At 47.0% G+C, this 135,654-nt stretch overlaps 5 protein-coding genes across 22 annotated transcripts; 1 reads left to right on the top strand and 4 right to left on the bottom strand.

Annotated features, from left to right (window-relative positions):
- Positions 1 to 33,513: 33,513 nt before the first annotated feature.
- On the bottom strand, positions 33,514 to 58,228 carry Tnks1bp1 (tankyrase 1 binding protein 1). 5 transcript variants are annotated; one of them, XM_006234486.5, is made up of 12 exons: positions 58,094 to 58,228; positions 55,255 to 55,367; positions 53,672 to 54,287; positions 51,977 to 52,046; positions 46,925 to 48,283; positions 42,480 to 44,581; positions 36,162 to 36,531; positions 35,769 to 35,919; positions 35,524 to 35,660; positions 34,692 to 34,849; positions 34,386 to 34,458; positions 33,514 to 33,953 (listed from the first exon to the last, which is right to left on the bottom strand). In XM_006234486.5, exons 2-11 carry the CDS (start codon positions 55,346 to 55,348, stop codon positions 34,398 to 34,400), a joined length of 5,118 nt encoding a protein of 1,705 aa, XP_006234548.1. In that variant the 5' UTR covers positions 55,349 to 55,367; positions 58,094 to 58,228; the 3' UTR covers positions 33,514 to 33,953; positions 34,386 to 34,397. The 5 variants fall into 5 exon arrangements, with proteins under 5 accessions (XP_006234548.1, XP_017447659.1, XP_006234547.1 ...); XM_017592170.3 differs by having other exon boundaries at positions 55,255 to 55,363; positions 58,094 to 58,212; XM_006234485.5 differs by lacking the exon at positions 58,094 to 58,228 and adding an exon at positions 57,189 to 58,043.
- An 873-nt stretch (positions 58,229 to 59,101) lies between these two features.
- On the bottom strand, positions 59,102 to 69,210 carry Ssrp1 (structure specific recognition protein 1). 9 transcript variants are annotated; one of them, XM_008761993.4, is made up of 17 exons: positions 69,053 to 69,210; positions 68,405 to 68,583; positions 67,798 to 67,983; positions 66,724 to 66,829; positions 66,280 to 66,470; positions 65,946 to 66,176; positions 65,711 to 65,814; positions 65,498 to 65,626; positions 65,001 to 65,222; positions 64,296 to 64,368; positions 63,770 to 63,908; positions 63,600 to 63,645; positions 61,842 to 61,971; positions 60,699 to 60,869; positions 60,488 to 60,576; positions 59,814 to 60,000; positions 59,102 to 59,584 (listed from the first exon to the last, which is right to left on the bottom strand). In XM_008761993.4, the coding sequence occupies exons 1-17, from the start codon at positions 69,204 to 69,206 to the stop codon at positions 59,513 to 59,515; spliced, it is 2,409 nt and encodes an 802-aa protein (XP_008760215.3). In that variant the 5' UTR covers positions 69,207 to 69,210; the 3' UTR covers positions 59,102 to 59,512. The 9 variants fall into 9 exon arrangements, with proteins under 9 accessions (XP_008760215.3, XP_063140706.1, XP_063140704.1 ...); XM_063284636.1 differs by having other exon boundaries at positions 68,405 to 68,497; positions 69,053 to 69,204; XM_063284634.1 differs by having other exon boundaries at positions 68,405 to 68,497; positions 68,767 to 69,203.
- P2rx3 (purinergic receptor P2X 3) lies at positions 68,919 to 112,728 on the top strand. 4 transcript variants are annotated; one of them, NR_073054.1, is made up of 13 exons: positions 68,919 to 69,082; positions 71,081 to 71,244; positions 83,322 to 83,457; positions 83,816 to 83,887; positions 84,085 to 84,142; positions 84,690 to 84,783; positions 85,005 to 85,082; positions 85,753 to 85,894; positions 86,369 to 86,505; positions 108,594 to 108,687; positions 108,960 to 109,025; positions 109,661 to 109,738; positions 110,240 to 112,728. NR_073054.1 is itself a non-coding variant. In XM_039105918.2 (13 exons), the coding sequence occupies exons 1-13, from the start codon at positions 69,404 to 69,406 to the stop codon at positions 110,351 to 110,353; spliced, it is 1,251 nt and encodes a 416-aa protein (XP_038961846.1). In that variant the 5' UTR covers positions 69,278 to 69,403; the 3' UTR covers positions 110,354 to 112,728. The 4 variants fall into 4 exon arrangements, 3 of the variants coding, with proteins under 3 accessions (XP_038961846.1, NP_112337.2, NP_001257550.1); XM_039105918.2 differs by lacking the exon at positions 68,919 to 69,082 and adding an exon at positions 69,278 to 69,415 and having other exon boundaries at positions 84,085 to 84,148; NM_031075.3 differs by lacking the exon at positions 68,919 to 69,082 and having other exon boundaries at positions 70,925 to 71,244; positions 84,085 to 84,148.
- Positions 112,729 to 115,473: 2,745 nt separating this feature from the next.
- On the bottom strand, positions 115,474 to 121,607 carry Prg3 (proteoglycan 3, pro eosinophil major basic protein 2). 3 transcript variants are annotated; one of them, XM_006234449.3, is made up of 6 exons: positions 121,487 to 121,607; positions 120,947 to 121,080; positions 119,622 to 119,935; positions 117,879 to 118,010; positions 116,265 to 116,376; positions 115,474 to 115,738 (listed from the first exon to the last, which is right to left on the bottom strand). In XM_006234449.3, exons 2-6 carry the CDS (start codon positions 121,005 to 121,007, stop codon positions 115,680 to 115,682), a joined length of 678 nt encoding a protein of 225 aa, XP_006234511.1. In that variant the 5' UTR covers positions 121,008 to 121,080; positions 121,487 to 121,607; the 3' UTR covers positions 115,474 to 115,679.
- A 5,867-nt stretch (positions 121,608 to 127,474) lies between these two features.
- On the bottom strand, positions 127,475 to 131,042 carry Prg2 (proteoglycan 2, pro eosinophil major basic protein). Its single transcript, NM_031619.2, has 6 exons — positions 131,016 to 131,042; positions 130,146 to 130,220; positions 129,229 to 129,551; positions 128,392 to 128,523; positions 127,841 to 127,952; positions 127,475 to 127,648 (listed from the first exon to the last, which is right to left on the bottom strand). Exons 2-6 carry the CDS (start codon positions 130,201 to 130,203, stop codon positions 127,590 to 127,592), a joined length of 684 nt encoding a protein of 227 aa, NP_113807.2. The 5' UTR covers positions 130,204 to 130,220; positions 131,016 to 131,042; the 3' UTR covers positions 127,475 to 127,589.
- Positions 131,043 to 135,654: the final 4,612 nt, after the last annotated feature.

The following is a 135,654-nucleotide window of genomic DNA, read 5'->3' as shown; positions in this document are numbered from 1 at the left end:
CCAGTGAATGAATGAATATTACTTCCTCAAAATATCTTTAATTGACTGTCCTTTCTTTACCTCTAAAGTTCAGGCTGGTTTTTTTTCTTCCTTCCTTCTTTCCTTCCTTCCTTCCTTCCTTCTTTGGTTGGTTTGGCTTTGGCTTTGGCTTTGGTTTTGGTTTTGGTTTTGGTTTTGGTTTGGTTTTGGTTTTCGTTTTTGTTTTGGTTCTGTGTTATAATCCTGGCTGTCCTGGAACTCACTCTATAGACCAGGCTGGCCTTAAACTGGGATTGAACTGGCCTGCCTCTGGGATTAAAGGTGTACACCACCACCACCACACCAGACTTTTTAAATTATTCTTCAAGACATTTGGCTTTCATTTTCTCACTGCATGTTTTTACTTTTTTAGATTTACTTATTTTATGTGTATGAATGTTTTGCCTGAATGTGCATATGTGCATTGCATGAGTGCCTGATGCCCTTGGAGGTCAAAAGAGGGTACCAGATGTTCTGGATAGAATTACAAGTAGTTGTAACACACCATGTTCTGAGCACCAAACCCTAGTCTTCTGCAAGAGTATCAAGTGTATTTAATGGCTAAGCCACCCCTCCAGCCCCCATCATTCATTTCTTCCTAGGTTGTTTGTTATTAGTGTGCTGTACGAGCATGTAAGCATGTACTTGCCAGAGCATGCATGTGGAGGTGAGAGGCCAGCTCTCCGAAGTCAGTTACCTCTTTCTAGCTTGTGGAAACAAAGTCTATCTAGCTGTTTCTGCTCTCTGAATACTCCAGGTTAGCTAGTCAACTTTCAAGCATCCGGAGGATTCTCCTGCCTCCATCTCACTACAGAAGTGATGTAAGGAGGGACTGTCCCTCCTTCCCTCTATAACCTGATAGCAGGGAATATGCACATGGTGTGGTAATGCTACACTTTGCACTAACCAACCCTTAAGTGCTACCTTCCGATAGCACAGACTGCTGTGAGTCAAGTGACACGACTCCATCCTACAGGAAGTTCCAACAGAGGCTCAGAGAAATGGAAGAGAAGTTCTGGGCCCTACCTCAGCTTATGACACACATGTCATAGTTGCTCATGCCTCACTGTCCCAACCAATGCATTGAGCATTTGATGAATATGTCTCCTCTTTGTCCCAGTCAGCCACCCTGCACCTGTTAAGATCAAGAAAAGGTAAGGCCTGTCAGTCCACAGGTACCACAGAGGAGAAGCAAAGGCCAAGACTCAAACTGTTAGTTGAGGGGTTGGGGATTTAGCTCAGTGGTAGAGCGCTTGCCTAGGAAGCGCAAGGCCCTGGGTTCGGTCCCCAGCTCCGAAAAAAAGAACCAAAAAAAAAAAAACAAAAAAAAAAAAACTGTTAGTTGAGGAGTTAGGAAGAACTGACAAGAGTCTAGGATCAAAAGCTCCAGAACTGCTGGATGGCAGTGACCCGGACCTTTAATCCCAGTACTCAGGAGGCAGAGACAGACAGAAGTCTGTAAGTTCCAGGACAACCAGGACTACACAGATAAACCCTGTCTCAAAAAACAAACAAACAAACGACGACAAAGCTCCAGAGCCTGCAGTGTTGCCACAAAAGTTTGAGGACCTGAGTTCAGATCCCCAGAACCCACATAAAAAACCCAGGCATTGTCAGCATTCACCTGTAACCCCAGCATGTAGAGGAGTGGGTGGAGAAACAGGAAGATTGCAGGGGACGGCTAGCCAGCTGCCCAGGTGGAAGAAGTGAGCTCCAGGTTCAGTAAGAGACCCTATCTCAGAAAAATGTGGTAGAGAAGCAACTGAGAAAGACGCCTGATTCAACCTCCACAAGCACCAGCACATCCAGGAATTCACGTCCACACACATATACATATATAACCACATACACATATACAATGAAATAAATAGATAAAAGAGATCCATGCTTCAAAGTTATCTCTAAACCCAGTGCTTCAGCAGCACCACGTCTTTGTTGTTTTGAGGATTGCTCAGAAAACGGGGCCAGCACTGAGCTCATTGGCTAAGACTTAGACCGCCTATCATCTAGATTTGGGGCTGTTAATGACAGGATGTGCCCTGAGTTAAGTGAACAATGTAATAAGAATAACAACCTCTGACTTTTCAAAGCGCTCGAGTTGACAAATCATACTCCCAGCCACAATCTTCACTGAACTCACAATAACCCTGTGACTTAGGCATGTTACCTCCTCTGTATGGGACAGAAACCCCGAGAAGGATGATGTAATCAACTAGAGTCACACAAAACCTGTGCGGGCTGGACGCTTCCCAGTGGTGGCCGTTTGTTTATTTGTTTAAGTTTTGATCTTGAGTGTGTAAGCATTTGCTCTCGTGCATGTGACTACAGGTGTCCACATGCCATCGCACGTGTGGAAGTCAGAAGACAACCTCAGGCATCAGTTCCTACCTTGCCTTCTACCTTGTTTAAGGAAGGGCCTCTTGTCGTTTTTCCACTGCCCTCCTTAGGCCAGCTGGCCCATGGGCTTCAGAAATCTTCCTGTCTCCGCTACCCATCACCCAATATGAATGCTGGAACTACAGACACAGCCCCCTGGGCCTGGCTTCTATGTAGATTCTCCTGCAATAATCCCTTCACCCACTGAGCCGTCTCCCCAGCCCTCGGTGCCAGTTTCTAACCCATGCTCAGGGCTCTTTCTTCTGCAGGTAGCTCCCTCCCATGCAAATTTTGATGGAAATTCAGTGTGGAATGAGCATGTGCAGGCTTTGGACTCCAGCACTTGGGTGTTCTGTGCATCAAAAAGGAGTTTAAGAGCGCAGACATTCCAGTCACACAGCTCTGCCACCTGCATGCTGGGTGGGAGCTGTCACGTTGTTTACTCATTCAGACTCACTTTCCGTTTTGGAGGCCTAAGGAATCACCAACCCTTAAAGTTATGGCTGGGATTTCAATGGATAAAGAATACAAAATGCTTAGCGACTATGCCTGGCTCAACATTAGAGGTTAATAAACACTGAATGATGTTGCTAAGATCCGAGTTGGAGACAGAAAGAAGCCACTGTCCCTTCCTTCCTCCCTAGGGTGTGATCTTACCTCACAGGGTTTCACTCTGGCCTTAGTCAGAGAACAGCCTGGCCACTTCACACACTTCACTGCCTGTGGGAAGGCAATGTCCCTTCCTTTGCCTGAGACTCAGTACTGACCACACTGCCCAGCCCTCAGGCCTCATTCTCAGTTTCCTGGCAGCCAGGTGCCCTGTCACGCCACACAGGGGCGGCCCTCAGAGGTGTCTCTTTAAGGATAATTTTCAGAGGAAACAGGAAGCAGGGAAAGGATGGGAGGGGAGGGGAAAAGGGAGGGAAGGGGAGAAATAGAAAAGATAGCCAACTCTCAGAGGTAGGTGAGGCTGGAGAGGGTGGGAAGACTCCTATAGGTGATCCTGACAACCCCTGTACTCTACACCCCGAGATGGCTTTTCTCACATAGGGAAAGCTAAGGAGAAGAGAGCTTCAGAGGGAACCGGAGGGCCTGACACACTCTCACCGGGAGTGCATGTGAGTGGTCACCTCCTAAGAGTGTGGGCTGTGCCCATGGACCAGCTAATGTTTATTTTCTGCCAGCTCTCCAGCCAGTAAACACAGGAACCAGGAAGTTTGGAAATGGCCTGTTCTAAACAGCCTTAAATGTAAACCAACTGAGGGACTTGTCGGGGAGGATACAAAGAACTTACAGCACACAATAAGAGGAAAAAGACAGCAAAGAATAGGATCATTGTTTCTCCAGAGGTGTATCGGGAAGCTGAGAGATGGCACTTGCTACTCTCAGCAGGTGCGGTCTTGCACACTTTTAATCTCAGAACTCCCTCCAGAGATCGGCAAGAGAATCTCGGTAAACTCAGGGCCCGACTGGTCTGTAGAGTGAGTTCCAGCTGCCAAAACTACATAACACACGGCGGCACTTTGAATGGGATTGGCCCTCATGGGCTCATATGTTTGAATACTTGGTAAAGTTGGTGTAAGTGTTAGGGAAGAATTAGGAAGTGTTAGAGGACGGGTTTCACTGGGAGTGGGCTTTGAGATTTCAAAAGCCCAAGCCATTCCCAGTTAGCTTCCTAACTCATACTTCAGTGGGTCTGGACATGAACCCTGAGCCCCTGCTCCATTACCTACACCTGCCTGCTCACTGCCATGGAGTAGAGGACCTGAGTTCAAGTCCCAGCAACCAACTGGCAGCTAACAACTGTAATTCCAGGGAAAATCCAATGCCTTTTTCTAGCCTTCAGGGGCACTGCATGAGCATGTACATCTACCTACATGTAGGCAAAACACCTATAGACATGAAAATAAATGCATCTTTTAAAATGTTTTTAAAGAAGGCATACAGAAGGGCAGCATAAAATTAGAAGGTGGTCTGCATCTTTAGCCACTGGGGAAACCCATGAGACTATAGACATGCCAGAGGCAAGGACTCTGACACTATAATGCTGGCAGAGAGGAAGTAATGTGACTGCTGGAAAATAACCTCCCAGTCCCTCAAGGGACTAAGCAAAGGCTTATATGGCCTGCTAATTCTACTCCCAGGTACAGTACCTAAAAGACATCTATGCCCACACAAGGATACACACAAAGGGTTAAAAGAGGCATTATTCTTTTTTGTTTGGTTGATTGATTGGTTGGTTTTTTGAGACAGGGTCTCTACGTAGTCTTGGCTGTCCTGGAACTCACTATGTATATTGGTCTGACCTGGAGCTCACAGAGACCCACCAGCCTCTGCCTCGTAAATGCCAGGATTAAAAGTATGCACTTCTGGGCTGGAGAGATGGCTCAGTGGTTAAGAGCACTGACTGCTCTTCCAGAGGTCCTGAGTTCAAGTCCCAGCAACCACATGGTGGCTCACAACCGTCTGTAAAGTGATCCGATGCCCTCTGCTGGTGTGTCTGAAAACAGCTACAGTGTACTCATATACATTAAATAAATAAATCTTTTTAAAAAAAAAAAAAAAGTATGTACTTCCTATAGGGACGCACTGTTCTTAACAGCCCAAAGGTGAAATCAGCTCAAAGCCCTACTGAAGAGAACATAGTGTAGCCCCAGCATGGACTGTTGTTGGCATATACAGGCATAAGGCCACCAGAGTGGCAGCACATGCTACGCCGGAGTCAGAGGCAGAAGATTGAATGTAATGGTTCAGGGTGTCGCTTGGAGTCCTCATCGCCTACCATGAGCAAGTCCCTCAGTATCCTTTACCCTCGCCCTAGAAAAAGCAGGGAGACACGAACACATATGGTAACATGAATAAAACTTAGAATCAGGGCTGAGGAGACGGCTCAGCAGATAAGGGCACTTGCTGCCAAGCCTGACAACCAGAGTTTAATCCCGGGGAACTTCATGGCGGAAGACGAGCACAAACCCCTGAAAGTTATCCTCTGACCTCCACACGAGCACTGTGTCATGTGCATACCCACACATACAAACACAGATATAATAAATAAATAAATAATAGTGTGGTTTTAAAATTTTTAGGTACTCAGTTTGTTTAAAAGATTCATTGCACTAAAAAAATCAGCAAATCACTGAGAATTACTATTATTAGATTCTGGGTATGTGAAATGTCTAGAATTGATGAGGCTATAGTATTAGGGCTGAAGGCAAGATTGGAAAAGATTATGGCTAAGAGGTATAAAATACCTTTATGAGATGATATAAAGATGTGCTAAAACTGCTTATAATGATACTGCACCACTTTGAGAATATACCAAACACCACCAAACTACTCACTTTCAATGGGTGTTTGATTCTATCTCGATACATTAATTCTATCTCAACAAAGCTATTTTTAAAGAGATAAAATAAATCAAATCCTTCTTCCCATACCAGTTTGAAAAAAGAGCAGTTTGCAAGTCCCTCTCTCCCCACCCACAGGGATCACAGAGAGAAAGTCCTCAAAGCAATGCCCTTTGGAAAGCAGGCCAGCTGAATTGTTCTGCAGCCTCCAGGATCCAAAGGCTCTTCAGGGCTGTTGCTGCTCCCCGGCCATCACTAACACATCCACACTCACTGAGGCTGGAGGCCGTGCTATAGTGGATTGACACCACATCTCAAGGTGAGAGACGCAACTACAAAGCCTAAGGAATGATTGTGGATCCAGGCAGCCTTCAAGGCCATTCATTCAGAACCGTGGGCACCTGCTCAGATGACAGACAGAGCCAAGGCACCACTCGCCTTGGTGATAGACAGACACAAATTGGCACTACATGTCTTTCTTCTACCAGCTTCTTAACACCAGACCTATCTTTATCTGTGAAAACAAACAAAATCAATGGCCTGGGGAAGTGGTTCTCTTGGTAAAGTGCTTGCAATAAAGGTGTGAGGGCCTGCGTCCAACGCCCCTGAACCTGCATAGAAAGAGCGGGTGTGGTGGTACCCGATTGATTACAGTGCTGGGAGGAGAGAACAGGTGGATTCTGGGCCTCGGTTTCCAGCCTGGCTGGATAGCAAGATTCAGGTAAAAATCAGAGACCTTCTCTTGAAAATTAATGTGGACAACGTTGAGGGACAACACCACACACACACACACACACACACACACACACACACACACACACACATTTTAAAGAACAATACTGATGCCAACCATGTAAGCTGACACCCCACCTCCACTCTCTATTTTCGTTTTGCTTAGTCAACATGTTAATAAAGACCGCACAGCCACTAAGCAAAAGAGCCATTTTCTCTGAACATCTTCACTGCAGCCCTAGACACACCCAGGACTATTCATTGTGGGTTTTTTTATTGGATAGTTTCTTTATTTACATTTCAAATGTTATCTCCTTTCCCAGTTTCCCCTCAGAAACCCCTAGCCCACCCCACCCCCTGCTTCTGTGAGAGTGCTCCCCCACCCACCCACTCCCTCCCACCTTCCCACCCTGGCATTCCCCTACACTAGGGCATTGAGCCTACACAGGACCAAGGGTCTCTCCTCCCATCGATGCTGTGCAAGTCCATCTTCTACTATATATGTGGCTGGAGCCATGGGTCTCTCCATTTGTACTCTTTGGTTGATGTTTAGTCCCTGGGAGGTCTGAAGTGTCTGGTTGGTTGATACTATCACTCTTCCGATGAGGTAGCAAACCATCTCAGTTACCTTAGTCCTTTCTCTAACTCCTCCATTGGGGACACCGTTCTCAGTCCAATGTTGGCTGCGAGCATCCAACTGTATTTGTCAGGCTCTGGCAGAGCCTCTCAGGAGACAGCTGTATCAGCCTCCTGTAAGTATGCACCTCTTGGCTTCCCAAATAGGTGACTGGGTTTGGTGACTGCATGTGGGATGGATCCCCATGTGTGGCAGTCTCTGGATAGCCTTTTCCTCTGTCTCTGTTAACACTTTATCTCTGTATTTCCTCCTGTTAGTATTTTGTTCCCCATTCTAAGAAGCACCAAAGCATCCACACTATTGTCTTTCTTTTTCTTGAGCCTCATGTGGGTCTGTAAATTGTATCTCGGGTATTCTGAACTTTTGGGCTAATATCCACTTATCAGTGTTCACATATAGTATTTACAGATCACGTGTGGTTTTTTGTGATTGGGTTACCTCACTTAGGATGGTATTTTCTAGTTCCATCCATTTGCTTAAGAATGTCATGAACTCTTTTTTTTTCTGGCATTAATATTCATTTATTTTCTAATCCTTTTTAATTGTCAATACACAGTCACCATATACTGTATTCTTTCATAAAAGCTTGGACAACACACACACAAAAATACCATTTACTATTTTCCCCAGTACCATGTCTAGTGTCCTCCCAGATTTGTACAAATCTACTCAGGCTTTTAGTCTTGGGCATGTAGTATACACATAATAATGCATGTGCATCATTCACACAGCTTTATACCACATTGTTCTAGAATTTTCTTTTTTAACTATTTATTTAATTCCATATTCCATTTTTTAAATTTTTTCCATCTTTATTAACTTGGGTATTTCTTATTTACATTTCAATTGTTATTCCCTTTCCCAGTTTCCAGGCAAACATCCCCCTAACTCCTCTCCTTCCCCTTCTATATGGGTGTTCCCCTCCCCATCCTTCTCCCATTACCACCCTCCCCACAAGAATCCTGTTCACTGGGGGTCCATCCTTGGCAGGACCAAGGGCTTCCCCTTCCACTGGTGCTCTTACTAGGCTATTCATTGCTACCTATGCAGTTGGAGCCGAGGGGCAGTCCATGTATATATAGTCTTTGGGTAGTGGTTTAGTCCCTGGAAGCTCTGGTTGGTTGGCATTGTTGTTCATATGGGGTCTCGAGCTCCTTCAGCTCTTTCAATCCTTTCTCTGATTCCTTCGATGGTAGTCCCGTTCTCAGTTCAGTGGTTTGCTGCTGGCATTCGCCTATGTATTTGCCATATTCTGGCTGTGTCTCTCAGGAGAGATCTACATCCGGAAGTCATTGTTTTTAAAAGCTGCAAAGTACTCCATTGTGTAGATGTACCACATTTTCTGTATCCATTCTTCTGTTGAAGGGCATCTGGGTTCTTTTCAGCTTCTTGTTATGAACATAGTGGAGCATGTGTCCTTGTTATATGTTGGAGCATCTTTTGGGTATATACCTAGGAGTGGTATAGCTGGGTCCTCAGGTAGTACTACATCAAATAGTACTACCGGAATGATTTCCAGAGTGGTTGTACCAGCTTGCAATCCCACCAGCAATGGCGGAGTGATCCTCTTCCCCACATCTTTGCCAGCATCTGCTGTCACCTGAGTTTTTGATCTTAGTCATTTTGACCAGTGTGAGATGGAATCTCAGGGTTGTTTTGATTTGCATGACTAAGGATGTTGAACATTTCTTTAGATGCTTCTCAGCTATTCAATATTCCTCAGTTGAGAATTCTTTGTTTAGCTCTGTAGCCCATTTTTTAATAGAGTTATTTGATTCTCTGGCATCTAACTTCTTGAGTTCTTTGTATATATTAGATATTAACCCTCTATCAGATGTTAGATTGGTAAAAAAATATTTTCCCAATCTGTTGGTTGCTGTTTTGTCCTATTGACAGTCTCCTTTGCCTTACAAAAGCTTTGCAATTTTACAAGGTACTTTTTGTCGATTCTTGATCTTAGAGCATAAGCCATTGGTGTTTTGTTCAGGAAATTTTCCCCTGTGCCCATGTGTTCAAGGCTCTTCCCCCACTTTCTCTTCTGTGAGTTTCAGTGTATCTGGTTTTATGTGGAGGTCCTTGATCCACTTGGACTTGTACAAAGAGATAAAAATGGATCAATTTGCATTCTTCTGTTACATGCTGACCTCCAGTTGAACCAGCACTATTTGTTGAAAATGCTGTCTTTTTAACCACTGAATGGTTTGAGCCCCTTTGTCAAAGATCAAGTGACCATAGATGTGTGAGTTCATTTCTGGGTCTTCAATTCTATTCCATAAATCTACCTGCCTGTCTCTGTACCAATACCATGCAGTTTTTATGACTATTGCTCTGTAATACTGCTTGAGGTCAGGGATGGTGATTCCCCCAGAAATTCTTTTATTGTTGAGAACAGTTTTTGCTATCCTGGGTTTTTTGATATTCCAAATGAATTTGCAAATTGCTCTTTCTAAGTCTATGAAGAATTGAGTTGGAATTTTGATGGAGATTGCATTGACTCTTTAGATTGATTTCAGCAAAATGGCCATTTTTACTATATTAATTCTGCCAAACATGAGCATGGGAGATCTTTCCATCATCAGAGACTTGAAGTTCTTGTCATGCAGATCTTTCATTTGCTTTGTTAGAGTCACACCAAGGTATTTTATATTATTGTGACTGTTGTGAAGAGTGTAGTTTCCCTAATTTCTTTCTCAGCCTGTTTATTCTCTGAGTAGAGGAAGTCTACTGATTTGTTTGAGTTAATTTTATATCCAGCCACTTTGTTGTTTATGAGTTGTAGGAGTTCTCTGGTGGAATTTTGGGGGTTACTTAATATACTATCATATCATCTGCAAACAGTGATATTTTGACTTCTTCCTTTCCAATTTGTGTCCCTGTGACCTCCTTTTGCTGTCTAATTTCTCTGGCTAGGACTTTGAGGAGTACTATATTGACTATATAGGGAAAGAGTGGGCACCCTTGTCTAGTCCCTGATTTTAGTGAGATTGCTTCAAGTTTCTCTCCATTTAGTTTGATGTTGGCTACTGGTTTGCTGTGTATTGCTTTTACTATTTTTAGGTATGGGCCTTGAATTCCTGATCTTTCCAAAACTTTTAACATTAAGGGGTGTTGAATTTTGTCAAATGCTTTCTCAGTATCTAATGAGATGATCATGTGGTTTTTTGCCTTGAGTTTATTTATAAAGTGGATTACGTTGTTGGATTTCCACATATTGACCTATCCCTGCATCCCTGGAATAAAGCCTACCAAATCATGGAGAATGACTGGTGTGTGTGTGTGTGTGTGTGTGTGTTCTTGGATTCAGTGTATGAGAATTTTATTGAGTACTTTTGCATCGATGTTCATAAGGGAAATTGGTCTGAAGTTCTCTTTCTCTGTTGGGTTTTTGTGTGGTTTAGGTATGAGTGTAATTGTGGTTTCATAGAATAAATTCAGTAGTGTTTCCTCTGTTTCTATTTTATGGAATAGTTTGAAGAGTATTGGTATTATGTCTTCTTTGAAGGTCTGATGGAATTCTGCACTAAACCCATCTGGTCCTGGGCTTTTTGGTTGGGAGACTTTTAATAACTGCCTCTATTTCTTTAGGAGTTATGGGACTGTTTAGATGGTTTATCTGATTCTGATTTAACTTTGGTACCTGGTATCTGTCTAAAAAATTGTCCATTTCCTCCACATTTTTCAGTTTTGCTGAATATAGACTTTTGTAGTAGAATCTGATTTTTTTTTAATTTCCTCAGTTTCTGTTATGTCTCCCTTTTTATTTCTGATTTTGTTAATTTGGATACTGTCTCTGTGCCCTCTGGTTAGTGTGGCTAAGGGTTTATCTATCCTGTTGATTTTCTCAAAGAACCAGCTCCTGGTTTTGTTCATTCTTTATATAGTTCTTTTTGTTTCTATTTGGTTGATTTCAGCTCTGAGTTTGATTATTTCCTGCCATCTACTCCTCTTGGGTGTATTTGCTTCTTTTTGTTCTAGAGCTTTCAGGTATGCTGTCAAGCTGCTAATAATGTATGTTCTCTCCAGTTTCTTTTTGGAGGCACTCAGAGCTATGAGTTTTCCTCTTAGCACTGCTTTCATTGTCCCATAAGTTTTGGTATGTTGTGCCTTAATTTTCATTAAATTTTAAAAAGTCTTTAATGCTTTCCTTATTTCTTCCTTAACCAAGTTATCATTGAGTAGAGTGTTGAGCTAGAGTAGCCATTCTAATATCAAATAAAATCGACTTTAACCAAAAGTTATCAAAAAAGACAAGGAAGGACAGTTTATACTCATCAAAGGAAAAATCTACCAAGATGAACTTTCAATTCTGAACCTCTATGCTCCAAATTCAAGGGTAACCACATTCATAAAAGAAACTTTACTAAAGCTCAAAGCACACATTGCACCTCACAAAATAATAGTGAGAAACTTCAACACCCCACTTTTCAGCAATAGACAGATCATAGAAAAGAAAATAACAGAGACACAGTGAAACTAACAGAAGTTATGAACCAAATGGATTTAACAGATATCTATAGTACATTTCATCCTAAAACGAAAGAATATACCTTCTTCTCAGCACCTCATGGTACCTTCTCAAAAATTGACCATACAATTGCTCACAAAACAGGCCTCAACAGATACAAGAAGTATCAGATCACCACAGACTAAGGCTAGCCTTCAATAACAACAAAAACATCTGAAAGCCCACACACACATGGAAGCTGAACAATGCTCTATTCATTGTTTTTAAGACTAAGAACTGAAATTCAGGGAAGTCAGACAACCTCCATTGTCACATACTAATCAAAAGGCCACTATACCAACTGTTATTTAAGTGTCACATTATACTATATCTATAGGGTGAAGATAGCATCTCAAAGTGCAGGAAAGGAGGTGAACACAGAACTGGATTTCCATAAAATAATTCTGTCAAGGCACTACAGAAAGAACATCTCATGACCAAGAGGGAAGGTTGTCTCTGTGGGCCAGCCTTCCACACTGTGTACCCAGTTCTGCTTGCCACATACCTTCCCTTCAGGAGCTCTGTTAAGAAGGCAAAGACTCGGGGCTGGGGATTTAGCTCAGTGGTAGAGCACTTACCTAGGAAGCGCAAAGCCCTGGGTTTCGTCCCCAGCTCAAAAAAAAAAAAAAAAAGGCAAAGACTCGTGAGTGATGCCCTCTGTTTCTGGGACCATGAGAACAGAGGTATTCTAGTTATTCACACTCTCAATATGACAAAACACTAACCAAAACCAAATTGGAAAGGAAAGGGTTTGTCTGTTATAGCATATCATCCAGAGACATAAGGCAGGAACTCAAGGCAGAAACCTAAGCAGAGACCATGGAGGAACACTGCTTTCTGGCTTGTTTCCCGTGACTAGCTCAGCCTGCTTTGTATAGCACTTAGGACCATCTGCCCAGGCATGACACCACCTACGCTGGGCTGGGCCCTTCCACATCAATCATTAATCAAGAAAATGCCCCCTGAGACATGCCCATGGGCCAATCTCATTAAGGCAGTACCTCAATTGAGGTTTTCTCTTCTCAAGAAACTCTACTTTGTGTAGGGTTGACAAAAACTGAACATAGAACGTTAGACTCCTGGTTCGAAAGTGATAAGAACTTCTAAGGGATGGTCAGAGGGTGAGGCCAGTAGACAGAAGAGTCAGGAATTGTTTAGGTTTAGGCCTTTCCATTTTCTACCAGTAGGAAGATTAAAGTGGCCCTTCTAGAAGCCATCCTCTTTCTACCCTAGTATACTTACATCATATATGATCCCAAATATTAGCAAGTTAAGACAGCCGTTGTATTCTGTACCTGTATGCTGTGGGTCAGAGATCTGGACAGAGCATGAATGATATGGCCAGAAGGCTGACATGTCGCTCCTCCATCATGTCAGGAACCAAGTAAAATGGGGATTTCTAGTTGTGTCATGTGATGCAGACTCACGGAATGTCTTGCTGAAACAAACTTACATGTTGTTTTGCTGAGGCAAGACCTGTGAGAGGACATGTGATGTTTGGAAAGAGTATAAGTAGAGCTTCAACAGGCAGCAACGGGTGCTTACAGAGCTGGCAATTCAACTCTTCATTGATCGCGAGTCTTTGCTGATCTTCACTTCTTTAAGAGAGGCACAGCAGAAAACTCCCAGCATTCTGGCTGGTCCTGGCTGGTCCTGGCTGGTCCTGCCAACTTGAGTCGATTCGGATCCCTGCTGGATCTTGCCACCGTTGCTGATTTACTTTTGGTTATACTTTTGAACAGGACTGTTAGTATCCTGACACTACTAAGCTGAAACTGCTGGTATCCTGACAAATGGAGATTAAAATTGCCCCCAAAGAACTACTTTTAAATAGGTCCACATCCCCTTGGCCTATTTACCATCTCTTCTCTACCTTTGGATGGTGGGCTAGAAGTGGGATGGAAGCATTTGAGAACCCTTACTAAAGTAGGTTTTGAAAAATCTAAGCCTAGGACCAAGAATGGTTTGAATCTGGGGTTGAAGTCATCTGGGCTGGCCCAAGAATATTCTAGGAACCCCAGATATCAAGACCTACAAAGCTTCTGTGCATGACTGACATGTCTAGGCAGTTGACCTCACATTATGGAGCCCAAAGGGATACTAAGAGTTCTCTGATGTTAGCTTTCTCACTCTGTTGTCTGTTACTATGCCTGAATATCATAGAGTGGATAGCTTCTATTAAAAGAAGATGTTTGTTTAGTACTGCGACCCACAGGGCTTAGGTTCTGGAAATCTGGCTATGGGGCATTGAGGAAATGAAAACCGAAGAGACACATGAACAAAAGAGCTAGTCAGGAAGGCCATGTGCACTCTGATGGGATGCAGTTACTTCCAACTCAACCTGGAAGGTCTCTATAGGTGTCTAGTTAGGGTTTTACTGCTGTGAACAGACACCATGACCAAGGCAACTCTATAAAAACACCATTTAATGAGGGCTGGCTTACAGGTTCAGAGGTTCAGTCTATTATCACCAAGGTGGAAACATGGCAAGCGTCCAGGCAGGCATGGTGTGGGAGGAGCTGGGAGTTCTACATCTTCATACGAAGGCTGCTAGTAGAATACTGGCTTCCAGGAAGCCAGGACAAAGCCCATGGCCACAGTGACACACCTAATCCAATAGGCTACACCTACTCCAACAGGGTCATACTCACTAATAGTGCCACTCCCTGGGCTTAGCATGTACAAACTATTACATTAAGTGAGCAGCCTCAGGCTAGAAACATCCTGAAAGAAGAGAATGCTGCACCACCTGGCAGTATTTGCACCCAGACCCCTAGGAAACCTTTTGCCATCCTCTTAGTCTGGCCCATATGGGAAATGGCTTTGGCAATCTCCCATGGGTCAGATCTTTGTCATGGCTATGCCTGTGTCAACAATACGTATTCACTCGGGACTTCAGTCTCTCAGGCCTTCCTCTGTTCCCTACAATTTATCTCCTACTTCAGAGGCCTGGGAAAGACAAGAGTTAGGTACCAGCTTCTGGCGAGGGCCTTATTGCTGCATCTTTACATGGTACATAGCATCATGTGGTAAGACAAAGCAAGCATGCTGGCTTGGGTCTTCCTCTTCCTTCAAATGTATTAACATTTTCAGATACCCCTTCATAGTATCATCTAACTCTAATCACCTCTGAAAGGACCCACATCCAGATACCATGTGGATATAAATCTGCAATTAAGACCCTAACAGTGACCCTGAGCACCTTAAAACAAAAATTGAGAAGTGAAAGAGTATACAACAATTGATTTCTTTTCTCAGCATCCAAGGAAAGAAAGAAGCTTCCCTCTTCAAAACAGGAGCTTGTGAGCTGCTGGCCTGCTCTAAGTTTCATGCAATGGTGGCTTCACTCCTGTATTTATGATATGTGAAGAACTAATCAAGCTCTGAGCTGTTGAAAGGCTGGGGACTCAGCTCAATGACAGAGCCTAGTGTGCAAGGCTCTAACTTTGCTCTTCTACAAAGAAAATAAAAGGGAGAGGGAGATAAGAGAGAATACTGAGAGAAGAATTTGATCAAAGTATATATTATGCATAAAATCGTGAAAGAATAAATGAATAAACAAGGAAATAGAAAGGACAAATGATTAAAGCACATTGTACAAAATTCTCAAAGAACTAAGAAAAATACTTTCTCCTTTAAAAAAAACAGCCAGCATGACTCTCCATCCATTCTTGCCCCCACCAGCCTTACATGCCTTTGGAAAGCAGATACCCAAGCCACACTGTTCTGGCTGAGATGCAATTTCGGGTGTCTCTGTTCAGAGTGGAAATGCATTCCCCCGCCCCCACTTCCTCTGGGTTTCAGAATCCTGAAGGACTAGAACCATAGTTGTATTAGCCTCACCCTCTTTATGGAGAAGGAAAGCAGTAATCAGGGGGGCAGAGGGAGGTCAATGGGAACCCAGGACAGCAGCACTGGCCCTGGATCTTCTGAGACATGGGGAGTTTACTAAAGGCAGAAGGATGAGGCTCGGGTTTTCTCCTTCCCTCTACACCCATAAAACTGGGCTTAGCATGGACTTTGTGTACATGTCTGTTAAGTGCGAGTTTCTGGAAAGTTTTTGATAAGCTTCCAGGACCCACCCAGCTTGGCAAGGATCCCATGCAGCCCAGGCAGAGGGCCAAAACTGACTCTTCCTTGAGGTGTGGCTCCCATGACCAGCACCAGAGGTTATAGGCTTGCAAGATCATATGCCTCTCAGAGTGCCCAGAGCATGGGGGACAGAAAATTTGCTTTCTGATGAGATTTCTCAGGTCAAAACCAGCAGCAAACACATTTAAGTCCTAACGTGGGAAACCCAACTCTGATAGTCAAGGCATTCCCTCATCTAACTCTGGCCTGTCACTACTGTCTAGATCCACTTCCCCCTCTCCCATAGCCATAGTGTTAGACGCTTAGTTGGGTTCTCTAAAATTTCTATGTTGCAACCCCTAGTCCTTGAGCATGTGACTAGATTTGGAGACAAGGCCTTTAAAGCCATAATTCCATTAAACAAGGCTGCTAGAATAGGCCCTCCTCCGGTCTAACTGGTTGTCAGACTCAAAAAGGAAATATAGACAAAGAGATACTAAGGACACACACACATACACACACACACACACACACACACACACACATACACACACACACACACACACACACACACACACACATACAAAGACCACATGAGGCACAATGAGAAATCCACCATTTGGAAGCTAAGGGGAGAGGCCTCAGAAGAAACTTAGTTTCTGTTAAGTCTGGAGCATTTTATTATTGTAACCCTGACAACCTAGTGCAACCCCTGCTTTCTGAGAGTTACACATTTTTACACCCAACCTTTGTATAAACTGAATTCCCTCAGGGAGTTCTTCCTTCCATTCTCCTCTGACCTAATGACAAGCTCTACATTCCAGGTCTTCTTTGTTAACTCATCAGTGGCAAGCACTTCAAGCTCCATAAGTCAGACAGTTGTTTGATGAGCCTTACATGGTCCAGCCATCCTCTCAACCCCTACTCTGTGAGGATATACTCCAAGGCCCCTTCCTAGTGGATGCCTGAAACTACAAACACTATTGAACTCTGTATCTTTCATTTCGTACAACAGAACTTAATTTACAGGTCATTTGTAGCAAGAGGTTAATAGCAATAGTAATAATAGGATGCTGATAGCACAAAAGATATATTTTTCCACCCTCAAAATACTTCACTGCCTCTATTCACCCACCTTCTTATGATATCAAATCTAAGGAAAGTATTTCCCAGCCTCTTTGGCATATTTAAGCTGTCAGCATCACCAGTCTTGTGCTTTGAGCTATTAAGTAAAATTAAAGACTACTTGAACACAATTAACAGGTGAGTAGCAAATACCGTGTGTATACACTGAACCAGGAGATGGTCCTTGTCCTGGGCAAGTCAAACAGGACAGCACAAGACTTCATATTGCTACTCAGAACAGCACAAAAGTTAAAACATATGAACTATTTATTTCTAGAATCTCCCATTGACTAGTTTTAGACCACAATCAGCCGCAGACAAAGAAACATATGGAAATTGAAATCTTGGGCAAGCAGACTATATCTGTTGCCATACTAAACTCTATGACGTCATATTTTTGTTTATCTCCTGTAGCCTTTTTTACTAGACTTAGACCCTTGAGACTGGGCTGTAACTGGCTCTTCACCATCTCCTAAGGATGAATAATTGATGAACTAATAAAACAAATGTTGGATTGGATTGAACTTGGGAGTCTGATGAATATATCAGATTCTCTCAGCAGGGTTTCCCACATTAGACCCCCAGCACATATTCATCTTCTTCCTATGCACATTCTAAGACCATTCTAGGGGTCAGGAGAACTAGAAGTGCCCTAGAGAGTGTATATTACAAAGCAGAAGCCCAGGGAAGAACAGTACTTAACCAGAGATGTGGATTGCCTGTGATGACATCAGTGCAGGATTCCAGGCACTGAACACTACAGACTTGAGGGAGGCCCTTTCCACCTTCCCACCATTTGTCCCCATAAAGCTTGAGTTGACAGCTCCCTTCCCTCTCACTATCACGCTGAGTAAAGCTATCCCTAAACAATCTACAAATCTTTAGAATCATGCTTTATAGTGATGTGGCATGCCTGTAACATTGGCGTAAAGCTGAGGCAGAGGGATCAACAATTTGAGGCTAGCCTGGGCTATACAGTGACAAGTCTCTGAAAAGAAAGAAAGTGGTGAAGAAAGGCAAGCAGGGAAGGGGAAGAGTCAGAAGAGAGGGAGGGAGGGAAGGAAGATAGGAAGGAAGGAAAAAAGGGAGGGAGGAGGAAAAAGGAAAGCAAGAGAACGAGAGAGAGAGAGAGAGAGAGAGAGAGAGAGAGAGAGAGAGAGAGAGAGCATATGTGTCCTTAGGCACTGGAGCACTAGAGGAGAGTGTGGAAGAAAGAATGTTGAATCTTGGAGTGGAAAAAAAAATCCTACCTAATCCTCTGGGACCCTAGAGAGCAATGGGAACAGCAATATCAGAGTCCAGAAAAGTCTAGTTAACAGCTTAGGGCTTTTCAGTGAAGAAATGAGGCTGACGTTCAGATGAAAGGGTCTGGCATCAATGGCTCCTCTTCTCTGGAGTGCTACTCCTCTCTCACTCACCTTGGCCCTAATGGTGAGCCCAAATCACAGAAGGCATTTTGTCTGTTGCCAGGATGGCTGGGGTTAATAAGAGAAAGAGCTGTTTCTGGAAAACAAAGGTCTGGGTCAATAAATCTACCACGGCAGCTATTGATCAGCGGGCAAAGGCTCTCAGAGGAGGCCCTGGGCTTCTATTAGACCTGGGAACCCAGCTGCCCTGCAGGAAAGACAACCAGTAGCTGGAATGGTCTTTCGTAATCATGTCCTAGGCCATCCTAAAAGCACAGAGTCCTTCTCATCACCCCCAGCCAGCCTCCTCAGGGTCAGACTCAGAATTATAGAGCTGGAAAAGATCCCAAGAGTTCGTCTGATCATTCTTTTTATATCTGGAGTCTGTGTTAAAAATTCAGCTAAGAGTCAGGCTATAAAAGATTCACTCCTCTCTTTCTGGAATTTAGCATTTCTTTTCAACATAAACATAACCAACAAGATACAGATGAAATTAGGAGGGCCCAACCCTTCCTTTCTCATTAAGAGTAAGAAGCTGATCACCATGGCTCCGACAGGCCTGTACCCTAGCATTTGACCAGCTGAGACAGGAAGAGCATGAATTTTAAGCTGACCTGGGCTACAGAGTAAAACCATGTTTCAAAGAGCAAGTCCCCCTCCCCCGAGCTGTGGGCATGGTGACACATACTTCAGAGGCAGGCAGATCTCTGCACCCGTGAGGAGAGGAGGTATCATTACATGCACTACTATATCACAAATATATATCTTTTTAATATTTTGAGAACTTACTCATTATAATTAATTTGTTAAAGTTCTGCTAACATGTTTATTATATACAATAATGTTTCCTTATGACATTTTCATAAGGTATGCAATGTATTTTGACCATAGTAACACACCCATTACTCTTCCTTGTCTCCCTCTTACACCGACTGAACACCTACCTCTTTCTAGGTAGCCATCCTTCTTATGGTATTTTATTTTACCGCTTGTCAGAAGAGCCTATGATACACACATGCACACATGTTTTTGTTTTTTTTTAAAGGTCTAAGAACTTCTACAGCTTGAGAACAAGTGGTACTGCTCCTGGGAATATACACAGATGGTGGATAGATTACTGCGTAGAAGTGCAAATGAAAAAATAGCATAATAACAGCATCCTTCTCCTGACTTACAGTGAGTCAGTAACCCTCCTAACAGCCTTAGGAGGAGGGAAAGCCATTGTCCCCACTGAATGGGTCAGAAAACCAAGGCACAGATACTTGACTTGGCTTACCCAAAGCTGCATCTGCACTTGGACCTGCTCTTCTCTGGGGTTCTCTGAACCTGTCTGCTGAAGTGTGCTTTGGGGTGACACTCTGGGATTACGGACCAAGGGATGAAGTACAACTGACCTCACTACACACATCACAGCTGCCAGCCACAACCCAAAGGCAGAAAGATCACATCCATCCCATGGTCACGTGACTGCACAAGGTATGGGGAGAAAGGAAACACATAGCACACAACCTGGGACCTGGGACGTGTTGGACAACTTTGTTTTTAGTAAGGAAGGCGAAGCATAGACTCATTTAGAATGGCTGTGGGTGTCTATTCAAAGAAACCATCAGAAATAAGATTAAAGGATTAAGACTGGAGCCCAGATCCAAGCAACTAGAAAAATGGATGGATGCTGAGGCGAGCGGATGTGTGGTGGAATTTCGTTCCTTTGGAGACCGGTGTGGGTGGGGAGGAGGTTCACACTGAACATAAACGCATGAAAATATTAGCCCTTCATAACTTCGTCCCACAGAGTACAGTGTGGGGCCAGCAAGATGGCTCAGCAGGTAGAAGTCCCTGCTGCCAAGCTCAGTTAATACACTGCTTGCCTAGTATTCATGAGGTGATGAGTTTGAGCCAAAGAACTGGCTAGCGAACACCTGTAAGCCAAGCACTTGAGAGGCGAAGGATCAGAAGTTCAGGTCATCCTCTGTCATGTAACAAGTTTGAGACCAACCTAGGATACATGAGACTCTCTGTCTCTCTGTCTCTATCTGTCTCTGTGTCTGTCTCTGTCTCTGTGTCTGTCTCTATCTCTGTCTGACTCTGTCTCTCTGTCTGTCTCTGTCTGTCTCTCTCTTACACACACACACACAGAGAGAGAGAGAGAGAGAGAGAGAGAGAGAGAGAATGCAACAGAAAGAATAACTTCACAGTGGAAACATTAGCAAGCACCCCACAGGTCCACAGGCCATCTGGTCAAAGTAAAGTCAGCTGATAAATCACTATGATAGCAGGTGCCTTTGATGTGAAAGATGCACGCATGGCAATTTGCCTCTGACTCCAAAGCCTCACAACCCCAGGCTAATCAGGAGGAAAATCTCTAACAAACTCAGATAAAGCCTTCTACAGATGCACCCCAGTCGGTCATCAAAAACAGAAAGTCGGAGAATCTATCAGTCAGGCCTAACGTGCTATCTTAGACAGGATCTTGAAACAACTCTTTAAGGACATTAGGTAAGGCCTCAGTAGTTAAGAGCACGGGCTGTTCTTCCAGGGTCCGGGTTCAGCTCCCAGCATCTACCTGGTAGTTCACAGCCATCGGTATTTCTAGCCCCTGGGAAATCTGATGCCTTCTTCCGACTCCCGGGGGCACATACATGCATGCAGGCAAAACAGCCATGCACATAAAATAAAATTAAATAAATCTTTTTGAAAGGACAATGGGTAGAAAGTAAGAAACTGCATAAATTATGCACCTCAGGTAACAAGGATGTGTCAGTGTTATTTAATTTGTCATAACAAATAGACGATGATAGGATAAGACATTAACACTAGGGGAAGCTGGGACTACAATGCTCCACTGTCATTGTGACCTTTCTGTAAATCTAAATCTATTCTAAAAGTATCTTCTTCTTAAAAAGAGGTTGCAGATAGTTTGCCCATGTAATCATTTTCTTCTTTTCCTTGAGACACTATCCCATGAAACCTAGGCTGGCCTCGGACTTGCTATGTAGTCAAGGAAGACCTTGGCATCCAGACTTATCTGCCTCCGTCTTCCAGGTTTTGGGATTACAGGTGTGTACCACTTCGCACCATTTGTGTACTGTGCGGCTAGGGCTCCGTGTATGTTGGGTAAGCACTCTAACAGCTGAGCTACACCGCCAGCTCAGGGAGCATCTTTTCTTAGTTCTCCTTCAGCGTGTTCTCTCTCAGTTGTCCACAATGAATATTCTTTGCGTTTATCACCAGAAAAATAGTCAATACATATTGCTTTAAAAAATTAATGCATGGAGGTTAGGACACAGGAGACAGGGTGCTGTATAAATAAAAAGTATTATTAGAGTCATTCCTTGGACTTCGATTAAAACTCACTCTGCATTCAGACAGCTCTGACCACCAGAGCTTGGCACCCATGACAGGGTGCCTATGAGCCTTGCCAGGATTTTTTCCGCCTGACACGGGCACTGAATAACAGGGGAAGGGGTAGAACAAGAACGGCTGCTGAAATGGCCGAAGGGTTTTACAGGTCAGCCAACCCTTCTGGCTCAGAGGGACCAGAAGCTAAATCAACTCCCAAGAAAATCCCATCCCATGGCCCCCACAAGCATCAGCTTGCTTGGTATCATAGGTCGTGGAGGCAGAAGGGCTACACATATTCCTCAGCCTTCACTATGTGAGCAAATGAAAAGGCCAAGATGAGCCAGTGCTTTGTCTCAGGGACTGTGCTCACCCCTTTCAGACCTCACGTTGTCCAAACTAACTCTTTTCACTCTTTATTTTTCTGCTTTTAACATTACTTGAGCATTTCACACATGCATAGAAATGCATTTGGATTAAACCCACCCCCATTCTCTAAACTCTTCCTCTATTCCCACTACCACCACTTTCCCTCCCAGCTTCATGTGCTATTTCTACAAACCCACTGGGTCTACCCAGGGCTGCCAACAGGTACCTGGCATTAGGGTTAGCTATTGGAACGTGGATAGCCTATTTGAGGCAGACTGACTCTTACTCCTGCAGAAGCCATCCGTTGCCAACAGCACCTCAGCTCGCCCTACACCATCAACACTGGTATTTTTGGCTAGCTTGATCTTGTGTAAGTCTTGTGCATACAGTCACACACATCTTTCTTTTTTCTTTTTTTATTTTTATTTTTTTCCGGAGATGAGGACCGAACCCAGGGCCTTGCGCTTGCTAGGCAAGTGCTCTACCACTGAGCTAAATCCCCACACCACCACCCCCGCTTTTTTTAATTTTATATGTATGTTTTGCCTGCATGTATACATGTGTGTCATATGTTTGTACTGTTCATGGGGGCTAGAAGAGTTCATTGGATCCCCTGGACTAAAATCACAGACAGTCTTAAGTCACTATGTGGGCTCTAAGAATTGAAACCAGTCCTCTGGAAGAGCAGCCAGTGCTCTTAACCACTGAGCCACCTCTCCAGATCCCTTTATTTCCCTCCCTCCCTCCCTCCCTCCCTCCCTCCCTCCCTTCCTTCCTTCCCTCCTTCTTTCCTTCCTTTCAAGATTTACTCTGTTGGGTCAGGTACAGTGGTGCAGACCTTTGATCCCAGCACTTCAGAGGTAAAGGCAAGAGGATCTCTGAGAGTTCAAAGCCACCTTGGTCCACATAGTGAGTTCCAGGATGGCCAGAGCTACATAGTGACAAAACAAAACAAACAAAATGAAACAAACAAGCAAAAGGTTTACCTTATTGGGCTAGAGAGATGGCTCAGCATTTAAGAGCACTTGCTACTCTTGCAAAGGATTCAGTTTCCATTCCGAACAACCACATGGCCACTCACAATCATCTGTAATTCCAGCTACAGAGTAGTGAGCACCCTCTTCTAGCTTCCACAGGTACCAGGCATGCACACGGTACACATACATTCATGCGGGCAAAACTGTCATGTGCCTAAAATAAAAATAAATAAATCTCTAACAAAAAAATTATTTTATCTGTTTATATGCTCTTGCGAAGCAAAGTCTAGAAGAGGGTACCAGGTACCCCTGTTAAGCAGATGTTATTAATGGCTGTACACTGCCATGAGTATGAACAATTGTCCTCAGAATTGAGCAGCAAACACTCTTAACCACTGAGACATCTCTTTAGTGTCCCTGCTTTTTTGTCTTTTGAGGCAGAGAGTCATATAGCCCAGACTGGCCACAAACTATCAACCGACTATGACTGGCCTTGAGCACCTTTAGCCTCTGCCTCCCGAATGCTGAGTACAGGCTTGCCCCAGCACACCTGGCATAGACCTATTTCAACACTGAGCTCCAAGAGGATTCCCAAGGCTGTGAGCTTTGATCTGTCCATTACTCCTACTGAACTCTCCAGGGGAGGGACAGGCCTTTCTAAACTAACTCTAGGAACAAGGTGTAAGCACAGTTGATAGCTGGGCCACATCTCAGAGGCAGGATGCTAGAGAAAGTAAAGGCACACGATGTGTGGCAATCCTTCAGGCTTCCACAGTACCCTGCCACTACTACCACAAAGGTCCCCAAGGCCAGCTTGTTCAGAGAACAATTCTTAGGTCTTAGACCTAATGTGGGAGAGCATCAGAGACTCTTGTCAATACTGGAAGCATCTTCTACCATCCTGCAGCCCAGGTAGCACAGGCACACGGGTCTTCTCTTCAGCAAAGAAGGGCCACTGAAGTCGAGGACAGGGAGGAGAGGTTTAAAGCATTTCTAATTGTAATGGGATTAGGACCAGTTTCTTCTCTGAATTACCATCAGGAGATCCAAGGAAGAACAGCCAACTTTCTAAATGGTAAAAAGGAGGCTAATTGTTTGTAGAAATATCCTGAGCTGCTGCCTTCAAAGTGGTCCAGTGACTTCTGAACCTCATTCAACTGTCTTCATAGTCACCCTTGACTCTGATTGGTCAGTCTGCTTGATGACCCAAAGTCTCTCCATTATGAGTATATATGACCCTGTGAGGCCACTCCTTAGAACCCCAGGCACTGTTTGAGAAAGGGTTGCATGAAAACAGTAACATTTTCTTGCAGACACCTACCTGTCTTTATGCCACTCACAGGCCTATGTGTACTGACCTCCTCTCTCTGACTCCTAACAAAGGCCCTAAATTATTTCCCAGCTACACAAAGAAAGTTTGAGACTCTGCTCCAGAACTCCTGCCTCGCCTTTCTCCCAGCACCCACCCTGGCCCTGGGATCGACCCAGGCTCCATTTGTTCCCCTAATGAGTCTTAAGTGTTTGGCTTGGGTGCCTGCCAGTCCTGCTCATACAGGAGGAGGGGGTGGAAGAGAATGGGACAGAGCTTGTGCCGGCCAGCCATACCAGGTCCTGGGAGGACTGGCACAGAGGCTGCCTGAGACACACCAACCCCAGAGTGCAGTCAGGCTAGCCCTTTGAGGCCCAGCCCTTTCCTTTCTCCTCTATTCCAGAGATTTCCCCAAATGCACACTCCTTAGGCAGACTTCCTATGATGGAATCGTGGGGGTGAACCCAGGAAAGTGCATTGTTCTTTTTCCATTGTGTGCGTTGTGTGTGTGTGTGTGTGTGTGTTTTGTGTGTGTGCATGTGTGTGTATGTGTGTGTGTATGTGTGCCTGTATGTGTAATATGGATGCATATGCACACACATGTGTACAGCCAGCTTGCTCATGGATTCTGTCTCCACCTTCCCAGACTAGAACTGCAGGTGAGATGCCAAACTCACCGGACACTTAAGTAGGTTCTGAGGATCCTCAGCTTGCTTGACAAGCATTTTAACCACTAACCCCATCTCCCCAGGTCTGGAATGCTCACCTTTAATCTGAAGCCCAAAAGACAGTGATAAACAATGAAGATTAAAAAGTCATTCTTTAAAGATTGAGGAGATAGTTCATACATTAAAGTATTTGCCACCAGGGTTGGGGATTTGGCTCAGTGGTAGAGTGCTTGCCTAGCAAGCACAAGGCCCTGGGTTCGATCCCCAGCTCCGAAAAAAAGAATAGAAAAAAAAGTATTTGCCACGAAAAGGACAGAAGTTTGGAACCCCAAAACCCAGGATCCGTTTGTATTTACAGCCTTCGAATGCAGAGACTGGGATCCCCTGGACAAACTGGCTACCAAGACTAGCTCGTAAGCTCAAGAATGGATTGAGATACCTTGCCTCAAAGAATGCAGTAGAAGGACAACAAAAAAAAGATTCTTGACATCAGCCCCAGCCCTCTATTTGAGCATATGCACATATACAACACATATGCACATGGGCCCTCCTCACACATCCCAACATGCATACACACATGCAAACATACAAGAAGATGGGGGGTAGAGTGGTGCTTTAGAAAAATGTGGTCTGTAACATCACGAGAGGATTTTATGCAGTCACAAAAGAAAAACTGAATCATAACTTTTGCAAAGAAATGGTTTGTGACTGGAAACCATTGTATTATATAAAATAAGCCAGATTCAGAAAGACAAATACCACACCTTTTCTCACACATGCAGAACCTAAATTTAAAATGATGTGTGTGTGTGTGTGTGTGTGTGTGTGTGTGTGTGTGTGTGTGGGCGCCCTAGGGAGATGGCTCATTCAGTCAGTAAAAGTGTTTGCCACCAAAGCATGAGAATCTGAGTTCTGATTCCAATAGCATTTATCTGTCATCTTAGAGCTGGGAAACAGGGACAGAAAGATCCCTGGTAGTTAGCCCGCTAGTCTTCCTGATCAGTGAGCTCCAAGTTTAGTTAGAGCTAGAGAGATACTTCAGTAATTAAGAGCACTTGTTGCTTTTGCACAGGACTTGGGTTCAATTCCCAGCACCCACATCGTGGCTCATAACATTCCGTAACTATGGTTCCAGGGATCTAATATCCTCTACTGACCTCCTCCCGTGCCAGGCACATGCATGGTGCACAGATATACATGCAGGCAAAATTTCATGCATATAAAGTTAATAAGTCTTTTTTTTTATAAGGTGGAAAGCAATTGACAGAGTCACTACTGTTAATCGATGGCTTCCAGGTGCATATATGCATGTGCATCTCGTGTGTGCACATGCACACACATGAACATATACAATCGACATTACATATGTGCATATAGGCCATGAAATTTAGACCTGATGACAGAAGAGATGGACAGTAATGTAACAGATTACTTAGCAGGAAAGCTGGAGGGAGCACTAACTGGAGGAAGATGGGGAGCAGCTGCAGCAAGGACAAAGGAGGGGAGGCCGGGACGAGGAATCCAGAAGAGTGAAGCACAGTGGCGCATATGTATAAAGACGCCGTGACCAAACCCATCCCTCATTTTTTTTCTGTGATGTGTTTCTCTCTCTTGTTGAAAAGATTTATTTTACCATCAGTGATATCTATTCTTTTTTTTATTAGATATATTTCTTTACTTACATTTCAAATGTTATTCCCTTTCGCGGTTTCCTGTTCATAAGCCCTGATCCCCTTCCCCTCCCCCATTTGGGTATTCCCCCAATTCATCTCCCTTATTGCTCCCCCCCATATTCCCCTGCCCTGGGGGGTCCAACCTTGGCAGGACTAAGGGCTTCCCCTTCCACTGGTGCCCCAACAAGGCTATTCTCTGCTATATGCAGTTGGAACCCTAAGTCAGTCCACGTATAGTCTTTCAGTAGTAGTTTAGTCCCTGGTTGGTTGGCATTGTTGTTCTTATGGGGTTGCAAGCTCCTTCAACTCTTTCAGTCCTTCTTCTAATTCCCCACAAGGGGGTCCTGTTCTCAGTTCAGTGGTTTGCTGCTAGCACTGACCTCTGTATTGGACATGCTCTGGCTGTGTCTCTCAGGAGAGATCTATATCCAGTTCCTTTCAGCATGCATTTTTTAGCTTCATCAAGCTTATCTAATTTTGGTGGCTGTATATATATGGGCCACATGTGAGGCAGGCTCTGAATGGCCATTCCTTCAGTCGCTGCTCTAAACTTTGCTTCCATATCCCTTCCTATGGATATTTTCCCCCTTTTAAGAAGGAGTGGGAGCAACCACATTTTGGTCATCCTTCTTGAGCTTCCTGTGGTCTGTGGATTGCATCTTGGGTAGTTCCAGCTTTTGGGCTAATATCCACTTATCAATGAGTGCATACCAAGTGTGTTTTTCTGTGATTGGGTTACCTCACTCAGGATGATATTTTCTAGTTCATTTCATTTGCCTATGAATTTCATGAAGTCATTGTTTTTGATAGCTGAGTAGTACTCCATTGTGTAGATGTACCACATTTTTTGAATCCATTCCTCTGTTGAAGGGCATCTGAGTTCTTTCCAGCTTCTGGCTATTTATAAATAAGGCTGCTATGAACATAGTCGAGCATGTGTCTTAGTTGTATGTTGGAGCATCTTTTGTGTATATGCCCAAAAGAGGTATAGCTGGGTCCTCAGGCAGTGGAATGTCCAATTTTCTGAGGTACCTCCAGACTGATTTCCAGAGTGGTTGTACCAGTTTGCAATCCCACCAACAATGGAGGAGTGTTCCTCTTTCTCCACATCCTCACCAGCATCTGCTGTCACCTGGGTTTTTTATCTTAGCCATTCTGACTGGTGTGAGGTGGAATCTCGGGGTTGTTTTGATTTGCATTTCCCTGATGACTAAGGATGTTGAACATTTCTTTAGGTGCTTTTTGGCCATTCAATATTCCTCAGCTGAGAATGTTTTGTTTAGCTCTGTACCCCATTTTTAATAGGGTTATTTGGCTCTCTGGAGACTAACTTCTTGAGTTCTTTGTATATTTTGGATATTAGCTCTCTATCAGATGTGGGATTGGCAAAGATCTTTTCCCAATCTGTTGGTTGCTGTTTTGTCCTAATGACAGTGTCTTTTACCTTACAGAAGCTTTGCAGTTTTATGACGTCCCATTTGTCAATTCTTGATCTTAAGAATAAGTCATTGATGTTTTGTTCAGGAAATTTTCCCCAGCGCTCATGTGTTCGAGAGTCTTCCCCACTTTTTCTTCTACTAGTTTGAGCATATCTGGTTTGATGTGCTGGTCCTTGATCCACTTGGACTTAAGCTTTGTAGAAGGTGGTAAGAAGGATCGATTTGCATTCTTCTACATGCTGACCTCCAGTTGAACCAGCACCATTTGTTGAAAATGCTATCTTTCTTCCATTGGATGGTTTTAGCTTCTTTGTCAAAGATCAAGTGACCATAGGTGTGTGGGTTCATTTCTGGGTCTTCAATTCTGTTCCACTGATCTATCTGCCTGTCTCTGTACCAATACCATACAGTTTTTATCACTATTGCTCTGTAATACTGCTTGAAGTCAAGGATGGTGATTCCCCCAGAAGTTCTTCTATTGTTGAGTATAGTTTTCACTATCCTGGGTTTTTTGTTATTCCAAATGAATTTGCAAATTGCTCTTTCTATCTCTATAAAGAATTGAGTAGGAATTTTGATGGGGATTGCATTGAATCTGTAGATTGCTTTTGGCAAAATGGCCATCTTTACTATATTAATCCTGCCAATCCTTGAGCATGGAAGATCTTTCCATCTTCTGAGATCTTCCTCAATTTCTTTCTTCAGAGACTTGAAGTTCTTGTCATACAGATCTTTCACTTGTTTGGTTAAAGTCACACCAAGATATTTTATATTATTTGGGACTATTGTGAAGGGTGTTATTTCTCTAATTTCTTTCTCAGCCTGATTACCCCTTGAGTAGAGGAAGGTTACTGATTTGTTTGAGTTAATTTTATACCTTGACACTTTGCTAAAGTTGTTTATCAGGTTAAGTAGTTCTCTGGTGGAACTTTTGGGGTCACTTAAGTACACTATCATATCATCTGCAAATAGTCATATTTTGATTTCTTCCCTTCCAATTTGTATCCCTTTGACCTCCTTTTGCTGTCTGATTGCTCTGGCTAGGACTTCAAGTACTATATTGAATAAGTAGGGAGAGAGTGGGCAGCCTTGTCTAGTCCCTGATTTTAGTCGGATTGCTTCAAGTTTCTCCATTTAGTTTGATGTTAGCTACTGGTTTGCTGTATATTGTTTTTATGCTGCTTTAGGAAGTTGAAAGCAGGGATTCTGAGAATATCTGAGACATTTAATAAATGCATGTCCTGGTTGGCTTTCTATGGCTGTGAGGGAATTCAGACCAAGATGAACTGGGAACAGGCATGGTTTATTTGGTTTACAGGTCACAGTCCGTCGTCAAGGGATGTCAATGTAAGAGTTCAAGATACAAGACTCAAAGTACAAAACTGGAGTAGAGCTGGCTATAAAAAGACTAGAGTGGAGATCTAGCTGACAGAGAGCTGCCAGTGAGAGTCAGAGGAGGAGCTTAGGTGAGAACAGACAAAGCCTGTCATTCCAGGAACCAATCCTCTGGCAAGAAGGATGACTTTTCTGCCAATATCCAACCCATGCGCTTGGCATATAATGAAACTACATTTCCCAGTTGGCCTTGCAGTTCCTAAGAGCGATGGGTTGAATCTTGCCCAATGGGATCTAATCTAAGTTTTTAAGTCCCCCACAATGAGATTCTTATGTTGAAATCAAAATCTCCAGTGTGATGTCAAGAGAAGGTGGAACCTTATAAAAGGTGATGGGTCCACAGGGATGGGGCCTTCCTGAAGAGCATCTGTGCTCTTACATGGGCCCAAATGCAGCTGCCTTGTTCCTTCCATGTGAGGCAAAGCAAGAAGTAAACCACAAAACAGGTCCTCCCCAGATACAAAAATCTTTCAGTGCCTCTGTCTTATGCATTTTAGCCCAAACTGACCTCCATTGTGTATGTGCTATCTAGTTTGCAGTATTTCCTATGGCAGCTTGTGATATATGACATGGTTTGGGGTTTGTAGTTTCCTTACCTAGGGAGAAATTCTAACCTTTCCAAGCTTTTCAGTGGCCATAAAAGTATGATCTGATTTGCCTTGTCTGATTGTAGGTCCTAAAACCCAGAGGTCCTATGCTTTACCCTTCAAGGAAGGAATGCCGAAGAGAAGGCTCCGATAGCTTTCCCAGCCACTGTTAGCAATCGTGTCTATACAATGAGGTCTCCTAAAAATCAAGTTAGGGTTTGGAGATTCTGAACGGCAAAACTCATGGAGGTTCCTAGAGGATAAACTGTTGTGCTTTGGATCTGATAGACCTCTAAAAGCTCATGCATTGAAGGACTGGTCCTAGTGCTTCAGTACTCATAGGTAGAACTTTAGGAGGTGGCTAGACCATGAAGGCTATAGGCTTGTCAACAGAGTAATTCATCGATGTATCAATGGTTCAATGGACTACTGGAGAGTGATGGCAACTTTAGGAGGTGGGGCCTATTTGAAGAAAGTAGGTCAATTAGGGTCAAACCTTTGAAGAGTATATATTGACCCTGGTGCATTCTCCACCACCACCTACCCCACCGTGTGTGTGTGTGTGTGTGTGTGTGTGTGTGTGTGTGTGTGTGTTCGCATGTACATGTGTGTATCTGTTTGTATCTCTCCCCTCTTCCTTCCTCCTTCCTGTCTACCATGAAACAGATTGTTCTCTGCTACCCACCCACACCATGATATATTTATTACCTGGCCTCAGGCACTAAAGCAACACCACCATGGGCTGAAATCTCTGGAACTATGAACCAAAATAAATCGTTTCTGTTGTTTTAATCTCAGATAGTTAACATAGCAACAGAAAGCTGGCCAACACAGCAATACATCCAGAGAGCAAAGAAGGTTCACCCAACACCCCTTCTCCACATCTCACACATACACCCTTTACTGGTGGTTTTTATAACATCTTTCATAATAAACCAGCTAAGCGCCTCCCTGACTTCTGAGAAACATTCAAGCAAATGAATCAAACCTGAGGAGAGTTGTGGGAGCCACATCTGACAGCTGTTGGTCAGAAGCTCAAGGGAAAAGACACAAAATTTGGCTGAAGAGCCCCTAAGCAAAGAGTTGAAGATACAACTTGGCTTTTGTTTAATTCTTAGAGTAAAACACAGAATGATTTAAGGATGAGATTTTGAGACAAGATGTTACAGTTTTAATCTGAAATGTGCCTGCCCCACCCGACCCCAACACATGCACACAGTTTTGAGCACTCTGTCCCCAGTTTGAGGGCTTATTCCAAAGGCTTGGCGCTTCTGGGGGCTGGAGCTCGCACCTGGCCCTGGCTCAGCTATCTTTGCTTCCAGATCTATTCTACATGGCAACTCTGCCACCAAGCACTCCTGACACCATGGGCCACGCCACTCTGCTTTGCCTTCTGCAGCATGATGACCTGAAACCAGGAACCAAATGAAGCCTTCTCTGCACTCCCCTTGTTTCTGCCACTGCACACAAAAAGCGTGGTGTGTTTAGGGGGAAACACCAAGAGTGTGGTCAGGTGATCATCCTATATGGACATTAGTATAGACCAGCCAAGTGCTACTCATCTAGACGGTGGGGAACAAACTACCCTGTTGCATTTCAGAAAGGGGCTGACCCTTCTACTGCAGGCCAAGAATGTTAGGGCCTGGGCAACAGAACCATTTTTAAGGAAGGGTTCAGGAGCAACTGCACACTACCACTTCAAGGCTCTACTCACTTTTCAGCACTGTGTTTCTTGCCTCGTCAGGTTCAGCTCCAGTGGGCCCTGTTACAACGAAGGCTGCTCTCACAACAGAAAGTTCAGGTGGTCAACTTCAGTGGCATCTGTACAGTGCCATCTCAACTGGCACACAAGATAAACAGGTCTTCAGGACATGGCTACTTTCACCTGAATGCCAAAGAACAGCCAAAGGTACGGTTGGAGATTTAGCTAAGAGGTAGAGCGCTTGCCTAGCAAGCCGAAGGCCCTGGCTTCGGTCCCCAGTTCTGGGGGAAAAAAAAAAAAAAAAAGAACAGCCAAAGGTGTCTCAGGACCCAGAAAGGGAACAGTGAAGGTGTAGACTTAGAGCCACACAGCTCACTGGGACTATGGGCTCCATGAGACCTCACAACAGAAGAGCCATTAGCATATAATCCCAGTGTGAGCTATAGGCATACAATGCCAAGAGAGCCACAAAAATCAACCCTAGGCACAACAAGACCACCAACAAAGAAGTTCTAGAATGTGTGACCTCTACTCCAGTAAGCCTAAAAGGCAGAGCCTTGAAATGAGATTTTTTTCCAGTTAAAGACTTTGGACATCCTGAGAATGTTTTACTCCGGCCTTGCCTATTTCTTCCTTTGAACTGGGAATGTACAGTCCATGACATTACTGTCCTGTAAGTGTAGTCAGGACCCATATAAAATGTCTGGTTTCGTGGGTTCACAGCTTGAAAGCAATGTTCCCAGGATAAACAGCACCTTGAACTGCCATCCACACCTGATTAAGTGATACTGAGAAAAGACCTCGGACGGCTGGAATGTGAGTCTAGAATGTCTGTCACTCGACTGTTGCAATCCTAGCCTCAAGTGGATGACATGAGGAATAATGGGCCTCTTCTGGGAAATGGCTGTGTGTAGAGACATCATCTGTGAGATCAGTAGATTATAAAAGCCCTGGAGCTGCTTGGTCACTACTGTGTGTGGAAGCAGTGGAAAAGGAACTGTTTGTACACTATGAATTAACTTCTCACCGGCTGTGAGTCTTGACAGCACTGTGATTTGACTTCCCAGCCAACAAATCCATCAGAAATAAACTCCTGTTTCTAAGCTACTCAACCTATTGTATTTTTTTATAGCAGACCAAAGTGATGTAAGATGCTCCCTCCTCTGAATGCTTGGCAGGAAGGATCATGAACTCCAAACGACTGAAACACAAGTCACCCCACTACCAACCCACACGGGGCTCTACCATAAACAATAAACAAACATTTTTGTGTCAAACTACTGAGATGGGGTAGTGGTGTTTAAATCAGAAGACCCTCCAGCAGAGACATTAAGCCCAGAGAATTTGGATGGGGGGGTGATGTGTTTAATAGACATCTAAGTGAGCTCCTGGTGGCCAGAGTATGCTGGCCAAGCCCATTGGATCAAGAAGAGCCTAGATTAACAGCACACATCCCTGGGTTTCTAAGGAGGCATTTCCAGAAAGGGAAGATTCAGCCCAAATGTCCCCGGTACTACCCTGAGGTACAACCTGAGAAGCAGGTAGAAAAAAAGCAAAAGGAAACCCACTACCCCCAAAACAAAGGGATTCTCTGCTTCCCAGACAACATAGTCTCTGTTCTTTTCGACCCTGCCCCTCCCCGACCCTTACACCCCCCCACGCCTGATGAAGTGAAGCCATGAGACAAAGAAAATCTTTCCTCCTTTGAGATGCTTGTTCAAATAGTTTGTCAGAGGAAGGAAAAGCTAAGCTAACACAGTGAGGAAGTAGCATTTTCCAAACGCTGCCCCACAGTCAGGGAATACAAGTCCCCACCACACACCACAATCCTGGACAACACCAATTCCCAAAAAACTTTATTCATTGTTTCAAGTGGTAAAATGTCATTGGTCTCTGTGGGGCACCTAGTGGGCAGAGGGAGACCTGGGGTGGGGTTGGGGTGGGGCCCCACCCATTACAAAAATCAAAGGCTTTTATAAAAATGATATAAATTGGTATCAAAAGAAAACCCAAGGGAGGTCGAAGATGGAAGCAAAGAGGGTGAAGGGAAGACTGAGGGGTACAAGACCTTCCACCATTGGGGACGGGGTCCAGCTGGGGCGGAAGGGGTGCAAGAAGTTGGGACGGTGATACAAAGTGCATAAATGTGCCTCCCAGACACTCCGCAGAAGTGGAGGGGAAAGGAGGCTGCAGTCTGTGCCCTGGTGGGGCTCCAGCTGTCTCCTCACTTGGGGACCCCACAGGAATGGCACTGCCTGAGACTGCCAGATGGGAAGGACCTGTAATTGGGTGGAAGAGAGGACAAAGGTCAGAGAAGAGACAAGGCTCCTGCTTCCTCTGCCCTGTGGGCATCCTGGTTTCCATGTGAGTCCAGTGCTGAGGAGGTCCCTGCTAGGACCTCAAGTGAGAAGCTCTAAGCTGCACAGACTCGCTGAGCACATAGGGGCAGCCACAGCAGCGGAAGGACTGTCTACCACATAGGATGCAGGCTGGGATGGAAGCCTCTCCCTCTCTTCAGTTCCAGGATAAACACCAGTCTCAGGAATAAACTGGGAGAAGTTAAGGGGTCTAAGCAGGTCTCGCCTGCCTCCTTCTAACCTCACAGAAAGAGGAGAGCTAAGGGCTAGAAGAGAGAGCACAGGACACGGCCTCCCAAGTTCTCCACACCAGGCCCTCCTTTCTTTCACCCAAGACCAGGAGCGTGTCCTTACCTCAGCCTCTGATCAGATCTTTTTCTTTTTTAGCTTCAGGGCTTGCAGCCAGTTGGGCGATGATCCTTCTGACCTGGAAGGCAGAGTACAAAGGTCACAGAAGCAAAGTTTAAAGAAACTGAACAAGGTAAGAACATCTACTCCCCAGTCAGAAGAGGCAGCCTGGGGTTCAGTTGCAGGTCTGGAAGCCCCTACTTAACATGAAGCAACTGAATTCCAGTTTTCCACTTCTGTAAAATGGGTTTCCTCTTTGGAGAATAATACTCGAAGCCCAGGAAATAAAAAATACCTAGAACTGTTACTTACCCTGAGGATTTTTCTGGCTTTGGGGGTAATGTAAGGGGCTTCCCTAACCCTGGGACCTTGCAGGACTTAGAGCGCTGGACAGAAGACTCTTTCTGGCTTGATTTGCTCTCTGTCACCTCCCCTTCCTCAGCTGAGCGGTTCCGGGAGCGTAGCTTGGCCTAGGAAACACGGATGATAGATAACAGGCATGGAGATTCAAAAGACCAGGGCTTTACCAAGACTGTGCAGTGCCCTGAACCAGGCCTGAACCCCTCTATAAATAGTCAAAGATCTCCCTCAGAGCTGATCCTCTGAACACATCAGAAAGATATCAGGTGAACAAAATTCAGTGAACAAGGCTGAACAAAGGACTGACTTCTCACACCTATGTTTTTGCTTGTCTGTCCCCACCCCAGAGACAACTCCTGTGCCTACCTCAAGGTTAAGAGAAACTGCTTACAAGAAACCCTACCCAAGCCGCCTCCCATTCCCAGCCAGAGTCAGGAAATAACTCCTACTGAACAGCCCAGTCCACGGTTGTACTCCCCCTTTACACCTACATTTCGCCCTCCGCCTGAGCTACTCATGGGTGTAAGCTATGCCCATCCCCCTCCCCCCACCAGTACCCCAGAGGCTTTGAGATGAAAGAACACCCTCTTCCTTCTTCCACCAAACTTGCCACACCACACAGAGTGGAGCAGGGAACAAGGGAGCCTGCTGGACCCCTCATTAGCACAGTGAGAGAAGAGATGGGGAAGGGACTGTGAGGTGTATGGATGTATGGACGGTTGGGCGGAAGTGCTGGGTGTAAGGCTGGCAGGCCAGATGTCTGGGTGTGTGTGCTGATTGGTACCTTCAAGGCGGATGGGCTCAGGCCAGGAAACAGGTTGACTTTCAGTCCTTTAGTGCCTAAGGACATCCGTGTCCGGCGGCTCTGAGGCTCCTCCACTACCTCCTCATCTGAAGATGGCACCCGGGAGGCCCTTGGCTCTGCAAATGTAAAGGGAAGTGGAAACATAGCAACGTGCCAGACACCACCCTTACCCCCACACAAGTCAGACAGTGACACAGACCCCATTCGGTTAATACTAATCATACCAGTTGAATCTTGGAAGAGCCGAGCATCCATGTCTGCTGTTTCTGACAGGCCCAGAGTACCCCCAGGTCGGATGGCTGGGGCCCGATGCCCCCGCTTACGCCCTAGGTTGGCACGACTCCGATACATGGCGCTATCAAGGATCTCAGTGTCCTGCTCAAAACAATAGTAACAGCATTGCTATTGCTGACCCATAGCCCTGCTTCACCCCAGAGGAGCACCTCAACATCGCCCCCAGAGCAGATGGCTGCTGCAGTTTCCTGTTGTCATGAGGCACCCTGTAGCCTGTGTCTGTTTCAGGAAAGCTCTGGGAATGGGGCTTTGACACCACCACCCATATACCCTGACCCTTCCAACAGCCCATCCACCACAGGACATGCTCACCCTCCACTGACCTCTATAAAGGAGAAGTCCTCACTGGGGCAGCTGGGCAGAAGTCCTCGGGGAGGCCGCCGGGGGGGCGGGGCTGACCCCTGCTCATCTTGCCTAGCCCCCCCTGTAAGACTCCAGGTGCCATCCACCTCTTCTACCTGGCTGGCTTCGCCATCAGGCTGAGGCCTCGAGGAAGGCAAAGGGTCACTGCTCGACTCCTGGGGCTCCCCTTGGCCAGCACCTGTGGGGACGCCATCCTCCTCCAACAGAACCCTGAGGCCAGAAGCTGCTGATTCCCTCTGAGTAGCTCCCTTAGAGCCGCTGGCTGGCATGATCCCCTCCAGAAGGCTCTGGGAGCCAGAAGGTGGAGAGCGAGCCAGGCACCTGCTGGGGCTGCAAAAGGGACAGGCCAGAAACCAAAGTCATTCACCTACTCGTGAGACCTCATTTCTCTCCCCGGAAGCATACAGCATACAAAGAAAGGACTAAGCCTGCTTGGTTGCTTGGAAGGTCCCAGTCCAGGTTTTATGACAATGCTACAAGTGCAGCCTTCATCGAAGAGTCTGTCTGGACTTTTCCAAGTTCTAAAATATTTGCATATGCATAGAATAAGATCTCTTTGTGTATCCATGCATGCAAACCTATATATTCAATAATCTCCTCTCGTGTGTGTGTGTGTGTGTGTGTGTGTGTCTGCGTGTGTGTCTGCGTGTGTGTCTGTGTGTCCATCTGTCCATCCATCCATCTCCAAGGATAACACTTGGGAGTCAGTTCTTTCCCTCTACCATGTGAGTCTCAAAGATCAAACTAGGACAGTCGAGCTCTGACAGTAAGCACTTTTACCAGCCCTGCTCTCTTTTCTTTGATAGGCTCTTCCGTTGGCCTGGGACATTCATCAGGTAAGTTAAGTGGGCAGGCCAGCGAGTCCCAGAAACGTTCCCCTCCTTGCCTTCCCAGCACTGTAAGACTACCATACTACCACATCTAGCCTGTCTACTGGTTTCTAGGGACCAAACTCAAGTCTGCCAGTGCTTTCCTGGCTGAGCTGTCTCCCTAGCCACAGAAGGAGCTACCGGGAAAACAAAACCTAAACCAAAATGTCCTTTGTGTCTCATATCTACCTTGTACATGCAGACTGACATGCCACTGAGGCCAGGCGTGCGTTTCTATGAGATACCATGCTGTGCTCATAAAGTTCCAGATTGTGTGGAGCTGGAGAGATGACAGGACAGCTAACAACCGCTTCTAATTCTAGTTCCAGAGGATCCCACAGACAATGCATACACACAATACCCAGATCTGCAGGCAAGCAAGTGGCCCATACATGAAATTTAAAAATATGTGACTCTGAAGAAATGTGTTTTAAAGTTTCAGACTTGGGGTTTTAGATTCTTCAGTTAGGAACGGTACCTATAGCTAAGCTCTTGCATGAGTCCCTTTGCCTGCAAATACTGATTGTTTCTCTACAGAGTTATTAGTGAGGGAAAATAAAAATCTAAGCCCGTCAGCATAGCATCCAGCACTCAGGACATTCCCAGAGATAACACGTACTTCTGCTGCCCTAAGTTACGGAGTTACTCCACTCAGGAGCACGTGCTGGACGGTCACATTTCCTGGGATAAGCCACGATTGGGCCCATCTGCTCCCTCCCCAAGCTTACACAACCCTTCAGCCCTGAGAGCTATGGCCCTTAAACTACAGCTCTGACTGATTTCAGTCTGTGTGTTTGTCTCCATTGCCTGTCTGGGAGCTCCTCAAGGGCAAAGCCAGTCTCCTTTTTGTCTTTGGACCCCCAGCATCTCTGCCCCATAGAGGAGATGACACAAAAGATGAGAAGACAGGGTCACCTTGGACTTCAGCACAGCAATGTGCCTTCTGCCTGGCGTTCCCTCAGAGAAGGCATAAATACCAGGATGGCACCGCCCACACCATGTCCAGCTGCCACTCCCTAAAACATGCTCACTCGTGGAACACCTAGGATAGGGTGGGTGGGCGTTGGCACTCATCACACCTACACGCGCAGCCCAGAGCCACACCCTAACACATGCAGGGGTAGTGAAGGCTAGCGGGCAATGCCTGGAAACCAGGCTGCTGAGTAGCTGTCGATATTGAGGAAAGTAAAGAAGCAGGCAGGTGAGTCAAGCTTGACCAGGAAGATGAGACAGGGCTAGGGAGAAACGAGTCAGTCTGTCCTTCCATAAGCTGCTGATGGATGGAAATTAAAGCAGCACGGAAGGGAGAGGGAGGGAGGAGGCAGCAGAGGCCATGCAGTACAACCAAATGAAGGACGAGGCTGGATGGGAGCCAAAGCCAGCTCATCCTGAAGCCAGCTTAGAGTCAGGGAGGTGACTCTTACCAGACGGCAATGGTACCCCACCCAGTTTGGACAACAAGGCACCTGAGAGGATGTGAACCAACTGAGAAAAGAGAGAAAGATCTACTCTCAGCCCACTGACGGCAGAAGGCAGCAAGGAACTCTGCCGAGTGGGTATGAAACATGGAGCCCTGGGGAGTTTGGTCCCACCCAAGCGACTCTGCCTTCTGCATCTGAGAATCGTCCCTTACAGGGAGCCCACGTCATCCACAACCTAAGGGCTTCCTGGCAGGACAGGAAGGACAGGAATCTGGGTGCTGAGCCTACTAGGCCCTACACCCATGCCAGCCTTGGCCCCAAGTCCCATGCCTAGTCCAAGCCTCTGCTTTGTCATCTGTTAAATGGGGGCCACTGAACTAGCAGAATTTCACTGGGCTTATAACATAGTTGATACTTGATAGCTACAAATTGCTACCATAGTCCTCATCAACAGAGGTGTTTAGCCTGAGAGGATGCTCACCTAAACCTTCCAAATGCACCACCCAACGTGGCTAACACCTAAACTGCCCAACACAACCACCACTACTTCTGACACAAATGCAGGGGACAGATCTGCAACACATCCTGGTGTTTCCGGCTCTAAGATCTGGAAGGAGGAAGCATCAGTATTGGGGCTGGGATGATGCATCTGAAGGGCCAAAGACAGCAAAAAGAAACATGGAGGGGACTCAGAAAGTTAGGGCCCACAGGAATGAAAGGAACTCACAATCATGAGCAGAGGGAACTCATGTAAATCACACTCTCCCTCTGGGCCTCTGTTTCTCCATCTCTGAAATGAGGTAGCTGGACTGAGTGACCTCTGAGTCTTCTTAGAGCCTACAAAGATTTCAAACTGGCTGGGAAGGTTTTGTATAGTGGGGTCCAAAGGGCAGGAGCAAGGAAAGACAGAGACCAGAAAAAAAAGATCCTGCACCAGCTGTAGCAGACCCAGGAGTGTCAGGCTCTCCAAGATGAGATGGCCCTAGAACCAGAGAAACAGCTCAAGCTCACCCCATACCCCCACACCATGCTAGTTTATCATAGTTACTCCTGCCAGCAGTTTGACCAACGATTGCCATCCATAATGTATTTGTTCAACATGAGGACAGCAACAAAAATGTCCCCAAGAGGTGTCCCTTTATGGACACTTCACACCCACACTCGCAAAAACAGATACAAATACAGGTGTGACTAGCCTTTTCGGCTATTTGTTTTTAAGCAATTCCCACAGGAGAGGCGGGGTTTGTATCAATCATTTTGCATGTGTTAACTTTCTACACACAAGCTCTAAGAATGCCCCGAGTGAATTCTCAACTTTACTTATGACAATATGGGTTCCGAGGAGAAAAGGCCAGTGTTTCAGGTCACTCGCCTGAGGCCACAGAGGTGGGTAGAGAATCCAGACTAGCAGATGGGCCCCAAGCCAGACTACTCTGACCCATACTCAAGGACTTCCTGATGCAAAGGAAATCTCCAAATTTTTCTTGAAAGATAAGCATTCCACAGTTTATTTCCCCACACCAGGAGCTCATAGCAGCCGCTCACCAGACATTAGTCAGGTAAGTCTGGAAAACTTTGCTCAACTTCAAGTCCTAGATATGCTATTAGACACTAGGTCACATGCATTGGCCACAGAGCACACAGCTCTTTCCAAACATGGGACTGTATCACAAAGGACATGTATCAGAAAACATGGCATGCACAGAGGCCCTCCCAGACAATGATTTCCTTCCAGCTCTGGACGAAACATGTTTTCTGTTGTATCCAATGAGACTCAGGTGCTTGTGTCTGGGCTGAACTCTAAGCTCAGGTGACCACATGTTGGATCCTGGTAGCTGTGTCCAAAAAAAAGCATGGCTGCTGAGAGGGAGCTTCCAGAAGCTTCATCATCAAAACCATCCTCATTCTGTCTGCCACTGTCCTGTTAAGCCTTAGAGGAACGTCCTCCTTCCATCCTAAAACACCCAAGCGAAAGCTGCTCTCCCTCTTCAAGAACCAACCCCAGTGGGGCAGAGGGCAGACCCCCCACTGCTTTGAATAGGGTGGCTGCACTTGAAAGTGGTTGACAAGGGAGTCAGAAGCGTTTAGTGTGGCCTCTACCACCTTAAGACAGTCACGCTGACTCTCGACTTGACAGGAAGACAGCAGTAAAATCTCTCTCCTGCTGCATCTATGCAGTAAAATGCACAGCTGAACACTCAGGCAGAGAGGGCCGAGTCCCAGAAAGAAAACTGAGGACACAGAACCTGTGCTCCCTTGTCCAAGGACTATTGCTGCTAGAACCCTAGGCCTCCCTCGGTAAGTGGTGAAACAGAAGCTCAAAGCCCAACAACCAGTCCAGGCTCACAGTAGCACCCCCCTTCCCTGCCCTAAACATCTAGATCTACACATTTCCACCCCTTACTGATACCACTGCAACCTCAGCCAATCCCTGTCCCCTGCCCCTCCTCTCAACCAGACAAGTGGACTGAGAACACCCTTCCTCAGCTCCCTTCCTAACCCTATGCTCTCTCCCTCGTCCACCTCCACACCAAATGTCTCTCTCAACCCCCACCCAGAGCCTCTCTAGCCCCTTCCTGGTCTCTCCTGCTTTCCTCCCACTGCCATCTGCCCTTCCACTTAGAACAACCCCCACCCAACACCTCCCTCTCCTTCCCCTCCCACATGCCTGGGAGGAAGCTCCCACTCTGGGACTGAAAAAGGTAAAGTGTTCTCCACACCGAAGAGAAGAAAACCAAATCTCAATGGATGGAAATGTTAATGAACGAGAAGCCATGTCTTCTCCACAAGGTATGAAACCAACTCAGTTGGTTTTGGAACATCCATGAGACAGACTGGTTGGTTCTTACCAGCCTGCCCCCCACCCCCAAGTCATGCCTTTAATCCTAGCACTCAGCAAGCAGAAGTAAGCTGCTCTCTCTGAACTTGAGGCCACTGTGGCCTACCTAAGGAGTTTGAGGTCAGCCAGAGCTACATAGAGACCCTGCCTCAAAAAACAAAAAACGAAGAAAAAGGGTTGAGGGTCAAGGTCACAGGGCTGTTGAAGTTCTCAACACTTCAGATCCCTCAACCACTGCTCTTCTGGGTACTACAACGAGAACAGGCTAGATCCCTGAATTCCCAACCCCTTGTCAGACACCCAGAGTCACCATCCACTATAATGTAGGCTGTGGTAACCTGGGCTTCACAGGGTTCCTTCTAGTACCTGTGCAAGCATCCCAGGAGCTCCTTTTGCATCAGAGCTTGAGGCCTACAGAGATCACCAGAAACTGTACTAGGAAGACACCTCACTCGGTCAAGTGCGGCCCTGGCAAGAGTGAACGCTTGAGCACAATCCCCGGATCCCATGTTTTCTTGTTTTGCTTTGCTTTAAGGGAGGAAAAACGGCCAGACACAGTGGTATGTGCTTGTAATTCCAGCACTGGGGAGGCAGAAGCCAGGTGACCCCTGAGGCTCCTTGGCCTGGCCTGCCTACTTAGCCTACTTGGCGAGTTTCAGAGTAGTGAGAGAGTGTGTTCCCAAAAAGACAGACTGCAGAGATGACAGCAGAGGTGGTGTCATAGGCAAAGACGCTTGTATATTATGTGCCTGCATACATGTGCACTTGTACATACACACATACACACACACACACACACACACACACACAGAGAGAGAGAGAGAGAGAGAGAGAGAGAGAGAGAGAGAGAGAGAAAAGAGAGACTCGCCAGAAACCAGATTCCACTTCCCTAGACAGCCATTGAGAAAGCCCAAAATGGTACCTTAAATGTTATGTTCATCTTCTAAAATGGAATGCATTTAACTTTTGTGTTTCAAAGTTCATCATAAAATACAAAATGTAGAAATGAACAGTCACAGCCCTCAAGGACTCTGTTTTCAAAACAGTGGAGTCCACAGAGAGATCTGACTTTCCCTCCTCAGAGAGGTCCCTTATTTAAAGAGCAACCACACCTTCCCTCCTCCCAGCCCTGAGATGGAGCACAATTACCTGGCTCCCAAGCTGGGGGCTTCTCCTGCATCCATTCCAGTGTCTTCAGAATGAGTCTCAAAGGAAGGTGATGAGCTGTCTTCACCCTGTGTCTCTGGCCCACTTGTTTCACCAACCCCCAGCTCCCTGGCTTCCAAGGGGTCCTCAGTCTCCAGACCAGGGGACAAACTGCCACTACTCTTGGGGTCTAGCTCTAGGTCAGGGCCCACTCTCCCCACCCCACACTCCCTAACTTCACTTGGGGCTCCACAGAGCCTGAGGTTCCGGAGTCCCAAGTCCTGGGCCCAGTCCATTTGCCCAACTCCACAGCCCCGAGAGCCTCCTGACTCTAGGTCACAGGACACCTCCAAGTTCCTAAGGCCTAGATTGTCACCCCAGTCTACCTGACCCACCCCAAGTTCCCTGGGCTCTCCAGGGCTGCAGCCTGCCCCTGGGGCCATGTTTCTCAATCCAAGATCAGGTGTCCAATCTGCCTGTCCAACTCCACGCTCTCTTGACTTAAGGAACTCTCCAGCCTCTACCCCTGACCAGTCGGGCTCCCCCACACCACTCTCTCTGGCCTGGCTGTGCCCTCCTACCTCTCCCTGCCCTGGCAAATCTCTGTTCCTTGCCTCCACATTGGAAGTCCAGTCCTTCTCTCCAACTCCCATGCCCCTGGGCTCCTCAGAATCTCCACTGTTCAAGCTCAGGCTGTCTGACCAGCCCATTTTTTCCACAACATTCTCTCTAGCCTCACTTGAGCCATCAGAACTCACACAGCTAGACACTTCCAAGTTCCTGAGACCGAGCTGGTCAGTCCAGTCCACAGCCCCGGCCTCTGTCTCTCCAGGAGGCACAAAGTGGCCACGTCCACTCTTCCTGGAAGGGCTGAGGCCAGCACCACTTACTCTGTCGTTGCCAATGATGCCAAACTGATAGCCACCCTCAGAGGCCTCCGTGCACAAGTGCCGGCTCCAGTCTTGCCGCCCTGGACTAAATGCTGCCTCTGACTGGGCTGTAACGCCAAGGCTGAAGTCCCCAGCCCAGCCTCGCTGCTCTTTCGCTCTGTCTTCCAACTCCGCGTTGGTAGGGTTCTGACTTTCTGCCTGCATTCTCCCCTGCAGCCTTGTGATCTCCTGGCTGGGGGCACCATCTTGCCAGTTGCCCTCTTCTTTCGGCCTGGCAGCTCCATCTTGCAAATTAGGTGTACTGGGGTTCAGCAGGCCCCCAGATGCTCCTTCCTCCAGTTGACCCACATCCCTGCCGGCCTCACGAAACCTGTCTTCGCCAACTGGAGTCTTCTTCTCAAACTCCTCGTCCTGCTGCTGAGCTTCTTCAGGGCTGAACCCAGAGCTCAGAGATCGTGTTTCGAATCCTCTTTCCTGTGAGCTGAGCGCCCTTAAGCTGCTGTCACTGTAATCCTTTAACCAAGCACTCTTCCCAAACTCCTGGTCCTGCTGGGCTATGGCCCTGCTGCCATGGGTGTCTAGTACAGAATCTCGCTTCTCAAACTCCCGATCCTGCTCTTCAGCATCCTGGCTACTATAGCCACCAGAGAGGTTCTTCATCCGCAGCTCTTGATCGTTTTCATCTGTATTCTGGTTGGTGCTCACCGACGCTCTCTTCCCAAACTCCCAGTCTTGAAGGCTTGCATCCTGGATGCTGAAAGAACCCAAGGAATCCCGCTTCCCGAACTCCTGGTCCTGGAGCTCTTTGTCAAGGCTGGAGTAAGGGTCCTGGGAATCCCTCTTCCCGAACTCCCATTGTTGTGCATCAGCCTCCAGGCCCTGAGGGCCAAGCCCAAGCTGGGCCGGCTTTCCCACTGCCCGCTCATGGACAGGCACTTCACACTCATCTTGGCTGCTGCCGATTCCCATCACCTCTTGGCCAAGGCTGCATCTGCTGGCCCACTCCCTAGTGCTCCCCTCCCCAGATCCTTGCCCACACTTGCTGCTCCAGTCTCTCTTCCCAAGACCAGGGTCTCCTCCGGGGCTCCTGCCTCCAAGGCTGTAGGTCTGAGAAGCATCTTGGGACCAGCTGGAAGGACCAAAACCGCTGGAGTGTGAGTCTGCTACAACCCCAAACTCACTCTGCAGGTCTTTCTGGGCCCAGCCAAGGAGTCCCTGGGAAAGAGGGGAATTAAAAAAAGAAAAGAAAAGGAGAGGAGAGGAGAGGAAAGGAGAAAAAAGGAAAACAAAAAGGGAAGAGGAAGCGGGAGGGAGGGGGGGAGGGAAGGGAAGTTTTAGAGTTAATCCAGGTGGGAGACATTCCAAATTGAGAAAGATGGCTACCTAGTGCCTCTGAGCCCCACTTTGGCAGAAGAATGCAGCAAAGATTTCAGCTGTGTGACCTTGAGCAAATCACTTACCTACTCTGGACCTAAGGATCCGCACTCTTAAACAGGTAATTCCTACTACAAGGGACCTTTGTGAGATGATCAATCAAGGGCCATTTAAACAGCCTGGCACACATGGACACACAGTTGGACAGTCCTGTGGTCATGTTTACAGCCCTTGAGCAACACCTGGCTGTCTGCCAGGAGAAAGCCTGCCTGAAGGAGAGGCCTAAATATGGGACTGGGAGGAGGGGGCACACTGTCAATGAAGGGAAACTGACTTAGATTTACCTTGCAAACCAAGGACACCACCCAGAGCTCTTCTAGCACCAATGAGCACTCAGGCCTTCTTCCCCTCTGCACAGCCTTCCCCAGGAAGACTCCACCCTCAGCCAGCCCAGGAAAGTAAGGGCACGAGACTCCCTCACCCCCACCCAACTTTCCCTGACTCACCCCAGAGCCAGAGGGCGGGCAGGCTTGGGGCTCAGGACTTCGGAGCCTGCCAGCCTCGTCCCGCAGTGCCGCGTTGGCCAGGAGCCGTTCCAGGACAGACATGCTGGCTTCCCTCTCCCTGGGCCAGGCCATGCCCCGCACCAACCCACTGACCACCCTGGGGTTGCTGGGTGAGCCAGGTACCGGCACAGGGCAGGGCTGCTCCCCTAGCCAGGACCTGTCCGACGGCTCTGGCTCCCGCCTGTCCTGGTCGGGATCCAGGCTCCCTGAGCAGTTGCAGTTCTGGCTGCCCCGCCCAGAAGCCAATTGAGTCACCCACATCCTGGGACAGACACACCTACTGCAGGAGTCAGTGTGGTGTTAACCCTTTCCTACTCCTCCAAACTCCAGAGGGCCTCCGGGGGCTCCTCCTTGCCTCCAGTTCCACCCCAACCAGTCCAGTCAAGGACTGAAATTTTGCCTAAAAAGCCACCTGGATCCCAGCCCTTAAATGCAGTCTGGTAGGAGAGAGGACAACTGGGCTGGTCCTGGCTTAAGCCCAGCTACTAACTCGCTGGGTAACTCTGCACAAGGCACCACTTCCTCTGGGCTTCAGCTGCTGGTCTACAAAACAGCTCTTGAGCTCAAGAGGAATTCCAGTTGTAAAAGCCAACACGTACAACGCATTTATAATGAGCCCGACACTAACCTCAGTACTTTTACATGCCCTAACTCATTTAATCCTCTCACTCTCTGAGCTACAGCCTAGCACAGTCATCACCCTTTGACAGACACAGAAACTGAGGCAGAGGGTAGAGAAGGATCTGACTCACACCTGGGCAGAGAATTAGTAGAGCCAAGCAAGCCCAGGTAATAGACCTACACTAGCTGGTGAGCCCAGGCCCTCCAAGTCCGTACAACGTTCCTTCCCTTGCATAATATACCCAGGTTGACTATTGGCATATGCTGTACCTTGCATGAGGCACTTTCTCCATTTCATTGGCTGGGGAGATGGCTACACAGGAAGGTGCTTATAGCACAAGCGTCAGCACTCGAGCTTAGCTCCCTAGTACCCAAAAGATTTTGCCATGTGTCTTTAATCCCTGTGATGGGGAGGCAGAAACAGGAGAATCCCTGGGGCTCGTTAGCCAGTCAGACTAGGTAAATGAGGGAACTGCAGGTACAGAGAGACCCTATCTTAAAAAGAGTAAGATGCCTGGGGGCTGGAGAGATGGCTCAGCGGTTAAGGTTAAGGGAGCTGCCTGCTTCTCTAAGAGTTCCTGAGGTTAATTCCCACAACCTTCTGTGAGGGAATCTGATGCCCTCTTCTGGCATACAACTGTACGTGCAGATAGAGCACTAACATACATAAAAGTAAATAATAAATCTTTAAAAAAAAAAAAAAAAAGATGCCCGAGGTCGATCTGGCCTATGTCTGCGTGTATGCCATGTGCCCGCACTTCTATGAAAGGGCAAAGGTTACAATGAAGGTTCATTCCTAAGACTGCTCAGCTAGTGGTGTCAGGACTAGAACTCTAACAGCCGAACCCTAAGCACAACCCCATGCAGTTCTGCTAGCGCCTGCAGAGAATGAGATGTGGGTGCCCTGCTGCCTTGCCCTCTCTGGTGTCCATGTTAAAAGAATGAAGCCCACCTAAAGCCTACTCTGCTGCCCTATCCCTCCCTATGCCCACCGTACCTCAGAGCAGGTGCTTGGTGACTGTAAATCCTTTAGCTCGGCTCCAGCCGCCCGCCGTGCGCCTCCTGAGTTGGGTGGTGGTGATGCCAAGAGATCATCCAGCCATCGAGAACTGCTTTCAGGGCCTGTAGGCCCAGGAGACACGCTACCGGGTTCCTGAGCCTCTGTCACGGGCTGGGTAGTCTCTGCCCAGCCTAGGGTGACCACCTCCTCCTCAGTGGACAATGCCTGCCCGGGATCAGGTACATCCACAAAGAGGATGCAGGGCTGGTCAGAGGGTGTTGGCTGCTGCTGTCCCAGTACTGGCTCTAGCACAGGTAGGGCTGCCTCCCTAGTGGCCAAAGTAATGGGGGACTCCTGCCCCGCCAATGGCTCCTGGTCCTCATAGTTCTCCTTTGCCTGAAGTAAGGGTATTCCCGGTGGGCCCTCAACTGTCGGGGATAGAACAGCTGGGGACTGAGGCTGACTATCTCCACCATCTCTCTGGGTTAGAGATATGCCTGGATCATTTCCCTGAACCCCAGAAACAGGCTTTCCTGGGCTCTCTGGAGCTGATGGGGTTCCCAGTCCCAGCTGGGACACTCCCTCTTCCCTGCCCGATGCAGCCCAGTTGCCAGCTTCTGCAGCCTCTGCAGCCTCGCTGGCTTCTGTAATGGGGGATGGAGGTGGGGAGTCCAGCCGACACACACCCAGACCTGAGGGCCTTGTGGGGAAGGTCCACTCAAATGACTGTGACAAGCTCCAGTTAGACTCTGTCCCACTCCCAAAGGGACGATCTAGAGCAGACTGGCTCCCTTGATCTTGGGGCAGAGCAGCCAGTGAGCCTCCCAGCTTCTCTTGGTCCTGGCTAGGTGGCCGAAGTACGCCTTCTGAGAAACGGCGCTGAGCCAGGCTGCTTGGACGGGATTCTGTGTGACCCCTGGCTGCTGCCTCCTCGCCACACGGGAACGTTCGTGTAATGTCCGGCAACTCAGCCCCCTCAATCAAGGGTTGAGGCAAGGGGACTGGGGGCTGCTCTGGGCTGTGGTGCCCTGAGACTGTCTCCACAGGAGAGCTGTTGGGTCTGAGGGTTTCTGGGGCTGCCACAGCAGGTAGCTCTGAGCTAGGGGAATGGCAGGGAGGCTCCTCAGGCAAGGCTACACTAGGGGAGGCTGGAGTCACAGGGATGTAGATCGAACCCTCAGAAGCTGCAGGACTCTGGGTTTCTGAAAGTTGAGATTGGCAGGGAGAACTCTGTTGGCTTGAAAGCTGGGGAGACTCGGAGGCTGGGACAGAGACTTTAGCCAGGAGGACTGGGCTGGTAGAGACGCCATGCTCTGAAACAGGGTCTGCACTTGAGGTGACCCAGGTCTTGGAAACCTGCAAGAGAAAGATCAAGAGTTGTCACTTCTCAGCTGGGTCCAAGCCTCACACAGGGCAAGGCTCAGGCAATGAATTCAAGCAAGGCTCTTCTACCAGGTCATCGCCCCATAAAAGGCGCCATGTTCTAGTCACCTGCAACATTCTCAGTATTTCAGTGACTCAAAGCCCAAGGCTCACCTAAGGATCTCCTCCAAGAGGCTACAGTTCTCAGGCACACAACCCATGCTTTATAAATAGAAGAAAGGGGAAATCTGCTGGCCATTTACATGAATGGAACTGAAAGGGCTTCCCCCAGAAAACTACAAGTTCATTCCCAGCCCAGAGCATCTCCGAGCATTGTCAAGAGGAGAAATGGATCTCTAGTCTCTGCTCTGTGCACCTCCCAAGGAAGCACAGAGGCTGTGGATTCAAGCAAAGAGTGTGGGGAGTCATGAAAGGCACGTGGCTTACGTAAGCCTAGTACTGCCTCCTGTAAGCTGAACATCTCCGTCCATGGGGTCTCTTGAGGCCTTGGGTTCCCACCTGTACTCCCAGGCTGATGTCAATGTCCACCTCATAGTTAGGTAAGGATTAAATAAGATTTGTGATTGTGGACTCCCAGCATAAAAAAAATCTGCTATGGTTACTGGGAACAGAGAGATGACATCAGGGAAAGGAGGGAGGCAGAAGTAGCACCAGGCTCTCCTGCACTTTTCCACCCTGCTTTCTCCCCAAATGCATTAAGTGAATCCACTTAATTTAAATGAATACTGACACCTGCCCAACTTCTGAACGCCGACCACTTGAGGTCATGACCCCTAGCCTCTGCCTGCAGTGCTGTGTCATCGCCTGCTGGATCTGGGAAAGAATTCTACTCCTCCTCCAGTCCCTAACCCCAATCCCCATTCTCCTCTGCAATAATCTACTTCCCAAGTCTGTGTTTAAACTGTATCTTTAATGCCCATCCCCACCAGTCTCCTGAAAGCTACTTCATCTTTGAAAATAGTAATCCCTGGATCACTGAAAGCCTCCCAATGTCACCTTTATAATTCGCAGTGGTTCCAAGAGCAGTAAACTTTCGAGCATCCTTTGGTTCAGTTCCCTGCATTCCTCTGAGGTCATACATTTAGCACCAGTCCTTCCCAGTAACTCTCATCACCCCTGTCTCCAATCTCAACTTCAAGTCGGCCATTGGCCCATCCCATTTCCTATTTGTCCTGTTCATTCTTTTTATGTTCCCAGCTCTCTCATTCCTCAACCCCTTTGGGAACCGAGGGTCAGGAACCCTACTTCCTTCTCAAAGCTCCCCCACCTCCCCGCCTAGACCTCAATTCTCTTTCACCACTATCAACAGTTGCCTTTCACACAGCACAGACCTCAACGCCATCTCTCCGCTCATCATACTGTTTTGAGCTGTCTAAAGGCAGCTGTCGGCCAGCTCAAGAACCTTGGCAGCTACATGGCTAGAGGAAAACACACAGCAATGATACCTGCTCTCCCTTCAGACTCATCACTGGTCTACAAACTGGTTCCAGAGTACTCCCCAATGTACTGCATCCCACCCCACACCCACCCGCCACTACCCCATCCCCATTCCTCACCCGACAGACAACATATTTACAAGTCTCCCCTGAAACCTCCAACACCTCCTTCCCTTACTCTCTCAGCTAACAGCCTTGCTTCCAGTCCTCTGAGAACAGAGGAGAAAGCCAACACTCTGCACCTTTCCTCCCCACCACCAGTCGCAGGGAAGCCTAAGGGCTTGGCTCCCTTTCTGTGACTAGGTACTGTCCTTGCTCCAGGCTAAGGCCAACCCCCTGCATCACTGACTTTTCCCTCCCACAGCACAGCAATTGCTCTACTTTCTTATCTAACAGAAAACAGGAGAGAGACATGGAATCTGGCCTCACATCTCTCTAGCTACCAGGTGTTTTCTTCAAAGTATTGGTTACCTTCCGTACACACAGTTCCTCTTGTCCCACCTCTCCCAGACTCACTCTGACCAGGCTTTCTCCTTCATGCCTTCCGCCTAAATACTTGCCAAGGTCACTGAGGACCTTCCTGTAGCTAAAGCCAATTGATGTTAACCAGAGGAGGCAAGCCAACCTAGGTACGGGCAGCTGCTGGCACACTCCTGCAGAGGCACACTCTTTGCTTGGCCAGGCTCTAGAGTTGTTCTTCCTGTCTCCATTGCTGTGCATTGGACCTCTTCTCTCCAGTATACCACTACTCCCTTGGTGATCTGAGTCAGTCTCAGCCACCATCCATCTACGTTGACGACGTCCGAAGATATCCCTTCCGACACACTCACTTCCCCTAAATGTCACACTCTATCCAGTCATCCGACTGACATTCCCATTGGGATGTCTAAAGAGCATCATGAACTCAGCAGACTCAAAAGCAAACTCCTCATCTGTCTCCTAGCAATGCTTAGCCTTTAAAGGTCCCCCTCTTAGTAAGTGGGAACCTCGCCCTTCCAATTGCTAAGGCCGAGTGCCCTGGGGTATTCCTGGATTCTGCAAGCTCTCTCCCTTCCTCCTCAGGAGAGACTCTGAATGTCCCCCTCTTTACCACCTACAGATTCAATCCAGATCCCACCACTTCCTAAAAGACCCTCTGTGGTCCATACCATTATCATCCGTCAAGTCCCCTGGATCCTCTTGATCCTGGCTGTTATTCTGATCTCCCTCCTGCAACCTCTTCATTGTCTCCTTACAACTAGGCCACCAGATGCCACTCCTGTAACTGCTCAAACTGCTCAATGGCATCCTCTCCTTGTTCAAATCAAAGTCCTCAGAGGTCTCCAGGCCACCGTACCAGCTAATACTATTGCCTCTTGGTCCTCACTACCACCTAGTATTCCTCTCAACGCACCCCCAGAGCTCCTGGCTTCTTTGCCTCTCTGCACATGGCTGTGTTCCTCAGGCACCACACCACTCGCTGCCTGACCTACATAGTGAGGACTTCCCACTACCCTCACCCAGCGCATGACCTTCCCAGTTCTCCCAGCAACACCTTGTGTATCTGCCAGTTTACAGAATGTCTATCTTAGTGTCTGCCTGCCTGCCTTTGGGAAGTAAAATCCTTACAGCATGCGCAATGCTTATTTTGTTCTCTGGTGTTCCAACGCATAGCACACACATACATAGAGACACATCTCTATTCCAGGGCACTTGGAACAGCCTCGAGCTGACAATGGCTCTCCAAACAAGGGCCATTTTTGACATACTTTGCTCAAAGGCTTCATAAGACGAGGGAATGTATAGGAAGTCCAGACTTTACCCTTTCTGAACCTAGGCATAGCCAGGGAGAATTAGAGAGTCAGATATTTCAAGTCTGCCTCAGGCCAAGAGAGTTGCTTAGCCTGGGTCTTGGCACTCTCAAAAGAGGCCAACAAAGCCAGAATAACAAAAAGGATTAAATTGTCTAATACCCCTACAACATGCCAACAGCACACAGTAGAGGCTTGGTCAATGCTAGAATATCATAAATACTGTTCCTAATCATCATGACCAACCATACTTAGCTACCTTAATGACCAGGCACACTAGCCTGGGAATTTAAAACAAAATCTGAGTCTTGAAAGCAGGTCCCTGGGCAAGTCCGTGGGCCAGTTTCCCCCATCTAAACTCTAAGAGAATAAGAGGTGACCTCAGATGACTGCCCAGCTCCCCTCTACACAGCTGTACTCACAACATGAAGACAACTCACCTCAGAAGGTGGTCCAGAGCTAGCCAGTTTAGCCAGGTCCCCGTTCAGTGCTAGGCTGGAAGTGAGGATCCTGAGAGGAAGAGAGACAAGGGGAGGTAACTGGGCCATGGGTGTAGTTGCGCATGCCTTTAATTCCAGTGCCAGGGAGGCAGAGGTAGTCTGATTTCTGAGAGTTTACAAAGCGAGGTCCAGGATAGCCATGGCTCTATACAGAGAAACTTTGCCTCAAAACACAAAAACAAAACAAAAAGAATGGTGAAGTCTGTCCCAAATTAGAAAAGGGGGGGGGGTAGTTATCCCTTCCAAGCAATTTTAACAACACCCAAAGATTAAACACCTCAGAACTTGAAGTTGGCCTGGAAGCTCTAGGGATAAGGAAGCTAGGCTGTGCCCACAGAGCAAATGCCCAGGACATGACATCCACTCCCTTCCTGTCCACACAGGGTTAAATCCCCACCCCCCTCTCTCATAGAACAGCATCATGTGTGTCCAGGTCCCTCAGAGGTTCCCAAGAAGATAATGGCTTCCTCTCCTAGTCCCTGAGGAGTTAAAGTTCTTCTCTGGCCAGAATGCAACTGGTCCCAGCAGCCCTGCTGGTACTTCCTGAAGGACGTGGGGGTGGGGGTGATTTTCCAAGACTGAACCCTTCATAGATGCAGAGAGGAATCAGGCTGGGAAGCAGGATGGCCTCCCAGTAGCCAGGGTCCTGGGTGGTGCAACACAACCACCAGGTGTTTCCAGTGAGAAAAGGGCAGGCTGGAGGGTGGGGTAAGGTAGGGCAGGGCAGGGCAGGGCAGGGCAGGGCAGGGCAGGGCAGGGCCTTCAGCTCCAAGCTCAGCCCAGACCACAACAGGTCTAGCTTTCACAGTGGGCAAGCGAAGGCAACCACTAGGCCTAACTTTGCATTCTTCAGGCTGGTGCTTTCTTGCCCTGAAAATCTTAGATGGCCAAAACCCTCATGTCCCTCCAGGCCATGTGTCTCCTAGCCCAAGAAGCGCCTCCCAGCCGGCCTTCCCTTACACACAGGCCGACTGTGGGTAAGAAGTGCATCTGGGAAAATGCCTCCGAACAGAAGAAATCTCTTTGCAGAAATCAGCTGAGGCCCATCACACTCCTCACAGGCAGACTGTACTCTACGGATACCAGCATACCCCTCCCTGGGGGCCACATGGTGCTCTGCCACAGGAGACCTTAGCAGTTAAGAGCACAGGTTTTAGAATCATACGCGTCTGGATTTAAACTGAGAGACTTTAGGAAGTCACTCTGGAGCCTGGGTTTTCCAATCTCTAAAGAGAACTTAACTGTCCCTTCCTCCAAAGGACACAGATATGTACTGAATGGGCTACAAACTAGTCTACTGAACAGTATGACTCTGTAGCATAACATGTATCAACTCTGTAAAGAGAGCTATAGAGGGCTGGGGATGTAGCTCAATGATAAAGCACTTGCCTAGCATGAACAAGGCCCTGGGTTCGATTCCTAACACCACACACACACACACACACACACACACACACACACACACACACACAGCACTAACACCACCATTTGCAACAGAGATACTCTGGGACTTAGCCTGGGTTTGCCTGAATTCACGTAAGTAACCTGACAGTAAAGATAACACCCCAAACTGGAGCCACTTACTGCATAGCCCCTTCAAGACTTCCAGGAACTATACGAACTCTTAGCCCTTACCTCGCCTCAGGAGTCTTGCTACACTCTTCCTGGCACTCTGCGGGAGTCTCTGCTGTCCTCTCCTGGGATGATGCTTTGGCAGGGGTCTTATTATCCTCCTCTCTGGGGCAGGAGGCACCGAAGGTCCTAGGGCCATATCGAGAGCTTCCATCGTGGTTAAAGGTGAGGCGGGACCCCCAGAGTCGGTCAGGGCTAGCAGGGATCTCTTTCCGAGGCTGCTCCATCTTCGCCAAAATTTCTTCTACTGTACAGGCTGCAAACCGCTCAGAGGAGGGACGGAAGGGGGCAGGGGCCTTCCGCACACCCCCCAGAGCAGCGCACCGAGCTGGCGGTGTTAAAGGGGGCAAGTCCTCTTTCCCGGACTCTTGGGTAACTTCTCCCCCAGCAGTTGCCTCAGCTGGAGGCTTTGATGTAAATGGGAGTGGACGCTTGCTGACCCCATAGGGCTGAGGTCCTGCCAGCATATTCATCTTCCGGGCAGAAGGCAGCTCAGCCAGGGGACCCCGAGGAGGACGAGGCCCAACAGGCACCAGAAGGCTGGGTTTGGCAGGCAGAGCTGGCTTGCTGGGCAAGCTCCGGGGCTTGGGCTTGACAGGGGGTTTGGCTCGTGGGTCACCTTTCAGAAGGAAGGACTCATTAGGAACTGTCAGGAGAATTGTGAAACATAAATTCTTGGGACTCCTGCTGCACCAAATCTTCCACACTCAAACTTTGGAACCCATCCTTCTAGGTGCAAATCAGTACCCCCTGTTCCATGAAGCGGTCCTTGATTTCTCACACTCATTATATAGCCTACCTTCTCCAAACTCCTATAACATTTACCAGTTAAAAGCGAGGGTTATGTGTGGGTGCTCTGGCACCTTATTCCTCTAGCATCCGATTTTGCTGCTAACAGAGGTTCCTTCCTATCGAATGGAGTGAATGAATAAGCATCTCCATCCGCCTGGCCCGCCATGCAGTCAGCCTGGGTACCCAATTTACCCTATTCCTTTATACAACCCTATATACCACATTTCCATAGGAAGTTTCTATCCTAGCTGAGCTCCCCTTGTCTCCCTGCTGCCCCTCCTCTCGCACACTCCCAGGCCACCTCTGTCATCCAGTTCGTTATCAGGAATGCAGACTCTCTATTGACCTATGTCAAACAGAAGTAAATCTCCCACAGGAAGGAAGAAAAAAAAATCAAGGGCGGAAATCTACCTTCTATATAAGGCATTGTAATGCCACATAAAAGACCTTGGGAATTACTCACGGCCACAACCTTCTATAATAGAATCTTGTATCACCCACTCATTCAGCTAAGCATTTAAAAAGTCTAGACAGGGAGAAAGAAGTGCACTCCATTTCTCCTTCTGTGCCTCGGTGTCTCCTTCTCGAAGAGTCCCTGGACCTGTCTCAAACCAGCTGCACATCTACCTCACCCCCACCAGTCACCAAGGCCCTTCAGCACTCATTTCAGACTCACTGCCTCTCACCTCAACTGTCACTCAACTACCTGCCGGGACAGAATAGGGGTGCAGCCTCTACCTTCCCCGCCCTCCTCCCAGGCACGGCCCCACCCTACACCCGTCACCCATTGGTACCTGGCTCTGAGCCAACGGGCGCCTGCTCCTCCTCCATATCCTGGGGCAGTGGGGAAGCCACGGCCGTGCTTTCCCTGAGAGTGGATCCTTTCATCACATACGGCACACCCTGCCTGAGAAATGGGAAGCAGTGTGAGCCGGGGTGGGTGAAGACCCAGGAAAGGGAGAGGTGGAGGAGGAAGAGAGCCAGGAGAGGCAACAGGCTTAGCCAAGGAAGTCTATTTCTAACCCAGGCAGTGTGGGACAGGAAGAGAGAGAACTCCGGGAGGAGGCTGAGAAGGTTCCCCACAGCCACATCCTCAACTCTTGACACAACTCTCCAACTCTTGGCTCTGAACCTCCGAATGATCTAGCACATCAGGGAGCCACCTCCACCCACACCACCCCAAGCTCCCTCCTGTGATACCCTACTTACAGTGTCTGAGGCAGCCCTCTTGGGTCAGGAGCCCCACTAGAGGTGTCCACTCTGAGCACAGCAAGAAGGCCAGAAACTCTCAAGTCTCTGGAATCACCTCATGGGAGACGGGAAAAACCCGCTCCTCCCCAACCTGGGACTCCGCCCCACAGCCGGCCCCCCCTCTTCCCATTCTCCTCCCTCCCTCTATGGCTGGGAGTGGCTCCCTACCCCCCCCCATTCTCCTTCCACAACCCTGCCCCCCTCCAGCACTCATGAGCTGTCTCATCCAAACACAGGGAAATAAGAAATAAAAAGTAAACATCTGGAATACATTTTTTCCCTTTAATTTCTCAATCGTTTTAGCTTCAGCTTGGAATTTGATGAGGTAAAGCCAGGGCCTAGTCCTGTTACCATAGCAATGGCCTCCCACTGGATTTCCAGGGCCTAGCCAAGGGGAAGGAGGAGCCGGCCCAGGATGGGCAGGGAGGACTGACTGGGCTTGATTGCATGGGGGTGGGGTGTATAACTGAGGGGAAAACTCCCCGGGGTTCCCCCTTCCAGGACAGTCAGGGAGGGACCTGCAAAGCCTGTGGAATAGGAATGTGTGTGCATCCTGAAGGAGTTTTGAGGGGTGAGAAGAAATTAAACCAGATGATAGCCACATGGTAGTAGCATGTGCCAGGAGCCTCTGGATCTGATATTGTAAGATTTAACAGCTAAATGGGTCTATCACTTTAGAGCTGTGCGACTACTCCAAGGCTGTTTCACTATGTAAAAAAATCGGGTTTTAGATGAGTTTCAAGCCAAACGATGCATGCAAAATACCAAACATGGAAGCCATAAGTAACAGTTGGCCGTTATTAATGTGACTCCATTCAGTGTCTCCCGTGAGCTAACATCCTTGGTAACCACCTCTACCTACTTCTCCCCCTACCCTAGAGGCTGCATTTCGAGACCATTCCTTCATGTCCCCCACCTCAAACTCTTCAGGCATTCCACCCCCTCAGTTCTCTCCTTGGCTGCTGAAGCACCCTCCCACTCACAAGACCACTCAGGCTCTGCAGAGTGGTAAACAGAGAGGACTGCTCCTCTGGTTCAAGAGCAAGGGAGAAGCCGCCACACACTTGGAATGCACATAGCCCTGGAGGGCAACCCAACCCTCTCCAACCCTTCCAGCAACTTCAAAGTTCCCCTCCCACTCCAGCTGGTCTGAGAAGACAGTTCTCAATTCTAAAAGCGACCTGTGGTGCCCAGCCTTGGCAAACGGTGTCCCCATCCCCTTGACCCTGTTCCCAGCTTATTTAAAGAGGGTACAGACTCTGTCAGTGTCAATTGGCTGATTAGCCAACTACCACAGGCTGTTTCCCTTGTATGTGGGTGAATAACGCATGAGGGAGGAGAGATGACAGAAAAAATAAAATTAAATTAAAAATATATACAAGATTGCTTCCTTGTCCTTGAACATTATTGCAAGGGATACTGTGTGGGTGGTTGGAAATGGAGAAAACCCAGTCCAGAACAGGAAAAACCCTCTCACCTGGGGGCTTGATGGACTCTGAGGCTATTAGGAGCTGGAGAGATGAAAACAGGCTCTGAGCCTCCAAGAGGGGAGGTGGCTACGGTGGACAGGCCCCAGCCAGGAGCCCCAGGTAACCAACGCCATGGCCATAAGCTGCAGAATCGCACTACCTCAGGAACTCCCCACCCTTAGTGGACTAGGCAAGCCAAGCAGCCCTGGGAGTCGAGGCTGCCCCCAAAGAATGGAAAGGAGCTAAGTAGCCCCAGCCCTGGATGGGCACTCAGAAGGGCCTGAGGGCAAGCAGGGTGGTCCCTAAGGGTCTCCCGCTGGATGTTCGGCTAGTATGGTCAGGAGGGATAAGCGTTGGAAGAGGGGGGCAAACAGGAAGACGGAACAGCCCAGGGCAAGGGGCTGTTTGGAGGACCTCCTTGGGGAGCTTACGGACACCGAGCGGCTAGCCGAAGAGGAGGAGCAGACGAGGGTGGAGAAGGAGGGGGCGGCAGCAGCCGAAGACTGCGCGAGATGCCAAGCAGCCCGCGAAGGAACAGACTGAGGACTGGCGACAGGGACTCGGTGGGGGCGGCCTGGGGTGGATGGGGGCGTGCCGTGGGAGCCATGGAAGGGGACCGGTGAGGGCAAGGAGGGGGGTCCCTCGAGCAGCTCCGCCCGCCCTCGGCCCCGCCCCACCCTCGCCTCTCCCCGCTTTCTTCTGGCTCACTGCACAGACGCCTTCCACCCCCGCACACACGCGCCAGCTCCGCAGCGCCCGAGCGTCCCCAGCGCCCCAGGCCCTCGCAAACTTTCCTGTTGACCCCCTCCCACCGCTGCCGCCCCAATCTGAGGTCCTGGCTGCTAGGGTTCTTTCCATGCCCTTCCCCGCCCCCATCCCCAGACCCCGCCCCCTCCGGCTGCCGCGCACTCACGCGCTCCCCCGGGACCGGCTTCACTCAGCGAGACACCCCGACGCTAGTGACCGCTGCTGCCACCGCCGCCACCGTCACCACGGGACCGAGCCAGTGCAAGCCCCGGGGCCCCTCCCCTCGCCCCGCCCAGAGGCACGCCCCACGCTTTCATGAATATTCATGTAGGGAACCAGGAGTAGGAAAAGGATGCTGAAGCCGAGTCCGGCGCACCGTATGCAAACAAGCACAGATCCTACATAATTATTCATGACCTTGTAAATGAGGGGCCGGCCCTGATTCAGATTTAGGCGAAACTGACGCAATTTTACCCCAGCGCCACCGAGATGACTGCCTAGAGAGGAAACCGCCCCGGACAGCTTTCCCCAAGCCTACACTGATTACAGCACCATAGAGCGCGGGCAGCACGAAAGGAACCGTTGGCGGACCGAACAGTCTTCCTGTTACACCTGAGTCTTCTAAAAGCTACAAACGACGTGGCCAACCCAGGTGGATAAATTCAGATTAAGAACCATTGTGAGAAGTGAGGTAGCTTTTTTCCTCCTGTTACGTCTCCTTTAAGATCTTTTACACGCAGTTACCAAAGTTTTGTAGCCCTCCCTTGCCGGAATCTTCCCACACTTAACACCACAAACTTAACTCATTTTCCCCAATCCACCTGACTCAGGTTTCCACTCTACAGTAGAAAGTCGATCCTCATTCTATTATCTCAAGCCTTGTAAGACCCTTGACTCATACGGTGATTAAGAGCCGCCGCTGCCCCTGCCCCCTCTGTTGGCTAATGGAGTGGAGTGGAAGGAACTCTGAGAGGCTTCCTAATCAGATCAGCACTCATTTCTTGACTCTCAAGTGGCACAGTTTCAAAAACAAGGATGAAAACCAATGCTTGTCAGCTGGGGAGGACATGATGTACCTGGAGACTTTGCTTCCCAGCTGGGCAGGAGGGCTCTGCCCAGTCAGGGAAGGTAAACACCACAGCATGCAAAGTGGGAAAGGAGACAAAGGACATCGTTTCCAAAGTCAGTTCCCTTTATTAAATTGTTTTCACAGACCAGAAATACAAAATAAAAGTAGAAATAGGCCCCTATTAGGAGCTACAGGCCTGACTTCGCATGACCCCTGCTGCAGCAACTTGAACAGGACAGGAAGCAGTTTTGCCCCTACAGTCAGGAAAGTAGCAAAGTAGGATGAGGACTTGGATCCTTCGATGCGCTGCCAGTACCCAGTCTCTTTCCAGATTGCATGGAGCTTTCCTTGCAAAGCAGAGGTTAGGTGCTTCCCTCAAAGCCTCAGGGAAGTGGAAGCCACCAAGAGCAGTTACTCAGATGGCACAGAATCCATAGACACTGGTACCAAATGAGTAGGGAGCCTGGAGGTGTGAGCCTGGAGGTGTGACAGGGCAAGGGCAGGAATTCTCTTCCTCTACTCATCAGATCCTGAGGCAGAGTCCTCTGAGCTTGGAGGAGTACTGGCTAGTTCCTCTTCATCAGAGTCCTGAAAACCAAAGTTCTCTTAGGATAAATGTGTCGAGTGCCAGCTACCTTCCCAGCCACTTAATGGTAAAGGGTTCCTAACGCCTAGTTCTTCCTACAACTCCTGGACTCACCAAAACCTCAGAAGTCCACCGGTCTTCTCTAACTCATTACTCTCACACACCAACCACAACTGGGCCTTACCCACCCCCAGGCACACATAGCTCTAAGCCCCCATATCCTTGCCCAACCTCGCTCCGCCTCCTCTTCTTTTTGCTCTTGTTCTCGCCTGAAGAGCTCTCGTCACTGGACACAAACTCTTTGCTCTTGAAGCTGTCGCTCAACTGCCTGGATGAAGACTTGGATGATGAGCCCCGGGAAGGAGTGGATTTCTTTTCCAACTTTGCTTTTACTTTCTTTTTCTTCTTAGACTTGTCCCTAGATTAGGAACATGGAAAAGAAGCCTGGTCATTAGGCTTTCTGTATTATATTTCTCATAGCTTTAATGAGGACTTTTCCCAGTACTGGCCACACTATTCTCACCATGGCAAATGTAATGTCACTGTCAGCCTAAAGTGCACCAAAGGACAGGATCATACACAAGTACCCCAGAAGAACCAGGGTCAGAGCCAAACCAACTTACATGCAGAACTTACTGAACACTTTTGTTTTATTTAAAAGCTCGTGTGAACTTTGTATTAGGCTTCACAAGAAAACTTTCTTCTGAACTATATCCTATTACTTCAAGTAAAACTCATCTAGGAAAATGGGCCATATTTATCCCTCAACCTGAATTCATCACCCATACTTGGCATAAGAAGCACTACTTAACTGCTGTCAAAAACATGCACAGGAATTCTCTATTCTGACCTGCAAACACAATCTGTCCTAAGCAGTCATTAGCCGTTATGCTCCCAACACTCACCTTTTAGACGAGTCCCCTCGTCCTCCTTCATACTCTTTCATGGCTTTCTCATACTCCCTCCTAGCATCCTCGGCCTTGCGGTCCCACTCCTGCCACAAGCACAAGCACTCCTCAGACTGATGTAAGCAAATGTGCATCCACAGTTGCTCAGGAGTGGCACACCCTGCACCCACGAGCCCTTCTCACTCCCCTCCTTCCCACTGCCACGCACCTCTTTCTTCTCTTTGGACATTCCCTTCCAGATTTCGCCTGCCTTCTTGGAAAGATCTGTGATGCTGATGCCAGGGTGATCTGACTTGATCTTCTCTCGGCTTGCATTAAGCCACAACATGTACGCAGACATAGGCCTCTTGGGGGCATTTGGATCCTTACCCTTCTTCCCCTATGTAAGAAACCAGATGCTACCAGCCATGCACATCCTACAACTATGCCAAGCTTCCCCAAGGCAGGTGCTTGGGAAAGGAGGAGATGCAGGAAGAACTAAGTAGATTTGGGCCACGGAGAAACAGCCTAAGCTACAAGGTGGTGACTGTTCTCTCCTCAGAGAGATCCCCTAGGGCAGAGGCAGGACATCTCCTAATTCAGAGTAAGAGACTCACATATGGTCATGTGCTGAGACTAAGTGACAACTGAGGACTTGGTCCTAAACAGAGCATGTGTGTCACTAAGGCCAAGGAAACTTGGCTAAAAAAGGGAGCAGGCAGATGGCAAGAGCCAGAGAAAGGAGAGCAGTGCTATAAAGCAGTGTCCCCAGACACAGCATGGTTGCTGTGACTGTAAGCACTAAGGGCATTGGCCCACTGATACTCTACCAGACGTGGCAAAGGCATCCGTGAGGACTCGCTCCCTCTAAATGAGCTACGTGTAGATAACAATTGCAAGGAGAACACGAATCACTTTCTTCAGTGCTGTAGCCACTGGTAAATTACTTATGCTCCAGCAACTAACCCTCTTTCCATGTTTACCCATTACACAAGCAATCCTTACTAAACCCACCAGGAAAGAAAGAAGTAAAAGAGATACTAATTATAGAGCTGAGAGAGCAGGAAGGAGGGAAATCATAGTACACTAAATATATGTATAAAATTGTCCAAAAATATTAAAATTAGTCAAATGAACAAAAAAATAAAATACAACACAAATAAAACACAAAAATAAAAAACAAAACAACAACCAAAAAAAAACCCACCCCAGATCCTCAACAAAGTATCTCAGAACCAAAAGGAAAAACTTAGAAAATACCTACTAAAGTCATAACCAGCCTACAAAAGCAACACCGTCAACAGTATCTACTGGTAGTGAACAGGAGAAAGAAAGTAGAAAACGGAAGCACACACATTCTCGCTCCTAATACCTCTGAAGACTTCTTGCGGCTCTTCCGATCCTTGGCCATCTTGGCTCTTTTGAGCTGTTTCCGCTTCTTCTCTTCTCGGTCGCTGTCGCCCTCATTACTGGAGGAGCTGGCAGAGGCATTGCTATCAAACCTGCCAGAATGAGGCTTAGACTCAGAAGAGGAAGATACAGAGGAAGAAGGAAAAGGAATCTAGATATCTGCCCAGAAAGAGCCAAGGGAGTAAGTCCCAAGGACAGCTTCCACCACAATTGCCACCCCAGCTTCCTGCCATTCCTTTTCAGAGCAGCCACCACTGCTCTGGTTATTTGTTGAATACATCAGTGAAAAACAAATGTTTCAGTGGGCTTTTCTCTAAGGCAGGTTCTACTCCACTTCCGCCCTCCAGTACTATACTGTACTGTATCCTGCTGGCCTGCGGGACACCAAGCCTACTTTACCATTCCATGTGCTCATCTCCTTAGTGTATACTACAATCTTTTCTGATAAAGAGATAGCCCAGGCTGGAGAGATGGCTCAGTGGTTATGAGCACTGACTGCTCTTCCAGAGGTCCTGAGTTCAAGTCCCAACAACCACATGGTGGCTCACAACCATCTGTAATGGGATCTGATGCCCTCTTCTGGTGTGTCTGAAGACAATGACAGTGTACTCATATATAATAAATAAATCTGAAAAAAAAATAATAATAATAAATAAATCTGAGAGTGGAGTGTGAGAGAGAGAGAGAGAGAGAGAGAGCCCTAAAAGGGAGGAAAACCAGCTTCAACTAAAGCCAGCCCCTATGTCTGACTGATTGTCCAATAAAACACATCTCCTCTGAGCAGCTGCTGACACCCACCCACTGCTGAAAGGTTCCCAAGCATCCCACTTCATAAGCATCTGTGCATTAAGCTTTCTGAGCAAAAGCAGTGGGCTTCTGAAGGATATTCACAATTTGGTTTTGATTTTGCTACCCAATGTGTATCAACAGTCCCAGTTTTCTGCAGGGAGAGAGCTCATTCCAACTGCAGGGTCTGGTTCATCAGAGCCCTGCATGTATTAACTTAGGCTCAAGAAGGGGCAGCTGACCAGAGACCACACTATTCACTTTGCTGTTCACCAGGAGGTGCTTCTGGGTATTAACTTACACATTAACTTTGCCTAGCATTCTGAGGGGCATGGACCAAGCTTTCTACAAATAATAAAAGCAGAAGCAAAAGATAGTTTCCCTACAACTTCTAAGCACCCAGATCCAGTAGTGCCTAAAGTCAACTGCATCCCTATACTCTGTTTTCACAAACTTAAAAAACAAAACGGAGTTGGGGATTTAGCTCAGTGGTACAGTGCTTGCCTAGGAAGCGCAAGGCCCTGGGTTCGATCCCCAGCTCCGAAAAAAAGAACCAAAAAAAAAAAAAAACAAAACAAAACAAAACAAAGCATCACAACCCTGTAGAGCCAGGTTGGGTGACTTTCTGACAGGGACATCCAGAGTGTTAAGTGATTCTCACAAGCACAAGGGTAACTGCTGTCTGTCACTTGCAAGTGGGGACCCCTAGCATGTATAAGCACTAGCTTATTCCCATTCTCTTCCCATTTCTCTGGTTTCAAAGCATACTGTACACTAATGAATTCCTTGACACTTTCACAAACGCATTCGTGTATAACTTCATTGGGAGTCATTTTTCCATCTTGGACCACTGAGACTAACACTGAGACATGAGAACTATTCAGAAACCCTTAAGTTTATAATCTTATCCCTGTGAGGTCCAGTCAAAACTCACTCCTCTGCCACATCTTCTTCTTCTTCACCAGGATTGAAGGACTCATCTGAGAAAGAACACAGACGGCATCAACTTCCACTCCAGTCAAGTCCCACCCCTTAGCCAGACATGGAGCCTAGGCCACAGGGTAGAGCCTGACTGCCCAGGCCCCAGCAGAGAGGCTAGCCCACCAGTTTCTTCTCCTGAGTCGTCACTGCTGTCATTGGCATTCTCCTCCCGGATCTTGCCCTCCTCCTTCATCCTCTCCAAATAGGCATCATGCTGGTCTTCATCAGAGTCAGCGTAATCATCATAACCTGGGTTAATGCCCTAGCGAGGGAAGAAGTGAGTGTCAGCCACCATGTTCAAGCCAGCACTTCTGAGCACTCAAAGCACTTCCCCACGCCTGTGAAATCAGAACAGCAGCTCCCAGGAGAGCGTGAGCGGGAGTGTCCACACAGCCAACATGCAGGGCCTACTAGAGGGAGTTAATCCAAGCCCCTCCCTTTCCTGGCCCCACAGGGGCTCCTAAGAGGCTGCATAGACTGATCTAAGGCCATGCAGAGAGAACCTGCTCAGGAAGGGGAAGGAGCCACACGCACCTCTTTTTTCTATAAGGGTAAGAAGAAAAGAAAGAATGAAAAAGAAGCCAAGTCTCTGCTCCTTTCTCCTCTACAAAAAGAACAGGAGAGGCACATCCTTCCTTCCCACAGATACCTCTTTCAGCCCTCTGTTCTTGATGTTGAGCTTTTTTGCATTGACAAAATCAAACAGCTTTCCATACTCTTCCCTGTGAAGTGAGGGGACAAGCAGCATTAACAGATGGTTGGGACCAGCTCAGCGGGCTAAACAAAGCTCTGATACCATTAGGCTGGGTGGGGCTAGAGCTCATGACCACACTATGCAGGACATCAGTAGGTTATATACAGCCCTGAAGAGTTCTGGGGCAGAAAAGGCCAGCATAGTTAGTCACAAAATAGGCACGGAGCCGAGTATTATAGGAAGGAAGAGTTTCATCTTTTTACTGGTCTGCACGTCACCCTTCACAGGATTGTTGTGAGGGTTAAACACGGAGGTTCTGTAAAAGGATTAGCCCTCAGCTGAGTACTCAGTAAACATTAGCTGCTGTGTTCCTGGGCACAGAGCTCATTCCAAGAAAAAGATAATATTTCCACCATGGGGGGGAATGGATAAGAATGGGCTAGAACCACACACAGCTTTCATAATATAAATAAATAAATAAACAAACAAACTTTTCTAAGACAGAAAAAGCGATGGATATATTTCCAGAGTCTGAGTACTTAAAGGACAAGATCTCAGAGTTAGCTGAACAAAAAATTCAACTCAACTAGAACAGTCAGAGAACCCCAGCCGTGGAATTAGGATCAGGACAGCCCGAAGGTAACAGGAGGAGGTCCTTACCGCTCAATGCTGCTGAAGGTATACTGAGTGCCTTGCTTGGTCTCAATCTCAAAGTCGAAGGAACGAGTGGTTGTGGTGCCACGGGCAAAGTTGACGAAAGAGATCTCATCGAAGCGGATGTGCACAGGGGGCTTGTGCACATAGATGAAGCCCCGCTCCAGTGGGTACAGGAGTCCTGAGCTGGCCTTATAGGAGCAGGTGATACACTGGGCCCCCGAATGCCTAATGGAGGATACAGGGAGCGTTGTCAGCACCAGCCACAGCAGAGCCTAAGGGCACATATAAGGCTGGCCTCTCAGAAGTCACTACCGCTAAGGTGCTTTGACAGATGTGTTGAGCATCACAAGTACACTCAGGCTGCTGGTAGAGCGTGCCCACCTCAGGAAAGATCTGTTTTCTAAGGCAGCATTTTCCACCTCATCCCTATTCCCGGCAGGTCAGGACCTCAGCCCATTTTTTTTTTCTTTTTTTCGGAGCTGCTCAGCCCATTTTCTTACCCTTGGAAGTTGCCTGGGACTGTGATTTTACGGTTTACAAGTGCTTTCATGACCCGGCTAACCATCTCATAAAGGGATCCTGACATGTTCTTGGTGAGTCGCCCCTCAAAGCGCTTTTCTACTTCTTCCCTAAAAACAAAACAAGATGAAATCCGAAGGCAGGCCCACCTCCTGCTTAAATAGAGCAAGAAGGAAGTGCAGTGGGACACTCACTCATTCATGTTGAGAGTCAAGGAGATGTCCTCATCCTTTGAGAAGAGGAGGATCAGGAAGTGGTAACGAGTTTGGCCCTGCTTGATGGGGGGATCCAGGCTGATCTGAAAAGAACAAGTGGACAAGGCTGTGTTGAACCCCAGGTGACTAAACAATGTAGACCTCTAGGCATCAGTTACCTTTATCTACTTAAGACTCAGGCAAAAACCAGGCACGCCATGGAAGTTTTGCTCACCACAAAGAACATCTGTCTCTGATCCTTGTGGGGCAGTAGGAAGAGACGGAGAACTGTAGTATAGGGGATCTTGTAGTCAAAGGTTTTGCCATGCAGGTGTAGAAAGGTAGGGTAGATCCGGATATCGTAACGACCACGAGGAGTCAAACACTGCAGCTCCCGGAAGATGCAGATGGCATCTCCAGTGGCCTGGATCACATCTGCCTTTGACAGGACATTCTGGGCAAAGGCCTATGAACACACATGGGTATTCAAACAGCCAGCCTCTGCTCCCAGGCGAGCCGGCCAAAGTATACTCGGCAATGTCCAGCAGCCCAATATACAGAAGCCTTACCTCCACAGGGTCCACTCCATCTTCCTGCGTGGGAGGGACATAGAAGCGCACCTCCATGAGAGATACTTCAGCATCATCGTTCTGGTGGAATTCCAGGGTCACCTCATTCTTGCCTGTTGTACACTGGGACACATTGCTTAGGGGTATCTCAAAGACTGGTTGATCACCAATGTCAAAAGAAAGCAGCTGCCCTGTGAGGAAAGAGCTTGTCAAATCGCAAGCTCCTCCCCAAGAGTCGACAGAAGCAGTCCCACCAAGACAGAGGACTGGAGGAACTACCAAAGCCAGGCACAGTGTCTGGTGGACCGTGCATGCTGGACAAATCCATGCTAAACACACAGACTGAAATTAAGAAATTAGAGCCAAGGAAAGAGTAAAGAAAGGTACTGTCTGAGGCCCTTCTTCACCCCACCTTCTCCCCAAAGCTCAATCTCCCTCACTCACCACCAAATTTCACTGTCCCCCAGTTCCAGCCCTTCACACAGAGATCCTTCTCCATCAGCTCAAGGCGATAGTGGGTTTTGAAAAAGTCAGAGAGCTTCTCAAATTCCTGTAAATCAAAAGGAGAAAGTGCGGTCCCAGTTAAACCTCTGGGCCTTAACACAAATGTCCTGAGATTCTGTAGCTCAGTTCACCAATGTGTCTTCCTCAGAAACTACAGCTAACTAAGTATACCGACTCTGAAAACATTTTAAAACACTTTTACTTTGTTACTAGAGGCAGTTTCTAGAACCCAGATGCTCTCAGCCCTACTCTCAGGGATGTCCTTCTTTCAAGCCTTTTCTCTTAACCTTTATGCTTAAAACCCTTTAAGTGCTAGAGACCTGATGGCCTAGCAGTTAAGGGAACTTTTTCTGATATAAGACCTTGGAGTCATTCTCAGCACCCCACAGTGGTTCACAACTGTCTGTAACTCTAGTTCCAGTTGATCCAATGCCTTCCTCTGAGCTCTGCGGACACCAGGCATGCACATGGTGCACAGGTTTGCATGCTAGCAAAGCCTCATGCACATAAAATAAATAATTTTTAATGAATGAAAAATTTTTTTAACAACAGCAACAACAAAAACCTTTTGTTTCTGGGGTCTCTGGCTAAGTGTAGTAAAGAAAGTTAAATTCCCAGATACGTGTATGACCTTACTGAGTTTCTAAACTTTGTATAGGTGATCTTTTGATAAAAGTGGATATTAAAACCAAGTAACTCAAAAGCAGCTCAAAATGGAAAAGCAAAATCCTAGAGCACCAAGCTAGAATTTCTGAACCAGGACAGAAGGAGCAAGTGGAAACCACCACCTAAATTAAGGTGGTAAAAAACCTTCTGGAGTCTAGGCACAAGACACGGGTACTGAATATAGAAAACACTGGTTTTCTTGTTCAATAGTCTCCAACCGCCCTGCTCTGAGGAACCCAAATGAACAATGACATGATTATCAGAGGAACAGAAACTGTCTCTAGAAGATTAAAATAAACAAGACAAGGCAGTCACAAAGAGAGGGGGTCACAGAACAAGACTGCTCACCGATTCACGGAAGCCATCATACTTGTAGACATGCCCATTCTTTGTGAGCAGTTTAAGTCCATGGCCTAATGCTACCCGACGCCAGATGCCTTCGGTCAACTCCCCGGCCTGGATGTTGTCCACTTTGCCCGTCTTGCTGTTCTTAAAGATGATACCCTGACGGCTCAATCGAAGCCTCCCATCATTCTGCCCAAAATACAGACCCAAAATCAGAACAGGATACACACGAAGCGGGTCCTTTCAACCCCTTATCCATACAATAATACAGGCTGGCCATTTTATCAATAAAAAGGCAACAGGTTGTGGTGAAATCAAGTCAAAAGACACAAGAGACATTAAGATTTTCAGTCTTGAAAGCTTGGCTCTAGTGTCAGAAACCCTGTAAGGGCTCCAGTTCCCGGTTTTTTAACACAGGGATTTAGGATAGAACTACACATGCAATCTCTTCAAACTCAGTATCATGTAACTCTTGAGACTTTGCGGATGTTTTCGCTTGGCGGACACTGATACACTGTTTCTAAAAGAGTAGTCAGAGTTAAGCTTTTTGTTAATAAAACAAGAACTCTTTCCCATCTCTGCCTTTATTAAAAGCCCAAGTCATTCTCACCATGGACCCTTTCACCTCCTGGAAGATGTCGTTGAACTCCAATGTCTCTGCCATGTTCACCTGCCCGTGGTGTTCTGAGCACACAGCCCTAAGCTGCACCAGAGAAAAACGAACCCTTATCTGGATGCTGGGTCCCAATTCCTGGTTAGGTGTGTAGAGATGTTCAGCAGGGTGTGAATCTGAATTCGGGAAGGAGACTGATAAGCAAGAAACGACACCTTACTCCGATCACCCATGAGTAGCTGTGCCTGGAATATCTCAAGTTCTCTACTGCCTGGGAATCTTACTGACCGGCTCTGCAGCGCTCCTGAGGCCAAGGCCCAGGACCCTAGGTGCAGAGCCAGGCCTATAGTGGCACTTACATCTCAACCCGACACCCTCTCGGTACGTTCCACCGACAGGCACCGCAACAATCGGCGGAACCTGGGACCGGCTCAGAGAGCGCACCTCAACTCCGCTCAGAGGGTAGTGTCCTGATCGCAGCGATCCCACCACCCCGAGGCCCCCGTGAATCTACGTTTCTCCCCCTTCTTTTAAAATGGATTCGCCCACTGCCCGCGAATTTGAACGCGGATCGATCCATCCCAATCGTCCCGCGGGGGAGCAGGGCCCATGCACACCCGGAGCCCGGGAATCGCGACCACCCACCTCTTCGAACTGCAGCCTCGCGACGACACAGTGAGGGCGGTGGGCGCAGGGGGACGCAGGGGAGGGGATAGGGATACGGGGGAGGGGGTGCCGGGGAACCTTTTCCCGCGTGCGCGGTTCCGCGTCCCGCCACCGGAAGTCGCGCACAAACCATAGAGAGGAAGACCTGGCTAGAAAGGCACCATCCGGGCCGACCAACGGGACTGTCGCCTAGAGCGTCGGTGCCCCTGGTCGTCTAAAGCGAGGGTCTTGCTACGGGATCCCACGAGGCTGATTTCTTGATTAGAAAACGGGATCGCTTCTTAGAAAGTTACAGGCTGCTCTTCAAAGACTAGATTCCGAGGGGAAATTATGCGGTTTCAGGTTTGTATGTTTGTTGGAATCATGCAGGTTCCTCCCTCCTGTGAATAATCTGGGAAGGAGTCTGTTGAACCAAAAAATAAATAAATAAATAAGTAAATAAGTAAATAAAAAATAAAAATACAGAGCTGTGGCCAGAAATGTCGCCTCCGCTAGCTGCAAAGGGAATGCGGGTGTCGGTGATTGTGCTTGCTTTCCAGCTGTACCCTGGCAAGCAGATGAGATCCTTTCTGAAATGAGTTCACCTTCCACCCCCAACACCATCCCATCCATATCCCTAATTTGTGGGTTCTCAGGAAGAGCCCAGCAGATGGCTGCATTAAGTTCAAGTGGTGGTGTCAGATTTACCTTTGAGCTAGAACTTACTTGAAATCACATCAGCCTGCGTTGGCAGAAGCCTGGATGGCCTCACATAGCACCAGAGTGCATCTTGCAAAATCTGAAGCCAGGTCTGAAAGAGATGCTTGAGTTTATCTTGCCTTCCTCATTTTACAGATGAGAAAAATGAAACCACAGAAGATTTACCCGGGGTGTCAGTACATTGGCATCAAAGCTGGAACCTAGAACTCTTTTAACAGTTTATCATAATTTAGAGTGATTGCTAGCATATGTCCTACAAAAAGACAGGATATTTAAACTCACGGTCTCCCTGGAAATTGCACTGACTTGCTAACTCAATCCTGAGATATAAGATAGATAAAATGCATTCTTGTCATTCAGTACTTGTGGCTTTAACCACTGCTGCCACTATTTAGCTGAGTCAAACTGGGCTTAAGATATGTAATGAGAACCTATTGCTAATGCGGCACATGTCTAGGATCTGACAAAACTACCGAAGATGGTTGAAAACAGCCCAGCCTTTTAGGAGCATACACCCTAACAAAAGATTTGAATAACTTCAGGGTTCAAAAGAAAGGGAGAGTTCAGTAATTTCTGTACAACTAGAAGAGTTTCCACCACTGCTGCCAACTAGAGTTAGAAGTAAGCAACTTTCCACTTCGCAGTATTACAAACCTGGAATCACAACACTCAGAGACTGAGGCAGGAGGATTGTAAATTTGAGGCATAGCGACATATCAAGTTTGAGACCAGCTAGACAACCTAATGCGATTCTAGAGGGCAGAGAGGAGGAGATGGTAAGAAATGCGTGGCTCTTCCTCCCAGGAGACAGACCTGTCAAGGACCCTTTATCTCTATTTGTGCTATTAGGTAGAAATCGGCAGACACTCAAAGTGGAGTTCTTGGCTCAGGCAGATGAGCTAAGTCAAGAATGGGCAGTTACCAGGGGCTTTGGAGAATTCGACGCAGCTGGTGAGCTAGGATAGGGATACAGCGTAAGAGAACAGAATAGAAACAGTAGACAGAGTGCAGATGAAACGTCAGTCCCAGAGGGCCTTAGCCAGATGCATCTCAGGCAATCTGGAGCCCAGGATTGGAGACCCCACCCCTGCTGTGACATCACAGGGGAGTGGAGTAGAGACGGATAAAAAGGTGGTCCGCCGCCCTGGCCCTGCACCGTTGGCTTCCAGAGTATCAAGGGGAGAGACTAGGCACTGGGCTACAGTTGCCTGGCTTACAGGAACTGGCTCTTTTCCTCAAGCCTCATTAAGCAGCCCACTCCAGTTCTTGATCTTTGTCTCCCAGTCCTGAAGTCCTTTCTCTCCTTAGGCTGCATCCACAGCCCTTCTAAGTGGCTGTGAGCAGTTTCTCAGTATGAACTGTATATCAGACTTCTTCACCTACGAGACTACCAAGTCGGTGGTTGTGAAGAGCTGGACCATTGGGATCATCAACCGAGCCGTCCAGCTGCTGATTATCTCCTACTTTGTGGGGTGAGTCTGTGGTCCTTCAGATCCTGAGACAGGAGGGCTACCTGATGTCCTTTCCTCCCTCTCCCAAGATTGCCCTGCAGCTTCTAGACCTTCTTCTCTGGGAAACACTTTAATTTGTGGGAGCCGTGTCCTCAGGATTGGCCTCTGCCACTCCCATCCAAACCGGTCCTCAGGTGCATTATTTTACCTAGAAACTCTTCCAGGATTGGAGGATGATTCTAGATACATGCGCCAAGAATATGGGTCCATTCCCTGATCAGGAAAGAACCCATATGGTCCATCTTCCCAGACCAAAAAAACAGAAAACAAAGCAGAGCCCTCCCCACACTTTCTTATTCCCCTCCATTGAGTCTTTGGAGTCTCAGAAAGATAAAAGAACACAGGAAGGAGGCAAGGAAACCAAGGAGATGAGCTGATGTGTAGAGGAAGACCCAGCTACGGAGGAAAGGAGAGTGCTGGGTTTAATTTAGACTTAGGAATTTCTTCCTTCCTGTCATGGGTCTAGATGGTGAGAGGTTAAAAGGCAAGAGATCCCTCTTCTTGGAGAGCAGGATAAGAACTGCCCCCCAAGCTAGACAGAGGCACAGATGCACTCAGGGAAAGAGCTGCCAAACAGAAAAGTACCTTGTTTGACTTAGTGTGGGGCTCTTCCCTAAGAATGCAGAACTGATTCCTATTGTTAAACAGCATAAATTCTTGCTTCACTTAAGTTAGAAGACTCATGCTAGGGGTTGCTCAAAGACCAGCAAGATCCCAACAGCACTCTCATGCACACATACAAAGGAACTCAAACAAACAATGGCTGGGAGGAAAGCACAGGTCTGTCCTTCTTGCGGTCATTTCTACACACTGGCTGGCACCAGGAAATGCAGGCAAAAACCTCAGGGGTTTTCTTTCCTGGCTTGTGGGTCTGTGGTCACTTGCTGCTCCTTGAGACAATGAGTCTGTTTATGAAAGACGGCCACTGACTAGGTCATGAGTTAATTCAGGCAAATCGAAGAGTATATCCTGTGCGCATGTAGCTGGAGCTGAAAGGTGGGCGTAGTGTGGAGAGGTTGGATGTGTGTGGATGGATAGATGGCCAGATGTGGTTTTGTCAAAGTGATTTTTTTTTCTCCACGGGTTTAATGAGAGCCTGTAGGCTTTGGTATAGCATTGTGGGGACATCAGAAGGAAGTCAAGCTGTGGAGTGGGATTAAATGGCCTTGAAACTATTTTCCTACATTGAAGTTTTATGAGAGATGTTTAGATGTTCCATGTCCCTTTCTCCAAATTTGGCTCAAAACTGGTTTCTTTTTGGTTGGCTAGTTTGGTTAGTTTTTGTTTTTGGAGACAGAGTCTTATCTATCCAACACTATGAACTTACTACATAGGTGAAGGTGACCTTGAATTCTTAATCCTCCTAGTGCTGGAATTGCAGGGGTGCCACCACATCCATTTTATGGCTGGTTGAACCCAGGGCTTTGTGCATATTAGATAAGCACTCTGCCAACTGCACTACATACTCAGTTGGTTCTTAAGCCTTCTGTGTTTATATATATGTTTATATATATATATGTTCATATATGTTTATATATATATGTTCATATATATATGTTCATATATATGTATATATGTGTGTGTGCATATATATATGTATATATATATGAGTGCCTTGATTGTTGATAGCTATATTGGTCCAAATGAAAGCAAAAGCTTTTTCAGCACATTCCTAACCTGGTCTGGCTCTCCTGGCTCCAGGCAGGACATCGATGGAAGACAGAGACAGCCGTCTCCTAGACTAGCCCCTTAGCTCTGCACTGCTTTTGGCTGCCCCTCATCAGAATCAGATTGAATCCTTCAATGCTGGGGTTTTGAGTCCAGTCTGCTCAAGGGAGCATGAGAGAGGCTCTTTAGCATCTTGATATGCAATCCCATCCATCTCCCATCCTGACAACTCCCTGTGGAATTGCAGTTACATCAGCACACTCAACAACATCCCAGCCCCCTGGCCCAAGCCCATCTCTGTTTATAGGAGCCCAAACACCATGTGACTCCATGAATCCATTGTGATTAATTTAGCAAAAGCACATCAAGCATCTCTTCATGTCAGGCACTATTGCACACTGAGAGTAGAGCAATGGGCAGAAACAGACAGGGTCTTTGTCCTGTAAGCATCATACTGTGGATAGAGCAAGAAGTTGGTACTAACCCAGTGATCCTCACAAACAAATGCAAAGTTTTAATGGTGTGTAAAACGTGCAACCCAAGTTCTGAAGGGTGGGTAGAAGCAACCAGATGACCAGGAGGAAGAACCCTTAAGGCAAAAAATCCCATGTCTGTGGAGGGAAAAGAGCCTGGTCTGAGGGAAGAAGAGTCTATGGGAATAGCAGCTAGAGTGTAGAAAGATCCCTGGAAGCACAGAGGTCAGACCTGGCATCCTACGACAGCTTAGAGCTTTTGTTTCCACAGGCACATACAAACAAGAAGGACGTTACTGACAATGTTCAACCTATCTGTGCAACTGAGACTGAGGAAGAGCACTGTGACCAGACCCGAGCGGTCTGATGTGCCCAAGGGTTAAGAAGAGTAGGAGTGGATGTAGAAAAGCTTGCGGGAGAGGCCTAACACTGCCTCAATAGAATTCGAAAGGCATTTTGTTTTGTTTTACATATTATTGTGTTCCTTTCAGGGAATCAGTTCTCTCTTTCCACCATGTGAGTTCCAAGATGGAACTCTGGTCCTCCAGCTTGGCAGCAAGCACCCTTCCCCACTGAGCCAACTGGCCTGTCTGCCCCTTCAAAGGGTATTTAATGTTGTGGTGTTGGCACTTAACTAATACCTGAATCTTCTCCCTGTTATTTTCTGCCAGGGAGACAGGACACAAACCTCACCTAAGAAGTATATAGCACGAACCAAGTATTCCTCTTACACACTCACGCCAACATACCACCTAATCATCTGGGTTCTAGCTTCAGCTACCTGGTGTGCTTGACACTTCACCCAGATTTGGTGTACAAGAGGCTGGGGATACCATCCTTTTGACACCCAGGTAGCACCCAAAGCTCCATGTCAGCACACTAAGTGACATGCTGGAGGGATCAGTTAGAATCCCTCATCCTCTAAGTACAAAGGGGGATGGCACCCATTGTAGCCTACTTTCTCTCTACACCACAGCCTCAGGATAAGGAGACTACCTGGTGTGACATCCCACCTTCGACACCACCGTGACACAGACCTGGGAATAGTAATTCCCAAGGTCTAGGAAATGGATGTAAGGGTACCTCCTGTCAGCGTGGTCTTAGATGACATATGTCAAGTGCCTTTCCCTAGATGGTGACTCAGTCGTATTATGTTATATGTGGTAACTATTATTGTTCCTAGACTCCCTGTTGTGCCCTCCTCTTTCCCTCTACCCAGCTCACACCTTCCTAAGAGACCCCTCCCCCCCACGCCCACAATGCACACATTTCACACCCACTCCCTGGCCTCCTCCTCCTCGACTCCCTGGGGATAAATGGGAGGGTGTCGAGATGCTGCTCGAGCCTCTTTCCTGCACATCCTACCTGCCAAGGAGCTGCCACCGCCTTCCGCTCTATAAATAATAAACCAGAAATGCGAGGAAAAAAAAGAAGTCAGAGCGGCAGAGTAAATGCCAAGAATCAGAGACTCAGTCCTGATGCATCTAAGTCCTGGCCTCTAGAGACAGCCTCAGCCCCTCTGTTCTGGAAATGAAGCAACCCCTCACCTCCCATTGCTAGCTACCCTGATGACGTCCTCAGCCCCATGGGGCCACTGAAATTCTTCCATTTGTTAACTCGGAATTCTAACGTGGCTTCTCCTCCCTACTGGGCATACATAGAGTCTTATAGGAAGAGGAGGAGGAACAGACTGGTTAATTGGTTCTCTACCTCAAGCCCCTTCCTCTGGAGACCTTCCAGACTTAGGGGGTGCATTTCTCTCCGTGAAGCAGGGGCCTGACCTGAGATAGAACTAGAGAGCCTACAGTGGGGTAGCTGGAAGTGATCCAGAGCAGAATGCCCTGTTTAGAACCTGCTTCCCAGGTAAATGACTCTAGGCAAGTTCCCACACCCTTCAGTGCTTGTTTCTCAGTGTGTGGTATAATGGTTGGAATATAGCTACCTCATTAAGGCTTTATGGAAGGAGTCAACTTAGTGTCATAGAGTTGCTTGTATGATATGGCACTCTGAGTGTTCTTTGCATCTACAAATGTGCCCTGGCTTTAAAGATGGGGGACTGGGCTCAAAAAAACCATTTCTTTAGCTAAAAAGAAAGAAACATATCCATCTGATGACAAGGCCCACTGGAGTTCCAGATGTCTGTATTTGGAGTGCGGCTTACTCTTTGATGAGAGTTCAGCAGCAGCCACATCTTAGCTGAATCAGAGGGTCAGCCCCCCCCCCCCCCAGACCTCATTCCCCATCATTCAGGACAGCATGAGGCCATGAGCTAATGGTGCTCTTCCAGATAACTTCCTCAGATCCTGTAACAAGATGCTGCCTTCTTCTCTGTTAGAATATAACATGCTGAATGAGACTTAATGAAATTCCTCCCCTTCAAAAAAAAAAACAAAAACAAAAACAAAAAAAAAACTATTGCAAGAATGAGCGGTAAAGCAAACGGCACTGCAGACTTCTGTAAAGGCGTGGTGCTCGGAAGAGCATTTCACAAGCATGTGGATGAGGCTTAATGGCACATTAATCAACTACAAGGCAGCCACAATAAAGCAGGTAACAGGTTTGAAACCATTTGGCAGATCTGTGACTCCACCCTCTTTCTCTCATGCAAGAAAGCCTTCAGAATCCAAGAGAATGATGCTACAAAAAGAAGCAGAGAAATATGAGATGTACATGCTAATTAGTTTAATAGACTCATCCTGTAATGTATACATGCACCAAAACATTCACACTGTGCCCCATAGACACAGACAATGATTGCTTGCCAATTACAAGTTAAAGTAGAGTGGCTGGGGAGATAGCTGAATGGGTAAAGTGTTCGCTTGCCTCGCAGGCCCAAGGATTTGAGTTCAATTCCCAGAACTTGTGTCCTGCCATTGTGGCACATTCTTCTAATTTCAGTGTTGGAGAAACAGAAAAGGTGGATCTCTGGGATTTGTTGACTAGACAATCTAGCTTAGATGCTGTCTTAGTCAGGGTTTCTATTCCTGTACAAGCATCATGACCAAGAAGCAAGTAGGGGAGGAAAGGGTTTATTCAGCTTACACTTCCACATTGCTGTTCATCACCAAAGGAAGTCAGGACTGGAACTCAAGCAGGTCAGGAAGCAGGAGCTGATGCAGAGACCATGGAGGGATGTTACTTACTGGCTTGCTTCCCCTGGCTTGCTCAGCTTGCTTGCTTTTTTTTTTTTTTTTTTTTTTTTTTTTTCTTTCTTTTTTTGGGAGCTGGGGACCAAACCCAGGGCCTTGTGCTTGCTAGGCAAGCGCTCTACCACTGAGCTAAATCCCCAACCCCCTCAGCTTGCTCTCTTATAGAACCCAAGACCACCAGCCCAGGGATGGCACCACCCACAATGGGCTGGGTCCTCCCCCTTGATCACTCATTGAGAAAATGCCTTACAGCTGGATCTCATGGAGGCTTTTCCTCAACTGAGGCTCCTTTCTCTGTGATAACTCCAGCTTGTGTCAAGTTGACACACAAAACCAGCCAGTACAATTGACCTCTTGTCAACTTGACACACAAACACATCACTATTAAGCCTCAACCTTATTTTCTTTTTCATCCTCAAGATCTAAATAACTTTAAGAGTCACACAGTCTTTACATATTAAAGTTCAATCCATGTAAAATATACAAATCTTTTAAAATTCAAAGTCTCTTAACTGTGGACTTCACTAAAATACTTTCCTCAAGAAGGAAAAATATCAGGGCATAGTCACAATCAAAAGCAAAATCAAACTCCAACTATCTAATGTCTGGGATCCACTCATGATCTTCTTGGATCCTCCAAGGGTTTGGGTCACTTCTCCAGCTCTGCCCTTTGTAGCACACACCTTTTCTTCTTGGCTCTAGATGCCTGTTCTCCACTGCTGCTGCTGCTCTTGGTGGTCATCTCATGGTACTGGCATCTTCAAAACATTGCTGTCTTCTGCTGCAACTAGGCTTCACGATTGCCTCTCATAGGCTCTCTTCATGGTGCTAAGCCTCAATTCCTTTGCATGACCACTTCAGCCTGGGCCATTAATTGCAACTGAGGCTGCACCTTCACTAATGGCCTTCCACAACCTCTCACAGTGCCCAGACTCAACCGCTCATCATGACCTCTTTGTGCCTTCAAAACCAGTACCACATAGGTAACTCTTACACATTACCAGGTCCAGCCTCAGCAGGAGGTGTAACCTTGGCTTTCTCTGGAACACAGCATCTTTGTGCTCTCAGAAAACACTTCCCAGAAGATTTCACATCAATAATGCTGGTCTCTTGTTAATCACCACTAATTTCTTAGCTGACCAGCCTCAATAGTCCCAATAATGCAAAGGTTTGCTTTAGTAGTTCTGCTATCTTGTTAATCACAGCTGATTCTTCAACCCCAGCTAACCAAAACCACACAATCGTCACAATCAAAATAGCAATAGCCCTGATAAGAGTCCTTAATCTTCCCTCTGAAACTTCATAAGCCAAGCCTCCGTCTTCTGCACTGTCCTCAACATTATCTTCCAAGCTCCTACAGAACATCCCACAGAGTCTTAACACCCAATGGCTCTTCTAGCTCAAAGTTCCAAAGTCCTTCCACAGTCCTCCCCAAAACACGGTCAGGTTGTCACAGGAATATCCCACTATGCCGGTACCAATTTGTCTTAGTCAGGGTTTCTATTTCTGCATAAACATCATGACCAAGAAGCAAATTGGGGAGGAAAGGGTGGTTTATTCAGCTTACACTTCCACATTGCTGTTCATCACCAAAGAAAGTCAGGACTGGAACTCAAGCAGGTCAGAAAGCAGGAGCTGATGCAGAGGCCATGGAGGGATGCTACTTACTGGCTCGCTTCCCCTGTCGTGAATACTCAGCTTGCTTTCTTATAGAACCCAAGACCACCATCCCAGGGATGGCACCACCCACAGTGGGCTGGGTCCTCCCCGCTTGATCACTAATTGAGAAAAATGCCTCACAGCTGGATCTCATGGAGGCATTTCCTAAACTGAGGCTCCTTTCTCTCTGATAATTCCAGCTTGTGTCAAGTTGACACACAAAACCAGCCAGTACAGATGCTAAGTTCCAGTTAAAAGTGAGAGACTCTGTCTCAGATAGGTAGACATAGACGTACAGGCAGACGGATACATAGATGGACGGATAAGCACATGAACCTAAGTTCAGTCGCCAAGACTCTCAGAATAGAAGTAGGGAACTGGCTCCCACAAGTTGTCCTCAGATGAAGGAATAAGACGAGAGCCATACCCAAACTGTATGGATACACATCTTGGGCTAAGCCCAGAGCATTTCCTTCTCTGTTCTAACTAAACCAAGGCCTAGGCCTAGAAGCTTCTGGCCTCCTTACATTCTAATCTTCTAAGCTGACTGACTTAATCCAGCTTCTTTGGACTTGTAACTGAATTGCTCTGCCTGGCCTCATACTAACTGTGGCAATATGTTCCAATCCTCTGGCTCATTCTGTCTTCACCTCATTCTGTGTCTAACTTGTTCCCTCTGTAACCTGTCTCTGCAAAACTGCCACACACACCACCACCACCACCTTTTTTCTCTCCCTGCACTGCTCTTAAATAGCCGCTCTTCCTCTGCTTCTCCTGTGAGTTGGGTGTATCCAATCTCTGATTCATGCTGTCAGATCTTTTTCTGGTTCGTCACTTTGCCCCTCAATTAGATATCACTTTCAAACATGGCTGCTTCCTTTTACAAACTAACCTTCACTGTTAGGGATTAAAGGTGTGTACTAAGGGCATGTCTGGATTCCAGCGTAGTTCATACTGCAATCCAGGGCATGTCTGGATTATAGCCGGATCATATCTTTAGATGTGATCCCTTGCCAGATCAGACATATTACTGGAATAATTTTTCTCTACATCTTTAAATGTAAAGGAATGAAGAGTTTCAGATGGCTCAGTGGTTAAGAGCACTGATTGCTCTTCCAGAAATCCTGAGTTCAAATCCCAGCAACCACAAAGTGTCTCACAACCATCTGTAATGAGATCTGATGCCCTCTTCTGATGTGTCTGAAGACAGCTACAGTATACTTATATATAATAAATAAAATTTTAAAAAACCTTTCAGTAAGAGAAGCCCTGTTACATGGATGGCACCATGCCACTCACTGAACAAAGAGGTATGTGCAAAGATCAGCCTGTGCTTACGGTAAGTCTGTCTTTCCTACAAGTGGCTCTACCTCCATCAGTGTCCTTGGAGCTGAATCCTTCTGCATCTTCTGACAGTATAAGGACCTCAAAGGCCAGACGCTTTAACCTCCACCCAAGAAAACTGTTTCCTCCCTCTCAGAATACACACAAGTTGGAATAGCCAGCTTCCAGTCTGTGCAGCTATGTAGTACCCACCACTTCTACCACTTCTGAAGCATCAGTTGATGCCAACTCAACGCCAGGAGTTCCTGGGCTGGACACCCTTTCTGCCTCCTTTCAAATGCTTCATGCCCAGCTCAGCCCAGGTATTGCCTCTGCAGCTGCTCTGAACAACAAGGGACCTTCTGAGCTAAGCTACCTCAGATTCCTTCTGTCATCTTCAACTGATGTGGTTCCCTGACCTTTGGAAGAAGCATAAATGCTAACCCAGACATTCCAAATCAGTTCTGCAGATTGTCAGAAATTCTCTCTCCTAAAGTGGTTTCTCTGGTCCAAGTCAGGAGGGCTCAGGAGTATAGCACTCGTCTACTTCCATAGCTTTGTGAGGCCCTAGGTTCCTCACTGGACATTGCAATAAAATAGCCACAGTAGTAATAATAAGGATTGTGATAATGATAAAGCTAAAAATTTTATCATATTATGAGTTATATAGAACTGTCGTAAAAATATGAAAAATGAGAAAAAATATTGCTATCTTTTACCTTGATAGGTCCAGCACCGTGGTGCCCCAAGATATCTGCTAGATATCTTGGCGGAAACACATCCCAACTCCTCGGCGGCCCAGTGTCTCCTGCTGCCGCACACTTTGCTACACTCAAATTGTCACATAAAAGAACACACAACACAATAATCTTTGATCTAATTGGTAAGATATAATTGCCCACCTAAACATACAAAGCCCAGTACCATCCACCCCTTAAGAACATTTGTCACAACCTGTAAAAGTACAGAGTAGAATCTTAACGTCGCCCACCATATTGTCCTGCCTCGGCTTCTCTCTCCCTGTCCTCTCCTCCTTTCCGTTCCAGTCTCCTCTTCCTTCAAACTTCTCTCCCACCCATCCTTCCTTCTCCTCCAGTGACAGGCCTCCGTCTATCCTGTACCTGCCACTCACCTGTATTTTACAAATTCAATGTGGAGAAGGTTCTGGTGAAGTCACCTGATTCCTGAGTAGGTGACTAGGCAGCTGTCCTTGGGCAGTGGAATTAGCATCAAAATACAGATAACTCCAGGGCAAACCACAACATTGAACATTCATTTTTTCCCCAAATCTACTCGATAGATTTTTCTCACCTATAGAATAAAGATAGTAACTGTATTTGTCTCCCAGTGTGTCACCAAGACCAAATGCCTCCACTGTCAAGCTGGAACAGTTATAGGGACTGTCTTGAGCTCTGAGGGCTATGGTGGCCACACAAAGAGGAAGTCCTTCACAGATATACAGAGTCGGCTGTAGGAGGCCCTCCCTGATGCCAGGGAAGTCTGGGAGGATCTGAAGAAGCAGGGGGAAATGGAAGAGAACGAGTTTTATCTTATCCACTTGGGCCCATAATGGCTCCAGAGAGTCCATGAGGATGACGCTAGCTGAGACTCCTAGTAGTGGGGGATATGGAGCCTGAAGTAGGCACCTTCTGTAGCCAGGCAGGACTCCCAGTAGAGGGATAAGGACAGCCACCTACCCACAAAATCTGACCCAAAATGTGTCCTGCCTACAAGAAGTACAGGGACAAATATGGAGCAGAGACTGAGAAAATGGCCAACTGGTGGCTGACCCCTCTTCAGAGCCATCCTACGGGCAAGAGCCAATCCCCGACACTATTAATGATACGCTGCTATGCTTGCAGATGGGAGCCTAGCATAACTGTCCTCTGAGAGGCTTCAGCCAGCAGCTGATGGAGAGAACCACAGCCAAACATTAGAGAGAGCTCAGAGAGTCTTGTGGAAGACTTGGGGGATGGATTGGGGGGTGGGGGGGATAGGGACTCCACAAGAAGACCAACTGAGTCAACTAACCTGGACTCTTGGGAGCTCCCAGAGATCCACCAACCAAAGAGCTACATGGCTGGACCTAGGGCCCCTGCACATACGTAGCAGACGTACAGCTTGGTCTTCACGCAGGTCCCCCAACAACTGGAGTGGGGGCCATCCCTGACTGTTACCTGCCTGTGGATCCCATTCCCCTAACTGGACCACCTTGTCTGGCCTCTATGGGAGACGATGTGCATAGCCCTGAGGTGACTTGATGTGCCAGAGTGGGTTGTGGGGGATAGCTCCCCCTTCTCCTCTGAGAAGGGGAAGGGGTAGGAACTGAAGGGGGACTGGTGGAGAGGGGAAGGATGTGATTGAGATGTAAAGTAAATAATTAGAAAACAAACCTATGGGAGATAGGTAATGGGCACTAGGTGGAAGCACAGCGCAAGGAATAAGATCAGTGTCCCGCCTTCACAACAGCACCCACCTCCCTGGCAGAGGACACTCTGCCCACGTCCTCTCCCTCCGAATTTCTCAGCTGACCCCTGGTCGGGTGAAGACGGCCAACTACCCTGCTCCCACGGCCTCTCACCCGTTCCTTTCTTGAATGACCACTGTGTCTCTGGCACACAGGGCACAAGCATGAATAAATCTTGGGATGCGGCCTGAGGCTTTCTGTCTCTTCTTTCTCCTTGGTGCCTGCTGGAGAGGAGACCTCATTCGTTATCAACAATAATTTCTTTTAGACATGTATATGGCTACAAGGGGGTAGAAATTCCTTCTTAGGAAAAAAAAATTAGATTTTTTTTTTTCTTTTTGAGACGGATTCTCCGTGTAACCCTGGCTGTCCTGAAACTCACTCTGTAGACCGGGCTGGCCTCAAACTCAGAGATCTACTGCCCACTGGGATTAAAGGCATGAGCCACCACCACCCAGCTCCTTTTTAAATTCGATGGTTTCTTTGTGTGTAAATCACAAGTAGGCGGAGACTGTAACCCAATATTGATGGCGAACTTTCCCAGCATTCTGCCATCTCCAGTGCCATGGTTTTAAAAAGAATAATGCTTGGCATGATGTAATATACCTGTTCTAGGGAGGTGTAGATGGTGGATAGAGGGCTCACCAGCCAGCCAGTCTAACCAACCACCGAGGGCCAGGCTCAGTGAGACCTTGCTTCAAAAATAAGTTGGACGGACAATGATAGAGGTGATGTTGGAGTGTCTATCTCAGTATCAATATCTGATGCCTGGCATGATGCCACATGCCTTTAATTCTAGCACTTGGGAGGCACAGACAGGTAGCTCCCTGTGCATTTGTTCGAGGCCAACCTAGTCTATAAAATGTGTTTTAGTGTAGCCAGGGCTACACAGTGAGACTGTTTCAAAAAGAAAAAAGTCAAATATCAACCTCTGGCCTTTCCCACATAGCACACGCTGGGATATTAAGAGTTTCCATAGAGGGGGCTGGGGATTTAGCTCAGTGGTAGAGCGCTTGCCTAGGAAGCGCAAGGCCCTGGGTTCGGTCCCCAGCTCCGAAAAAAAGAACCAAAAAAAAAAAAAAAAGAGTTTCCATAGAGAAGCAATTATAAAAAGAAGCCCAAGGTTGCCCCTTGGAAGTAGGTTTGAAGACTCACTGAACTACCCAAGAACTCATCCCAACACATCTCCCTGCCAAGCACACCTATATGACTCTAATGTTGGCAGGAAGGAGAGTTTTCCCTGCCCCTGTCTCATGAGCCTATGGACTCTTTCCCTGTATCCCTGCTCTTCTGTTGCAGGTGGGTTTTCTTGCATGAGAAGGCCTACCAAGTGAGGGACACCGCCATTGAGTCCTCAGTAGTTACAAAGGTGAAAGGCTTCGGGCGCTATGCCAACAGAGTCATGGACGTGTCGGATTATGTGACCCCACCCCAGGTATGGTGCCCTCCCCCCAGGGATATGTGCATGCCCATGTCTGGGGAGGATAGGGACAAAGGGCCGGTGTCCTGAACCAGCAGTACTATTGGAGACACAAGAACCTGCCCTCCGAAATACAGCACTGGGTATAAAGAAGCTAGACTTTCCACACCCCCAACCCTGTGTTTCAATGGTGACCAATACGGGAAGAAAGCAAGAGCCACCAGCTACCAAGTTAGTTCCTTTGGATGCCCTGGGTCAGCCCTGCCACCTTGACCAAATCGTTCTGCCTAGGGCTTCCTGTTCTGTAGAGTGGAAACAGCTTCCTGCCCCACAGGTTGGGACTGGGCTTTTTCCTCTCCCTTCTCCTCCCAAGGGCACCTCTGTCTTTGTCATCATCACCAAAATGATCGTTACTGAAAATCAAATGCAAGGATTCTGTCCAGAGGTGAGTGAACAAGTCAAGGGAGCATACTGTCAGGAGTAGGGCATGCGGCATGAACAGAGCCCTATCGTCTGTGACTGGACCTGACACCCTCTAGAGGCCACAGCTATGGGAACTTGTGGGAGGCAACGGGAATTAATGGGCTGACCAGGGCCAAGGGAGGAGCTTTCATACACCTGTAACCCTGTCCCTCCCCACAGAATGAAGAGAAGTACCGCTGTGTGTCTGACAGCCAGTGTGGGCCTGAACGCTTCCCAGGTGGGGGTGAGTGCAGTCCTTTTGTCTCTTCCTCCCCAAACCCAAGCCTTCATGGGACTCTAAAGGGCAGGGACTTCTCCATGGGGATAGCCCATTTCAGGAAAGGAGTCCAGCCTCCTCTGTGGACTTCTGCCAATGTCACAGAGGGTTGCTGGGTACCCAGACCCAGCTGGGGCTATGGAGATGGTGTGCATGGTTCTTGCCCCAGGAGTTTAGTCTAGGTACTGCAGTGGTAAGGTAGAGTAACAAATGGTTTTAAAGAAACACAAAGGACTGTGGGATTCCCCAGGGGTGGAGAGCAAGGTTGTTTCAGAAAGGTGGCTTCAAAGCCCTCCTAGATATGGTGTGAAGATGGAGGGAGCTTCACGAAAAGCATTCCAGGCAGAAGGGTGGCTCAGGCTCCGAGGCAAGGAAGACGGGCTCTGGGTTGTTGAGGACGTGTGCAGCAGGTTAGCCTGTCTTGTTCATCTGCCAGGATCCCTGATGAGGGGGGAATGGGAGTGGCAAGGGGCAGGATGCCACCTGTTCATGCAGCTCCACCTTCCAGGGATCCTCACCGGCCGCTGCGTGAACTACAGCTCTGTTCTCCGGACCTGTGAGATCCAGGGCTGGTGCCCCACTGAGGTGGACACCGTGGAGATGTACGGCTCTGAGCATCCTGAAGCTAATGCAGGGTTATGTGGGTTCCCAACTAGTGTTCTCTCCTGGGTAGGAATGTGATCTCCATGCCATCTCCCCTGCCCTGCCCCTGTCTCTCGCCCTCACTCCCACAGGCCCTGATCTATCTGTAAGATGAGCCTATAAAGAAAGATTCCCCTGTCTCCCCTCTTCTGGAGAGCTGAAGCCCCATTTCCCCCCACAGGCCTATCATGATGGAGGCTGAGAACTTCACCATTTTCATCAAGAACAGCATCCGTTTCCCTCTCTTCAACTTTGAGAAGTGAGTCCTTGATTCTTCTTCATTCACCCTGCCACAGAGGTCCCTCACATTCTCTCTGTCTATCCATCTCCACGGAACTCCTATCCCTCAATGGACCTTGACCCCAGATGTTGGATAGTCAATTTCTCCGCCAATTTTCTTGCCTTGGAGCTCTGAGGTCAAATGGGAGTTCTACTTGGAGCAGGGGTAAGACAACTTAGACTGTCTGTGGACACAGAGGCCTCCTGCAGTTGGAGTTTGAAGTGTTTTACACTTGTATTTCTTCCCATCTCAAACCCTCAAAGTGGCGGGGGTTTTTGTCTCGGTTTGCTCCCACTGCCTCGACTCATGCATTCAACAACTGCCTGGTAGTCATGTGCCAAGTATCCTCTCAGGTACCGCAGAGATGCACCAAGTAATTAGGGAGGCTCTGGTCACCAGGAGGCCCAGCCTGACAGTTTGGAGACACTTGCCACAGACATTCATAGCCCTACTATGAGATGAAACATGATGGGAGTTACAAAGTCATGTGGAGAAAGAGGGGAGATAGATGGGAAGTGACTGTGAGACGGTGCAGGAAATGCCTCCCCCTGGATATGGAGGGCCTAAAGCATCCAGAAGATGAGAGAATTTAGGTATTACCGTCTTTACGTTAATTCTAGGCCTAACTACTCTCCTCTTTCCACCCCAGGGGAAACCTCCTGCCTAACCTCACCGACAAGGACATAAAGAGGTGCCGCTTCCACCCTGAAAAGGCCCCATTTTGCCCCATCTTGAGGGTAGGGGATGTGGTTAAGTTTGCTGGACAGGATTTTGCCAAGCTGGCCCGCACGGTGAGAACACGCCCCTTCCCTATGACCCCCTACATACTTGGAAAGCTCAGCCCTGCCTTCGACTTCTGGGAAAGCCACTGGGATGCTGGGCAGGAACTGTAGCAAAACAATGCCACCTAGTGGAAATACCCCAGACCTGCAGATCCCTGGATCCCAAATCCTATCCATCTCCAGTGATCTGGCCTCTACCTCCCCCGGCCTCAGTTGCCCATCCCCAGCATCCCATTTCACCTCAGAAGAGGCCTTTGGTCTCTGAAAAGCACCTCACCACAGGAAAGCAAGCTGCAGTAACATTCTGAATCCTGCGTTGTATCGTGGGGACTTTGAGGCTCCAAGTTCTTCCTCTAAGGACACCCTCTCTATCAGTCACTTTCTTTCCTCCCCACTACCACCTCCCACCCAGAGAAGGGAAAGAAATCACTCATCGGCCTTGACTGAGCACAGGAGAGGTTTCACATTTGGCCCTTTTTCCAGGGTGGCGTTCTGGGTATTAAGATCGGCTGGGTGTGCGATCTAGACAAGGCCTGGGACCAGTGCATCCCTAAATATTCCTTCACTCGGCTGGATGGAGTTTCTGAGAAAAGCAGTGTTTCCCCTGGCTACAACTTCAGGTAAACCCCACTATCTGAGCAGGAGCAGAGGCACAGGCAGCCCCAAGGAAGTTCGTCTCAGGCAGAATTGCACACCTGCCTCATGTCCTTCTTCCAGTGCCCTTCAGGCTTCAGTTCCAGCTTGGGAAAGACTTCCTGACAGCCATTCCTGGTGGGTGGGTTGTGCTAAGAGGAACGGGTTCATGTCTTTACAAGGGATCCAACCAAGAAATCTGCTGAGGACGTTCATTAGCCCGGATGGCCAAGGTCATCTGTAGCACTTGATCCTGTAATTCTTTACCTGTTTTTAGCTACAGTGTACCTCTTTCGTGTCCAGACAGCTCCATTCCCTGTCCTGTGCCTGAATTTTTAAGGCTCTGACTCCCACAAATAATCACAATATCTGGCCTTGTTTCTTTTTCCAAAATGGTAACTTGGCATTTCTTTCCAAAATTAGGAAATCCCACGATTCACAGACAGCAACTATTGATCACTAGCTTTTTAGGGCTTTTCTGGGGAGAGAAAATAGCTTTTGAATATCATCTAACTGATATTCCAAATGGCTTTCTGGCCGAAAGAATTTTTACTCTGGGAACTTTTTCCACTAGGAAAAAGGGAAGGCAGGGGAACTCAGGGTTAACCGTTTGGAATAGCTGAGCCCTTGAATGAGTCCTTGACCTCTTCCCTGTTGGTGTCCATCTATAAAGTGCTTATTCACCTATGCATCCTACTGGTCAGTGCTTTGGTTGGCTTTCAGTTTCTCTCTCTCTCTCTCTCTCTCTCTCTCTCTCTCTCTCTCTCTCTCTCTCCCTCCCTCCCTCCCTCCCTCCTCCTCCTCCTCTTCCTTCTCCTCCTCTTCCTCCTCCTTCTTCTTCCCTCCTTCCCTCCCCCTGCCGTGTGTGTGTGTGTGTGTGTGTGTGTGTGTGTGTGTGTGCACATATGTACATATGCCAACACTCATGATGTGGCATATGTAAAGAAGTTAAAGGACAAACTTTGCTTGTTCTTTGAGGCAGGATCCCACTTGGTCATTACTACATGTCAAGATAGCTGGCCTACACTCTTATAGTAATTCTCCTGCCTGTGCTCCCGAAAACCTAGTAGGGACACACTGGGATTACAGATCCCAGTGCATCTGGCTCTTACACGTGTACGGGAATGTGAACTCAGGCCACCAGACTTACACACTGAGCACTTTTGTCAAGCAAGTTATCTCCCCAGTCTTTTCCTTAGTTTCTGAAAATCCCAAAACTTCTTAAAGATCCTGATTAAGTATACAATGTTATATGCTAAAAAGGCTAAGAAGACTAAGCAGGTCTTTTTTTTTTTAAAGATTTTTTAAATATTTTTTAAATTTTTTATTTATCTAATGTATATTACAGATGGTTGTGAGCCACCATGTGGTTGCTGGGATTTGAACTCAGAACCTCTGGAAGAGCAATCAGTGCTCTTAACCACTGAGCCATCTCTCCAGCCCTACTAAGCAGGTCTTAATAGAAGAATATAATTGTTACATATTAAAAGAATCCTTACTCAAGCTGTCCTTTGTGGTAGTCTCCAATGTAATACTGCACTATATACTCACTGATAACTCTTCTGCTCCTGTGACAAAATGCAAATTAATTGCAAATGCAATTTAATGAAGGAAGGTTTGGTTGGTTTGTTTGTTTGTTTGTTTGTTTGTTTGTTTGTTTTTGGCTCACAGTTTGAGCATACAGTCCATCATGGTGGGGCAGTCATAGCAGCATGAGCAGAAGGTGGTTAGTCACACCACAGCCTCAGTCAAGAAGCCGAGAGATGCTTTACTCACTTTCTGCTCTTCACTCATTTGAGACCCCAGCCTATGGGATGAAGCAACCACACTCCTGGTGGGTCTTCCCACCTAAATAAACATTCCCTCACACATGACTAGAAGTTTCTCCTAGGTCAATCTAAGTCCTGTCACATTGATAATCAAATTTAACAATTGCAAGTCTTCATCCTGTCAACCTGATGCCCAAGCATATTGTTTTTAATCGTAGCACTTCACTCCTGAGCCCTAAAACCTCATGTTCATTTTATGATACAAAATACATTTAGTTCATCTCAATCTTCAGTATTTCAACAGTCCCAAAACTTAAGTAGCGTAAATGGAGTCTCTTAAGAGACTTGAGACATCTCTTAGCCATTAAAAAAAAAAAAAATCAAGCCTACAACTCATTGACTTCTCAGATACAGTGGCATGAAAAAAAAATCTTATTCCAAAAAGGAAGAATGGGAATAAAGCAAAGAAAGACTGGTCCAAAATCAAACAGGATCATAGTAGGGCAACACCAAGTTCAATAGTTCCATGTATGTCATCTGGGGCTCTTGATGACATTACCTGGGCTGCAACCGCTTTGGGCAGCTGCAGTGTGACACATAGACTTTCTCTTAGGTGAGGTCTACTTCATGCTTGTGGTTTTTCTCAGAAACCATTCTCCATTCCTAGCACCTTCAGCATCCTGGGGTCTCCACTGAAGCTTATGCTTCACCTTCTCTGCTTCACAAAACAGCCTCTTAATGCTTCCGTCCGGACTCAACTACACATTGATTGGCTAGAATTTAGTGGCTTCAGTAGCTTCTAAAACCTTGGTGCTAACTTTTGTGACTCCTTCATTCCTGTATCTTTCATGCCTATAAAAATCAGTGCCACATATACATTGCCTCCAAGCTCTGCTGGCAGATCAAGATATAGCATACCCCCCTAAGACAACAGTTACGGCAACTTTTGTGGGCCGTCTTTTGAGGAAGACCCTGGGGAAACCCTTTCCTATGTGGCCATTTGGGACAAGGAATACCTGTCCTCTGTTCTGGTGGTGGCATTCTTAATATAGACTACCTCTTTTTCAAGTGAATTTATGTTTTAGAAGTTGGAGCTTTCTGTGGTGAGATCTTGCCCTCGGGGTTTCTAGTTGCCCTAGTTCATAGCACCAGTTTCTCCCTAAGGGTATTGATTTCTTCAACAACTAGAGCTGCTTCCTCTACACGTGCTTTGTTGTTGACTTTTAACTTGCCTATACTCTTTCCTCATTACACTGGACACTTTGTGCTTTCCTACAGTACTTGCTTGCCCCCTTTCACTGTAGACCTGGCACCAAAGTGGTCCCTTAAGCTCTTATTACATCCCTTTAGGGCTTCTCTAGTCTGGAGCTCCACATTCTTTACATTCCTCCTGCAGGCTAGTTCCAAAGGCCTGCAAACCCACATGGTTATGTTTACCACATCATTGACCCTGCTCCTGGTACCAATTTTCTGCATTAATTCCTTTTCTAATTTCTGTGACAAAATACCCGACAAAAGCAGCTGAGGAAAGAAGGCTTTATTTTGGCTCATGGTTTGAAGGTCTTAGTTCACAGTGACAATAAAAGCAAGGCAGGAGTGTGAAGTGACAGGCCATATTGTAGCCTCAGTCAGGAAGCAGAGGGAGGTGAATTCTGGTCCCAGTTGCTTTTTCCTTTTTCCTTGGTGAACAACCATAGCCTATGTAATGGTACTGTCCAAACTCAGGGTTGGTCTTTACTCCTCAGTTAAATCTCTTTGGAAAAGCCCTCAAAGTCATGCCCATAAGTTGGTCTCCTGGGTATTTTAGAGCTAACCAAGTTGACAATCAAGATTAACCATCAAAATAACCAGCTCTCTTTTTCACTTGACTTCACAACTTTAAGAAATAATGGCCCTTTCCATTAAGTTTTACATTTGATAGTTTAAAATATATATGTATGTTCTCTGGTAAGAAGAATTTTAAAAACTGAAATTGCTTTCATAATCAACTCCAGAGTTTAAAAAACCATAGGAAACAACACATATTTTAAAGTAGGTTAAAAATACTGTTTGGCTCACTAGAAGAAATTGGCATATTTATTCAGTCAGTTCATCACACTGAGATCAATACAAAGGATATTTGTATGGTGGCTTAAAAATAGTGCTATATTTTAATAAAATTCTCAATCTAAAATACAAGTTTCCACACTTATGACTCCCTTTTGGCCATTAGAAGGTCTTCAGTCCTTCAAGTGGCTCATTTGGAGGAAGGCCTATGAACACCATGACTGTGACGAAGACCCTAACTACTGGTATCCTACAGGTTGGAGTAAGACCTTTCAGTTGAAGAAGAGCTGCTTTGGAGTCCTACATCTCCAGTTAATCATGCAGTGACTGTGCCCTAACTAGGAACAACAGGACTTGAGATATACTTAGCTCTAAATAAGCTTTGACTGGGGGTATAGATGTGAGTTGGTAGAGTGTGTGCCTAGCATGCAACAAGCTAGAGTCCCATCCTCAGCTCAAGAAACTGCACCAAACCTAAAGCCAGGAATGGTGGCATGTGTGTAACCACAGCACTCAGAAAGTGGAAGCAAGGTCAGTTCAAGGTCATCCTTGGTTGCATTGGGAGTTCAAGGTCAGCCTAGGCTTTATGGGTCCCTGCCTCAAAATAAAGAAATTTGGTTAGATTGTTTATTTGGACAAGACTAAAAGGAGGATCTCCAAGGACTCTGTCAGTATAATACTCAGGATCTAGGGAATCCACCTGAGAGGTATGGGCTCCTCTGAGGATCCCAAAAACTTACTCTCTTAGCAGAGCCAGATGTACAAAGGAGCCAAAACTACCCAGTTGGAACCTGGGTAAAGTTCCCCGAGAGTCCAAAGAAAAGTGCTATCAGGAGACATCTGGCATGCATGCCTAACAGCACTCCGCCTACATGCTATCACCTCCCTCCACCTGGTCCCCGCCACCACTCTCATACAGCAGTAGATACACTGACAGTCAAGGCCAAAGGCCACAAAGGCATCTTTCTCAATGTTCAGGTAAGAGGCACACATTATGTTTTCAATGACTCGGTGATCTTATGCTGTTGTTTAAATCTCACAAAGCTACTTATCAGTAGGACTGACACTCATCACCCCAAGTGCACAGCATTCTGCATGCTTTGGCCAATTATTCCTCAACTCACTGTCGAAGGTAGATGCTACCATCCTCCCACTGTACTAATGAGCACGGGCTCATTGAGTTTTCACCGCCAGTGTACCACATCTAGTACATTGGGAGACCTGGAAGTGAATAAATATTCTTGACTGATCTCTACCACAACCAGGAAAGCTTAGGGACACTCACAGTCGTTAATCCTCAGCGAGGCAAGTATAGCTGGTTGGTACTTTCCACCCTGCTGAAAAATAGAGAACCCAAGTTCTAGGGAACCGAAAATACCAACAGACGCCAGCAGCACAGTTCACAGCCTGGCCTTTTGCCTCCCTCCCAAACAAGTTCATTTGTCTCTCCTTCCAACAGAGGCCAGACTCCTCACCACTCTATTGTTGCCTTTCGCTCCGGAGAGAGTGAAATTATTCAGACTAGATTGGCCTTGCTATAAGCAGCACATCTGATACCCAGGGGCAGCTAGAGAGCTGCACTCCCATCACTAATTACGTCTGCAGCTCATTTCCATGCCCCTGCCTCACCACTTTCTGCAGCTCTTTGCTTGCAGAATCATTGATTTTTGAGATGGTCTAGGTGTTAAAGATCCGTTGGGTACTTTCAGACAAAGCTGTCCCCTCTCAGAGAGGAAACAGAAGCTCTGAAGGGGAACTGATTTGTCTAAGATTATGAGAGCAACTTAGTATAGGCTAAGAGGTCATTCTATCCAGGCTCCCACTTCTGTCTTCCTAAGACATAATCCTAAACACAGGTTACTTCATAAGGTTAGTAATAAGTCAGGTCCAGTTACTGAAAAAATAACCTTGGGTGCATCTCCCTTCAATTCTTAACCTAATCTGTTTGGTTCTATCCATCTATATTATCCATCTATATTAATTTGTGTATGTTCACTAAAGGCTTTTGTTCTTTCTCCCCCTGCAATTTGGTGGAGAGAATTTTCCACTCCTAAATCTGACTATTCCCCATAGGTAAATATTCTAATTATTCCTTAACATCATGTTTTTTGAAGCTTTTTTCCAAGCATATTGAGAGTGCAGTTGCTAGGGTTGTCTGGATTTGTGGTGGACAAAGTGCAGCTGTATCTAAAAATAAAAACTAGCAGCTCAACAATGCAGATAAAAGACCCCCTGGAGGTGGCATCCTGTAGCTTAGACACAAGACTGAGAGGTGAGCCTTGACGATCAGGTAGACACTCAATTCACCAGTACAGGATTTTATTCCTTTTTTTTTTTTTTTCAGTTTTAAACTGGGCTCATTGTTGTGAGTATGTGAGCATGGTGAGCTTGTGGGAGCACACATGTGTTTGTTAGTCATTGAATGTTTAAGGCTGAGTGAGAGCAAGTCAGTGTGTGTGTGTGTGTGTGTGTGTGTGTGTGTGTGTGTGTGTGTGTGTGTAAAGGCATTGATGATTTAATGACAGATTTATAACACTGTATCTATCAGGGACTCAGTGGGAAGCAGATGGCTGCCTCAAATTGGGTAATTCAAGGAGAGCTTAATAAAGGGGCTGATTTGAAAGTGTGGGCAGAGTGCAGGAAAATCACAGGGCCCAAGGATAGTAATAGGACATAGGTCTGCAGGGCAGAGGGCAGAAGGTAGTGACTAGAGCTACAGAGTCATGGCATGTGAGGAGAGGGAAGCCCCACCAGCAGCCAGAATAGAGACAAATGCACAAAGGCAGGGAGAAGCTTGAACCAGAAGGCACATGTGAGATCCAGTCCAAATCTCTCTACTACCATGTGGAGGTCACTAATCTTTTTATACCATTGCTTAATGTGTGAACCATTGCCCAGTAAAAGAACAGGCACTCACAGACATAAGCAATTTTTTTAAAAGCCATTTTATCTAGAAAAAGACATTTTCTTTTAAGAAATTTTCCATTTTTTTTATTTAATCTTTTTTTTTCAGTCCAGACTTTATCCCCCTCCTGGACCCTCTGACTGTTCCACATCTCATACCTCCTCCAGCTCGCACCGCCACTTCCCATCTCCATGAGGCTGTCCCCACCTCCCCACCTTCACTCCACCAGACCTCTCCATCCCCTGGGGCCTCCAATCTCTTGACGGCCAGGTGCATCTTCTCTGACTGAGATCAGACCCAGCAGTCCTCTGTTGGGGGCCTCATATCAGCTGGCCATGCTGCCTGGTTGGTGGCTCAGTGTCTGAGAGATCTCAGGGATCCAGGTTAGTTGAGACTTCTGATCTTCTTATAGGATTGCCCTCCTCCTCAGCTTCTTCCAGCTTTTCCCTAATTCAACCACAATGTCAGCAGCTTCTGTTCATTGGTTGGGTGTAAACATCTGCTTCTGACTCTTTCAGCCACTTGTTGGGTCTTTCAGAGGGCAGTCATGATAGGTCCCTTTTTGTGAGCACACTATAGCATCAATAATAGCCGCAGGCCTTGGGGCCTCCCCTTGAGCTGAATCCCACTTTGGGCCTGTCACTGTACCTCCTTTTCCTCAGGTTCTTCTCCACTTTTGTCCCTGCAGTTCTTTCAGACAGGAACAATTCTGGGTCAGAATTTTTGACTGTGGTATGGCAACCCCATTCCTCCACTTGATGCCCTGTCTTTCTACTAGAGGTGAGCTCTACAAGTTCCCTCTCCCCACTGTAGGGCATTTCATGTAAGGTCCCTCCCTTTGAGTCCTGAGAGTCTCTCACCTCCCAAGTCTCTGGTACATTCTAGAGAGTGCCTCCAACTCCTACCTCCCAAGGTTGCCTGTTTCCAATCTTTCTGCTGATCCAAGGGCTTCAGTCCTATTCCCCACACCCAATACCTGATAATGTTCCCCTCTTCCCCTCCCTGTCCCTTTTCCCACCCAGGTCTCTCCCTCCTCCACACTGTTGCTGTCTTCAGACACACTAGAAGAGGGCATCCGATTCTATTACAAATGGTTGTGAGCCACCATATGGTTGCTGGGAATTGAACTCAGGACCTCTAGAAGAGCAGCCAGTTCTCTTAACTACTGAGGCAGCTCTCCAGCATCCAAATACACATTTTCTTAAAAAATACTTTTTTTTTAGGCAAGAGACATAGCTCAGTGGTAGACCACTTTCTTAGCATGTCCAAGGCCCTAGTTCTGAGGTCAGTTCCTAGCATGTCTTTAAAAGATACTTGTCTGCAAATATAAGACCCACAGGAACTAGTGACATGGGCTCTTTTTCTCTCATACAGTCCTGTTACCCTCACAGGAAGTTAGCACCCTAGATGGGGGTGGGTGGGTCATTCCAGTCCCTTATACGTTTATACATGTGCAACCTAAAATTCCATGTCTTTGAAGACCTCAAGAGCTCACCTCTGGTCATTATGTTAAGAGCCCTTAACGGGGGAGTCGGTGAAACCCTTTCTTCACACCTGTGCTTTTGACCTCATTCACAGATCACCACACCTTCCCACGCAGAAAGGTTTTGAAACGTGTTAGAAATGATCCACCTTCGCCAAGGCTCAAAGTCAGAGGCCTGGTCTGTCTTCATCTCTTCTAACAACACACAAATATAGAGCAGGGCTGATTGCTAGGGGGAAAATCAGAAGTACTTTTTAAAAACTCCTCCACCTTTATTGAAGAATTTTAGTATGTTACTCAATCTTATTTTTATTCACTTTACATCGAGTTCACTGCCCCCCTCCTGGTCACTCCTCCCAAATCCTCCCCCACCCTCCCTCTCCTTCTCCTCTAAGAGGTTGGGGCCCTCTGGATATCCCCCCACCCTGGCACATCATGTCTCTTCGAGGTTAGGTGCATCCTCTCCCACTGAGGTCAGTCAAGGCAGCCCAGTTAGACGAACACATCCCATTTACAGGCAACAGCTTGTGGGACAGCCTCCGCTCCAGTTGCTCAGGACCCACATAAAGACCAAGCTGCACATCTGCTATATATGTGAGGAGAGTCCTGGGTCCAGCCCGTGTAAGTTCTTTGGTTGGTTCAGTCTCTGAGAGCCCCAAGGGTCCAGGTTAGTTGACTCTGTTGGTCATCCTATCCCATTTGGAACCCGCAATCCTTCCTTCTATTCTCCCATAAGAGTTCCCAAGCTCCATCTACAAACAGAAGCACTTTTAATGTTGTCTGATTTCTCAGTTCCCCTCTGAGAGTTCCTAAGACAGCATTGCTACTAAAAGGCAGCTCGATTTTGGATTTCCTCTCTTGGTGTCTGGGACAAAAAAAAAAAGCACTTGTTCATCTGCTAGATATTCCTCGTGTGCTAGGTGTTTCCAGCAGGCGCTCTATGTTGGAAACGCACCCACAGCAGCTTTCATGAAGCTTAGATTTGGCCTGGTTCCGCTTCCATATCACATGCAGATCACCAAGCTCCTCGGCCAACTGACAGAGACAGCTGAAGTGGGCCCTGGCTTTCATCGCTCTCTCTACAGTCTGGATTTTCCCTCCTTCCAAACACCACAGAATATGTGTTTTAAAGGCACATTCAGTCATTTTCACAGAAAACCAGACTGTGGGAAGGCCTCTTCCATGGGGTGCTTGCAGTCTCCATGAGCCTTTTCCTCCCTCACCGTCCTGAGATATCAATGAAGGGCCAGTGGTCCTTGGTGGGTACAGACCTTTCTAATGTGCATGTCTATCCTGTCAGCACAGCAACTGATGTTGTTAATAGAAAATAGGATGGAAAGCTTGTTAGGTGCTGACCAAGGAGCTAAGAGGGAGTCTCATCTATCTGGCCTAGGCCACATACCTTATATTGTGCCAGAGAAGGTATTCAAAGGCTGGCAGCCTGGCCTCACAGCCTGCACTTGCAGCCACAGGTAAGAGAAATAGGACCAGTAAGGTTGTCTCCCAACCCCTGCTTACCCATGTGGCCCAGGCTAGCCTGCAGCTCATTATGCGACCCAGGCTAGCTTCTAATTCACAGTAATCCTCCTATATTCCTGATGCCTGGATGACAGGTGTGGGCCAGGACAGCCAGCTAGTACCATGTTTTTTTTAAAAACCAACAGCAGACTTTTTAAATGGCTGCTTCTGCAATTAATCAGGTCCCTAGACTCTAGGTAAATAAACTTGGCATTGGGCCTGTCTCTCAGGGGAGGAGTCCCAGCAGCCTCTAAGGATGTGGCCCCAGTCCCAGATGCAAAGAGATTGCCAGGCGATATTTTCCTATCGGTACAGAATCAACTGCAAAAGTGTATTTCAGCTGGCAAAATGACTCCCCAGCAGGCAAAGCTTTGCTGAGAACAGCACCTCCTTCACAGAGAAACCCAAACTCCAGGCCCAACTTTTCCCTCCCAAGTCAAACCTGGATCCCGCATGTTTGTTGCTGTTTTTCCTGCTGGTTTAACAGTTTTGGGTCCTGCTTTAGAAAGGAGTTTCCACCACTCTATGGGAGGACAAATCATTTCTAAACAGATATATGAGTGCTTCCAAGGGATTTGTGCACCGTGATAAAAAAATCCTGCTCCATTCAGCAAACATTGCTGAATGTCAGCTCAGCATGGGGAAGCCCTTGTAATGGCTGGCACTACTCAAAGATAAATCTGGCTGCCTGCTTCCTTGCACAGGAGTGTTCAGGCCTCAGGAGTGAGAACTCTTACGGATAATGACAGGATGACTTTGAAGGTCTCTTTCAGCTTCTAGTTCTATCACACACTGAGCTTCGTGGTGGACAGAGAGTTGAAAGAGGCCAGTGATCAAGGGAATGAGAAACCTGAACCCAAATAGCAAAACTGTTTATACAAAAAAAAAATGCAGGCAGCTCTCCTTAGCTGTGGGTTCTACATCTGTGGACACTATCAAACGTAGATCAAAGAAATTTGAGGAAGCAATTATACCTGCCCCCAAAGAAGAACAGGTTTTGTTTCCTTCTTATACCCTAAACAATACAGCTGGACCACTATTTGCACAAAATGTGCACTTCCTTAGGAATTCATTATACGTATTCTAGGGAGGATCTAACACAGGCAGAGCAATGGGCAGAGTTTATAGAGAAACACTATGTGAATTTATATAAAGGGCTTGAGTCTTACATAAAGCGGTTTTGGTGTCTACAGGGCTTCTAGAATCAACCTTTTGGGAATACTGAGGGATGACTAAGAATAATTAAGCTAAGAATAACTAAAATGAAGGAGGGTGCAGCTCAGTTGTAGACTGTTTGCTTAGTATGCACGAGGCCCTGGTTTCTGCTGTCCAACCCAAAACAAAACCAGTCATGGTGGTGCACACCTGTAATCTGAGCATTTGGGAGACTGGGGCAGGAGGATCCTAAACTCAAGGTCATTCTTAGCTTCATATTGACTTTGAGACCAGACTGTACTACAGGAGACTAACAAAGCAAAAGGAAGAGTCAATCCTTACCTTTAAACCTAGCACTCAGAATGCAGAGGCATGCAAATAGATCTCTGTGATCTGTGAGCCATCTTGGTCTACACAGTGAGCTCCAGGCCAACTAGGGCAGGCTAAGCTTATATAGTGAGACCCTATTTTAGTAGTAGTAGTTGTCACCATCATCATCATCATGATGATGAAACAAAGGTGAGCTAGTTAGAGCCCAGGGTATGGAAGGATTAAAGCCAGGGACACTTAGTGTGATTGAAAGCAAGTCTAATCCCTTCTGTAAACCTGTTTCCATTTCTGTAAAATGGGTGGTAAAGCCCTTGTAAACTCTGAGAGCCTAAATTAACACACAGAGGTGTCTAGGGGCGTGGCCAGGGAAGGGCTTTGGAAGCTGGGGCTGCTGAAGTGTGCAGTTATTTATAGCCCTGTCACATTGGGACGGAGCTTCAACCCCGCCCCACAGAAGCATTTCTGACACATGATTTATTACAGCAATTGACGTTTGTACTCACTCATCCTTTATCTGTTCCTGCTAATGGCTAAGGGGACACGTATAAAGCATCTCAGTACTGTCAGGCCTCAGAATGGCTCAATTTGGTCCAGCGTAAGATAAGGATGTTCTGTCTGGTCACAGAACAGGTGTCTCTATGAAGGTCTCAGTAAGAAAGCACATTCAGCCAGGACTTAGGAAGAAATGTATGCCCAAGGAACCAACATGGGAGCTGAGGCAGATAAGTAGGAAAACTGGAAGTCATTACCACCCTAAATTTGTGGTCGTTGTGGGAGAAATGGGTGTCTAGATTTAAACAAGAATCTTTGACATTCTCAGCACAACAGGCACAAACAGGCACAGTCACTAGCAAAACCAAGATGGGACTGGGAGGCAGAAAGCAGAATAAATATCCACCTTTTCTCCTGCCTGCCTTTCTGGTCCCCAGCCAGTGCCTTGCATTAACCAAACCTCCAGAAACCAGAGGGCAAGAGAGCTAGGTAGGCCGGGTAGTGATATCTCTCATCCCAAACAACTCCAACCCTGTCTCCTCTCTTCTTCTTCCTCTTCCCTTTCTCAGGTCAGCACTGGCAGCTGCTCGAGCACTGCCTCTCCTCTAATACTTTAGCGTCATCAGCTCAGAGCCGTGGTGTGCTTTTCTTGACAGCTGAGACGCTGTTGGAAGCACCTACTTAACACACTTCTTGCTTCCTGAAACTGAAGTCAAAGTTCATTTTCTAACTTAAGGAATTAGTAGACAGCATTTGAGCGGCCTGAGTTCAGATCTCAACCATGCCCCTTACCTGAGAGTTGTGCTTTTCTGGGGCTTGCAAAATCAAAGATAGAGAGATTGGGCATGGTGCTATACAACCTGTGATCTCAGCACTTGGGCGGCAGGGGCACGAAGGTTGCCACAACAATCTTTGTTAGAGTTGCAGGTCAATCAAGCTACATAGCGAGAGCCTGTACCAAAAGGAAAAATAAAACAGGCTACACACACACACACACACACACACACACACACACACCCTACTGAATCTATTTAGTGTTGCTTTTATTACGTACATGTTTAGGAATGACAACTTAGAATTGAACCACATATCAAAGAACTAACTCCTGGAGAAAATCGATTCGTCCTCTCTCAGCAGCCATTGAGCCATTGATTACCTGTAGTCCTTCATCTAGGAGTGAGGCCTTGTGAAATCTCCCCCGTTGACATGACATGTCCACTGATGTCATCATGCAAGTCCTGTTTAGACAACGATACTGTGTGGTTTTGGGGTACATCTTCCCCATTTGTCTAGAAAACCCTATCTAACAGGAGATCCTCTGGTTCCTACAATCTTTCCACATACCCCTCCTCTTCCATGATGTTCTCTGAACCTTAGGTGTACAAAATTGTTGTGTTGTAAAGGCATCAGTTGGGGCTGGGCACCCCACAGTCAGCCATTCTCCGCATTCAGACTAGTTGTGACTTTCTGTAATGGTCCCCATCTGCTACAAAAAGATGCTTTGAGGAGAGGTGAGAGCTACTCTTATCTTTAAGCATAAGGATTAGTATTTAGAATACAGTTAGGAATTATATCATCTTAGGAAAGTGGCAGAAATTGGTGCTTCTCTAAAATCTATGACCTCACTAGCTCTGGGTAGGTTTACAGTATTAGGCATGATTTCTTTCCTTCTCTGCAAGCCTTAAGTCCAATTAGACAGCTGTTGGTTACTACCAAGCTATAAGTACCACTATTGCGCTTTTAGGGATAGCTTGCTATGCTGGTCATTATTGTGATTCATAAGCATTACAGCTGGGTAGATCCTTCCTTCTTTGGCAGCTTGCGTAACACCTTCATATACCATGAGAGCAAGTCCTCAGGAAGGAGGCTTCAGGTCACTTCCAGATGAATTCTTTCGAGTTCCATGCATGAAGTGTGCTAGGGTCATACTTTCACATTCTAGTGTCTTCACACTACAAGACACCAAGGGCAATGACAAGAACCTCTTGGACTCTCCTGACCTGCAACTCAGAGTGAGGATTCTCATACCTAGCACCGGGATTTTTATTAGATAGTCTATGACTCTTGTGGGAAACATTATTGCTCCATTTAACATACTTATTAATGTTATACATTTTTAAGTAAGCTTATAAAACAATGTGTTTCCCTATAGCTTTTTAAAAACACCCTTACTGTTATTTATGTATTTTATGAATATTCTGTCTGCATGTACACCTGCATGACAGAAGAGGGCACCAGATCCCATTATAGATGGCCGTGAGCCACCCTATGGGTGCTAGAGATTGAACTCAACAAACGCTAAAAGAACAACTGGTGCTTTTAACCACTGAGCCATCTCTCCATCCCCAACCCTAGTGTTATTTATCTCTCCTTTCTCCTTCTCTTGACTCTGCTGAAATATTTCCTTCCTTCTCCCAGCCCCAATTTATCCCCTTCAACACTAGATGCTGATGTCTCTACTTTACAGATAGGGAAACTGATATGCAGATAGACAGGGTAGATGTGTGTTGGGTAGGCTTCCCAAGGTCATATAAAGTACATATAAAGTGTGTAGTAAAGCAAGGACTCAGACCCTAGGACTGTCTTATGTCTACTTAGGCCACCTAGGGCCACCAGCACCCTGCTGAGCTGTTGTGAAGTCTAAAGGTAGTCATGCGAGTAAAGCCTCTAGGTTGGGCTGAGCTTGTGTAAGTGTTCCACATACACTATGTCCTCGATCCTCCCCATATGTCCCCCATCAGTGGCATCTATCTTTCTACCTAGCCAGCTGCCGGATCTCGATGTTTTCTGTTTGAGAGAGAAAACAGCATGTTGTTACCACCCCAGTTCCATCTGCCAAATCAGGAGAATCTGGAGGAGCCCAGCCAGCAGAAGGATGCCCAGAGGCTAGCACTGAGAAAGTTAATCATTGCCGGGTTAAGAATCTGAGAAATTAATTCACTTTTCCAGCAAGCATTTCCTCAGTCCTTCACTGTGATCACCAGACCGTCAGACAAACATAGAGGGTAAGATAAGCCTCACAGCCCACAGACTAAGTGTCTGAGTCCAAGTTCTGTAGTAGAGGGCCTAGACAGGTAGGGCAGGGGCACTTCCCAACTACAGTTCTCTACACTGGCAAGCCTCTTCTCTGGAGTATAGAATGCCATTGCCTGTACTGTAAATTCTCCTCTGTGGTCAAGCTACAAGGGTACAGTCACTGAAAATGAAATTGGGAAGGTATATATACAGTTAGTTATCCTATCTAAGCCAAAGTGGGTGGATCCATCCACAACCACTTCAATTCATCTCTACCCTCCAGTCAAGTCACACTCTCAGCTTCTCCAAACCACCATGTCCTTCTGAAGCTAAGTCTAGGCCAAGAGTCTTTGCTGCCTGTTCTCTTGGAGTGGTACACCTAGGCTTCTCAGCCTTTTTCTCTGTCCCATTTTGGATGATGTGACTGATTGATAACTTCTCTCTCTCTCTCTCTCTCTCTCTCTCTCTCTCTCTCTCTCACACACACACACACACACACACACACACACAGAGTGTCAGGGTACCTAGCACGCAGTAGGTTCCCTAAGCATTTCTTGACCACTGAAACCATGACAGGTTGTCTGCACCTGGCCCTAATGACTAAATGTGCATTCACAGGGCAGAAAGGAAAAGAGCAGCAAACCGCATGAGCCAGACCTCCAAAGTCTATGTGAAGCAAAGTCTATGTTCTGGACTTGCAGGAAGGCAGGCATGTGCTATGGCGGGGAGGATGTGTGTGGTGGAAAACAGAGCTGTTCACGTTAGCAGGGCCTGAACTCTAGGCCAAGGTGGCAGTGAATGTCCTTGTCATCAACCCTACTTCCTAGCCGAGAAATTCAAAACTAGAGGCGTCAGAATGGGCTGGAGCAGTGGTCAGATGAAGAGTCTGGGGTCCTTCTTCCCACTGAGTGACTCCCCTGAGCTTCCTATGCTTGCCCTACTCAGGTTTACCAGGTACCCAGACACTAGCAAATGCAGTTGATCCTTTTAGCTTCAGAACTGAAAGAAGGCATGACCTAAGAGAAACCAGGATGGGGAGGAGAACAATTCTGCTGTCCTGCCTTATTTTATGTTACTAATAACAATGCTGTAGCTGGGTAAGGACAAAGAAAAGAGGTTTATTTTAACTTGTGATTCTGAGCCAAGGTAGAAGGGACACATCTGGAGATGGTCTTCTTGCTGGCAGACTCCTGAAGCAGCACAGTGTACCACAGTGATAGTCCGGCAGCGTTCAAGAGACCCACTAGACCTGCTGTCACAGCGTACCTACCCTTTTTGTTTTGTTTGTCTTCTGTTCTTTGTGTTTGTTTGTTTGTTTGTTTGTTTGTTTGTTTGTTTGTTTGTTTTGAGATGGGGGTCTCTCTACATAGTTCTGGCTGTCTTGAAACTATGTAGACCATGCTAGTCTGAAACTTACAGAGATTTGCCTGCCTCTGCCTCCTGAATGCTAGAATTCAAGACCTGGCCAAGCTCTTCTCTTTTTAAGTTTATTTCACATTTATTAGTAATATATATATATATATATATGTGTATATATATATATATATATCACCATGTGAGTGCTTGGTATCTGTGGAGGTCAGAAATCAGATCTCCTGGAGCGAGTGTAAGCCACCATGTAGGTGCTGGAAACCATGAGCAGCAAGTACTCTTAATTGCTGAGCCACCTCCCCAGCCCCAGCACGTCCGCTCTTGCTACAACTCTTTAACCCATTTCTTCATTGATCACAGAGACTCATGAGGGTAGAGTCTAATCACTTCTTAAAGGTCCTGTCAATACCACTTTTTAAAAAAGATTTATTTACTTTTTATATATAAGTGCACTGAAGCTGTCTTCAGACACACCAGAAGGGGGCATCAATTTCATTACAGATGGTTGTGAGCCACCATGTGGTTGCTAGAAATTGAACTCAGGACCTCTGGAAGAACAGTCAGTGTTCTTAACCACTGAGCCACCGCTCCAGCCCTCAATACCACTTCTTTTTTTTTTTTTCAATACCACTTCTTAATGTGGTATTCTTGCCATAAAGATTCAGTTCCAGCATGCATTTCAGGGGAGATAAGCCATAGTCAAACCGCAATGCTGGCTAAGAGTGTGGACTCTGGGATGGACTGTATTGGAATTCCAGCTTTGACTTTTATGGATTTTTTAAAAGATTTAATTATTTTATTAACATGAGTACATTGTAGCTGTCTTCATACACACCAGAAGAGGCATCAGATCTCATTATATATGGTTGCTGGGAATTGAACTGAGGACCTCTGGAAGAGCAGTCAGTGCTCTTAACTGCTGAGCCATCTAGACAGCCTGTAGATAGTATTGCTTATCTTGGCCTTGAGATAAGAAACTTAACTCTTAACTCATTCTCTCCACAGCTTACACACGCGCGCGCACACACACACACACACACACACACACACGCACACACGTTTTCAGTAAAGGTAAAAGTCTCAGAGAGTATGAGTGATGTGCTCAGGGACAAAATGATAGTTTAAGGAGAGCCAACTGTCACTCTTGGCTCTTAGACCTTTTTAGAGAGCTTTTTCCTGGGAGTGACCCCTTTGATCTAGTCCTTGTCAACACTAACTCATTCTTTGTCCTTTGGAAAAGCTCTAATTGGGCCTCAGTCTTCTCAGTGAAAACACCAGTGGGGGCAGGGGGTGTAATAGTCAGGATAAGTATTGCTAACTGCTGTAAGGAACAATCTTCTCATCTCATCAGTGGCTTAACATTGTGGCTCAGTGAGGTTGGAGAGCTTCAGGCAGTCATCCTGGGCTCTAGCCTGCTGCCATCTTCATTCAGTCTCCTCCAGGACTGCCTCATTAACCTAGCCCGGTAAGGTACACTGCCCCGAAGCAGGTAACAAGACTTACCTCCATCCACATTCTATTAGAAGAGCCAGTGATGGAGCACCAACTAGATGTGAGGGACTAGGAAATAAGGTCCAAGTGTACCTCAAGAGAGAAGCTACCCAAAGCCGTTATGACTTGAGCCATCCCCTGTCACAGGGATGGGACGGCTTCTGTGATCACCATTGGCTTCCTTGGAGCAGAGTCTGGACTCTAGGGCTGCACTCGTCTACAGCCTAGACCCTCCTCTCTAAGCTCTGCAATTCCTCCCTCCCAGCAAGAAGAGATGTCTTCCCTGCCAAGCATCCTTGAGGGTGGGTGGCTGGTGAGATAATGATCTTACCACGCTTATTGCCTCTTGGAAGGCAGGTGCTGGAAGGAAACCAAGCCCGCTCTGATTTTTCTCCCTGTTCCCTTCACATTCCTTCCCGGGATAAATTTAACCAATGGAGCCTAGGATGCCAACTTCTTGTTCTCTGAGTCCATGTCAGAGCATTTGTCATGGATGCAGACATAGGCTGGGCATGGAGGTTGCAGGACCACAGGCCCGACCCCTGCCTGCCTCAGATATCTGTGATTCATCCCGATTCCCCATGCCCAGTTGCCAACCTCTGTGTGATAAGGATCTTGTCTTCCTTAGTGGTGTGAGAATGTAGAATTTAGAAGAGTTCTGAGATCTTGCTCCGGGGTGCCTGTATCCTTAACAGCTAGCTAGAGACAGATGGTTCAGGGATTCCAAGTTTGGGCTGTGGAATCATAGAATCAGAAGTCATCAGACTCAAGCAAGTCACCTGCTCTTCTGTCTCCAGATCTATAAAATGGGTCAACGATAGTGTATTATTCATGAGGTTAGCTGGGGTACTCTGCACATATTTCTGGGGCTTTATATTTAGTGGGTGCTAAGATGGTCATGGCTTGCTCAGACCCTTAAGCCAACCTGAAAGCCACAGGTTTCTAAAATCTTCTACCCATTTCAAATACTTCTTTTCCTAACTTCTTTGAGATCTCCCTGGAGGTCTCCTTGGAGTCCCGGGCTCACCATGGATATAAAAACAGTCCCCTTCTTGCTGTCCATTCCATCATCCTCCTGCTGCTGTGAACTGGAATTCATTCTGCTTTGCCTTGACCTGTGTAGCACGCTCCCACCATTACCCAGTGGGAGACATAACCTACCAGTGTTACCCAGACATAACTTACCAGAGTTAAAGATGCCTCGTTCCTCACACCCTTCCCTGACCTCCAGGCCTTCCTTTCTTCCTGCTCACTGGCTCTACGTCATTCAGCGTCCCTACTGGGTCACTTTCATTTTTCCTCTAGGTCTCACTCTCTGGCTAACCGTCTCCTTTCTGCCTTCCCTCACTCTGCCCCTTCAACTGCAGAGCCCACAAGATCACCTTTGCTTCAGTCACCCCTAAGAATATTCCCACTGAACAATTCTCAGCCTTATTCTACAGGTTCAGCATTCACACCTTACCCAGGCACAGGCAGGGCCAGAAATCTGCTACCTAAACTCTGCTGCACTGCTTCCTGATCAACAGAACTGTCTAGACCCGAGCTTCCCCCTTTGCAAAATGGGGGCACTTAGGATAAGTCCGCCAAGGAGACAGGGACAGCCTCAAAAGGTGTAATTACATGAAGAAACACTGCACAAGGGTACACATGGAACAAGGGGAGCCTACACAGTGAAGGACCCCAAGGTTGGTAGCCTGTGGAAGCTGTTATCCTGGGGCCAGCATGGGCAAGCCAAGGCAGAAAAGCACAGGATCTAGAAGAAGCTGAAACAGCTCTATAAGCCATTGGCCTGTGTGGGGAGGAGCTAAGGAGGTTACACACCCATCCTTTCTGCGCTCCTGTTGGATCTACTTCCTGTTGGATGAACCTGACTAAAAGATAAGCAGACTGCTTGACAGAAACAGCAAAGGACATGTTCCCTTGGCAGGGAGCTGGGCAGAGAAAGGGCAGAGAAAGATGGTGTTCACTAGACAGAATCGTGGATGTGGGATTTTAGTAGTGCTCACCTCCAAGAGTCGGTCTCAGCGAGTGTTCGCTCACTCCTGCCAACAGAGCTTCAAAGGGACAGGAGCACCCCTATTTTTATCGTCATGGATGCTGACAGATATCCCAAGGACTAAGAAACACTAAAGGCCACACTATTTGCAGATGATGACTATAGGACCCAGACTACTTTCTGCCTGACTACAGAGTTCCCCAGAGTCAGCCAGAGCAGTGGCTGACATTTCACCATGCCCTTCCTTCCACACCTCTCACCCTCCAGCTCTGGTCCACTTTGGCTTCGTGTTTTCTTCTTCTTCCGTCTGTACAGTTGCAGTGGGGACATCCCTGGAGAGAGATGTAACCTCCACCCTTACACACATTCAGGACTGAGTTCTCAGACCCCTCCTTTCCAGCAGGCAGAAGCCCAGGGATCTGTGCTGATGCGAAGACTCAGAGAACCCAGCAGCTTTGGCTTTATACTTAGAATTTTCTGGACTCTTTGGTCGGTCAGTTGTTTTGTTGTTGTTGTCATCGTTTCTTTTTGTTTTGTTTGTGTTTGTTTGTTGGCTGTCCGTCCTTCCCCACCCATCTCTGCAACAGGGTTTCTTTGTGTAGCCTTCGCTATCCTGAGACTAGCTCTGTAGAGGAGGCTGGCTATCTCCAGAGTGCTGGAATTAAAGGTGTGCACCACCACTGCCTTCCAGAACTCTTATTTCCATTACATTACTTAACCCTGACATCAGGAAGCCATTTCACAGTGGTGGAATTTTGTCCAAGAGATTAGGCCCAATGTTAGTGCCTGGTCTGTGGTAATGGCCTGTGGTAGCATAGCCACATAGGGAGAGAATATTTGATTTAGAGCTCAGAAGTCCAGTGCAATTCCAGTTCCAAGTCCAGCACTTAGGATCTGCAAAGCCACAGGCAATTCCCTTCCCTGACAGGCATCTGCAAAATGGGGTGTGAACGCCATCCTTCTGTGCGGGCACCACCTGAGTCCGCAGGAAGAAGGACACACATAACAATCTTGGGGAGAGAGGTTTTCAGAAATGGCTCAGTGGGTAGAGTATAGTTGTTGCTCAAGCGTAAAGTTCCATCCCCAGCACTCAAGTTTTTAAAAGTCACCCATGTTTTTACAATCCCGGTGCTGGGAAGGTAGAAATAAGAGGCTTCCAGGGTGCCTTTAACCAGCCAGTCTAGCCTGACGAGCTTTGGATTTAGTGAGAAACACTGTCGAGAAGATATAGTGGAAAATAATCACAGAAGACATCTGATGGTGATCTCAAGCTACACACGCATAGGCCATGATATCCACACCCACAGTTATATACAAACACACCACATACACACATGTGCACACACAAGCGATGTAGGGAAATTATTTTAAAAGGAGAGTCTTGGAGGTGGGTCTTCTGGGTCTGAGAAAGGAATAGGGGACACAGGAGGAAGAAACAGCCCTTTTTATGGTGAGGTGGATAGGAGAAGAGGCAGGATGTAGACCAGGAACTGTTGGACCCGGTGACCTCTGCCACCAGATCTCCAACATAGAATAGTTGATGAGTTTAGGACGATAGATTCTGTGCTCAGGGGTTGTGTCATTTGCTGATTTTCAACTAAGATTGTCTGGTGTTTTCCATCCAAGGCAACTCAGGAGGACAGGAAAGAAAGAACATAGGAGGGGTGAAATTTGGCCAGGCTTTGGAACGGGAAGATTGGGCAAAGGACCAAGCTCCAGGGGAGTGGCAGTACCGTAGCATGGCTCTCTTCTAAGGGGCTTTACCAGCAGCTGACTGAGACAGATGCAGACAGCTAACCATTGGACTGAGGTCAGGCACCCCTATGGAAGAGTTATTGGAAGGGCTGAAGAGGCTGAAGGGGATGGCAACCCCATAGGAAGAACAACAGTATCAACTAACCAGACCCCTCAGAACTCCCAGAGGCTATGTTGCCAACCAAAGAACATACATGCACTTGTCTGTGACCCCTGGCACATATGTAGCAGAGGACCGCCTTGTCAAGCATCAGTTGAAAAGGATGCGTTTAATCCTGTACAAAATTAATGCTCCAGGGAAGGGGGATGTTAGTGGGGTGAGGTGGGATTGGGTGGGTGGCTGACAGAGCACTCTCTCATTAGCAAAGGGGAGGGAGCATGGGGTTAAGAACTCTTGGACGGGGGTTGGGGATTTAGCTCAGTGGTAGAGCGCTTGCCTAGCAAGCACAAGGCCCTGGGTTCGGTCCCCAGCTCCGGAAAAAAAGAAAAAAGAAAAAAAAAAAAGAACTCTTGGAGGGGTCAGGAAGGTTGGCAACATTTGAAATGTAAATAAATAAAATAATTAATAAAATGAAAAAAGGGGGTGGAGTAGGGAGGAGAGTCTTAATTCTCACCAACAAAAGATTCCATATACTCTGTTATGGCCCAGGAATCTGCTTGTTGAAATTGCCATGATATCGGTCCAGGAAGAACGATGGCAGGAATCTTGACAACCTTGATAATGACCCATTTTCACCTCTGGCCTCCAGGTTTGCCAAATACTATAAGATGGAGAACGGCAGCGAGTACCGCACACTCCTGAAGGCTTTTGGCATCCGCTTTGATGTGCTGGTATATGGGAACGTGAGTCCTGGGACCCATCGGATGAGGGGAGCAGGGGAAGCTTCTCAGGCCTGCACTTGGGCCCTGAAGAGGCTCTCTGGAGATGAGGGTCTTCCACTGGCCAACTGGCCACATCCCCTATCAGCTCCCTATACTATGTAGGGTGGAACCCTTTGACCCACCAGAACCTTTCCAGGCTCACAGCCTCTCTGACGGGGAGTCCAAGTTGAACATCAGCCCAGCTCTTCCTGTTGTGCCCTCTGTCTATATGCCTTGGTCTTTTGTACACACAGGCTGGCAAGTTCAACATCATCCCCACCATTATCAGCTCGGTGGCGGCCTTCACTTCTGTGGGAGTGGTAAGTTCATCAGTCTTTCCAGGCCCTCCCAGGGCAATCAGGGTGGGGCCAAGCCAGGCACAGTGCTACTAAGCAGCTCAGCTAATGCCCGCCTCTGGCCTCCAACACCTGCTGCTGAGTAGCACTGGTCTGGGCGTTTCTCTATATTACCTCCCAAGGCTTGTGGCCTCCAGAGATGGCCTTCCTGTTTTCAGGTAATTCCACTTACAAAAAAAATTCCTGCCTCTCACCATGAAGGAAGGGAGAGACTCCATGTTTCCACTGTCCTAGGATGCCTTATTGAGGAATAGAACCTTGGGAAAAGGTGGGGACAAAGGCCACTCCCAAGACCCCTCCCCTAGCTGAGGAGCTTCTCCCATCATTCCCTCCGTGCCTGAGATCCAGCGATGTTTCTCGGTAGCTAAACATCGGTAGGCCATAGAGGATCCTGCAGAGCTTCTGGACCTTCTCTGAGAAGGGCTGCATAGTCAGGTCTGTGTTCAAGACTCAGCCCCTACATGCCCCGTCCCCCAACAATGCTTCAACACCTGTCTGCTGAAGGTAGTCCTAGCCAAGAGCTAGACAACGAAGAGGCCATTTGAGCTCCACCCGTCTCACATCTACTGTTTGAGCTTACACTGCCCCTTTTCCTCCAGGGCACTGTTCTCTGTGACATCATCCTGCTCAATTTCCTCAAAGGGGCTGATCACTACAAAGCCAGGAAGTTTGAGGAGGTGAGTTTGGGAAGAAGCTGAAAAGTGGAGAAAGCAGGGCAGGGGGGACTGCCGGACCTTGGGGACTCTTCGGGGTGTCCAGAAGATCAGTGGGCCTCCATTAGTATATGGAATCCAAGAGAGGGTTCAACAAAGAATGAACTCTGGAGATTTGGGGCTGGTTGGAGCTCAGGGGTCTTCTCTAGTATGCCCAAATCACGAGCCCTTTCCCATACAAGAAAAAAACTGGAAGTGGGTAGCTCTGTCAGTCATTGTCAACATGCCCACCATTCATTGCTACTTGTCCACTTCTGGGGCAGAATAGTCCTTGCCTGGAGATAACGTGGGTTACAGTTTACCCTTGGAGTGCATGCAAAGTTCTGGGTTCCCAGAGACTTATTCTACCTCCCTAATGACCAGGCAACTCCACCCTACCTCCCCGCTGCTGATTCTGTCAAATGGGTTACATTGGAAGTTCTTGCGCAGTGTCAGACATGACAGTGCCAACCCTTCTGCTTGCAGGTGACTGAGACAACACTGAAGGGTACTGCGTCAACCAACCCAGTGTTCGCCAGTGACCAGGCCACTGTGGAGAAGCAGTCTACAGACTCAGGGGCCTATTCTATTGGTCACTAGGGCCTCTTCCCAGGGTTCCATGCTCACCCTTAGGCTGCAGAACCTGCAAACAGGCCACTCTATCTAAGCAGTCAGGGGTGGGAGGGGGAGAAGAAGGGCTGCTATTTCTGCTGTTCACCCCAAAGACTAGATCCAGATATCTAGGCCCTCACTGTTCAACAGATAGGCAATGCTTCCCACTAAGACTTGAATCTTGCCTTTACCCCTTGCATGCCTCCCACCTGCTTCCCTGGATCCCAGGACAGCAGCATCCACCCCTTTCCAAAGGATTGAGAAAATGGTAGCTAAGGTTACACCCATAGGACCTACCACGTACCAAGCACTTCCACACATATTATCCCTTTTCACCCTTAAAATAATCCTATAAGGTAGATTTCTTGGGTTGTTTGTTTGTTTTGTTATTAAGAGAAGCAAAGGCCCAGGGAGACCGAGGCGTTTGCCCCAGGCCATGTAGCTAGGAAGTGAGATCTACACCCTGGCTAGCCCTTCTGCCCACATCTGTAATGGAAGAATGAACTCTCTAGGCATCTACCCTTCTGTGTCAGTTGCCTTTCCCTGCCTTCCCATGATGCCCAACAGTGAGCTTTTTCAGGAATGCAGCCCTACTTTAGGGGAGCCCACGGAAATGCAGAAGGAAATAGCTGTGACTATCAGTGATTTTTCCTTGCCTCACCCCATATCGCAAGCTCAAGCTGAGGAAGAGACCTTTATTCTCCAATGAGGTCCTCACACATCCACACATCTGGGCCCTCACTCCGGAATCTAGACAGAAAACACACACATACATGACCGACAAGAGGCAATTTCTAACCCTAGCACCATGTCCCAGTACATCAGCTGTCTTAGTTTATAGCACTGTTGGGAAAGCCATGGTTAGGGGCTGGGGATGTAGTTGGGTAGGTAGAGTGTTTGTCTAGTATGTTAGCCCTAAGACCAACCTGCAGCACTTCATAAACCAGGCACACTTGTAATCCCAGCACTCGGGAGGTAGGCATGGAGGATCAAAAGTTCGAGTTTATCCTTGCCAACGCAATAAGTGTGAACCTTGCCTGGAACCCATGAAACTGTTTCAAAATAGAAGTGGGGAGACCCAGTAAGACCCAATACCTTGTGAGCATTCAGCCAGGGCAGCAAGGCCTGTTTTCACAGGATCCTAACAGGTGATCAGGTAGAAGCTAAAGGAGCCTCAGAAACCATCATGTCTAGGCCTCTTGCTTACTGATCATTAACCCTGAGGCCAAAAATGAAAAATTTCTTGCCTTGTGCCATTGTGAGGGGCCAAGAGAGGACACAGGTGTCCTGTGCATTATAAGCTGAAGACAAGTTCACATTGTCTCCATAGCCCAGATGTCCCATCTCCTTTCTGAGTTTTTAAAGAAAACAAGAGATGTTGAGGAAGCTCTAAATGTAGCGGACAAAACTCAAGGACAGATCAAGGTGTAGGAAAGAAGCAGGTTGAGAGGCTCTTTTGGTTTGGTTTGTTTATTTGGTTGGTTGGTTGGTTGGTTGGTTGGTTGGTTGGTTGGTTGGTTGGTTGGTTGGTTTTGATGAAAAGACTTTCCTGTGCATTCCTGGCTGGCCTCAATTTACAGATCTCCTCTCTCAACTCAACTTTTCCCCAGTATTTGGATCTGCAGGCAAGCGCCATTATACAGCTGGGGGCATCTCTTTTAAAAGAATATATGATTAAGTATCAGAAAAGTTCATGCAAATCAGTGGGCCTGAGGTATACATTTAATTAATATCAGGGCCAATCTGCCTCTTAAACATGGGCTTGATGCTGAGAGCTTAGAAGAGATGAGCATTCATGTGGACAGAGGGCTGGCCCCTCACCGGACGGTGCAAAGAGATGTGGGAGAGGGAGAGTCTAGGAGGACCACAGGAGTGCTCACACAGACCCAACCTCAATGATGCCCACCCCAGGGGGAGAAGGGGTAAGAGTCCTCCCACTAGCTTCATCAATCCTTTCTTCCCTCTGCTTGCCCACAGCCCCATCATAATGTGTGATGGGGTACTGTCTCCCTAACACCAGTGTCAATTCCTGGGTAGTATCCAGAGACCTGGCCAGGCTTCATCTCTCCAATAGAGACATCAGCAAAGGAAAGAGCACAGCCTCCAAGAAGGAAGCTTATAGCCCCTCATTGGGCCAAGGCTGAGTTCACCAAGATGCTCCCTAGAAGAAGATGGAGACACTGTGTCCTAAGAGGATCTCATACCCCAGACTAGAATAATTCTTCCCCACATGCCTGGACCTCTTCTGGGCCTTCAGTAAGTGTGTAAACTCCATGCTGTACTCTCCTTGTCTGAACCAAGTCCACTTCGATGTGCTAGATGTCAGCTAATCATAGAAATTACAACGACCAGCTTGTATCTGATACACTGTGGTTTACTCAGCGCCATCATTACCATGGTCACACGGGCCCTGACCACACCTGGGGAGTGTCTGTGGTTTGTTAGTAATCTCACTCGGCAGAGAAACAAATAGTATTGGAACTAGAAATGGAATCTGTGTTCACTCTCAAGGTTACATTGCTCAGCATACACACTGTCATTCAGCGGTGAAGGAGCTCACCTTTGGCAAGCCGTGGGCTAAATGTACGACAGGCATTACTTAATTTAATCATCATTTCACAAAAGAAACTGGGGTTGCATAAGATTAAGGAATAGAAGAAGAACTGACTTGAACCCAGAGTTCTGTGATGCTGGACTGTGAAATGTTGGCTTCTGTGATATCAGGGGAAAGTCAAGACATTTGTTGACTCACCTTTTTATGTTATGTTATGTATGTTACCTGGGCTAAGCAAGATCTTGCTGCAGTAATGAGTGAATTCTAAGTGAAGCAGCTAGCACAGACTCCCAGTGGCAGGGAAACCAAGAGCTGGAGAATCATAAGAATTATCTGGTGCTCAGACCTGCACTAGGAAGAAGCAGGGACACATCACAGAGCCAGCTTACTAAAGGAATACCACAGCTGTCCTCTGGAGTCCCTAGGAGGAGAAGACAGTGGACCAGCAGTCTGCTTCCCTCCTTTTCCCCAGATCCCCACCATACCCTGACAGTTCCACAACCTTCCCTTCTGTGTCCATTCTCACAACACCTGTTCTCGGCAAGTTACCAGTTAACCTCCTGGGGATAGTACCCAATAAGCTTCTGGGGAATGTCTTCTCTCAGGATTATTTGCCTTTTAATCAAGAGCTAAGCAAGAGTGGAAGACTTTAAACAGCCAGCGAGATTACTACATAAAGACAGAGTGAGATACCCAAAAGCAGCGCCAGAGATTTGAGAAGCATTTTACTAGCTCAGGTCTTCCCTAAAGAGGCTTTAGTCAAAAAAGGAGCTTGTCCTCACCACACATACCTCTGCCTATGGATTTGGACATCAGGGTGTTGGGCTATTTGATTAGAGACCATTCTCTATCAGGGAAGGGGGAGAAGGAAGAGGAGGAGGAGGAGGAGGGGGAGGAGGAGGAGGAGGATAGGGAGAGAGAGACAGAGAGACAGTAAGAGAGAGAATGCATCAGGAGATGGTTGTATCCCTGAAATGTCTTGCTGACTGCTTATCCTCCCACCCCCTGCAACAAGTCCACTGTCTCTTTAGAAGCACTGAATTAAGGGTCCGCTTAATGCACTGTTCAATGCAATACCTAATGATACTCCACTCCTAGGCAACTCTACCTCTTGACCGGATTCTATGTCATGATTAGGAGCTGAGGCAAAGACCCCTCTACCAAGACAGTCCCCAGGATCCAGCATCAGTGGGGTGCCATAGGTTTCAGGGCATATTAATCAATTGCCAAGGATTTCCACGTTCAAAGGACTTATGTATACTGTTTCTCCCCAACCCACTGTCTAGGACTGTGCCTCATCCTTGTCTTATTGCCTCAAACTCTTTAGAGAGAGAATATGTGGAATACTGGTGTTTTGCTCCTGAAGCCATGTTGTATCAGGTACATATACAAACATAAACCTGTACATAGTCACACACTGCCACACTTACATGCATATGGTTAATAACACAGGTAAACATAAATGTATATACACAGAGACTCCGGCACATACAGGTGTAAATACACAGACAAACACATCTATAGAAAATATCCATAAATATGCAAAGGTTCAAAAGTGTACACACAGCACACCAGTACAAACACATCATTTACACACACCTATGTAGGTTCACACACAGATATGCAGATCTATGCATACCCGAAAATGGAGATATGCATGTGTACTTGTCCAGAAATTCACCATAAGCATATAAACAAATACACGTGCGTACACACACACACACACACACACACACACACACACACACACTTGTGGCTCTCTTTATATTCTTTAATACCCAGTTTCACTGATCCTTCTAGCCCAGTGTCCCAGCTGGCATAAAGTTAAAGGTAGCAGTGATATTCCCTCTTGGTCTCTCCGGGTCTGAGAAAGTGAGATGAAAAAATGCTGAGGTCTAAGATAATAGAACTAGGTAGGGTTGGGCTCTATGCTCTTGCCAGTCTCTTGCCTTTGCATTTTGACCTGACTGGTGAGGGAAAGATCTCAAAATTGTGTCCTGTTAGCAGAAAGGGTAGAGAATACAAGAGGAGAGGACACCCCCCCCCCCGCATCACCCTCTGGACTCCTAGGGGGTATAGGAGAATGGGAAATAAGAGTCATTGCTGGATACCAAAAAGCACAGCTCTAAAGGAGTAGGCTTCCTTAACTAAAAGGGAGCTTTCACCCCATCTCCTCAGGGTGTTCCCACATTCAATTTCAATATTGCATACCAGCTCTGAAATAAGTCTCTTTAAGTCCATCTTGGAAAGTCCTCACCTCCCCACCACACACTGATGCCAAGCAAAGGTAGGACCAGCTCCCCACCAGATGGGAATCTTCTCTGCTCTCCTCTCATTGGGTAGAAGGGTAGACTCTGAGCCCAGTGAAGAGAGGACTGCAGAGAGCATTGTTCAGCTTCCGCGTGACTCAGTGCTGCCACTGTACAGTGCCCCAAACTCTGTCACTGCTTCCCAACTGCACAAGACTGCCTAGCCCCACCATCTTTAATTCCAGGATTTTCCCAACAAGCAGGGGGCTCCAAGAAAAGGCAATGAAGAAACAAGACTTAGGGGATGCTGTGGAAAGCCTGACTTTATGATCAGAAGAGACTAGGGACAGAATTGAACACCAAAGGATGGGACATGTGCAGCCAGGGCTGCGAAGGCAGGAGGTTCCAAGTAGGGTCTAGCTCCATCTCAGCAGGGTCTAGCTCCATCTCAGCAGGGTCTAGCTCCATCTCAGCAGGGTCTAGCTCCATCTCAGCAGGGTCTAGCTCCATTTTAGAAGGAGCAGATGAAAGGCAGGCGACTTTTGCATGAAGCTCTTCGCCAATGGCCCCCTGCAGCAGAGAAAAGAGTGATATAAACTGGCTGGAGTCTGCACTGAGCTCCACCCGACCCTTCTCAGATACCAACTCTATCCCCTTCCTTGGCTAGCATCAGCTCCAAAGGAGGAAACAGACTTTGTGGCAATAACTTGCCTTACCATAGCAGGTAGGTAGAAAGCTAGGCTGAAATGTGAATCACAGCACTTTTGCTCCAGGTTGTGCGGTTTCTGTCACTACACTAAAGTGCCTCACATCTGTCACAAATGCTGTTCCCCACATCTGTAGCTGAAGACATCTCAGCTGTCACTTACTCCTACATTCACACCCTCTATTCATATCTGCTGGTCTGTCGATCGGATAAGTCGTTCAAGTTTGTCAACCACGTATCAGAGCTACTCCCTCTACAAGGCTAGCAAGTTTGAGTTCTCCATGTGGAGTGAGTAGGTTTGAAGCAGTGTCCAGGCAGCTCAAAGGAACAGCTGCAAAAAAACTTCTACTCTACCAGTGCATCTCCCTGGCTGGAGCCTACTCCTCTCACCTTTGGCGCACAGAGTCACACAGTGCCCTTCCCCATTCCCAGGCTGCCCTGGGGCCCAGTATCCAAAATCCCAGCGGCTCCCATCAGTCCAGCAAAAGTTCTTCCAGAATAACTAGAGAAGAAAGAAAGTGAATCAGAAAACCAAAATAAGCAGGAAGATCCAAGTCACTGCCGACTCCCCTCACTGCCTGCCTGGCAGGAAGCTGCATGCCTGCTCTCACACTCATCCCTCGGGTTTTGCAGGGGAGTGATGGAAAATAACCATTGCTCCTGAACACCATATAGGGCGGGTTTCCCCAGCTGTACTGGGGGGATCTTATTAACAAGCAGGCTCAGATTCAGGAGATCAGGCATGGCGCCCATGATTCTACACCTCTAACAAGCTACCAGTTGATGCTGACGGTGCTGGCTCATTCATCCACAATCCTGGGCCTACTCCTAAAGAAGTCGATCCCCATTTTACAGCTGAAGCAAAACTAAGAAAGCTCCCCAGCTAGTAAACAACTGAGATGAGCCCTGAGTCAGTGTCTTGGAATCTGTCTCCTCACGTCAGTTTTATATGACCACATGTTCTCACAAACCAGCTCTGAGGACTGGGGAATCTCTAGCACCCACATTAAATATCCAGGCACGTTGGCTCACACTTGAAGTAGCAGTGTTGGGAAAGGAAAGATAAAGGGATTCCTTGGGGTTCATGGTCAGCCAGCGTACCTGAACAGTGAGCACCATGTCTTAAAAAAATAAGTTAACCAGCTTCTGAGGAATGACACCTGAGATTTGTCTTCACATCCAAGTACACATAGAAAAGACAAACACGGGGTTGGGGATTTAGCTCAGTGGTAGAGCACTTGCCTAGCGAGCATAAGGCCCTGGGTTCGGTCCCCAGCTCCGAAAAAAAGAAAAGGAAAAAAAAAAAAGAAAAGACAAACACACACACACACACACACACACACACACACACACACACACACACCAACTCCAGGGAAGAGTGAGAGGGAAGTAAAAAAGCAATCTGTTGTCACATTCTCTAATTTGGATCGGAAGTGTCTCTATAAGACTATGTGTTAAAGTCTGTGTCCCCCAATTACAGAATTGGGAAGTGACAACTTTTAAGGGAACGACCCTACTTGGAGAAAGGCCATTTGGGCCATGCTCTTGAAGAGGATGCCAGGACCTAAACCTTTTCATTCTTCTTTGCTTCCCTGTGCCACAGGTCAATAGTCAGTCCTCTTCTTCCACACATTCCCACTATGGCCTACTGTGTGTCCAAACCAACATGCTCAAGTGAGTGTGAACTGAAGGTTCTGAAACTATAAGTCATTCTTCCTTATAAGTTGATTCCCTCCAGCATTTTGTCACAGAGACAGCTGCCTAAGTGATAGCAATCACCAATTTTATTGGTGTAAATTTACCATTGCTAATTTTGAGCCACAAGCCTGAAGTTTTTGAACATGGATTAAGTGAAAGATATGGATATCCAAATCTCCGAAGACGATACAGGTCATCTCCAGCATCCTATTTGCCTATCATTTAAAGGACGCCTTAACTACTGAGCCAACAAACGATCCCTCAATATAATCAACACTTTCAATGCTGAGCTGGGTCCTAACTTACCCATCTCCTGAGGACGCCTCCAATCCAGACAATGGACTGGTTGATCTTCCTGGCCAAGCTCTGAACTTGGAAGTTGAAACCGAAGGTGTGGATGGAGGCAAGGTTGCCTCGGTAACATCGTCTGCAGAGTTTCTGTAGAGAGGAGAGTCAGGGTAAAGAATTCACTCTCTTTGCCTCAAGATCCTGAATCTCCAAGAGAAATCCCTACAACTACTCAAAATAAAGGATTCACTGCTTCCCTCAAGCCTGTATTTTGCTTCTTTATCAGTGGTCAGGCCATCCTTACAGGAAGTAGTAATCTTCATTATAATTATAGCTACCATGTACAGACTGTTTAGCATGATAATTCAAATGCAATATCTCTTTTTGACCTTCACCACAAAAAAAAAATGGTACCATACAGTGAGCCCTCCCTAGGTGTGGATATCTTGCCCACATAACTCAACCAACCATCCACTGGAAATATCTACTGTGTGGTTTGTATGTGAGGCTGTGGGAGTAGTGTGTGCATGTGACTGTGTAGATGCCCACATGCGAAGTCCAGAGTAGGACAGCAGGTGGGGTGTCCTGTACCATTCTTTGCCTTATTGTCTTGAGACAGGATTTCTCACTGAACCAGAAGCTTGTTCCTTGAGATAGGCTGCCTAGCCAGTGAACTCTCAGGATCTACCTGTGTCTGCCCTGAGTGCTGAGGTTGCAGGCATGCATTATCACAGTCAGATTTTAACTGGGTCCTGGAGATTTGAATTCAAGCCCTCGTGCTTGCAGAACAAGCTCACTTACCACATAGCCATCTCCCCTGAAAATGTGTATTTTAGTTATGTTTACTCTGAATAACACACACACACACACACACACACACACACACACACACACACCTTACAATGGGCCACACAGAAGTATTGACAGAGATGCAAAAAAGGGCAGGTTTGTCATTTTGAATATTTCCTCTTATAGGAGGTAATCTTTAATGATTTATATGGTTTTACTTTAACACTTTATTTACTGTGAGGTTTTCATGCATACATGGAATGTGTTTCAATCATGTTAATCTCCCCACTCCCTCCTCTAGCTCCTCCTGAATCACATTCACACATATCACTTCCCAACCTCATATCCTCCTTTTAGCAAATATGTGGCCCATGGAAACTAATTAATGCTCCCCAAACATGTATGACCACAATCAACCTACCAGTGGCCACACCCCTAAAGAAAATTGACCTTCTCCTAGCAGCCATCAATTGCTAATAACTCTTCAACTAGAGATAAGGGCTTGTGTCCCCCTCCACATCCATGCTGGGATATTGACTAGCTTGATCTTATGCAAGCAATCACAGCCATTGTGGATTCATGAGTGCAACACTGCTGTCCTATCCAGAAGACAATACTTCACCCTAATTTCCCCAACTTTTGGCTCTTACACTTTTTCCACCTCCTCTTCCATAAAACACAAGTGTCTCCATCACCAAAGTGTTTTTACACAGAGCAGTGGCTCTAAAGGTTCTGTCCTCAGAAGGATCTCCATTCCCAAGACTTTGTTACAAATGCCAATCCTCAGATCAACCCCCCAAGCCTCCTGATTCAAAGGCTGTGAAGGTGGAGCTGCAAACTCTATATCTTAAGAAGACCTCCAGGCAATTCTGTAGCGTTGAGAAACACTAGTATAAATAATAGAGAACAGACATTTTAATCCAGTCCCTTTCCTTCCCCTTGACCTTTTCACCACATCTTCCTGTCTCTTACCTGAGCCTTATGAAATGTCTTAGGAGTCCTCACCAGCACATAGCGGCAGCTCTTGCACCCAGGAGTTCCCTGAAAATGAGCTGTGTCCTCTTCCCTGGGGCATACAGAGTCCTCATCTAAGGCATCTGGTTCTGACTCCATTGCCTCCCCATCCTCAAAGACGTCTTGATGTTCAGAACCCTCAACCTCCTCTCCCTCTGTCTGCATTATCCCTTGAGTCAGAACCAACTCTCTCCCCTGCTCCCTGGAACCATCTGCTTCCGGATTCAGGTCTTCCTCTCTCTTGGAAGTCTCCAGATGAGGGTGAGCAGAGTCTAGGAAGAAGAGGTAACCTGCCATCACTTGAGAGACTCTCTCCCTCCAGCACCTCGGACAGTTCCAACCATCCACTTGAGCTTTCCTGGATGCCAATTTGGGGCCACACAAGAAAAAGGAACTCCTCTAGATTGGATAAGAAAATGTCTTACAAGATGGATGAAGCAAAGAAGTGTAGGCAGACAGGAGCCGGATGTGGATCTCTCCTGAGAGACACAGCCAGAATACAGCAAATACAGAGGCAAATGCCAGCAGCAAACCACTGAATTGAGAATAGGACCCCCGTTGAAGGAATCAGAGAAAGAACTGGAAGAGCTTGAAGGGGCTCGAGACCCCATATGAACAACAATGCCAAGCAACCAGAGCTTCCAGGGACTAAGCCACTACCTAAAGACTATACATGGACTGACCCTGGACTCTGACCTCATAGGTAGCAATGAATATCCTAGTAAGAGCACCAGTGGAAGGGGAAGCCCTGGGTCCTGCTAAGACTGAACCCCCAGTGAACTAGATTGTTGGGGGGAGGGCGGCAATGGGGGGAGGATGGGGAGGGGAACACCCATAAGGAAGGAGAGGGGGAGGGATTAGGGGGATGTTTGCCCGGAAACCAGGAAAGGGAATAACACTTGAAATGTAAATAAGAAATACTCAAGTTAATAAAAAAAAAAAAGTAAAAAAAAAAAAAAAGAAAAAAAGAAAATGTCTTAAACCAGACTCATAGGTGGACAACAGCCCAAACTCTGGCTGACACCACAGGTATGCATATGAGTGGGAAGACCTTGTGTGAGAAGCCTCAATCATCACTGGCCCTTCATCTTAATATATAGGTCTTTTGTTTCCTTCTGAAGAAGCCAGTTCTAAATCTGAAAGTTATCTAACCAGAGATGTGTGAGCAACCCAAAAAGAACACACTGTAACCCTGGCTCTATGATAACAACAACAATGACCAGGAGAGTGGGACAGAGGAAATATAAGGAAGATAGGTGTGAGAATAAAAGGGAAAGACTCACCCAGATGAAAAGCAGAAACCATCCCCAGCAGGAGAAGGGACAGGATCAGGGGCTGTTTCATGTCTACTTGATCCTGTAGTAGAAGCAATTCCACCTTTGTCCTCACAGCTGTCCCTTTGTGTCCAACACAGCTTCTGGTACATGGCATGATACTTGATTAATTACCTGATAAAAGGGAGGGCCAAAGATCTACTGCCCCCTCTTCCTCCTCCTCTTCTTCCTCCTCCTCCTCTTCTAAAGACAGACTCTGAGAAGGAGTCTGAAACAGGCATCAGGGGTGGGCAGGATGGACAACTGAGCTGCAAAAGTCTCCTCCCAGGATCTTCCTGGCTGTTCTCTAGGAACACAGTTTACCAAGTTCTAAACTTGCAGGGACAGGTCAGCCCCAAGCCAGAGCTGACTTCACTTACGTGGAGAAAGAAGAAGCAAAGACAGTAGCTATGGGGATCCTAAAAACAGGCCCTTCTGCCATTTGCTTTATAGCATCCTCCCATTTCCTCTGTGACCCCAGCCTGTGCTGTGTGTGAGCACAGCACTCACCTCACGAGGGTCTATGGCCTCCACTCTCAGTGGCTGTGGCTACTGCCCCACAATCAGCCCTTATACAGTGGTTTTGGGGAAGTAGGAAGGGGGCAGGGCGATTGCCCCAGGCTAAGCTTAGGGGTAATAGAACTGATAAAAGTTCTTTCAGTTTTTCCACCCCAGACCCTGCTCTCTGCTAACATGACAGAGAGCTGCTTTCAGGGACCTGTGGCCCTAAATGGAAGCCATGTCCACCAATTTATTTCAGAGGCATGTGTAACATCATGCCTATCAACCAGAGGTAATTAGTATTAGTGTTCCTAAAGTGTCCAGCCTGAAAGATATCCCTTAATTCAGAAGCACCCTTCCAAAGTCATTCCAGGAAGTGACATGCAGATCCCAGGACGTAGCTAAGAACCATGAAGGGAAGGAGGGAGAGGAGAAGGGAGCCTGAGTATCCACATGAAGTACTCCATATCCCTGACCAGTACAGCATATCCCTGACCCCCTACCTTCACCTGTTCCCACTGAAACTGTAGGATTTCCTGGCTTCACAGATAGAAACAATAGGATTCAGAGGAGGAACATTCACCAAGCTCACCTGACGTCCTGCCTAGTCTTCTATGTCAACTTGACTAAAGCTAGAGTTATCTGAGAGGAGAGAACTTAAACTAGAAAAAATAAGGCTCTGTAAGATCAGGCTGTAGGCAAAATTACAGGGCATTTTCTTACATAGTGATTGACATGGACGACCTAGCCCATTGTGGGTGCTGCCATCCCTGGGCTGGTGGTGCCGAGTTCTATAAGAAAGCTGGCTGCAGAAGCTATGATGTGAAAGCCAGTCAGCAGCATTCCTCCATGGGCTCTGCACCAGCTTCCCGCCCTGTTTGAATTCCTGCCTTAGCGGCTTTCAGTGATGAACAGTTCTATGGACGTGCAGGTGAAATAAGCCATTCCTCTCCAGGTTGCTTTTGATCATGGTGTTCCACAGCAATAAAAGCCCTAACTACGATTCATACGAAGTCAGGGAGCAGAGATTTCTAAGTCCTAAACATTCTCTCTCTCCCTCCCTCTCTCCATCCCTCCATCTTTCTTCCCCCACCCCACCCCACCCCCTCCTTCTTCCCTCTTCACAAACCAAGTCCTTTCCAGTTCTCATCTTCAATATGCATACGGTGTCTTCTGTACTGTGGATCTGCATTGTTTCTCAAAACTTTGCTCTTAATACTTAGGACCACAGATTAGTTGTGGGGGTTGCCCTATGCACTATCTAAACAGTTTAATAGCACTGTTTGTCCATATCCATTAGATGTTTGATGCTCACACACACAAGGGGTGGGGAAGGAGAGAGAGAGAGGGAATTGCAACCATTTCCACAGATTCCATCTCCTAATGTTCTCTGGGTCACTTGCAGACCGCTGGCCTAGACCTTATCACTTCGTCTGACCTCCAGACTTACCTCCAGGGCTGGCTAAAAAGAAGGAACTGGGATGAAAAACTCCGCGCTAAGTCTTCCAACCAATCTGTGGACCACCTTGCCCTACCCACCCTCATTTCCTACCCACCCGCCAGCCCTCTGACACCACCAGGTTTGGACTAGGATCAAGCAATGCAATGCTAATCTCGGACCACAAATTTAAGAAGGCACTAAAAATTTTTTTCAATATTTAAATATAAGTAATATTTTAGCACAAACCTTCTAAAAATGAAATTTAATGCAAATATATTCACAATGACTAGTTTTATTTAAACAACCAAGCTCCAGTTCATCCACTGTTGACCAAAGAGAAAACAGTGAGTGTATGGCCCTGGCTTTGCCACGTCTTCCTGTCAGGTTGAGCTGTGGATTGTTGGAAGTGAGGTTGATGCAGTTTGGAGGTGTTCTGTTGGACAGCGTAAACCTGTTATTTATATACTGGCCCACATCTCCAAAAAGGCAGACACAGGTCATCTAGAGAGCAAGATAGCCTGGATGCCTTGTCTTCCTCTGCTCTCCCAAGGGACCTACAATTGGAGAAGAGACTGCGAGGTCACTTCCTGGCCTGATTGCAGAGTAACGGTCTTGACTCTTATCTCTCCACCCAACAGACCAGACTGCCTGCTTATCTACCTGACACTGGGAAGGTTGGTCAATTCCAGTTCTCTCAACACTCGGTCTACAGTTTTTAAGCTTGAGATTGCCCCAGTGAGGAAAGGAGAAACAAAGATACCCTTATCTATGTTTCTCCTTCACCCTGGGTCCCAAATAGCGGGGTCATTTCACTAGGTAGCTGGGATGAGCCCCAGGGATTACTATTCTCGTGAGCCAGCACCACCATAAGCCTTGCACACATTGCTTCTCTTTACAAATCCCCACATGTCTAAAGGAGTTACCCAAAATCCCTTGGCAAGTCAGAGACCAGACAAAGTCCAGTATTCTATGCCTCTCACCCACCCCACAGCAAACTTCTCATGGATTCTCTCTTATTCAGTCCATCTCATTCATTCATTCACTCACTCATTCATGTAAATCAAGTTTTTCTTGCATTCAAATCCTGGCAAAAGACTTTCTGATGCTTCAATAACCTTGCCACTGTTCAGTGACTCCTCTCTAATTGAAAACTGGAAGTAACATTTTTAAAGTTTTGCTCCACACCAGGCACTATGTTTCCATAAGAATTTTTTTTTACAATCACTACTTTCATATGTAATCCTAACAAATCATCCCACAAATTGAGTATTGCCACCTTATGTTTACGAATTTACTTAAAAAATATAATAGAAATAAATGACTGTTCCCATTCTCACAGCTCAAAAGTCCTTGTTCACATTCAAATGTGTTACCCTGACAATGTAGCCAATGCACAATGCTTCTAAGTCTCAGGACCAGTGTTTTCATCTATGTTCAAACGATTTCTAAATCAAGCTCTTGTCCCAAGACTCAGCCCAACCCCATTTTACCCAAAGGATGAGCCTCATGAGGATGAGAAGCCAGCATCATGATATGTAATGAAATCACAAGAAGCAGCCCCTGCAAAAAGGACAGTGATAAGATCCTCCTCTATAGCTGCGGTTCTCAAGCTGAGGGTCACAACTTCTTTGGAGGTGAAATAACCCTTTCACTGTGGTCCCATATCAGATATCCTGCATATCAGAGGCTTATGTTATGATTCAAACAGTAGCAAAATTACATGAAGTTGTAATGAAGTAATTTTAAGGTTGGGGTCACCACAATCTGAGGAACTGTATTAAAGGGTTATAGCATTAGGAAGGTTGAGAATCACTCCTCTAAAGAAAGCAGCTGGGGCAGAGCCATCAGAGAACTTCCTGGCATGTAGAGCTGGGATGTCCTTGTGAGAGGAAGCACTTCAAGCTTCACGTGTCAGTGAATGGGTGATGAACTGCTCTTGCTCAGGAGGCTGGGCTTCCCTATGCTGTGCTTTTTGTAGTGGAGCAACTCTGGGCATTCCATCCCAAAGGATGACCTCTGCTGCACAAAACTTCATTAGCATTTTGCTAGAATGAAAAAATGCTCACACAAGCTACCTCTTGGGATACAAAACCTGTCTATTTATTTTGTTTATTTCATGAGTTTTACTTTTTTTTTTTTTTTGAAGCAGGATCTTACGTCGCTCAGGCTGGCCTCAAACTCACCAAGTGGCTGATGATGATCTTGAAGTTCTCCTGTGTTGGAAATAGAACCAAGAGCTTCATGCATGCTAGGCAAGCACTTTACCAATCATGCCACATCCTCAGACCCACTTTACTCTAAAAGAGAGTTTTATGAATTAGTAATGCATTCGTCATTCATATGGGTATCTTGATCTTCATCTTGCCCTAAAACTCAGTCCAACCCCATTGTACCGAAAGAATGATTCTCTTTCCATCATTGTGATAAGTAATGAAATCACAAGGTCAAAGCAGTGTATAGGAGCTCAGCCTCCTGAGAAGTATAGTCCACTGCTTATTCACAGACAAGGACATCTGAAGCATCTGGGAGTGAACTGAGCAGGAAAACTATAGGCATGGCATGTATGCAACCACAGTGAAACCTACGTGCAGAACACAGTCAAGTACCCTGGAGCTTCCTCCTGCCTTCTCCTTGGTATCCTCTAATGACACCTTCATGGAGCAGGAGTTACAATGCCCACTAAGAGATCAATTACCAAAAAGCAAGACAAAAGTCTCCCTCCCAGCCTGGAGTCCAGAATGTAGTAAATGCCCAGAGTGCGGGGCATGCCTTGTCTTATTCACACGTTTACTTAGCTGTCCAATTATTTCCATGCTCAAATCCTGTTCAGAATTTCATCTATGCTAGGCAGCTGCACTACCATGGAGTCATGGGCCCAGTCCTTCATCATCTGTATTGTTAATATTAATACAAAAATTAATCTGTGCCACAGCAGACGATAGCATCCGTGAGAGCCCTTGAATCAGCTCCATCTCAGCTATTTCCCTACAGCACCCACCACAGACCCAAAGGCGTGGATCTCCAAAGTTTACCTTGTATAAAACCAGCAGCTGACATGGACCAAACTGTGGCTGTCTCTTTCTCGGCGAGCTGAGAAACTAACCTAAAGCAGATAGAGCCCCTTCTCTGAGTCACTCAAAAACTCACAGATCATTTGCCTCCCCAGGACCCTGGACCATTGGAAAATTCTTGAAAGAAAGGGGTTCTTTCATTCTGCTTATCTCCCTGGTAATATTACAGTTGTTCATCCCCATCTTTAACTGGGCTTCTTTGACTCCAGATGGGTTGAGTTTTGTGCCTCAAGGTTGAAGACCTGAGTGAGGGACATCAATCAGGACTTCCAAGCGTGGAAATGCAATGGATAAAGGAGCAGGCTTTGGAGCTAAGAAAAGTCAAATCTCGGTATCCGGAACATCCAGATGTTCTGGCTTGCGCAAGTCTTTCGTGCATGTGTAACTTCTCTGAGCCTGTTTCTGCATGTCAGGGATAATAGTGATTGGTGGGATAGTGTGAGCTATGCACGGCACTTGCCACAGCTGGTGAATGCTCAGTAAGAGGTAACAACACACACACACACACACACACACACACACACACACACATACCCTGTGTCTTATATCTCCAAGCCTCATTGAAGGTCTGACTCATAATAAAGAATTTAATATTGGGTTTTCTCCAAAACAGAGCCTGAGACAAGAATTTGAGTACATGTCCTGTAGTTAATTTGGAGAAGTGCAGAAACATTGCTAGAGGAAGAGAGGATTCATCTGGGAAGAGGCAAGCAGCCAATAAAATATACGCTGTAGTGTCATCCAGCTTTGTAGATAACGGAGAAATGGTGCCTAGTACACATTGTGTGTTTGCTCTGTTTAATATGTGTGATGGTTGATATTGATTGTTAACTTCATAGGCTCTTCAGTTTCCTAGGAGACAAACCTCTGGTCATGCCTGGGAGGGATTATCCTGATGGTGTTAACGGAGGTGCAAAGACCCACCTTTCCCTGGGTTTGGTTCCTGGATTGTGTTTGGAAGAAACTAGCCGTGCACAAACATTCATCTCTCTGCTTCCTAAGTATGGAGACAATGTAGCCACCTCCCATGGATACAATGTAGCCACCTGTGTTGAGTCCCTCCACCAGCACTTCCCTACCATGATAGACAGCACCTTTGACCTGTGAACTCAAATAAGCTGTCTCTTTGACCTGTGAACTCAAATAAGGTATTGTGTCACCGGCTACAGGAAAAGCAACTAACAGTGGAAACAAAGAGCCCGGGTAGATGAGAGTCCCAAAACCTTCACATGTCTGGAAGCTGTTGGTGGGGTCCTGACAATACCTGATCCACATATACAATGTAATTGGGTCTTCCGTGAGCACTTAAGAGACATCTGCACTCATTTCTCTATTGTCAGAATGTGTCTTGGACCCCAATGCACAGTCACTCCTCGAAGAGTGATAACGTTGTGGCTCCTTCATAAAAAGTGTGAAGGGGAATGAAATGATGAAGCTGAACACTCAAAATGAAATAGCGCGACAATGATCACAGGAAAAAGGGAATCTGTTTAAGTAAAGCGGCTTTATTTTAGGGTGGTGAAAGACGAGGGACATCTCGCAGGAAAGAAGAGGCAGCTACCCAGGAGAGGATGAATTTGAACTCCCAGCTGGGACCAGCTTAATATGCACAGATGAAGGGGCGTCTCTTGCCACAGCCAGATCGGCGCCAGTGGCCTCCTGTGGAGAGAAAATAGGAGAGCTTGAGCCCCTTGTCTCCCCTCATATGATACCAGGAAGGTCCTTGTTCCCACCACCTCTACACCTCAGCTAAGAACCTAGAAAGTGTCTCCCTGAGTAGCCAGGCTCACTTCCTGCCACTCTTCCTGGACTCTCTTGGCCTTCCCTTCATTCATCTATAGCCAGCCTCACCTCGGGTACACAGGGTCACACATCTGCCACCGCCGCGACGAGGCTGCCCAGCAGCCCAGTATGCAAAATTCCAAGAGCTTCCATCAATCCATCGGAAGCGTTTGCAGCGACCCTAGAGAAGGTAGGAAGCAAAGGCGTACATAGGGGAAGGGAGAGGCAGAGCCAGGGTTGTTCCTGTTAACGCCTCCTGACATCCTTGACCACAGGACTATCATAGATACTGGGCAGATGAACTAACGGTCCACAGTCATCATCACTACCCCATTCTCCTCATCTCTGTGACATGATCATTCTTATATCACAAACCAGAAATGGGGCAGGGAAAGCAACAGGTGAGGACACAGTCCCCAGACCACAAAGATAGAAAAACTGGGAGGTACTTGGAGTCAAACCTAATTCTAAACCCTTAGTGCCACCTCAATGTCTTTCCCCTGGTGGCCTTCTGTCTCCAGCTCTTTAGGGGATAATGAAGGGGAAATACAGATAAAGCTGCAGCAAGGTAGATATTAGATGAGATTACAAGGACCATTCAGGTCTGGTATTCTACTTACCCAGCCCACAATCCTGCCTCCAATCCAGACTTGACCCTGGTTGATTCCCCTGACAAAGGACTGGATTCGGAAGTTAACACTGAAACTGTGGATGGAGGCAAGGGTGCCCCGGTAGCAGCTCCGGCAGACCAACTGATGAATAAAACAAAAGAGGAAGAAGAGTGTCCCTCTCCCACTAGGAATTCACATGGTCTCTGGGCCTCCAAAACCCATTCCCTTCCTCCCTCCCACCCTCTGCCCTTTCTTCTTTTTTTTTTTTTAATTTATTTAATACTTAATAATAATTCTTTGGTTTCCGGGCAAACATCCCCCTCCCCCTCCCCTTCCTTATGGGTGTTCCCCTCCCAATCCTCCCCCCATTGCCGCCCTCCCCCCAACAGTCTAGTTCACTGGGGGTTCAGTCTTAGCAGGACCCAGGGCTTCCCCTTCCACTGGTGCTCTTACTAGGATATTCATTGCTACCTATGAGGTCAGAGTCCAGGGTCAGTCCATGTATAGTCTTTAGGTAGTGGCTTAGTCCCTGGAAGCTCTGGTTGCTTGACATTGTTGTACATATGGGGTTTCGAGCCCCTTCAAGCTCTTCCAGTTCTTTCTCTGATTCCTTCAACGGGGTCCTATTCTCAGTTCAGTGGTTTGCTGCTGGCATTCGCCTCTGTATTTGCTGTATTCTGTCTGCCCTTTCTTCTTACTCTTTCCCCTCCCCCTCCCCAGCTACAGCCATCAGAAGACAGTAGAACAAAGTACAGTACATGACCTTCTTCCCACCCAGCATCCCTGGCAGATGGAGATATGTCCCCTGTCTGTCCCTGCTCCCAGCCTCAGCCACAGGCCGCTTACCTGAGCTTTGTTAAAGCACTCAGGCCTCCTGACTAGGAGGTAGCGACCGGTCTTGAATCCAGAGTCACCCATCAGACTCGTTGTGTCTTCCTCCTTGGGGCACTGAAGGTTCTCATCTGTCACATCCTGACCTGAGACAGCTCCTTCATTTCCAAGAGCACCTTCACTTCCAGAACCTTCTTCCTCCTCTTCCTCCTCCTCCTCCTCCAGGGACATTAGCTGTTCCCCAGGAGGGCATTCTTCTACTTCCGGTCTTGATATCTCTGCTTCCCGAGGCAAGCTCTCATCCACCAGTGGGCTTTTGGAGTCAGAAGCTTCAGAGCCTGGCGAGTAGAAAATTCACGTGCTCTTTCTTCGTGCCTTCCCCTACTCTTCCTAGAGCTCTGGCATTTCCTTCCCTGCTTCCTGAACACCAGTGTGCACAACCCTACCTAGAAAGGAACCTACAGCCACATCTCCACGAGGAGACACCCCACTTCACCCATGAGGTCAAGATAACTAAACACTATAGCTTTGAGTCCAGTCTTTGTGGGTTGGGGTCCTGGACCCAGCAACTGCCAGCCTTATTTCTTTGTGAAATTAGCACACAATCCCCAATACTTCATGAGGGTGCTCTGGGGATTAAAGGACATAAAGTGCTGAGAAAATGCTCAGTAAACTCAAAGTAAAAAGAAGCTGTTGTTACTGCGAAGGACATTAGCATTAGGTAGAAAGGACAAAACTGGAAATGCCACAATAGAGTCAAGGCTACAGACATAACAGATGCTCTTAGGAGTCTTGCAGAGTCCCTGCTCTGATGGTGTACAGGGATTCTGAAATTGAGAAGGATAAGGGATGGCGCTGGCTATGTGACTCAGATCTCATCTACTACACACAGGAGCAAAAGAGAGAGAGAAAGACCTAAGGTAATGACTTACTTAGATGAAGAGCAAATGCTCCCCCGACTAGAAGAGCCAGAAGTAGAGGGAATTTCATCTTGGCTTGATGAGGACCTGAAATAGAGAACGCAGATGTTTTACACACACACACACACACACACACACACGCACGCACGCACGCACGCACGCACGCACGCACATCACAGCACAGCCAGACTATTTTGGACCTGAAGAAGGTGGAGAAAAAGGAAACAAGAATTCAGGATGAACCAGGGCTAATGCTGAGCCCAGCCAGAGAATTCACTTATTCTGGTTTTGCTTATGACAAGGTTCCATGGAACTCAATGTGTAGCCGAGGGTGGCATAGAATTCCTGATTATCCTGCCTCCATTTCCAAGTGCTGAGATTATAGACATGTACCCTCACAACTGGTTTATATTTTGTTAGGGATTAAACCCAAGGCTTTATGCTTGCTGGACAGGGCACTCTACTGACTGAGCCCCAGCTGCAGCTCCAGGAAGCCCTTCCTGAAGTGAAGCAGACCAAAAGGAGCAGCCCATGCCAGCTTTCCTGCAAGCCTGTAAATAAAATGAATTATTTATTTATTTATCCATTGATTTACATTAATGAGCTCATCAGTGTCTGCAATATGAGGGAAAGGAGAAGCAAGATTGTTGACCTTCCTAGAAACACACAGCACTTAAACCCACGTTTCTTCCCTCAAAGCTGCATGTCACTCCTTTCCTTTCCTTGTGCCCTTCCCTGAGAAGGAGAGTTTGCCTGTCGCTCAGAAGCACTAGCACCAACAAAAGCTGAAAGCCACATGAAGCCCCGCTAGCCTTCCAGAGCCCTCAGCATAGGTCAGGGGCCACCCCAGAAGCATGACATCCCAGGAAAGGAAACACTTACAGGCCCTCCTGGGTCTTGTCAAGTCTGCGAAGCTGGATCCTCCCTCACACTATCTCACAGCGGTTTTTATAGACAGCTTGGAGGAAGTCCCCTGGGGAAGGGAGGTTTGTGTCAGCCAAAGGGAGAGGCTGATAAGGGAGAGCCCTTTCTTCTTTTCTTCGAGGAGTCTACTCTTTAGCCACCACACCTGGAGGGAAGCACTGAGTTCTCGGTCTGAGCTAAGAATTCTCACTCTGGGCTGCATTTCTGACTCTCCTTAGGAGCTTCTCCAATTCATGGTCCTGCTTTATCTAAGGCACTGGGGGAAGCATCGTTCACTCTCTGTTAGAGTTTAACAAGCACCTTTGACCAATTTTTCTCTTTATAGACTATTGTTTTAGAGAGGAAGAACTTCCCCACCTGTATAGGGAAATGTTTACAAAGTTATTTATTGGTTGATTGTACCACTGAAACAACGGGGCTAGTCGTCACCCAGGGGACAATGACTAAAATGTGTCTGTTGGAAAGAATGTCCTATATCTACCCCTGTTCTTCCCAGCCTGAGGAGCTACGTGCTTGTCATCTTAGGAAGCTAACAAAGCAAGGCACATAAGAAGACATTGAGGGTCTTTGTTGTTTGTGTTGTCTGTCCATTGCCTTTGTTTGTGCCTTTGTTGTTGTTGTTGTTGTTGTTGTTGTTGTTATTATTATTATCATTATTATTATTATTATTATTATTGCTTTTGCTTTTAGTTTTTGAGACAGGGTCTTGCCACATGGTCCTTGTTGGTCCGATACACATCATAAAGCTCAGATCGTCCTCAGACTTGTAGCAAGGCCACCGTCTCAGCTTCTATAGTGCTGAGACTGCAGACATGTGCTACCACCACACCCAGCAAGAAGAAAATATGCAGTGTGAGAAGACAGTTTTACAAGGAGAAACCTTGGGCATCTCCTTCCTGTGAGTTTTCATTGTGAGACCACATTTAGATGCGTGAAAGAATTCACACCAGCCGGATGACCTTGATGGCCTCCATAAATCCAGCAGAGAAGTAGCTGTTCCTTCCTTTCTTACTCTCCAGTGATTACAATTTATGCGTACAAAATGTTTGAAGTGAGACTTTATTAACGATGCTTTTAGAAACACATCAGACCTTCTCTGGGAATAGAAAACAGATGCCTGCCTTTAACATGTCTAGGTTACTGGGATGAAAATTGGTCTGGAAATCACTGAGCTAGGATCACAGTGTTCAGGAAGTAGTCTCAGCCTCCCAACCTCTCATCCTCAGAATTGGACCCCTTCATTGGCCTACCTAGTACCTTCATAATCATAGGGTTACTGTAAAGATTTCAATACTGCTTGTGAAAATATTATCTCACTTAATCTCTGTGCGCAGTATACGCATGTACATATGTACATATGTGTCACACGTGTGTGCATGTGTGCTCCACCTTGATTTTGAATAAAGATCTCTCACTGAACATGATACTCTCTGGTAGGCTAGACAGGAAGGCCAGCAAGCTTGGGAGAACTGACTCCACATTTCCTCCATAGCACTGGGGTCACATAGAATGTTTTATTTTGTTTACTTTTGCTTTGTTTTTTTTTTTAATTAACAAACTCAACCCAAACATAGGTCCCCATAACTGTATTATAAGCAATCTACCCACTGTGTCATCACCCAGCCCTAATCCTTAAAGTAAGTAAGCTAGTTATTGATCCTTATATCCACGACCCACACGGGCACATCTACACACACACAAACATATACACTCAGACACACACACGCACACACACACACACATACTCACACACACACAGTCAAGAGTATGGAAGGAACCAATGTCTACCTCGGTGCCAAGGGCGTAAGTAGAAATGACATCCACTGGGGTGGGGGTGCTTTCCTAAGCCATCTGAGCAGAACATTCTCTTCTCGAATCACAAGCTACAGTATGATCAACTGGCTTGTGATTTGCATGAGCAAGGAGCAGGGGGGCTTGGAAGTTAGTATCTTTCAGCAAGAGGGCTTGATGACCATCATCAAACTCAGACTTGCCTCCTTCCCTAAGAAGTGGTGGGTCTTTGCAGGAGCCTGATCCGTGGGAGTTCTTGTTTCAGACCTCGAGGTCAGAATTTAGATGATGTTGGGAAGAACTAAATGTCCCAAAGCATACCCAGTCCCCATCTGGACATCAGAACTCCCATAAAGGGCCTTTAAAGGTCACCCTTGCCCTTGACTAACATAACATAACATCCTCTGGAGCACATTCTACCTCCAAGCTTATCACCCCCGTGCCAAGATGCAGACCTGGGAGTCAAGGCTCTGTCCTGATAAAATGTGGGCTGTTGCCCTAGGTACACATGTATATACGAGACACTGAATAAAAGTCACCTTGACCATTGTGGTCAACAGCAAGAAACTGGTTTACCTCCCTTCCATGCCCATCCCCCTGACACACAGCAGCTTGAAGGTAGAAAATGCTGCAGCTCCAGATACAATCATTGTCTCCAATGCCTGTGAATCCCCAGCACCAGTTTTCTTTTAACCACCTGGAAACCGAATAATGGTCAAGGAACCATGAAACCTCCAATCGTAGATAATTCATGTGTGATGTTCCTAGAGCAAGGATCCAAATCACTAGTGAAGTTCTTTTATGACCTATCAAAAATCTAAAAAGAAATGATTTGTTTCCCAAGAACCAGAAATGACTTCCCAGGCTCCTGTGATGGAGGGAATCCCGTGACACTCTCTAAAACTGTCACCATTCCTACCTCGTAGTGTGTATACTCTACATAATCCTTGGGACTATTGGTGTGGATTTCCCACTTGTAGTCATGTTATATATTCTATAGTGTACTTATAAATATAATTATATAGTAGGGATGGAATTATGGCTCCGAGGTAAAGCACTTAGCTAACATTCTTGAGTCCCTGGGTTCAATTCCCAGCATCGAAGGAAGAATGGGAGAGTGGGAGGGAAAAAGGAAGAGAGGGAGAAAGAAGAAAGGGGATGGAGGAAAGGAGAGGGGGAAAAACCAGATGGAAGGAGAGAGAGAAAACAAGAAGAGGAGGGGAGGAAAAACAAAACAAAACAAAAAGAGTGGCTATATTGAATCAGTCAATATAAAACCCTTAAAAGCAATGGGGCTCTTCTGCTTATGAGGGGGACCTATTGGCTTTTTTAGTGAAGAACACCATGGCAAGACATATGGACAGTCCTGAGGACCCAACTGAGGCATCTTTTGCAGCCATCAAGTGATCAGGAGCCTCAGTGCCATACCCACAAGAAACAGAATTCTGCCTATTAGCTCAGAAATGTCATCAAGCAACATTTTTATTTCAGATATGAGTCCCCAGACAGAAACCCCCAGCCATGCCATGCCCATATCTCTGATCTACTGTCCTGTGATGATAAATGCATATGACCTGACATTGCTAAACGTGTAGCAATATGCGCTGTGACATGAATGACTAACAGCCTCAGGGGCCACCTCCCTCTCAGTTGCAGCACTTGCCATAGACAAGTGTCCCAAGAAATGGGCCTGAGGAGCAGGCAATGGACAGAGTCCCTTCATACCACAAAAAGATCATTAGTAGCTTCTTCTAGACTCAAGTCTGCTCAGTTGAACTCCCTAGCCTCATTAAAAAAAAGAGAGAGAGAGAGAGAGAAAGTGGAGTCTGAATCTGATCAACTGTCTGCTGGCTGGGCTTGGCCAACATTCTTGTGGGGCAGATAAAAGGTGGTGAAAGTGCCACCATAATCCCAGGGGTTAGTGACCCAAGAGATAGGGATGAAGCCGTTGCTGTGTGAAACCAGTCTTGACAACAGCTTCGCTCTCACTTCCTCATCTAGATGTCCCAACAGGTGTTCAGATTAAGGTGTCCCACATTCTGATGTGGAAGGACCCCCTGATTACACCAGGTATCCTGACTCCTTCTTGCTGCTTCTCCTCAGCTGCAGCCTCACTGGCCCAGGGCACCATGTATGTTTTGATGATTTACTAAACCCATCATCCTCACACTTCCTGAGTAGTTATCTAGGCTTCCAGGGCCAGGCACGGTTTCCCTCTTGAGTGGGCTGTAATTCTAATTAGAGAGTTGTTGGTTGTTACCAAGGTATGTGTGCCACTATTGAATCTTTGTGGTATCATGCCAGGCTGGTCGTTGGTGTGGTTCATAGGCATCGTAACTGGGTAGGACTCTTAGTTGCCTCCCGCCTTTGGAAGGTTGCATGGTGTCTTCTGGTACTCTGACAGATAGTCACAGGGAGGGGACATTTAGGTCAGTTCCAGTTGAAAGGACTCTGGAACCTATTTCTGAAGTCCATGGTGTCTTTAGCAATAAATACCTTCTATTTCTGAGGGGGGGGGGGGCAACAGCAATCAGTTGTATACTTTGGGGTAGTCCTGACCAACAACTCAAAAGAAGACTCCTCATGTCTAGTATTGGGTTTCTGCTAAGTGATCTTTGGCTCTTGGAGAGAGCACCATCAGCCCAGTTGAAAAAAGTTCATTTAAAAGGGGAAGCCTTTGGTTCTGCCAAGGCTGGATACCCCCCCCCCCAGTGAACAGGATTCTTGAGGGGAGGGCAGTAATGGGGGGAGGATGGGGAGGGGAACACCCATATAATAGGGGAAGCAGAAGGGTTAGGGGGATGTT

Source organism: Rattus norvegicus, chromosome 3, assembly GCF_036323735.1.
Source record: "Rattus norvegicus strain BN/NHsdMcwi chromosome 3, GRCr8, whole genome shotgun sequence".
NCBI classification, from domain to species: Eukaryota; Metazoa; Chordata; class Mammalia; order Rodentia; family Muridae; genus Rattus; species Rattus norvegicus.
This window is presented reverse-complemented; position numbering and strand designations above follow the sequence as displayed.

Excerpts from the sequence above, each read along its gene's own strand:
- Tnks1bp1 (XM_006234486.5), bottom strand. The coding sequence starts at position 55,348 with ATGAAAGGATCCACTCTCAGGGAAAGCACGGCCGTGGCTTCCCCACTG. Across the intron at positions 44,582-46,924 it reads CACCAAGCACCTGCTCTGAG|GGACTCCTTGGCTGGGCCCA; the intron begins GTACGGTGGGCA and ends CCTCTTTCCCAG. Across the intron at positions 34,850-35,523 it reads TGAGCCCATCCGCCTTGAAG|GCCAAGCTACGCTCCCGGAA; the intron begins GTACCAATCAGC and ends CGTGTTTCCTAG.
- Ssrp1 (XM_008761993.4), bottom strand. The coding sequence starts at position 69,206 with ATGGTTTGTGCGCGACTTCCGGTGGCGGGACGCGGAACCGCGCACGCG. Across the intron at positions 68,584-69,052 it reads CGAGGCTGCAGTTCGAAGAG|ATTCACACCCTGCTGAACAT; the intron begins GTGGGTGGTCGC and ends TCCCGAATTCAG. Across the intron at positions 61,972-63,599 it reads GAAGAAGATGTGGCAGAGGA|GTTTGATAGCAATGCCTCTG; the intron begins GTGAGTTTTGAC and ends TCATTCTGGCAG.
- P2rx3 (XM_039105918.2), top strand. Across the intron at positions 85,083-85,752 it reads CCTCTCTTCAACTTTGAGAA|GGGAAACCTCCTGCCTAACC; the intron begins GTGAGTCCTTGA and ends TTTCCACCCCAG. Across the intron at positions 109,026-109,660 it reads CCTTCACTTCTGTGGGAGTG|GGCACTGTTCTCTGTGACAT; the intron begins GTAAGTTCATCA and ends CTTTTCCTCCAG.
- Prg3 (XM_006234449.3), bottom strand. The coding sequence starts at position 121,007 with ATGAAACAGCCCCTGATCCTGTCCCTTCTCCTGCTGGGGATGGTTTCT. Across the intron at positions 119,936-120,946 it reads GGTTTCTGCTTTTCATCTGG|ACTCTGCTCACCCTCATCTG; the intron begins GTGAGTCTTTCC and ends TCTTCTTCCTAG. Across the intron at positions 116,377-117,878 it reads GAGGCGTCCTCAGGAGATGG|TTATTCTGGAAGAACTTTTG; the intron begins GTAAGTTAGGAC and ends TTTCTTCTCTAG.
- Prg2 (NM_031619.2), bottom strand. The coding sequence starts at position 130,203 with ATGAAATTCCCTCTACTTCTGGCTCTTCTAGTCGGGGGAGCATTTGCT. Across the intron at positions 129,552-130,145 it reads AGCATTTGCTCTTCATCTAA|GCTCTGAAGCTTCTGACTCC; the intron begins GTAAGTCATTAC and ends TCTACTCGCCAG. Across the intron at positions 127,953-128,391 it reads GAGGCAGGATTGTGGGCTGG|GGTCGCTGCAAACGCTTCCG; the intron begins GTAAGTAGAATA and ends TACCTTCTCTAG.